At 38.2% G+C, this 144179-nt stretch overlaps 3 protein-coding genes and 1 long non-coding RNA gene across 11 annotated transcripts; all 4 read left to right on the top strand.

Moving 5' to 3' along the window:
- The first annotated feature begins 38824 nt into the window (after positions 1-38824).
- Positions 38825-59258, top strand: RIPK2 (receptor interacting serine/threonine kinase 2). Its single transcript, XM_062568558.1, has 11 exons — positions 38825-39030; positions 41864-42017; positions 43260-43415; positions 45761-45918; positions 48082-48131; positions 48463-48624; positions 51749-51834; positions 52002-52097; positions 52730-52835; positions 56961-57140; positions 58651-59258. The coding sequence occupies exons 1-11, from the start codon at positions 38825-38827 to the stop codon at positions 58974-58976; spliced, it is 1680 nt and encodes a 559-aa protein (XP_062424542.1). The 3' UTR covers positions 58977-59258.
- Positions 59259-61747: 2489 nt separating this feature from the next.
- LOC134137495 (Y+L amino acid transporter 2-like) lies at positions 61748-85979 on the top strand. Of its 4 annotated transcripts, XM_062570530.1 has the most exons (13): positions 61748-62258; positions 63496-63806; positions 65345-65560; positions 65689-65788; positions 72994-73511; positions 76309-76434; positions 79023-79167; positions 80144-80267; positions 80972-81075; positions 81363-81459; positions 82919-83068; positions 84199-84382; positions 85136-85979. In XM_062570530.1, exons 5-13 carry the CDS (start codon positions 73010-73012, stop codon positions 85225-85227), a joined length of 1524 nt encoding a protein of 507 aa, XP_062426514.1. In that variant the 5' UTR covers positions 61748-62258; positions 63496-63806; positions 65345-65560; positions 65689-65788; positions 72994-73009; the 3' UTR covers positions 85228-85979. The 4 variants fall into 4 exon arrangements, with proteins under 4 accessions (XP_062426514.1, XP_062426515.1, XP_062426516.1 ...); XM_062570531.1 differs by lacking the exon at positions 61748-62258 and having other exon boundaries at positions 63215-63806; XM_062570532.1 differs by lacking the exons at positions 61748-62258; positions 63496-63806 and adding an exon at positions 63908-65124 and having other exon boundaries at positions 65502-65560.
- An 8402-nt stretch (positions 85980-94381) lies between these two features.
- Positions 94382-105861, top strand: LOC134137494 (uncharacterized). 5 transcript variants are annotated; one of them, XR_009957709.1, is made up of 5 exons: positions 94382-94583; positions 95858-95919; positions 96650-96764; positions 98923-99139; positions 100901-105861. It is a non-coding gene; the product is annotated as an uncharacterized LOC134137494 (long non-coding RNA). The 5 variants fall into 5 exon arrangements; XR_009957707.1 differs by having other exon boundaries at positions 98923-99154; XR_009957708.1 differs by lacking the exon at positions 96650-96764 and having other exon boundaries at positions 98923-99154.
- An 18821-nt stretch (positions 105862-124682) lies between these two features.
- On the top strand, positions 124683-139169 carry OSGIN2 (oxidative stress induced growth inhibitor family member 2). Its single transcript, XM_062568367.1, has 6 exons — positions 124683-124755; positions 127610-127764; positions 132170-132306; positions 133778-133969; positions 134617-134708; positions 136776-139169. Exons 1-6 carry the CDS (start codon positions 124712-124714, stop codon positions 137821-137823), a joined length of 1668 nt encoding a protein of 555 aa, XP_062424351.1. The 5' UTR covers positions 124683-124711; the 3' UTR covers positions 137824-139169.
- Positions 139170-144179: the final 5010 nt, after the last annotated feature.

The raw sequence follows: 144179 nt of genomic DNA, 5'->3' as shown, positions 1-144179 counted from the left end.
GGAGATCCATCACACCAGGACTACTTTGCATACACACCCCCACTATGCATCAGGGTTGTGCTAGAGATGACTCATCCCTTTTCTGCCAGCAGCTGCTTCCTGAACTTTCTGATAAAAATGTAAGCTTAACAAGCTTTGGTCCCTTTTGTTGCCACTGTCTTCCCTGAGCACTGTGTTGCCTGTTCTTGGTTTGATAAATGTTTCCTCCACTTCCTCCTGCCCTCTTCTCAAGCTTGCACCAGATGTCTTTGTACTTTGTACGTGGAGGGCTCAGTACTTGCCAGCTGCCCCTGGCTCATGTTCAAACTCCCTGGCACTCTTCAGGAACCAGTTAGCATTCTGTGGCAGCACAACCCTGAGGTGTATCTTGGTAAATCCCTCTCACTCCTATGAAACAGCAAACCCAGGAATGATTCTAACCATAGCCAAAACAGCACACAGGGCAGCCAGGAGTGAGTTGGCCCTTAGTTATTTCAAACACTGTGTAACATGCACTAGTTGACTCTTTGAAAATGAATTGCAGATTGGGTCGTAGGGCAGCTGGCAAGTGACATCTCCATGGCATTAAACTGATTGTAACCCCTCAGGAAGGATGGACACCAGAGGCTTCAATGTCTTAAGGGGCCAAAGGAAGGGTATTTGTTTAGATGGACTGAAGAAATCTATCTAATAGGTTCCAGTGCTCTATAAGTGATGTAGAGGGGATACAGATGCTATGATAAAGAATTAGACTGAAGGGAGGAATAGTGGTGGTGAAGTGTACAAATTTCACCTCTGTGATCACTGTATAGCTACATATCTGTATATCTCTTGATTTCTCCATACAGAGAAGACAAACCACTAGAGTTACTTCAGACTGCAATAGAACTGTTGGGAAAAACAGCTGGAGAGGTGCTCATGCAGCTAAAAGCAAAATTGTGCAAGATACTTGCAAGTCTTCTCTCTGCACTTGGCAAAAGTACTGAACAAATCTTGCAGCCAATCTTTGTTAAAATATCACCATCTTTAATGCAAATAGATTTACCTAGTGGATGACCTCACAAGAAGTGCAAAAGTGGATTATTGACTCACAGAATAATCCTACTAAGCTTTAAAATACAGCAAGAACATTAAAAAGGAAAAAAATCACTTTAAAAAATCATTTAAAACAGTATATTCTCAAAAAAAAGATTTTGGACAGCAAATACTGCAAAACTTCCATTATCAGTGCCCTACTTATTGTTTATGCTGTATAATTACATGTAAGACGCTAGAACAGTAAATGAAAACTACTCAGTGAACCTATTAAAACAGCAATATTATCTGAAAAGCAAATTCTAATAATGCATAAATGTAAATCTCATAATAATCTCATCATAGGAGAAGAACTCCTATTATTTCAGCATATACAGTACAGACATGTGGTATAATTTAGCTTGAATCCCACAGCTCTATCAGGCCAGCCAATGCCCTGAGTGCCTTCATAAAGTATGAGGAGAACAGATGCAAAACAAGATAACTCAGACAGCTTGCTAAAGTTTCATCTGCCAATGGGACCCACTTTGTACAGCCAGAGCCACTTGCCAAGTCTACTTTCTCACACTCTATAGATGGCTTTACTCCAGTAGCAGCTCTTATCTTCTATCCAGCTGCTACTCATACACACACCCTTAACCTCAGAAATAGAATCCATACTATGGATTAATTACAGTGGCCCACAAAGAGTAATAGGACCTGCTAGGTGCTCCTCAGCAGGTCATTCAGGAGTTTAATAAGTCCATTTAGTCCTGGAGACAACAAAACTCCGCTCTGCCCTCTTGGCCATGGAAACAGCTCAGAGTAAAGTGAATCTCAAGCTCAGAAGACAACAGAACTCAGGCTTAGGATTTATTAATTTCTAAATTTTTAATAGAAACCTTGAGACACCATAGAGATACTGATTTTCTTTAAAGTAGATCTTGAAATCATTGGATATCACTGCACAGGGTATGATACTGCAATTCTCTTTCAAATGTTTTTCTCTACATGCCTCACTGCAGAGGCGTAATTCTTGAGTTACACCTCTAAAGCTAGACTACCTTGAATGAGCCATGCTGTAAGGACACATCCAACCTGCAGTCCTGTTGGATCTGCTATCCTTGGTCATGTGTGATGTCTTTGGTCCATATCTGGAGCTCATTCCACAGTTCTGTGTGTTACAGCCAGCCAACTTTTGCTATGAATTATTTCTTAGTCTGTAGCGGCAGGCCCTGTCTGAAGTTTTGAGGGATTATTTATTTCTGAAAAGGCACAAAGGACCTGCAATACTGAAATATTAACTTCGTCTGAACTGAAGAGTGACACTGTTAGAAGTACTTGAATTGAGTTTTCTTAAGTCCTCTCCTTTTCTCCAAGTCAGCTGTTGCACAAGCACTCACACACAGCGTTTGCTTATAAAAATAATTTATAAGATCTTTGTATAGGGTAACACTGATGTGGGGAATCAAACCTCAGACAGGATGGTCAGTCACTGACTGAACGGCAACATGAGTCTCCATTGCAAGGATCCTTGTAACACCTTCAAAAGGGGTTACATGATAGTTCCCAAACAATTGCACTGCTAAATTTTTATAATCTAGCTAGCCTGTTGTCCTATGTGACCGTTCCAACAGGTACATGATCCAATCTGATTGACTATCTTAAATATGTACAAAATACTATTCTATGTGATCATCTGCTGGAGAAACAGCATCTTCTGACTATTTCCAGGTATTTTATCTATATGTAGTTTAGTCAATTCTATCACAGGAAATGCCTGGGTAGCCTCTGAAAGGGTCAGATTCTCCACCCAGGATGTTGATCAACACATCTGAGCACACAGATTGGTCTAAGGATAGTAGGATCTATTATCCATCCAAAATTTCCAGCTGGAGAGCTCCTGCACTAGTCTAACACCTGTGAAGCTGGCTAGGAGTTCTGTCAACCACTTTATCTCAAGTCAGTCCGTTGTTTCAAACTGATTCCTTGTCCCATCTATGCTGATAACTAGCCAATGAGTTCCTGGACCACATAGCGAATTTACAATTTTGAATGATGCTTTTATGATGTGCACAGCCACAGCCCTGACCCAGCAACATTACAACTATAGCACATGCTTGAATTCTGTACACTTTTCCCACTGTGCCACATTCCTTAATCTGTTCTTCACAGCCAGTTCGACTTAAAAATCACATTACTCTTAACTAATGGGAAGAAAGGAGATCTACATGGTCCTGGACTTCAACAACTGCAAAAAGTGTTATAATTACAGTAACCTTAAGACAATTTCTAAAGGTTTGTTTTGAAGTCTGAGTTCACAGTCTCTACTTTTCCTTGAATTGCTCATTAATCTTTTTTGCACCACTGCTCAAATTCACTGTGATTTGTTGCTACCTATAGGACTAACCTCCTTCTTCTATCAAAGACTTTTCTTCTCTCTTCTGGAAATAGAAATTTTCTTCACAAATCCTTGCAAAAATCACAATGGTCTGTTTTTTTTTTTGGGGGGGGGGGAGGGGTTGTTTGTTTTTTTGCAGGGAGGATCAAGACAGAGACAAAATTACCTCTTGACTAAAGATCTTCTAAGCCACCAAGAAGGGTACTGAACTAAGTCAGTAATGCTTGTAATAGCAAAGGCAACAGTGTAAGAAACACTAAACATCTGTTATCAACTTAATATTGAAAGACTTTCATATTTGTCTAAAATTTCACTTTTAACTCATCATTGCTAATGAAATCTGATAATCTACATTTCAGTAAGGCACCTAGAAACAATCAAAGTAAAGGTTTCCTGAAAAACCCATTATTAAATATCTCCCCTGACTCACAGTCTGCATCAGCTCTGCCCATCTTTCCTTTTTTTGCTTCAAATATATTGTAAAGCTAATTCAGTTAATGATTTTAGAGGACTTTGAAAATAAAATATGCCATACAAGGATATTGGGATATGTCTTGCGAGTATCAAGAGGATATAAATGGCTTATTTTGTCTCACAACACAGATGGCATGAATTCCAGATTGTAGTGAAGCACAGAATGAGATAAGCCTTTTATTATATATATTTGGATTGCAAGAAGCAATCTCTCCTTTTTATTTTACCAGAAGGGGCAAGCAAGGTTTTATTTCTCTGAATCTTATTCAGTACTCCTATTCAGTGACCTGGAGCAGCAGCATGACAGTGTTTTTCCTCTTAGCAACAATGCCTCTGCTAATGCACCAAATGGTTTTCGTTAATAAGTCTGACTGTATTCTGAATTTCATACTGGCAGCCCTGTAAGCCCTGTAAGTTATAATTTTGCTGCTTCAGAGCCAGATCTTAGGGGCTATGAAGCTTGGGATAGATTCCTCTCAATGTCATCTATAGAGTAGTTTTTGTTACAGGGAGATTGAGAATTCTTTAAAAAGAACTGAATATTGGTTACATGAATATTTCTAACGTTCATAGGTTTTTTCTCAGCACCTCAGGCACTGCAGGTCAGTGATGCTGGGTCATTTTGGACTAATTTGGGGAGGTGCAAGGACGAATGAATTGTGGCTCAATATGACTGCAGAGAATAGTGGAAGCTGTGAGCAGATTTCCTCTCACGAGCTGCATGGAGCTCAGCTGCAGCTCGGCAGTCGGTCCCTGGATGCACTCAGACTGTGCAGAGACAAGAGCCAGCTCAGGCCATTCCCACAGCTCGGCTCAGGGGCACCAGCTCCGACCCCAAAGACCTCGCAGCCCCATCTGCATGGCATTGAGCTCAGGTTATTAGCCCAGCCTCCCCCCCAGCATCACTGAGCTGGGCCACGGAGCCGCGCAGGCAGGGGTGTCCTGCCGCTGCTTCCAGAGCCCATCCCGCTGGGCCACTTTCCTCTGCATTGCATTGCATTACACTTCTTGGCTAAGTGTAAGCAAGTCCTGCATTTCCAGTGTGGTCTAGCGTAAAGATTCGCAGCCAGCGATGCATACCCCACTGAGGGGAGACTGCTGAACTGCGCCCAGGGACTTGAGCCTACTGACTCTGGCTCTTCCCGCAGTGAAGAAAGCAGTGGCATGTTTCAAACTGAGAGCTAGTGCTGCTCCCACCAGGATGTTTGCACAGAATGTCTCCTTCCAAATAGCAAAATCCATACTCTAACTCCTGCCCTGAACCATCAAGGAGAATGGGGAGAGTTATCTGCTGTGGCACACAGTGCTGCACACGGCTGGGAGGATGTGCCCTCTTGGTCACGGAGGAAATCCAGGTAGCACTGTGCTCTGTGGTAGGGAACGTCCCAGAGTTTATGCAATAACAACATGATTCTGCATGTTTCTTACAGGATCCCATAACTATTTGGTAGAAAAGTGAGTCATCCACTTTTTGTACTGCCCAAAAATTGTTCATGTATTTTTTTCTGTTCCATTATTAATCTTCTGATTATTTCTGACACATATATAGAAAAAAATCAACATCCCACTAATTTGGAGTAAATTTTTTAAAGCCAAAACATAATAAATAATGTCTCAAAATGAAGAACTAATGGTATAAACATTTATAAATCATGATTATTCACAGACATTCCTAATTTATGACTTTAAAACGCTCAGAAAGTAATAGAAACTCTCACCTTCTTACTTTGACTTCCAAATGCATTTAAATAGTGTAATTGTGAAATGAACTCTTTAAATGCAATACATTAACCTCCATCAACAGCCTTTTGCTTACATAATAACATTGTAACCAAAGACTCCACATTTCCTGCTGCAACAAGTCATCACTTTTCAGAGATTGTGACTGAAGATTATACATGAACATGTAGATTGTCAGTTATTTTACAAAAAAAAAAGTACTTGGATTTCAATTTAGGTTTAAAAAAAACCTCCTTGCCCTGTTTATAGATCATAAGTAGGGCAATTTTATTTGCAATACAATTTCAATCTAGAACTGCAAAAAAATGCTCATAAATTTAGTCTGATGAATTTAGCGAAAATTTTGCTTCTACAGAGAGTTTGAAGTCAAAATTTCTGGATTTTTTTTTTGGAGCTTACTAAGTTACCTGTAATTTTTTGTTGTTTTTTTTATTATTACCAGGCTCAATTGTGGTGCAAATAAAGGAGCTTCTTACCAGATTTAGTCAAAAATGAAATAATTTTCTTACTGTGTGGTTTCCTCCACTTTGGGATCACAATAGAAACACAGATGTTTTTGAGTATGAATATGAATGCAGAAAAAGGTTAGAAATAGTTGGAGGAAAATATTTCAGCTTGAGAATATTTTTAGCACTAAATCATACATATAAGTGATATTTTAATGTCCATATTATTATAAATTGCAGAGTGAAGCCAACCAATCTGCAAAATTGCACATGTACCATAAGTGAACCAAATATTCATATTCCCTGTACTGTTCAGTCTCAGTCTAGAAAAGAAGCAGAACCATATTTAATGACTCCTGCAGCCAGAATTTCAATTTAAAAAACATCCTTGAGGTCTATTGTTTTTTGAAATATGAAACCCTGCTCAGGGAGCTTGAAATGGACAATAGCAGGATCCTTCCATTAAATCTCTGACAAGTAGCTGGCTGCCAGGATTCCTGCCTGGAACCAAATTCACAGGAGTCAGGGCTGGTGGTGAATGTTACACATCCACAGACTACTGCTAAAATAGACACGCAGAAAATAAGGCTTTTTAGAAGCAACCCCCAGGAGCATGTCAGAGTAGGCATTGGGGAATGGGGAAGATATGCTTCAGCCCCCCATACTTCCATGTTAGTTTTTTTTACATGTCAATGTCCATAACTGAAAATGGTCTAAGGATATTGTCAAGTGACAAAAGACTGGAGACATTGCCAACATATTGCTTTCCAGATCTGCAAGGGGAAATTATTATGGACTGCTCATGTGCTATATCACTATCACTAAATAATTTTGTAAGTACAGATTGGACTATTTCATTTCTTGGGGTGAATAGCAGTTTCTCCTCTTTCACAAAGTACTCACAATTTCCATTTAAAAGAGAAGCTGATACTCATCACACTAATACAAATAGCATAAACATATCGTCTTTCAGAGCCTGGACTTAACTGTACAGAGAAGGGGTCTTCATGTATATTCCCATGCTGCGGCAGTGAGGGTAAGAACACAGAAGCCAAAGCCCCTTCAGCTGCCCTTCTCCTACTAAATTCACACACAAGTTAATAGACGGGGCAGGTGATAATGTGAGACACCACAGAGCTGGTCATGAGAAGATAAATGAGTCCTGGATATCTGGATCCTTGATATGAGTTTGACAAAAAAAGAAAAGGTAAAATTAGTAGAGTTTGTAGGAACCATGTAAAGTAAAAACATCAGGATATTTATTCAAGCAAGGCAGGAGAAAAGAGTGAAAACTTTAACCAAGAATCTGTGCATGATAGTCAAGAAGGACAGTGATGCTGCTGTGCTGGGATGGAGCATATAGACTCTGATTGCAAGGAATTTACCTTATTTTCCTGTCTAGCGTTCCTCATTACTTTTCCCTGCTTCACATTTCTATTCTTCAAAAGATAGATGACACCAATTTATACTACCTTGAACTTATTTCTGCTATATCCATTCTACGAGTAGCTTATTTAATTTGAAATTCAAAAGTATTTCAGATTCCAGGACCTAAATGTCTGTATAGAGTGTATTCGAAATTAGGTATTTGCAGTTCAATTGGTGGTTTGTGATTTACAAAGCATACGGAGGTAGATAAGTGTTGGTAAAAATTCCTGTTCTAACCAGTCATCTTAACTGAAATTAAGATTGCAATTATAACATTCTTTAAGCGTGGCCATCTCTGTTTGATAAAGATAAACCTCGTTTCCTGAAACTCCCTGGTGAAGGATTGTGTTTTCAGAAGTGTAGTAGCTTGATTATATTTTGCAAAGAGGGATTTCTGGCTCTGTCACATAGCAACATAAATCACTCTTCATGTATGAATGCATCATTTAAACTCACACAGGCTTATGGCATACTGTGATAGCTCTTTCTGACTAGATTCTGCTGGTAGTTTGATAATGGTCTTCGACCTTGACATTAGTGTCTTTTGGCAATTGACCTATATGGTATATGTACAAGCAAATTATATTGTCCATAAATAAAAAATTACAATAAATGTAAATCATCCTTTGTTACTAACAGAAGAAAGTGGTGAAAGTGTTCTCAATTCTGATACACAGAGAACTTGAAGAACTAAAAGGTTGTTTACCTCTAAGTGGCAAAATGCTGATGGAAAACTGCTTTGGCAGCATGGAAGGAAATGAGGAAGTGAAAAAAGACAAAAGAGTTCATGTAAAACTTCCTGTACAAAAACCTTGCATCAACCTTCCTACACCTACAGAAATTGCAAATTAAATGTTTTAATCCCTCATTATCAATTGTAAGTAACTGAAATTTATAAAATGTTTCCCGAATTGAATGGTCATTTATGCTAAAAAAGAAACACAGCATGAGGCTAGAATTAAGGAATGGGACAAGTGCCATTTCAGGATGTCATTGGTATGGTCTCATTTGGAATATTGTATACAAAGCTGGTCATCTAAGATAAAATTAAACTAGAAGAGATGCAGAAACAATCTAGTAGGTTGATTAAGTAAATGGAAAAATTTACAATGAGACATTCTAGTGCTCGGGTTGTTTAGCTAACCCAAATAAGAAATGGAAGAGGATAGGAGGACTATTTAGAAGTATTCCTATGGATGAATATCACGGAGTGAAAGAATGGTTTAAGCTAAATAGAAGTATTGACACAAAATCAAATTATTATAAATTGGTCATGAATAAACTTACTCCGGAAATTTCTAGCATCTGAGGAGCAAATTCTTAGAGTGTCTGTATATAGCCTATAGGAAAAAGTGAACCTAAATTTGTTTCAGGATGAACCATTTGTGAAGAGAACTGTAAAACTGAGTAAGAAAATGTCCAGGGATAGGAAGTCAAGGGCTCACTTCTGTTTCCCTGCAGTGCCAGAGATGTCCTAAGATATTGCAGCCTTAAGATACTCCAGCTGCCAGTCCAGGAGGGTCCAAAAAGTTCTTCTGTAACATCTGGGTCATAGTTGCCATACCTGTGCAGATGTTTCAGCTAATTTACAGCAACTCAAATGGCGCACCTGGAAAGGTGACTGTGTTTAAGCAGCTATGGAACAACAGGTATGTGCTATGCTACACATCCTAGGAACCTCGACCTCCGTGAGCTTATATTGCATTTGTAATGTACCAACCCTTGTCTCAAGGCTTTCACTTGTCACACTGGAGGCCACAGAAGGTTGCCATCGAATGAATGCTCTAGTTTCTAGGGGAGGCAGGTTTTGCCTTTCTTTGAAGCTGAGAAGGTTCCCCACAGCTGCATGAACGTAGTTTATACTGTACATTTGAAGGTCAAAGTGCACTATATTGCTGCAGGTTGGTATGCTGCGGCATGTACTAAGGGTTAAAGCAGATACTGGTCAGGAGAGCATTTTTCTCCCAAGTCCAACGGAAAAGGTCATTAGAGCTTTTTTCTTCCCTTTTCGTGTAGTAAGGAAAATGGTCTGTCTCTCAAGGAGTTTTTTTTCTCAAATACTCTGCTAGTACAGAGATTGGAAATTTTCTCAATGTCATTCTCACACTTCTCATGGCACAGCTGTGCCAGTTACTTTTCACGAGTTTAACACGGGGTACTTTGAAGTGCTTTGCAGCCTAGGGTGCATGTGGAGTTTCTGCAGGCTTTTTAACTAGTCATTTTTTCTTGGTTGCCCACAATTCTGAGGACTTTGACCCAGATGATCCAGACATTTTGGAGACTATGACTCAGATTATCTGTTCCAGCTATATGTTCCTATTTTTCTGTCCATATCAGCATGATAATCCATAAGTAGCTAAATACTGAGCACTGGGAAAACTTGCATTATGCTGCCATGAGTTTTCTGCAAATTCTGCCAGTATGTGTTTTGTGACATGTGGTAGCTATCTCCTGGCCATCTTCAGGATATCTTTTTCCATGTGTCAGCATAAATAATTGTTGCTTTATTTTAGATGTTCTGTGCCTTTACTGTGGACTGGTTGTTCTCAGGAAACTTGTGTCTCAAATAGAAGTATCTTTTAATTTTAACTTTTTAAATAAAAGTCAAATACATACTGGAAAGATTTGGAAATTTACCAGGAAATTGTTGACACAGTTTCTAATTTGAAAGTATCCACCCAATTGTAAGTATAAAATGGCAGTACATGCAAAGAATGTAACCCACAGTATATTAGTTTGTAAGTACTTTGTTTTATGTGCTGTCTAAATGCTAACTATTCTACCAGAGACATCTACATGATTATGAGGCAAGTATAAATATACTTAGAAAATAACTTAGAAATAAAACATCTAGAAATAAAGTATTTCTGGGGTAAAAATTTCAAGATACTTACTGTCTTGGCAATTAAATGGGAAAATGTATACTTGATTCCCTTTTCCCAGAAGAATTAAAACTGAGAGGTCAAGATCAAAAGTCCCCTCAGAATAGGTGGTTTTATGGAAGCCGGATAACACTGCCTCCTGAGGTCACAGCTGCTTCAGGAGACTGAAACGTGAATCTGCATCATCACAGGAATGCAATTCTGAGTCAGAACATCCTTATGGGAAATGTCCTAGTTCAGGGGATCTCAGAGTTTGGTCATGGGTTTAGCAAGGGAAGTGAGCCAATATTTAAGCCACGACATTGAAGCACCATGGATATGAAGGAAGCAGTTCAGGATCCCGGTGCAGAGTTGCAGCTTTTCTTTCCTGTGTCTAAACTATTAGTCACAGCTCTCACCTAAAACCTGGTAGCTGACACCATGTGAACCAGGCCAAAATCAAACAGCTAAAATCACAGATCAGTAGGGATACATTAAAGGAAGCAGGAATTACACCAGCTATCACTTCTCAGGTTTTAGTTTATTGTCTTCTCATTGGGAACAGAAGCTGCTGCAGCTGAAACAGCTGTCAGTTGATATGAATGCTTCTCTCTACTCTGCTGTGTTTTTAAGCGACCACCTTCAAGAGTAGTTTCAAGCCCCCTTTGACCTTGCCCTGAAATGGGCTAGAGATGCTCACTGAGGTCCAGCAGAGGAGGGATCTCTACTGCCTCCTGTTGTTTAGTTTCCAGGGCTGAGCTGAGATGAAAGCCCCTGAATGAATCCATATGATTGAGCTTTGTGGTTGTTGACATGCCAAATCTGGGTTCAAATTTAGCATGCCAGCAGATATGCTGATGACTGAGTATGGGACTAGGGTTCAGTCATATAACTATTGCAGCTGTACCTGATAGAGAGGAAGAACCAAGAAACCTGAAGAAGACAGTTTTATTTGGTTAACCACTGGAGAGTGTCAAATTCTAGATAGGTAAATTACAGTGAGTATAGTGCACGGATTATTTTACCGCTGTTTTCTTACGTCAAACAAAGTTACTGTGAACAGTATCTTGAAAAGGTTGTTGAGTCACTGCCTGTTTCTGCTCACAGCTCCCAAGAGCAGAACAGTAGGTACAGAACATAACTCAGGCTTGCTGAAATAATCACAGTTTAGCACACAGGAATCTGAAATCCAAACGTTCTTTTAGCATTGCAAGAGCCACTCGATTCAATCCAAGATAAAAAACCTCCTCTAGGGTCACATTCAAATTGGGCAATGGTATGGGTGGAATGACAATATTTTTTCCTAATTTTCAGATGTCCTTTTAATTTTAGGTTAGAAAGGGAGTAGTAACATTTATGTTAATCAGTCTCAAATCCCATTTTTATGAATTTATTGCATATTCATAAGCTTTGATGCCTCTTCAAGGAAAGCAGTGAAACCTCCTTGCTTCATGTCAGATACTTCAGTTTTAAAATGACATAATTAAAGACCTTCTCTTTAGCATTATTTCCAGCTATAACAAGATCTTTCTTGGCTGCATAGCCTCTCCAGAAAACAAACAAACAAACAAACAAATAAACAAAAACTTCATATCTCCTGAGAAATTAAAAAGTCCAGAAAAGCTGTATCTAATTCCAGAGCCAACATAATTGGCTTTTTTCTGCATTCAGTCAACCAGAGCATTGCTATCCTTTGCTGATTGGCACTGTGCTTTGGTGAAAAGATGTCCAATAGCAAAGTTCCCATCCTTTCAGCAACAGAGAAGAAAAGGGAGGTTGGGGGTTTTTTGTTCCACAAACAGAGGCTAGAGACAGGAAGAAACTTGATTTCTGGAGGTATTCCTCATTTCTCATGCCTGGGAAGGTGGGAGCCAGACCATAGGTAGATTTGTGTCTCTGACTGACTCTTTTTCTGTTAGTTCATTCTGTTCTTTCCACAGCTTGATTTTTCTTTCCGCCCTTTCATTCCCCAAGGAGGTTGGATTGTGAAGCCCAAAGTAGTGCTTACCTGATTATTACCTTCCTGCTGCAGTGAGGACCACTCAAAAGAATAACTACTAACAACATAAGTAAAAGAAAGGATTGTTGGTTTTATTCTTCCTGCACCAACTAAAGGTAGTATAAAGACATGCACTGACCCCCTAGACTTTGGTGGAGATAGAGTTTCATAGCTTAAGCTTAGAAACTGGGGCAAAGAAAACAAAGTATAGCTCCAGATCCGACAACACAGTGCAAAACAAAAAGTGCATCAAATATAAAGCTGGAAAAAATCTTTAAAATGTAAAGAATTTGGGCCCTTGACTTAACTGCTTGAAGTTACATCTCTGTATAGGCACATTAGCTTTATGGCAATTTTTTTTTGTCCATTAATAAAAAAAAAAAACAAAAACAAGCATTATTTTTAACTAGCTTTAACAAGCTATTTTTTTTCCTCTTTTGAGAATGAGAATTTCTGATCCCATTAGGCTGAGCATCAGGCTGTTTACATGGGTATCATCAGCTCTCAAATCTTATTCCCTCAACTGCCACAGTAGTCCTTTACTTTCATTTTGACTTTTGTGTTAGTACTGTTCTCTATATCCCTGGCATTATTGCTTTGTCAGCCCTGAGGATAAAGGGCCGATTTCTGGAAGGCAGAATTATGGAAGACAACTGATGGTGAAACCCCAAAGTTAGTAGATGTTAGTTATTAAAATTGTTCTTAATTAATAAATCTCATAATGACAAAAGCAGTATTCAGCAGACGAGAGAAAGCAAGGGAAATCTCTACCCCAGTTTTCAGTGGTAGCATGTACTCACGCAACACATGGAACAGACATGACAGCAAATGTCTTCATCTAGTTTGCAGCAGCATCTGCTTAGTTCCTTCTGCAGAATTATAAGGAATTGATATTTGTTGCAAGATAAACAGCCACAGAGAAAAATAAGAGGTGATAAGGAATGTTTGCTTTCAGACGCCACAAAAAAAAGGGGGGGGGGGGGAAGATGGGTTGTTGAAGGCTGAATTTGAGCAGCCCTTGATACATGCCTCAGATCTCTACACATTCTGATTTCTTTTTCAAGCTCAAATTATCGAATTTAAGTCATTTAAGCTGTGTCTACCTTGTTAGACAGTGGTTTTCAAGAGGAGAGAATCTGTAAGGTAGAACCATTGGTGACAAAGTCCTGGTGTTCACACCTAGCTTAAAGGCTTTGGTGAAAACTAGATCTAGTCTGATCGTGCTCATTCAACATCCATTAACAGCTAGTGCCTTCCTGCAGCATTTCTTCTCATCCAGTTTCCTAAGGAAGGAATCCAGCCCGCATGATCGAGCCATTCCACAGCACAGACTAAAGCACAGTACTTGAGGACAGTGGGGCGATTCACAGGCATGCTCCTGATCCAAGCCAAGGTGGACACATCTACAGTATGCCCAGGTGCCACCTATCTTTGGGCACCTCTGTGCAGCTACATTCCCAACCTGCCTCAATTGCCAAGACACGACTATTGACTATTATAACCCAATGGCTCTTACATTTCTTCGGTCTTGGTTTTACTCAAGCTAATAAAACTGAATCATGTCTTTCTGCTAAAGGACTGGCTGAAAGTCTGCTGAAGTCTGAAAATCTTTCTGTTGACTTCAAGAAGTCATAGACCAGCCTCCAAGTAAACTGCTCACACGTTTGCATGATTTAGATTTTTAAGTGACTTTCATTGTTATTCAGTAGTGCTATTTTATCTTAGAATTGATGCAAGGCCTATTTTCTATTGGCAGAAGCAAACTTTCCTTCTGCTGAAAATGCAGAAGATGGTACAGTGCCAACTACAGTTTCTGTAGTTCCAGTGCTTTTCCAACAACCTCCTTTGCCTTGGCAGCTGCTGCTGTAAAATCTGACCTTAAGCACCGTATCAGTTATTACATCTACTGCTGTCTGCAGTAGCATCTTTTTTCATTTTTACAATAACTACTTCAGGCATATTTTGCATGGCTCTCTTTCTCTATTAACTGAATTTTGATAATACTAACTCCATAGACAATATTAATATTACTTGCACTTTACAAAGAAACAAATATTCACCCATGTGAGGCCCACAGTTACCTCATGTTTCATGTTGGTCTATCTAATGCTTTTCTTCCCTCTGTATCCATAGTATTGCTCTAATATATAGTAAGGCATATAACACAATAAAGTACTACCAGCAAAAGCCACATCACTGTGCATGGAACATATCTCTTTTCACTCAGCAATTTTCCTGCTGGGTATGGTTCATATCCTCTAACTGAAAAACAGGTCCCTGGAGGAAAATGCCTGCTGTTTGTGAAAATACACTGTCAGACAAAACTGATGTATTCATCAGTTTTAATGTTTAATATGATTCCATGATGACCCCCAGCCCACATACCAGGACCTTCTAATGCAGGTGATACTGAGAGACAGAGAGAATTACTTAAACAAATGCTGTTTTCGTTCAGTAAGACACTCCCTATATGTTCTATCATTGAGCTTTTTTATTGCAGAGCTGGTTGTTTGAAGTAAAACAGGTAGTCAATTTTCTGATGAAATAATTGTTTGTCAGAAACTGGTGATGTATCATAACAGAAAAGTACCACAGAAAAACACTCATGCTACTTTTAAAGGACAAGGTTTTCTGGTCAAACTCAGATGGAAGTCAGATGTTCACTGACCTTAAAAGAGTTTCAGGCAGCTACATGGGAACAGTAATCCAACCATGATGTTCTCACTTTACTTAGTTCAGCCCATGGATCTGAACCTCGGACTCCCACACACTCAGTAGGTTTTTTGCTCTGTGAACTATTAAGTCATCATCCCTTATGTTCCTTACAAATAGATATGTAGTTATCTATGCAAAGTGGAATATCTCTATATGACCAAGAGAAACCAAGAGATTTACTCAGTAATGTGGTTCAAGCATTTGCTTAAAATCTGTCATTCCAGGACTCAAATATTTCAATATTCTGTAGTAGCCTACAGAAAGGTAAACACATTAAGTGAAATGCAAGGAGAAAAAAAAAACTCAGATTCTTCAATGTGATCAGACAAAGCAGGGACTTTTACAGAGACCTAGGTTTCTGCCGTACCATGGGAAAGTCTCAGCTCTCAAGTTACTACATATCACAGGGTAAATAGGCCTGCCTTTTTTTACTGAAAACTATTGAAATGTCTTAATACTATTTAGTGTAGAATATTAAAAAAATCAAAACTGCATAAAAATTCATAGGGAAAAATGGGAAATTTTTTTTTTTACTGAGGTCTTGCTTAACTAAAGTTTTTCTGGAACACAGGGGCAGGGGAATCAGCAATGCTTTGTACTTATGTGATCCTCCAAGATCTCATATTCCCTTATAAAAGTCAATAAATTCATTCTCTTGGCATTTTTTGAGGTAAGGAGGTAATATTATCCTTACCTTAAAGATGAAAAAAATGCAGTACAGGCATAATAAGTTCTCAATATCAAATAAAAAGTCACTGGTAGAACTGCAAAGGGAACCTAAACATATAGGTCTCAGTCTTAACTATAACATTACTCTTTTCTATAAATTGCACTTCCACAGACTACCTCAATGAATCAAGCTTTATTGAGAAATTTCTAACCACTTCATTCTCAGAATAAGTTAAAAAACTTGGACCCCAACTTTGAATTCCTTCCTGAGGCCTCTCAAGGATTTGAACTGATATATAAAGAAATTTGGGAGTAGGCTTAGGAATAACAATAGTTTATCATTTGTATTTTGTTAGCAAAGCAATTTCATTCATAGTGAAAGCTGCTAGGAACTTTTTTTTTTTTTGACTGCAGTGACATCTACTGGTGCTCAGAAAATTTTCTAGATAAGAAAGAAAAATAAACATGAAAAATGACACTAGATAAGGGGACCATCAGCCTGAACAGTTTTAGTTCTAAATAGGAGAGTAGAAGAAAAGTAGGCATTATGGAACTTGCACACTTGTCCTCCCAGACCTACCCTGCTCATCTTTCTCATCATAAGAACAAAAGGTTCAAGTGAAGAGCACTCCAGTTCAACAGAATATATCAAAGGGGGCAAAAATTAGGTTATCTCATACATGGAGAGCAGGCTGTTGCTCAGTTTCTATTCCAGGGTGAATACAAAGAAAGGAAAAGACTTGTGCTGCAGGTAAAACTCAAGAAGGCAGAAGGGTCTTCCAGACTTATGGAAGTAGTGTTGCTGGCAGAGTTATCAGTAAACTAATGACTAGAGCTTTCAGACATTTCCCTCTCTGTGGCACTGAAATGAAACACAAATACAGTGAAACTAACATTATGGTAAGCTGAGAAACTGAAATCTGGCATAGATCACTCAGGAACATCCAAAATCTCATCTCCTGTCCTCTCTGCAAGGCATGACATACAGTCAATCATTGCCTCTTTGGAAGGCTGGATCCTGGATGCAACAGGGGTTAACCACATCCTCTTGCTTCATTAAATAGTCCCAGTTCTGTCCCCAGCCTCTGAATAGTGAGCAGGAGCAGGAGCTGCCACTAAAGGAGTCCAGTATTGCTACCTGGCTGCATATGAAAGACATAAACATTGGATTTGAAAAGAGGCTCAAGGGAACAGCTGAAAACCTGACACCATTAAACATTTCTCTATTTTCTAGCTGGTTGACTAGCTCTCCTTCTACTGTGAGGTCTGGAAGGGACAAATAATTTGCCCCAAGATCACTGCTAAACCCTGGGCTAAGAATGATAGGGTGCCTGGCCCTGGCCATTGTGTTTAGGGCATTGGATCAGGCTGCCTTGTAAAATAGCCTAACACACCAAACACAAGTCTGGATATTAGGAAAAACTCCTAGCCATGGTTTTCTAAAGAGTAGGATGAGAGTAAAGCCTTTTGCAGCAGAAGCACAAGAAAATGTTGTTAAACAAAAGCAAAGTATCAATGAAAAAACACCAGCACAATTTAATCATTCGAACAGGCGATCTTTAAAATAACCAGCAAGTTCTACTCTCATTCTCAGTCACTACCTTGGATTTGTTTTGTGGCTTTATGTGGGTCATTAACCTCTTAGTACTTCAGACTCTCCATTGTAAGATGATAATAGTTATTTGTACTTTCTGTAGAGCATCTGGGGATTTACTATAAGTAATAGTTAAGGATTTTGATAAGATCCTCTGACAAGCCTTTTTCATTTTAAAATCTCTCCTTTCATGACTGGTTATATTAAGTTTACCTGTAAAATTATCAGAAGAAGTATATAAGTTATATTGCACAAAGTATGCCTTTGAAACACAATATATAGTAACAGACTGAGAAGTTCTTTATGCATAAGGACTCTATTCATTTTCTTTCTCAACCAAATAGAAAATCTTGTTATATCTTTCAATTGTATGCACTCTAATTATTAATATGCACAATGGAGGAAGTATTTCAAAATATGCCCTTTTACCACTAATGCAGAATAATGACACACAAGTATTCCGAAAATCAGTACCGAGTATGTTCAGATTTCAAATGCTTGCCAGGTCCTTCTGAAAGGACTGAGAAAAGTATCAAGAAATATTGTCCAATGACAATAATTTAATGCTAGTCTAAGTCATAATGCTGCATTGTATTATACATTAAATTATTTTGTTCCCATGTGCCTTTCAGTTAAAATCAAGAAGATGTACGCTAATAAGAATACTGGTCCATCTCTCTGGACTTTGCAGCCATCCACATTATGCATGAATCTATCCTGAAGCCATTTGGAGAAGCACTGGGAGCAAATGAGTTATGAGTCATGGGAAGAAGACAAGACAGGTCACAAATATTGAAATTAAATGCAAGGGAAAATGACAAATACTGGAAATATGAGCTGCCTAACAAGTGACAGATAGTAAAACAAGGCAAATGCTGGAAATGGTAAATACAAGAAGACAAATACCAGGAAGAAAACACAATAAAATAAGAGAATGAAAGCAAATAGAGAACTAATGGTATCATTCATCCTAAGGATTTTTGAAAGGATAAGACAAGAATACTGAAAAAAAGCAAAACTCAGAGGAGTACACTAAGCTAAAGCACAGTACAAAATACCTTAAAAAGGAGATCAAAAGATTCACTTAGTGGCTAGATCTGAAGCATCAGAGCTGTCAATGATGGACTCTCTGGCTCCCTTCCTTGTGTTCTGCTCAACTTTGGGATACTTATCTATCCAACTTTTGGCATATAAATATATATATATATGTATATATATATATATGTAAAATGTATACATACATAGATGATGTTTTAGGATGATGGAATTTTTTTCAGATATTGGCCATTGTTTTAAACATGATCATCCAGACTGTGTTCTGATTTACTTCTTGAATAGTCTTAAGGACTTGAGAAACTACTTACTAAGCAAAGCAGACATTTGTCCAAGCTTGCTTACTGATATTAAAAGAAAGAAGAGAGCATGAAAATAAAGATGAAAGGACATAGTTTCAGCTGAAATATATGAGTGAAGCTAGATGCACTTCTGATTTATATTACTTAGGCAACTCACCTTGAGATTCTGTCACTGTGAGAGAATTTCTGAAGATAGCATTTCCTAACAGGACATGGTCTAGAGAGAAAATAGATTTGTAATTAAGAACATTATTCACTCAGTCTAACCTCAGTTAACCTAAGGCACCTAAGTTAGGTATCTGCTCTGAATCGTGCTTGACTGGACACTCTGCACCAACTTTACAAAGCACTTAGGAAAGATACAGCAATACTGAAAAGGCAGAGAAGTAGCTATTCTAACCATTTATGGAAAAGGTCACTAGAGTAAAACTAATAGAAAAAAGATAGAAATTAATTCTCCCAACTCTCATGACCAGCTTGCCTGATTTCAGTAGGATTAAACTGAGCATGAAACTTCCGTCCTTTAAATAAAAGTTGGCAGTACTGTAGAGCGCTGTTGATTTTAGAGGACACTAATGAAGCATTCTAAGACCAGGGATTTTCCATCTTAATACTGCCGTTATGCATTGCTATATAGCTTCATATATATTCATAAAACTAAAAATTTGTTTATGCATCCAATGGAACATGACTTTGAATTGGAAATTCAAATTTTTTTCACTTGCATTAAAGACCTTTTTACATTGTTGTTTTATATTTTCAAGGGGCCTAAAATGAAGACTATCTAAAAGTGACCATCCAAAATACTTTAATATAGATAAGAATCAACCCCTAAGCATAGTTTATCAGGAAATGTACCTCTTTACACTATTTTAGTAGGACTTTTAGTGTCTTGTTCATATGGTTTGTCAGTTGAAATATGGAATTTGCCAAGATACACCACTAGTTTTTCTGAAACTTATTTTCTTTCTGTTATTCTGATTTTGGGAAGTAGGGTCTTAATGTAAAAAGATAAAATGTTTCAAGTTAACAGTGACTTTCATTTTTTTTAAAAAAAATCCAACCTGGAGTCACACTTTAAGTGTAGGAAAATCATGACTGATTCCATATTACTGACAACTATGTCTTGCCTGGAGAACTAGATATGATGATATACAAAATTTTTGCTTCAGTAATATTTATGAGTCTACTTAAAACAGATTGGTTAGAACAAATTCAGAATATACTTTAACATTATTTAACAGGCCACTGCAGCATGAAAAGTAAAGGCAGAAAAACCTGAAAATATTTAATGAGTTACCAAATATTTCTATAACTTAATAAATAAAGGATTGCTTTTATAAAATAAACAATAGGGTGAAAATGATACAAAAAAAAACATTGGCAGGGCAAGAATACTAAAAGTGGCATCCGTTGAAAATATGGTTTTCTGTATATTGGAGAGGATAGAAGGCATTAAATCAAACTTCTTAAAAATAATAAAGAAATAGAAAGAATAGCTCATCTCTATATCACCAGCCATTACCATGTAGCCCTCTCAAAAGATTTACAAATCTAAACATTTGATATTTACAGTCCTTGGCACCAATTAACATCATATCTATAGGCTACAAGGAACAAAGTACCGACACCTCTACTGAATAGAGATGAACTGAAGTATGCACTTTAGTTCACAAAGGGTTCAGGCCAGGGCCATACACTCAAATACTACGCATTTACACATAATTTGAGGTGTTTCCCTGAATCACACACAAAGGGTTGGAAAACAATGCAGGAAACAACCTATACAGGGATGTGGAGCAGCCCTGAAGGTAAGCTTAAAGCCAAATTAGTTGCTTTACTATATTACCTTTCTGTTGGACCATGCTCAGGGCTGATTGTAGGCTATTCTTCTTGGTCTTACCTGAGAGAGGTGGAATTAGAGAAATACAAAAATGAAAATAATAGAAAAAAAGAAGCAAAAATAAATGGATAAAATAAATATTTTAATTAAAACTCACAAACAAGAGGAATAGGAAGGAATATGTACAGTATATAAAGGGATTATAACGTGATATTTAAAATGCATCCAAGACTAAAGATTAATTTAAAATACATAGACAATTACACAATAGACCATTAATATATAATGCAATGATCAAGAACCAGAATGATCAGTTCTAGACTTGTGGTTTACCAAAGCTGATTTAGTACATCATAAGGATAGAAGTGAATAAAATAGTAAAATTCTTCTCCAGAAGAGAGAGACATTACAATGACGATACTTAGATAACCACAAGTAAGAAGATTGCAATGATTGGTGGTTTAAATTTTCCTAATATTTATAAAGTTTTTTAAATACAATGAACTTCAATAATATAATTGCTTCCTAAATCAACAACTCTCTAAAAATTTCATTTATAGGTCATATCATCACAGTCGGGGACTATAATATAATGATCCTATCATATATGATAGGTCATGAGATTTTTGAAATCACATCTTATTGACTTTTACAAACTCTGCCTCTGTCAAATTACTATATTCAGAGAGGCTACCTTCACCAAGAATTTACCTGGTATGTAAAAGATTTCCTACAATTACTTAGAAACACACATAAGTCCAAATTGCAATGGTTTCAAACCTCGTCCAGATTGCCTTTAGCAACCAGATACTGTGAGATAAAATTTGTCAATAGTTAAAACTAAAACTGGGGATTTTTGTCCCCAGAAATAATAATGAAACATGGGCTTAATCAATAGAATGATTTCTAAGACTAAATATTTAAAATTCTGTATGGAGGATGTGTCATAGAAAATTAATGTTCAGCTAATTGATTTTTGAACACACCAAATGTTTTACTATGTGCTGAATTTGCACAGCCAGACTGATGTTCATGGGACTACATACTTACACTGTGTGGTATGGTTTGTTTACAAAAACATAAACAGATATGGCTTCAGTCACATTCATGTGGAATTTCTGTGACTTCCATATTGCACAAGCCTTTGAAAATATATCTAGAAAAGAATATGAGAATATTTAAAATGAGCTGGAAAATTATATCTGAGAAATTGCTGCAACCTAGTATGAATGTTTTCTGAATAATGATACTGATTTTCCATTTCATCAACACACTTTGAAGAGGATAAGGGAATATAATATAAAAAATGGATTATATACATGTGTTTTAAAACCAAAGCAAAGGATTCTGTGTTAATACAGACCAACAATACTTTGTGTACTGCTTCAAATATTGCCTCTCAGATGAACAGTATCAAAACTAAAACTTTGCAAGACCCTTTCTATTTCCTTGCAGATAAATCCACATACTGAATTAACACCAATAAAACCAAGGATGGCGTGTGAAGACAGCAGCATTTGTATTTTAGGATCCCACTCTTTAGTGCTGGAAATCATAAATTTCCAGCATAATAATACTACACTTCTCATCCAAAGATCTTGATGTGTTTTATAAACTTTAATTAAGCTTCACAGCATGCCTAACACTCAGGTAGAAATTGTATCATTTTCAGAGAAAGTGTGGCATGGCCTTCATCCCTTAGGGCTCTAATCCGATTAAATACTTCATTTTCTCTCTCTCTGTAACATTCTGTGGAAAAAAACATAATAGCAAAACAAAAGGCCCCATTGTGCCCAAATTCTATTTGTCAAATTCTCTTTGCTTTTATTTGTTACTTTCCAGTAATACCTTTCATAAACTGTTGCAGTTTTTAGCTTTACTATTGAATTCATATATGTATGTTTAAACTACATTTATAGCTGTCACCTCTCCTTTTTTAAATTAGGAGTTATAGTTTATGTTGCATTTTCTCCTAGAATCTAGTATGAAAAATATGCCTAGGAAAAGCAAACAGAGACTATACAGATTTGTAAATGAATTGCTACAAGAGTTGTACTGTTCAAAATAGCTAACCACTACAGAGCAGCCCAAGACGGAAGAGAATGAAATTGCAGTAAACTAAAAGACTGTAAACTGTAGATGGTTGTCCGTTGAGTAGGGCACTACAGTGGCCAGGAACCTAGCAGTGAAGGAATCACAGCTCCTCAATGCCTTCATGTCCCATCCTGCGTGTTATTATTGTCTTGACAGGTGGAAACAATGAAAATTTCAATTGGATTAACATATCTGATTGAGCTTTATAGGGTTGAAAAGACCTATTAAGATAAAGGATAACATGTCTGCAAACATGCTATCCAGTCATGTTAGTGCCAGGTTCCTTGTTAGGCCTCAGCATGGTCTGTCACCTCTTCAGCATCTAATTTCAGTCCACAACAGGCCAACCTGAGCTAGTATGGTTGAGAAACAACCTCTGTTTGCCCTTCATGTTGTTCATTTAGACTGAAATTTTGTCAGAGCTCAAACCCTCTTTTGCTATGTATTTGCATAAAAGTGCAAATGTGACCACATTGGCGGACATCAAAATACCACAATAAGAAAAAGAGTACAGTATTTATAAGTTACTCTTTCCTTCCTTCAGTATGTAATAGGGCTTCTGCTTCATTTAAACATAGCACAAAAATGTCTCTGTCTGTCAAAGACAGGCTGAGGAAGAAAGAGGAGTGTGTTCGTTAGCTTTGATAATTCCAGTTGCAATTTGAGTGCACCTGTAATACCTTTGACCAAAGAACAGTTTCAGCTGGAAATTGGGTTTGGGATACAAGCCATTTGAACTGAAGTTTGATGATATTATATCCATAAATAAAGAAAGTACTTTTTTTCAAAATAATTAAGAACAAACTGCTGGATTTTAATCAAAGTGCAAAGACTTTGAAAGGGACATTAAATCATTAAGACTCTCATAAGATGTCTATGGTTCAGAGTAACAATTAAAAAACTGGCTGAAATATAAAATATGCATCTCAGTCAACCAAACCTAAATCAGGACAATCTACTGTGTGATACTAAAACTAAAACTAAAACTAAATTACTGTGTAATACTAAAACTATTTAATATTTGAAACATTGAGAAGATATATATGACTTATTAAAACACTGTGATATGAATCTTTGTGCAAAACTAAAACTAACTGAATCCTATAAAGCCCAAGGAAAAGATATTTGACCTAAAGAGGTCAGAATATTTTATAAAAAGACTGAGAGAATATACTCTCAACTTAGTATTTTAGGTCAATATAGAAGACGTTAGTATTTAAAATTCATGTGGAAGGGAATGTTATCTGAGAAGCAACAAAAATCAAAACAGAATCAGAACTGATGGCATGAAACTCTATTTTAACACACCAGCTTTTCTCAGAAACGTAGCATGAACGATACTATAATCCCAGTCAGCCCAGGGCCCTGCCATGGGGCTCTCTTTGCGGGACCATGGGTCAGTACTATCAGTTTCCCTTGCAGGCCAGAAGGTACCTCTATCTGCTACCCTCCCTAGGGCACCCTCCCATCACTGCTGAGGGAACCCAGCAAATCTTCCTCTGTAGTCTATTTGATGCTAGGGTGTATGTTAAATTATCATTAAAAAGTTAGTTATAAGGATTTTTAGCCCCCTTCTAGGTATTGCTTTATCTTCTAAGAAAACGTACATATGCAGGTGTGTGCCTGTATATTTGTGTGTCTATATTGTTTTCCCCTTTTTGATTCTACAAGAAAATGTTATTGAAAAGTCATGTCAAAATGTTGATTAATATGCTCCTAAAATTTTAAGAGTAATAATTTTAAACTATAATGACTAAAGTTTATTTTTATAAAAGAGGTTATCTATAAAGACAGATATAGCCATCAATCACACTCAACTTTTCTACATAGCAGGAGTCATTTGGCCTCAGTTTTGTTATAATGCAGAAATATCTATGAAGTATATAAATTTCTAGCAAAGGAGAGAATCTATTTACAAAACCATATATATAAATCTTGCCACTTACAAAATTTACTTTATAAAGGAGTCTTAAGTGTTTTGAAACTCAGGATACTTTTAAGGCACATGTGATCTGAGAAAAATTCGTAATAATTTAATACTATTTTAATGTTGAAGTAAAAGCATGGCTTGCATTTGGTTTTGCTCCAAATGTGCGTGTGCGCCTGCAGCGGAGCGGCCGGGCTTGTTGAGGGGCTATCGACTGCTTGCTCTGCTGCGGGGTCAACGCACAGCCATGAGACTGCGGGCTTGCGGCGTGCCTGTGCTGCCGAGCGGGCCGTGGTGCGCGGGATCCCGAGGGGGAGCAAGGCTGCACCTGCAGCAGCGCAGGGCTGTGCCCCCACACGCTCGTCCTCTCCCTCGCTGCCGCGTGTAGCTGGGAATCCAAGCAGCTGCATTTGCTCTCTTGCAGCAATACCTTCCTCTGCATCCCACAAACAAAGGAAAATGTCTTTCCCAATCTTTGTTCTTAAATTTTATAACTTAAATGTTTTCTTTCTATATGTTTGTGCTATACGATATGGCTTCCCAAAAATATAATTTTATATATGTACATTCATCTTATTTTAAAATCCTTCTGCAGGTAAACAGAAAAATTAAGGAGACTGCTTATTAGTCAAAGAATTCGAACTGAAACTCTGTGTCTTCAGATTTCTAAGTACCCTATCTACCAGGCTAGCTTCTCTACAAATTCAACTGATCTTCCTGAGGCATTTTTTTTTTTTTTTTTTTTTTTTGCTTAAGAAATAATAAGAAATCACAGATTTTTTAATAATCTGCATAATTTTAAAATCGTTAAGAATATGCTGTCACAGTAATAATTGTTCATGTGATAGCAGCTCCTAAAAATACTCCTGAATTCATTACACTATTAGCATATACATGATTCCTAAAATAAGCATTTTATAAAGTAATACATTTAAGGGGCTATTGCCAGTGCATTAAAGTTTTCAGTGCTTTAAAATGACTAGAAAAAAAAGTCTCTGTTATGAATGGAGATATTTCCTCTGCAGTTAAGGGTAATCTAACTCGTCTACATGATCAAACTATTTTTGACTCATCTGATGAAAATCAACTACCTCATAAAATGATGTAATGTGGCAGTTCCTCGCACATTGTAGGGGTTTTTTATCAACAACAGGAAACAGTTTTTTTACATTGCCTTTATAATCAGATCAGACTTACCATTTGCAAATGGTAGACTCAGCATTTGATTCAGAATATCATTCAATCTTAAGTCAATTTTCAGGGAATTCTGCGGTTTTATTGACATGCAAGGCAAAGAAAAAATTTGAGATCTCATTTAAAAATTGGCCTCCAAAGAGGTATTCTAATGTTCACCTAGAGTAGCATTGCATAATTTAAATGTAATTTTTTATATGCATATACAGAATTTCAGAGCAAGAAATACAACTCCATAATAAATCATCATAAGTGCTTCGCTTGTAAAAAGTTGCTTGCCTGAGCATTGTGTCAGTAGCTGAGTTATGTTCTTCTGCCTAACAGATGTGGAATAGTGTGTAACACTAAGAGCAAAAAGAGATTGTCACGATGTAAGCTTACTCAGCACTTTTCTGGTGGTAATGTGCATCAAAAGTTGTCACAAAGTATTGTGAGAAGACAAATGCATATTAATAAGAACCATCAGATCTATGAGCCACCAGAGAAATTGCTTACGCAGACAGTGTGGATGCTTTCTTACGCAAAATGAAAGTCCCATCATCGTGCCAGTGAGCTGTTCAGGCTTGCAACGTTTTGCTTTTGACATCTGAGCCAGAATTTCACCCTTAAACTTGTGGCTTAACTCGCCTCTTAATTTAGTGCTGAAAGTATTTTGATTTTTCTGTTTGTTTCTGTTAGCATTACAAAACCAACCTTGTTAAGGAAGATCTGCCAAATTTTTTCCAACTCTGCATCATTAACATCAACAGTGCTTCCTAGGCATGGTTGGATCATGGTTACTTTCATTTCATTGAAGGTCTGTGGTATCTGTATGTAGGATAGAGTTAGAGAAGAGAAGCCTGGCCTGGCAAATTCAAGGAAGGTCTGGCTGTATGAGCCAGCAGGGCTGAGCTCTGTGTGACTCACTAGCCAGACAACCACGAGTGAAGGAGGAAAATGAGAAGCTCCTCTGGTGAAATCTAGTTGCCAGAAATCAGCTGCTCCAAAACTGGATTCATTCCCTCCACTACGCATGAGCCTTCAGAGGCTTCAGAAAGATTTGTTTTCTGAATTATTCTATAATAGCTATTTTATATAGCTATTCTCTAATATTTCAATAACAGAAAAGCTGTAAAAATTTAGCTTATCAGGACAAATTACAATCCACTCATTTCACATTTTCCAAGCAGGATCCTCAGCATTGGCCTGCTCTGTTCATGCTGGGCAAGCGACTTGGAGCAGAGAAGGTCCTACCAGCTCCTTACTTCCTTTGGGAAGACTGTTAAGACAAGTACCATGGCTATATAAGGTCTACAAGAGAGGGCAGTACAAAAGTAGCGCAAGCTGAGCTACAGTACAGAGCCTCTCATATGTGTTCAGCTGCAAGACTCGGCTTTGCCTGAGCTTGAAAAGGTCCTCATTTGACTTCTGAATTTAAAGCGTTCATCTTTCTGGGTATCTGGAGAGGCAGAGCGCAGATTTTTACCACATGCCTAGTTTGGAAGACTTCTTCAAGAGATGTGTTTCATGAAACCATCACAATACTTAACACCTTTTCCTTGGCAGCTGTTCCTGTTTTGCAGCCTCCTTGGCTTCGAAGCTGTTCTGCCGCTGATCAAGTAAAATGGAAATAAACGAAGAAGAAAATTCCCACTCTTCAGGGCATGTCTTCTTTGGCAAAGGCAGCACAAGCTTTCTCATACAAGCTTTGGCACTACAGAACAGCAAAGAGAGATCTATTCCCCTCCCCAACCCCCACAGTTAAATAAGGTTCCTGGGAGCTTGAGCTATACCAAGAAAAAATGAACCTGCTGACAAGCAACTAGTCTTCAAGATTTCAAACATTTTCTGAAGAGGCCATAAAGGAAATGACTGACTCAGAGAAATATATTTGTGCCTGAAATTTCTTTACCTTATGTAGCCCATGGTTCTTTGGGGCTTTACACAATCGTAGCTAATCAGCTCTGTCTTTCAGGCGCTTACTGCATAGATTTGCAGGGTTTCACTTACATAAGCATACTGAAAGAGATTTCTCTTCTCTTTCTTTCTTGTCCCACTAAGCCCTCTGTGCTGGCCTGAAGTTAAGGAAGGTAGACTATGACCCAAATAATATAAAAGTTGCATCCATAAGCACTTACTTAGGTTTTCTTTTCATAAATAAATACAAAGAGGAAACTACACCAGAAACAAAACACCTGGAAAATTATTTTAAAATGCTTCTCTCATATTTTAATCACAAGTACAATTATCAATAATTATTTCAGGCAAATAGTGTTCTAAGCTAATAATAACTTTAGTTGCTGTCCTAAAAAGTCAAGTTCTCCTTCATGACTCTAAAATGCCCGTGAAAACTTAAATTTGAAAGAAATAAACAACTATATGAAAAATAAAATACTGAAAGATCTCTTAAAACATCTCTGTGTTTATGTATTAAGGGGATAATCACTAAAGATATTTTGATATATAAAAACTTGACCCAGATTTGTAGTAGATCGCACTTTAAATTAGATAAGATATTTTAAAGGGATTCTATGAAAAGAAAAGAAATGCAGATCAAAAGCTTTGATTACATTTATGTTCTGCAAGTACTCGAGGAACATATAGAAGAAAATCTATCCTGAGATTGTTTTAAACAAAGGTGATAATTGATACAGCTGTTTGAAAAGATGTGTAATGTTGCTTATCTGCAATGTCACATTTGCTTTTTAATATTAAAAAGCAGCAAACAAGGCTTTTTCAGCTACGGATCTGAATGACAATAGCGACATCAAGCGGCAATCGTTGTTAATTGCTACTGTGCACTCGTATGAAACCCCTGCTGATGCTGATGCCACTGGTATAATGATAATGCCAATGTATAGACTCCAAATACAGCGCTAATTCAACTGGCATTCCGGGTACAGCAATTATAAAGGTGATATCACCATGAATATTAAACGCACAGTCTTTCACAGTCAAAGCAATTTAAACATATTCCTATGCATAATGTAGCAGAGCCCAAAATGTACTGACAGAAGTGCAAACAGAATATGACCGCCGAGCGCCTGCCTCAGAAGGGAGTACACCCCTTACAGCATCGGCGTCAAACTCCTGAATAACGTGGCTCCGGGAGCGCTTTCACCGCGCTGGGTCGTGCTGCTCGCTCCGGCCCCGCTCAGCCTCCTGGCTGACGGAGACCTGCACGTACCCTCCTTCCGCGGCTCAGCCGGCTCAGGGCACGCGCTCAGCGTTTCGCACGGCTGAGAAGATTTCACTGGGCGAAAGGAGGGCAAAGATGAGTGACCAAGGACGCACTGAATGCCCATGTGGTTATTTTGGGCGCTCATGTGAATCCCAGCACCTTTCTAATCTGCTCTTTGTCTCTTTCTTCAGTCCCCTCCCTTTGCCCATGACCACGGTGTGCCAGGACTTCCCCCAGCTTTTTCAGTTCTCTATTACTTTTTTAAACAGCTTGTTTCATTTCTGTACTTAAAGGTGCCACTGCCCCTAGTGCTCACTGTTAAGGCTCTGAACGTTAATGCTGCAGGCCTGGCTGTGAGGATGGTTATCTTCTGGCAGTGACGACCTGTCAGAAACCACTGGAGCTTATCAGAGGTTTGGGTGCACACGTGCAGTTCTCATCCAGAGTACTTCTCGGATAATAATACACTGCTCAAATAATACACAAGGTGCCCAGCACCTGCAGGCCACGGATTTGACAAAAGCTTCTTCTCTATACCTGGTGTATGGACAGGGTACATTAAAGAGGTTGAAGCAAAGGGAGATGTTTGAGGTAACTCATTTTCAGATTTAAAGGAGGGAATGGTATGTATGACATGCAACAACTGCTGCATGCAGTGTGAGACTTAGAGGAATTTGGAGAACAAGGCAGAAAGGGAATTTCTTATTATACAGTTTTAATAACAGCCCACGTGGAGAAGTAGCTGCTTTCACTCAAAGGCACAGTGTGCATAAGACGCCCTGTTCTATTGCTGTTGCTCTGATGTCCCCAAGTCCCCAAAGCGTTACACCGAAAAGAATCAATTTCCACAGCATTTCTGTAAGAGCAGTAACTGAGAGTGATACACTAATGGATATTTACAATGACACTCAAACTTTATGCCCACTTCATCTGGATGAGAAATACTGATGGGCTTTGGCACATACAGCAGCAGAAATATCTGAGGTACCAGATGTCCCTTTGCACCAAGGTGGCTCTCACAGGAACCTGCAGCAGTGCCTTCATTGGATTGCCCCTGGAACACACAGAGAAAACCAGTGCAGGAGACAGGGAGGATGGCTCTGAAGCTCCCCAAGAACATAGAAGCTCATCTTTTTACAGAGCAGGACCAATGTCATCTCGATTATTTAGGCTTTGTGTGACAGCAAAGCAAGGCTCCTGAACCTTCTGGTAGGCAAAAGCTCAGAAGCAAGCATCTACTCAATAGCAGAGTAAAAATAAAACCTAGACTAGTGCTTCCAAAATGTAGAATGATCACTTTTTTCATAAAAGTATGGGACAATGGCATATCTAAAGAGGTTGATCTGAATCTTCTTTAATTGCCAAGTATACACGGTGCATAAAAGCAGTGACTTGCAGAAGAGCATGACACTCATGCATAAGTATGGCAGCCATCAGCGAATTTCACACCCTTCTGTCCTCTTCTTTCTTCCTTGTTGAGTCTTTTTACCAGTTTTGACAGGTTTTTTTCGAGAAAATCATAGAATCATAGAATGGTAAGGTTGGAAGGGACCTCTGGATCATCTAGTCCAACCCTCAGCATAGCCCACAGGGGGACTGAACCTGTGACCTTGGCATTAGCAGCACCACACTCTAACCAACTGAGCTTAACCTGCCCCCAAAGGGAATTTCTTTCATATTCCTTTTATTATTACAAGTACAAATATTTTTAACCCCAGTTTCAGCCTAAAGGTAATAAAGATAATTCTGTTCCAAAGATAATAATAAATTTAATTAGTATTTTTTCTAAAAGAACTTTGAACTTAAACTCTTCCAGACTTTCAGAAGCAGATTAGATTCAAGTTTTTAATCTCTATTTGCCTCAAAAGTTCTCACTGAAGGAAAACTTAAACAAGATTAACTTCCTGTCTGTCATTAAAGAAAGATGTAATAGAAAAAAAAACCCTTCTTAATTGTTTAAACCACTGTAATTTCTGATTTTAAAAGATAACTATTTTTCAGGTAGTGAAAAGCTTTTAAAATCATACAATATTGACATCCCAGGATGTCAATACTAGTGAGTAAAACTCAGTTGCATTCTTGGCTAGTAGCTAGCCAAATTTTTATCAACCCTTTTATATTGGAGGTGAAAAGGATTTGCATCTTGCATATTTCTTCTGGTTGCCCTTCCTTCTTTTGACTATTTGTACAGCCCAAACACAACATTGTGTCAGACTCAAGGTCATGTTCTAAATTAAATTTTTATTTACATGATATTAAAACATGCTTTCAATAAGATTTTTGAAACCTTGTTTGTGAGAAACATGCTGATATCTGACCCCACATATTAGTGTTTTCATTTACTGAAAATATTTCCATGGAAACACATTTCCAGTTTACCAGCTCTGATAAAATGTGTCTTTCATTTTTCATTAGAACCACAAGGTGGCATGTGAAACACAGAACAAACACAATGCCGGAAAGCGTATAGAAGCAAACTAGGATGTAATTGTACTAAGATGACATTACCTGAAAATTCAAACAGTTTTATGCAGCAACCTAATTTTTTTTTTTTTTTTTTGGGGGGGGGGTGGCGGGGAGAAAAGGTCTTTCGCGGTGCAAGTTCATTAAATTGGACAAGGGATAAAATGCACAAGCCTGCTATTAGCAAGAGGGACCATTATTCAAGTAATTCCCATCACAAGATTGAAAGTTGTAAAGGCAAATGCAAACAAACAAAGAACATCGTAATGACTTCTGGAACATATATTATTCTTCCAGGAAGGTGCTAAAAAGCAAATTTAGATCTTCTAAAGGTTTCATTTTAATATAAATGTATATTTGAGCATTCTAAAAGAGACACTGAGATTTATTACCCATAAAGTTCAAAACAACCAGTGCAAAATTTCAGAAAATGTATTTCATGAGTTCCACACTGTGGCCGTAAGAACTGCACAGCCTGCAGCATGTGCATCTGTGGTGTGCTAAGCCTTCATTTTAATGACAGTTATTATCCTCCAGTAAAAGCTTTTGTTCATCATTAAACTATATTTTAAAATACAGTAATATGACATCTGGTAGCGTTGTGCTATATAGCATGGACAGTCTGAGCCTGTTCACACAGATTCTGAATTCAGTTGACACAGCAGGAGGCTTCTGGATGTCTAGAAGATATTAGCACCTTGAGAGTGTTAGAAGCTACTTGTTGGGGTGTCTTCCTCTTATAGGCTTTATCCCAGATGGTAACATCACTTTTCAGCCACTACTAATAAATAGAATAGCATGTGTTGATATGTCTTATTTTCTGAATTTACTCCAGGGAAAGACTTTTGTTCTTCACATCACTTCAGATGTGTTCCCAAAAGCAAGAAATGTCTTTTTGCCCCGTTCTAACCACCGTCCCAGTCTGTCTGTGCCATGTTCACTGTACGATGGTGAGTTCTGATCACGTCTTAGATCTTAGGTCCCTTCAGACATCTCATCTACTGGGTAAGCAAGCTGATGGAAGACTCCCTCATAACCACGTGCCCTGGCCAGGAGTCTTGGTAAGAGACATACTTATATCTGTGGTCATTCAGGCAATGTAGGACTGGTGTTTGGTGCCCAGTCATGTGGGCTGATACATGGCATTCTAACTTATTTTATATATATACACCTTTCACAAATATATTCACTTCATTTCTTTTGAAGATCTTTTTCTTGAATTTGCTGTTATGTTTGTGCTGAAAATAAACCTTACATTATTCACAGATGACACATGCTAATTACGTACACAAACACAGGAAGAAAGGGCCATGTGTGCATCTCTGGAAGCCAAGGAAATGATTAACAGGGTTGATTCATTTTGGTTTACTACAGATTTCTCAATATATAAGAAGCATTATTGCTAAAACCATAGACCAGAAGAATAGTCATCAGGAATTACTTACTTACAAATGAATGAGAATGAACACACTAAACTAAAATAACAATTACGGCCTGAGCTATCAGAGAATGGGGCTGAACATTGTAGTCCGCACACTTTGGGCTTTATTTCTCTCTTTTTAAAATAAAGAAAACTGTTGGCATCAATGTTAGTTTTATATAAGAAAAATAAGATTTCGTTAAATATATCTGTTGGAGATGGCTCAGAATCACAGAATTTGGTCCAGGTCTGCAGTCATTCAAAATCTGAAAAGTTTCAAATTTGAAGCTGGAAACTGGGCCTGATGCTGCCATTCAGTCTCGTGCAGTACTAAATACACTCAGCTCCTACGAGTCTTCATTCATCACTTCACTTACAGATAGGTTATATCTTAATTTAACTTCAAGACACAAACGTGTTGTCAATTACACATGACAATTTTTTTTTTTTTTTGCTATCATTGAAGTGCCAATACAAAACACAAAGAAAGCAAATGTAAACCTGCATCTGTTTGATTATCTAGACATCTCCTTGCAGCCTTGTAATAAAGTAACAAATGCTATTCTTTATGAGTATGTAATGACTGACAGCTTAACAACTATTTGGAGAGAATTGTAGCTATTCAAGCCATAGTGCAGAGCTCTGGCAAGTTATGTACTTCTGGGAACTGCAACTACGGACCTGGGAGACATTTTGACATCCTGTACAGTGCTTTGCATCAAATCTGCAACATTTGTGCAAGAGATGATAGCATTAAAAAAAGAAAAAGACAGGGCAGGAGGGAGAAAAAGAAATAAACTGTACTCTAATGCTCTGCTGAAAGAAAGGACATTTTTCAGCCTGCTACTGGTTTAAATTAGAGTTAAGTTATTAGTCTCCTTTCATGAGAAGCAACAAGAGCATTGGCATTTCAGAGACTGAAAATAGAAATAAAGGTTAAAACCTAGACGAAGGGGGGAGGGAGGAGCATTCGGGGAAATACTCAAGCCTGAAAAGTAAGCACAGCCGGATTTTGAACCTAGCAGACAATTGAGTACTTTACACTTCTTACAGTATACTGCCACTGTAGGCAAAACAGGATCTCAGTCAGAATCCAAACGTTTGAAATTTTGTTTCTGAAGATATCAGGACCGGGAATTGCTCATTGATGAGATCAAGTAGAATTAGTTACTAACAAATTCCCGAATTCCTGGTATGTTGATAGTACAACACATGTAGAGAAAATATTCTTTAAAACAACCTATTATAAAAAAGTATATTCTCTTTTCATGTAACAACATGGAAAATCCACAGAAAGCAAGGGCAAAGGTGTTGTGATTATCGAATAAAAATTCATTTTCTAAAACGTGGTGATATTGCTTCATTTAATTTAAATAAACACATAACATTCAGGGACTATCAAGTGTTAAGAGAAGAATGTCAGAATATTTAAAATTTAGGTAGCAGGGTCTGTCATGTTTGAATCTAACAGTAACAATATAGTAAAGTTGTCTGATAAATATAAAATGGGTAAATACATAAGAAGTCTATCTTCTGACTATCATCATGCTCTGATATTACCTCATATGCTCATGTAAATAGTTTTATCTAAATTATACAGATTAGTGTACTTAAGATAAGCATTTTCTTGTCCTCAGGTTAGTCATAGGCAATAAATTTTGATAATGAATATTAAATATGTTGATGGAAAATTACATTAGTGACCCTGAATAAGTGTCCAATTAGCTCTACAAGACATAATCACCTTTGCTATTTGATTTTAATTGCTTACCATTAGCTTTTTTACTCCCTTGATAAAAAGATGGCAGCTTGCTATCCATGCCCTCACCAGAATTTTGTGGGCAAGAGTACAATTCTATTTTTGCTGACCCTGCCATTTTAAAGCTTGTCATAAAAGCCATGCCACTTGCAAAATATCTGTAAATACCACAAAAAATTAAAGTAGTTTTAAAAACAGGGAAATGTGAAGACATAGCTAAAGTAAGGCTGTATCCATAATGCAGGACAGATGGTGAACACCACAGTCCCAATGCCACTGTTTGGTGAGAGCTATTGGCAGATCTCCTTTCTATATTGCATCTCTTTGTATGGAAACGAGAGCGTAAGAACAGGCAAGTGAAGAGGGAGACTACGATGCACATGTAGATCTCTTCCCAGCTTTTTTCCATTTAGGTCACAGCTAAGTAACACATCCAGACTTGTTGGTCCCATAGCCTAAGCATCTGACACAGCCCTCCAGGTTTGACAGTCCTGGCTATCAAGGTCAAAGAGGATCATTCAATGGTCTCCTCTGCTCTTCAGTGGAACTCCTGCTATCATATTAAGTGTTATCAAGCCACAGTCTATCCAACAGACGAATGAACATGTTGGCAACTGGGTACAAACCAGAAACATATTCTTTGTAAAGAATGGGAAACAAGGAGAAACTGTATTGAAAAGTATTTGAAAACATGATGCAGATTTATTTAGGGGGAAAAATTTGCTCTTGGGGTAGAAGTAAAGCAGTTTTAGAGATTACATCATAAAATTATGAGTTTTTAAAATCAGAGTATCTTGCCTCAGCAAAAGAATATGTTCACCTATCTGTGCTCTTGTGCAAAGGCAGTTAATCTGCCTTTAAAAACAACAAATTGAAATTTTATGTGACACCCATAAAAATGAAAGTATTAAAATTCTGTTGGAGAGACAAATTATTTCAGAAATACAAACTTACCAGTAAATCCATGCTTGTAGTTTGTACATTCATACTTATGTATAAATGGGGGGAAATGCATTTCAGGTCTGTATTGCAAATGGCAACAACTTGTTCCTCAGCTGCACACTCCTCAAAAAAAAAAAAAAATCTTTATTTTGTACCCTCTTCTCAACATCTGTGTGAATATATTTACAGCAGAAATCTAACAGGTCTTTCCAGCTTGTGCTGTCCATAGAGAAGAACATCAGGAAAGACACTTCACCTCAGTCTGGAAAACACAAGGAATTTTAATTATCATTTTCGTTGATCCTTTATACAGAGATACGAGGTGTGAAAAGCATTTTACAAGTCCACGTGTACTGCAAACACAGTAGCTGCACTCCTGGATTTCACACACTGTAAACTAAGCTCATCAACATTAACTGTTGCGCTTTTAAAACAGTTTTGCCAAATACTTCATAAATTCAAGAATGAGAGGCATTTTTGCATTTGTTATACTAACAATCAAGGCAAGAGTAACATCACAAAAAATGTGCTCTTGCTCATGACCTTCACTTATTTTATTATCTATGTGGATGTTCAGAAAACTCCCATGTGAAGGGAAGAATCAGAGCAAAGACTTCTTGACAAGAATGAAAAGCTCAGTGAGGGAGTCCTCACAGAGGATATCAGCAAGTGAAAAAATTGAAAGAAGAAAAAAAAAAGCAGCTGTTTCTCTGCTATATAGTCCAAATATCACTTGGAAACAGTATTTAACAAAAGCTTTAGTTTTATCAAAAGCCTGATTTACCTTGAGGATGCCCACAATGTCTACAATCATATGCGAAGGACCATGAACCTATAAAGAACCATGAACATATAAAGGAGCACTTTTTTTATTATTATGTCCATTAGAGAACAAGCAATGTGAAAAGTACAGCATGTTGTACCAGGTCATTTACCACTATTGGACAGATGGTGAATTACAGATTACCTCACCTGTTCATTCAGATGTGGCAGCCGCATTGTCAGAAACAGTGTAGACTTAATCAGACAAAAAAAGTATTTATTACATAAATAACATTAAAATGTGATTATCAGATTAGCAGTTGTTTTTATTGGTATTCTATGCATCTTCTCTATTGCCAACTGCACGTTTTCAAATCACAATTTAATGTGCCTGTGTCTTGTTAAAGGCCTTTGCAAAAACAAGCAAATCTGTCCTGATTTGGTCTGACAGGCAGCCCCAGGAACAGGAAGAAAAATAAATCTACTTGTACACTCCACTCCTTGTGCTCAGGTCCTGGGACCTAGATTCTGACTTTGATTTGTATTCTTTATTTATGTCAGGATTATTCAGGTATAAATAATCAAGTTAATTTGACCAGAAAGTCTGCTTGCTCACTGCTTTAAACTTTCTACAGATTTAATTCCTCGGTGAATTTCCAAAAAAAATGAAGTGGAAAATGCCAATGCTTTGAGATTTAAATATGCTGAAGCTTTTTCTAGAAGAGCACTGTATCCCAGTAACTGCACTGCACAACAACACACAAACTAGTACAGGCACAAGCAGGTTGGCTAGACACTATCTCCAGACACAGCATTTGTGTGTCTGACCCACAAATCTGATCTGATCACCCTTCTCTTCTTCTAACCATCACACATTTGGGAAGTCCGCCACTTCACTGATACGAGAGTTACACTTCCAGCGGGAATGAAATGTGAGGTGGCACCACTGTCGCATAGATACGGGGAGTTTAACAAGTGAGTGCTTCTCCACTTCTTCATTATACTGAAGCAGCAGGAACTAGTCAGAGTCTGCCATTCAGTTACTGACTATCCTTAAATCCACTACTGCTGTTTCTTGAGGTTACTTTACATGTAAGCAGAAGAGGATCCTGCTTACTTTTAAAGACACCAAAGGGGTTTTAAGTGAAATCAAGAAGTCTGAGAACATTAAAATTTAGATTTTTTTTATATCTGATAAATAACTGAATTAAGTCTTGTATTAATGGGAAAAAACAGTTCTGAAGCTTTTTTTCTCAAAAATAATTAAAATTGAGTGATTAAAAAGAAGAGCAACTACAGGTACGATGAGTGTAAAACAAGTCTTTCAGCTATGAACCAATTTACAGATGGAAACAGAGTCAGCTGGTGTTGCTACATGGCTTTTCTGTATGCCATTAGAGTGTGTACACAGACTTGACTTAACCTCAATTACGCAGTTACTCTAAAAATCAGAATACAATACTTTCATTGACATTATGTTTGACTTTTACAATCTTAACAATTTCAGCAGAATCCCAAAGGAATATTTTAAAGCTATAATCTGCACTGAAATTACTTTGTATTTTAGTAGCAATTTATGCCACGTAACTATGAAACCTTAAACCAGCTAGGATGCCATTTGTCTAGCACAGTATCTTTCAAAATACTACAAAAAGAAAAAAAAGAAAGAAAGAAAGAAAGAAAAGAAAGAAAGAAAGAAAAGAAAGGAAAGAAAGGGGGTTTCCAGATGCAGTAATAGTTTATTCTGATTTTCCCTTTCTAACCCCTCTTTGTCTTGGGAATTCCAAGCCAACAGTTTATGTTTTTTGGAACTTCTGATTCAGTGTGTAACCAAATCACGCAGCTCACTCCAGCGCTACGGTATTGATAGGAGCTTACACCAAGTGCAGAGTTCTTGTATTCCGCCACTTTTCTAGGGAGCGGCCTAGTGTTTGAGGGATGCAGAATAAAATGAAAGCTGAATATAGAATAAACCAGATTTCTTTTTATATGACTAATAGAATCTTGCCAGTTTTACAGCATGAGGCGTATATCCTCCAAAACTTAATAAAACTGGGGGAAAGCATATATTTACAACGATATAAACAGGCCAGGGCCTAGAGAGAGCTGGGGAAACTCTGTCCTGCCTGACAAGGCCCTGACACGCACCGCAGCGTCAGAGGCAGAAAATCCGGCTTCTCCCGCTCTCCCTCCGCGGCCGCGCCACTGCCGGGAAAGAGCGGGCGAACCGCTTCGGCTCGGCCTCGCACGGCGGCGGGCCGGGCCGGGTCGGGCCGGGTCGGGCCGGGCCGGGCCGGGCCGGGCCGGGCCGCGGCAGGGGGGACGGCGCTGCCCTCAAGCACCTCCGCAGGGCGCTAACGAGCGAGTGCGGGCCGAGGGGAAGGGGAGAGGGGGGAAATAAATAAATAAATAAATAAGTAAGTAAGTAAGGGGTATCGGGAAAGGAGGCGGGGAGAGGCCCCGCCGCGCCGCGGGGCCGGGCCCGGCCGGGGCGGGCGGCCAGGACCCGGGCGCGGAAGCGGGCGCGTCGGGCGGCGCCTCCCCGCGGGGCCGGCGAGTCGCGCCTGCCGCGGCGCAGTGCGAGGATGAGCGGCGGCGGCGGCGGCGGCGGCGGCGGCGGCGGGGGGCGGGCGGGCGCCATCAGCTGCGCCCTGCCCTCCATCCCCTCCAACAAGCTGCCGGACCTGCGCTTCCTCAGCCGCGGCGCCTACGGCACCGTCTCGGCCGCTCGCCACGCCGACTGGCGGGTCCCCGTGGCCCTCAAGTGCCTGCGGGGGCCGCTGCTAGAGAGGTAACGGCCAGAGGGGCGGCGGGGGCCGGGCCGGGGCCGGGGCCGGGGCCGCGGCGGGCAGGGGCCGGCGGCCGCGGCGGCGGCGGCGCTTTCCGGCCGCGCCCCGCGGCCGCCGCCGCGCCTGCGGGCAGCTCCCGGCGCGCGGAGCTGTGCGTGCCTGCACGAAACACACGCCGTGTGCGTGGGGCCAGCGGGGACGGAGCACGGGTGTCACGCGGAACGTGTCACCGTACCCGCTTCCGAACGCGGGGGCGCAGGGAAAGCCCCCGGCAGGCAGGGCGCAGCCGGTGATGTTCTGCCGCAGAGCCGGCAGCCCCCGTTCGCCTTAGACGGTTGAAGTCTTCTGGCTGTAAACCTGCCTCCTCTCCTTTTTCTTTCTTTTATTTTTTTTTCCTCCCCTTTTTAACGTCTCGGTGGCTCTCATCTTTGCTGCCTCGTTTCCTTTGATCTGGCGTTAGGTGCTCGGGCAGAGTAACTTCACTCAAACATAGATGTCCGTGTGTATATGCGTGTGTTTGTGTATGCGTACGCAAGAGGGACATGGGTGCGCACGTGCGTGTCTGTACGTGGATGGAAAAACTTTCCAACTTAGCGCAGAAGACTTCTATTCCTGAGACTCAATATGGTAGAATATAAGACAAGTTGTTTCAGGCTGTCTAACCTCTTGTTCCCCAGGTATGCGTACACAGGCTTTATTTCTGAAAACTTGCCAAAGTGAAATTAAATCTCAAACATGTTTTTAAGTGGGAAGTTTGTGTTCCCTGTTGTTGATAATTTTATTAATGTTTCTTTTGTCTTTCAGTTAAATTATCTGCTTAAATCTCCACTTTTATCTTGAATATGGTGCTTATCCCCTCAACTTGATTAGGAAAAAGCAGTAAATACTATTTCTAGCCTTGCTAGAATTTAGATCAGTGTGACATGAAACCCAGGAAATTTTGACGGAAGGGGAACTGAGGCAGCCAGAACAATTCAGCCATCTACCTTGTGCCGTGCAAAGCTCGGAAATGCCGTGAGAATAACCTGAAGCTGTAAGAAACGTTAAGCCTGAGTTTTTTGTGACAGGAAAATTGCCAGTTGTATTGTAGGCAGCATAGGGCACCGTTCTGTAAACGCTGTCAGGAAAAGGGAAGTTCGCACAGCAGGTCACTCCCCGAACAGGAAGCCGCCGCTGTGTATCCCAGAATTTGGTCTGTGCGACCTGCTGAACGGCAGGGCCTGTTTTGGGGCTGTGTGTACTAGGGTTGGTGTTACTCAATGCTCCTGTTATGGAGCAGAGAAAGGTGAACTGATTTACAGACGCAGGAATAAACCTTGATATGTTGCAACTCGGTTTCCCAGTGACAGCAGAAGCACATTTAGATCTGCCTCATAGGCTGGGAAAGTCCCTGCTTTCCCTTAGTCTTTTAGGAGGCTTTTCTTGAGGCCTGCCTTTTCTCTCTGATCATTTTCAAATTTCCTGTAATAGGAGCTGTTTTATCCCAATCAAAAGAGATGTTGCTTTTGTATTTCCTACCTATTGAAATCAAGGACCAGCAGCTTTACATACCTCTAAATTTTCAGCTTTTCTGTCATAAAAGCAGCATGCTTTAGTTCTCTAGGCTTCCTTTTTGTTCCCCATGTGCTCTGAAGGCCTTTTGGTTGTGAGGACTAGATCTGCACTGACGGGTCCAGACAGACTTGAAGTCTTTAGTCTGTGCTCTGAGCTGAATCGACACAAGCCAGCTCTCATCTGGGAGCTGTATGGCCACATTAATACAGCATTGCGCTGAGAAAATCTTGATAGGCATAGACTGTTAGCCTGTGTGCAGCCCTACGCGGCCATGTAGCTTCTGAATCAGACCGGCTGGCATCCAGATGGTCAGTCTTAGATGTGCTGTAGTAGTCCAGTATTTGAGTATCCCAGTCATGCATTTGTACTGTGCCAGTCTCCACTGATGTAAAATCTAAATCTTTTTTTCCCCCTAGAATTATCTTTCTTAGTCCAAGTATCTTCACTACAAGTAACCTGTATGTTCAGAACTTTTGAGACATAAAACATGCCAAAAATTGTCTTTGTTATTCTTAGAAATAAAATTGTACTCTTACTTAGTTTTAAATAAAATTTCAGCTGCTTATATTCATGTGTGACAAGGTATATTTATGTCTTTGTAAAGATGCAGTGGGCTCACGTTTATGAGGAAGCTTGGCCTTACCAGAGAGCGTTCACACCAACCACTAAATTCAGGTGTCAGGTCAGCTTCTCTGTGCTCCCTGTATAATCAGGCAGGGCCCAGTCTAAGAGAATAATTTATGTAATAACAAAGCATACTTCATCATTCCTTTTCCTTCAGAAGCTGAAATTGTATTCTTTTCTCACTTATGTTATTTTAGTGCACATCATTGTCCACTGAGTTAAAACAATTAGAAAACTGTGAGCTAAGTTTTAAAATCTCTGTTTTATAGTAGACAAATAGAGGGCCTCTGTGAAAACTCAGTATTTGAAGATGGGCAGTAAAATAGGATAAATATAGTTACCTGTTACTGTTATTATGGTTACACAGGATGGTGAAAGTTGTGTCCTCATTTACTGGAAACATGGGTGAAATGTGTTGTGGAAATAAGAGATATTTGTGCCATATATCTTGTGCTTGCATTTCCAAATTCTATTTTACCTTGCAGTATCTTGTTATAGAGACACTGTAGTAGAAGATAAATTGTGAAGGATGGTGATACTGCATGTAGCAATACAATTAGATAAAAGCAAATTTAATGAGGCTTACATTTTCTTTGTATTATTAGTACAGTATTAGTAGTATTAGTACAGTAACCCCCTTTTTTCTTTTTTTTTAAGTGACAGAGATCACCTTCTGAAAGAAGCGGAGATACTTCACAAAGCCAGGTTCAGTTACATCCTGCCAATTTTAGGAATTTGCAATGAACCTGAATTTCTGGGGATAGTAACAGAGTACATGACAAATGGATCATTAAATCAGCTTTTACACGGGGTAAGTGTACTTAAAGCTCTTAAATACAATTCCTGGTTGGTTCAAATAGACTGTGATTTCCATTCTTAAAGGAAGTAGTATAGTAAAATTTAATATTAATAATATTTCAAATTAAAGAACAGTCAGCCTGGGTTTTCATTGCTCAGAATTTCTTTTCCCCAAAAAGACAACTGAAGTCAATAGACTTTAATTTTATTACATGCTTTCCTTTAATACTCTGCTCCATAACTGGCTTAGTGATGAATTATTATATGTGGTCACTTAATATCTCGGTTGCTCTCTAGTTAGAAGCTGAAATACTTACATTCACTTCAGTCTGTGTTTCAGAAATATTGGCAGTGTAAATATCACAAAAAGAGGTATTTGTTTCATTAATATGACCTTTTTTAAAAACATAGACTCTTTTGACTCTATTTTTGCAAATTTAAGCAGATACGGATGTTTCTATTGTGTCTTACTTTCAGGAGTACGTCAGCTTGTGCTGAGCTCTCAGCTGCTTCCATTAGCTTGATCAAGCATCCAGTGTTCTAGTTTAAAGCTTCGGCAGTTGTCTCCATAGCACTGTACCTCTTCTGTACCTTTAGTCAATGCATACCTCATGCGTTAGAGTACTCAACTATGTACTTTTCACTAAGGCATTAATGTCAGTGTAACTGTTAATACTTCAGTAGAAAATTCTTGCAATTTTTTAGTGATGTAGTTATATTTCCAAAGATAGTGTTTTTGTGGTTAATTTTGCAATAGTTGGAAAAGGCACAGAAATGATCTCAATAAATCTGAGCTGAATTTTGCCTGTACACCAACATGTAGTATGACTTTGGACTGACATATCCATTTCTCTCCCCTACCCCTTTGCAATGTCAGTTGACGATATGATTTTTGCTTTCCTTTGGATAATCTGTGGATAACAAGTTTCATGTAGGAGTTCATCTATAAATCTTATTTCCATATGAGTAACATGGTAAATATGCTATTAACACATTATGTATAGCAATCATGAACTATTACATGAAAGAATGGGAATATAACATTGCATGATTGACATTTATGCATTTGTTTTAACAGCTAATCAGTCTCAATGCTCAGTTACACTTTTTTAAGGAGTTGGCATAATGTGTTTAAAAGATTAATGATTGTATAAGTCACTTTCTTCTTGTTGTAACAGTCTGTATTATCAGTATTGTCTGTCTGTTGATCAGAACAGAGAATTCTATTTTGGTTTTGTGGTTTTTATTTTACTAGAAGGATGCATATCCTGACATTCCCTGGTGCCTGAGATTCCGAATCCTTTATGAAATTGCTTTAGGAGTAAACTATTTGCACAACATGAATCCTCCATTGCTGCACCACGACTTGAAGACCCAGAATATTTTACTGGATGATGAGTTTCATGTTAAGGTAGAGTTATTTAATTCTTTCATTCTCCCACATCCAGAATGAGCCAAAATGTTTAGCTATTGCAGAGGAGGAGGAGTGGGGACATGGCCATGTGGAGGGGACATAATTACATTCAAGGTTTTTTGTTTTATCCTTATGGACAGAGCTTTCCAGTTTCTCTGAAAACTCTGTTCTGCTCAAGTGTGGATTTGATCAATCTAAAAAGACCAGGTCTCCAGAATTTGGGCTGTTTGTGCCGTAAAAGTGTCTGATACTCAATAGTAGTGATGCTTTTGCATGAAAACCTTCCAGGGGTACCTGTGCCTGGACCTTTCTGAGTAGAAAAGAGAAAGTGTTCCTGCCTGAAGTGCTCTGGCAAATTCTTTCTGGAGAATAGTGATACCAAATTCTAAAGTTAATGTCATTTGGTATTTACCATTTAATATGTGCATATACTGTTAGAGTGTAGTATAGAATATGTAAAACCTAACTGTGAAATTTGAACATTCTGATATGAAGCAGTGTAATTTAGAACAAACAAATACGCACGGAGAAACGATATTAGTTTAAAAGCTTAATCTTCCCTTCTAAAATCTCACTGCTCTGATGTGAAAAAGAGATTAAAAGTACTAGTGATAAAATGGTTAGGTTCTTCCGTAATTTCAGTTTTGTTTTTTTTAGTAAAAGAAACAATACTTGCTTAAGTTTGGTTTCTTTTTCAGATCCTCTCTTTCTACAGAGTAGAACGTACTCTTAAAGAGAGCATTTGAGAAATGAGAGAGGTTTTGCATTTAATTTGTACTTCAGTACTAATACTTCAGTTGATACCATGTAGTGTAATCTGTAAGTCCTGTGAGCAAGATCCAGTGCTGATTTCTTAATAATAACCACTTGAAGGCCTCCATTCCAAAGAGGTTTTTCTTGGCAGCAAGGCAGCTTACGCAGCTTCCTCTCCACTCACACCCTTGGCAGGTCACTCTTCCTCCCACTCGCTTGTGCTGATACTACCATCTCTGGAGCTTCCTGGTAAACCTGATTGGGGAACTGCTCCAAGTAATTATTCTTCATGTACACTTTTTTTTTTAAAAAAAAAATCCCTATTAGCACAGGTGCTGTTCTCTGCTTGACCATGTATAAACAGTTGCCTTGCTAAAACAAAAAAAGGGCATTGGCCAACTCTGTATCTTCATAATGGAGTCTCTGGAAGTCTGGCTTTTTAAGCTGGTTTTGGAGGTGAAGCAAGATCCTCTAATTTATAACAAGTGCCAGGAAATGTAACAAGGGTTATCATGTGGGCTATATATAAAAAGTTGCATGTGCATAAAATGTAACATTTATAGAGCAATTCTGAGTGTTACCAGATCTACTGAGTGCACCTGAACAGCTACAGGGAAGAAACTACAATGATGAAGCTGAGTTGCAAAGACTGAAAGTTTGTTTGTTTGTTACTATGGATTTTGTTTGTATGCTCTCCAGAAGGCTTATTTGTATCATCTTAATTGCCACAGTGCTCCCACAGGCAGCTTTGATTAGAATCATTTTGTTCTTATATGTACACTGGAGAAGTCCAGAGCTTGTAGCTGGCTACATTTTGCTTCCTGATATGCTGGATGCTTCACAGCTCAGACAGCTAGTTTACTCTTCCAGCTCCTTTCCCCCTACCTTTAGTCTAGTCTGTCATTCTGCTCCCTGATTTGTGGATGCCTGGAAATGCAAATTAAAGTCAATTAATTCTTTATGAAGATACACGGTAAGCCCTGTAGGAAAGGACAAGGAGATGTTTTGGGGAAGGCTGCAGAGTCCACAGTAAGCAAAATATTTGGTAACTTTTTACTGCCCAGAATTTCAGAATACCAATTTTGCTAATTCTAGTTAAATATTTAATAGTTTTTCAGATGAGATGGACTGCTCTAGTCTTAATCTGTTAGAGCAACTGTCCCAGGATGTCTGCAGGCTCAGATATGTCGAGTTATTTTGATTTATACCAAATTTGTGTTTTCCTCACAAGCAGTGGGGCTAGAAATAAACAGTGGCTTTCCATTTGCTTGTTTTAATGAAAGAAAGTGATTTTCTGGAGCAGTTCTTTAGACAAAACTGAAATCCACAGTAAATTCTCCAGCTATAGAGTATATAGAATCCTTCTTTAAAAGAATAGGAAAGGATAGTAGCATAAGTCATGAACTAAGAATGTTTTCTGAATTGCAGATAGTATTTTCTATTGCTAAGACAGTGAAATACTTTTTACATGTCAGGTTAAGGACTTTAACCTAACAGTTCTTTCAGGTGTATTTCCAGAATTTATAAAAACAATTAACAGATAAATCCAGTTATTCTTCTCCTCAGAATGACTGATTTGTCCTTTCCAGATTGCAGATTTTGGCTTGTCAAAATGGCGTGTGATATCTATGTCACAATCACGAAGCGAAAGCTCCTTGCCAGAAGGAGGGACTATTATCTACATGCCACCTGAAGACTACAATCCCAGTCAGAAAACCCGCGCAAGTGTAAAACATGATATTTACAGGTATCTCATGTTGCTTTCAAGTGGACTTTGCAATTTGAATTCAGCTTTGAGTTATTGGACTTAGTGTATAGTGCATTTTCAACAACTTTATTATTTTCAGTAATATCATAGCCATATAAGCAAAATGAATGAGAAGAAAAAAATTGAAGGCTAACTGGGATTTTTGGTCATTCATTGCTTTAGAAAACACTATGACAAGTAAAATGCTCCAGAAACTAGCCTATAATTATGGTTAATTTCATTTATAGAAAACTTTACCTATAGAGAAAAGGTAGGGAGGAAAAAAACCTGTTCACACTTTATGTCTATTCACATACCCTTGTAATTAATATATATCAATTAACATAATTTGCAGGATATACTTGAGGAAAGAAGAAAAACAAATTTTTGGAAAGGGGTTAGAATAAAAAACAGAGTAATGAGGGTAGGGAAAGTATACAGAGAGATACCTAGTAAAAGGATAATTTTATGAAAGTTTGGGTAAATTTACCTCAGCTCTGCTGAGCAGTATCTGGAAATAGTAGAGTCGTGACTTCCTGTATTAAAAAGATGATTGCTCTTAGGATATGAGAGATATGATCAGCTCATTTGAAGAGGTTTTGAGAGCTCAGATTATCTGAACAATCACGGATGGAATTGTTATGAGGAAGTGGAGGCTTAGCAGCTATGAACAGGCATATCACTGTGACAAAGCCCATCTCTCTGTTACACTCTACCTTAGATTCAGCTAACTTTGACAGGATTGTATTTTGGTGAGAGATGAGCCAGTCTCAGAGGGACTTACTTACTGATTGCTTGGGAGAGCATTAATTCTTTTAATTATTCCTTAAGGAGCACACAAAGCTCCTTAGCTTTCCTATTTTTTGGATAGGAATGTCAATATACCTGCTCTCCTTACCCTTTAAGGAGAAAATCTGGTCTAGGATGACATTGGAAAGGACTGACGATATATAATGGGGAGAGAAGGAACAGTGTGATATCTTAAGTCATCTCTTCTGGCCCTTGATTTTAGGGGCTAGTATATTAATGAATGAGTAGAGAAGAGAGAGACAAAAGGTTTGTTAGAAAAACATTGTATACAGAGGAATAAGAACTGAATGGGAGAAAATAAGAAAAGATAAGTAAAAGGAACTTAACAAACTGTTAAATCAGGAAGGAAAGAGAATATTTTAAAAGAGAGAGAAAAAGAGTTAAGGTAACAGTATAAGAAGATATGCTTGTTGAAGACCGGAAGAGAAATGATCAGAAAGGTCATATAGAAAAATCCATGCTTAGTAGCAGAAGGAGCTGCTGTGAAGAAGAATTAATAAGGGAGAACATGAATAATGTAAAGAGAAATCAGCAAGAAGTGATTTGCTGCAGTGTTGAAGAATAAAGAGAATAATGTTTAATTGTAGAGAGATTCCAAACTGAATGAAATGCTGGATGTTAATTGTTTATATAAACATCTTAGTCTATATAAACTAACTGAATAGTTAATTGTTTGCAGCAGATAAGTCTGAATATTATTGAGATATTAAAAAGCTGAGTAGTGTTAACTCTTGTAAAAATAACAGTTTACCCTGATAAATAAATCAGTATTCTCGAATTTTACAGGAGTCCATGGCAAACAGTCTTTCTAACAAAGATTGGTTTTATGACACAAATTACTGTGAATTGAATAAGTAATTAAGAAGGCTTAATTAAATGATTGATTTTAAGTACAAGTTATGTTCTTAATTTTTTCTATTCTTGCTAGTTGATACCTGTTGAATTACACAAAGCTTAGATGTAATTAAATGTAACTGTGCCCAGGGCAGCAGAGAGACACTTAGGCTCACTTTAGGTTGCCTACTGAGATCTAAACTGGAGGCTTTATATTTCACTCTGTTTGTAATTCACTGCATGTAGTAGAGCAGGGCTGGTGCAGATTTGGAAGAGGTGCTTATGCTCCACATAGCTTTTCTGTGCTTAAAAATATGAACTAGTCCCAGTTGAAGTCACTGGTAATATTCCTAGTAGTTTTCTTACACTGGAGGCATCATAGTTAGCTGTAGTCAGTCCAGTGTGTGCCATGCAGGATCATTTTAGTGAATGTTTCTAGTAAAATGTAAAGCTGAGCACAGTGCTTTATCAAGTGGCAATCTAAAATAATATATTTTATACTTTTTATACTTCAAACAGCTATGCAATTATTATGTGGGAAGTGATGGCAAGGAAACAGCCTTTTGAAGGTAAGAACATGTCTTAATTTACTTTCCTAGTCTTACATATAACCAAAGCTGATACCTTGGCACATGAGAATTTTATTTTAGAGGTTGTGTTTTAATCATCCTACTTGTAAGTCTTTTGAATGACAGACTGAGTTATTTCTCAATTCAACTCTCCTTCTCTATTTTTTTTAACATGCCTAGTTATTTGATAAATACGTTTTTTGGTAAAAAGAAATAACTGCTTTCTTTTGGTGAACTATAAATACTATGTCTGCAATCTATACTATTCCTCCTGTAGTAAATGTATATATTGCATATATTTCTAATGAATGGATGATATCTATTTTGACAGAAGTTATAAACCCCTTGCAGATAATGTATAGTGTATCACAAGGACAGCGACTAGACTTAAGTGAAAAAAGTTTACCAATGGACATTCCTCATCGAGCACTTGTCACAAAATTGGTAGCAAGTGGATGGGCACAAAATCCAGACGAAAGACCATCGTTCTTAAGTGAGTTTACCTGGCATAATGAAAAAAAGATTTTTAAGTTGCTAGATTTCTGTCTAATGCAGTATTTATAGAGCACTGTTGCAGTCACAAAAGGGAAATGGTAAACATCAAAAATTACATCAGGACAGCCATGTTGAATAAACATCATATGATAAGATGCTTGTCTGCTTCCATCGTGTCTATAAACAGACATTTATGAATGGAACTACATATGTACAATAAAACCAGCTTGTTAATTGGAGTCTTTTGTATTTGTGGTCTCTGTAATTTCCTTGTGGAAAAGTAACGCCCTTTGTTTAACTACTTGGGCTGTATTTTTTGTTTATTTTTAAAGGACAGAAGTAGTGAAAAAAGTGAAGTATACAGTGAACACTGAGATTTATGAGCAATCTGGTGAACACACCAGCAAATTATTGCACATCAGATGAGCTATAGTGACTTCACCTTGCATTGCATAATACTGATATAAATCTTTTTTGCTGATACTTCATCTAAAATGTTCTAAATTTCTATTTGATTGTTCCACCACCAGGAGTGAGCAGGAACTGTGGTTGAACCCCCACATTTAACTTTCTCCTGTGCTTTTCCCCTTTCATTTGAAAGTGTGAAAAACTTATTAATTTTGTGGTAACTTTTGGCTGATGTTTGGCTGTTGTGTAAAGATAATGCCATCCTAATTGGCAGAAAATAATTACAAATTTTCAAATGCAAAATTTGCTCTTTTTAGTGTTGATATAGTCCTGTATGTCAAAGTTGTGAATCTAGCAATGGTTCATGCAACTATCTAGCTGGGCTTGTTTAATTTAAATATACTTTAAGAACTCCCTCCCTTTTAGAAAACGTGATCCTAATTATGTAGGGAAAGCTGGATTACACTAGAAAAGCAAAAAGTAAAATATGAAAGTTACTAAAAGCATTCAACTTTAGAACAGTGAAAATAGCTCTAGATTAAACAGCCCTATATTTTAAGAGTTTTTCACTGCTTAGATGGAATATGAATTCCTTTTACCTGAAATACTTTTTTTTTTATGCTATAAATACAGGTTAACAATGTTGTATTTTTATATTTGGTGAGCAGAAGCTGCATTATTATTTTTAAAACCATTATAAGCTCACCTTTTTTAAGTTGGAAAGTGTTAGAAAATTGAGGTATCTCAGAAAGAAATTTTTTGCAGAGGAAAAAATTGGGACATATATAAACACACACTGCATCTTGGTGTTTGATTTAGTGGCTGGTACAGTCTAACATGAATCGCATGCCCTTTTTGAGGCATTTTTATTTTTATTTTGAATAACATATTGAAATGTTATTTGGAGTGAGTCTAGTTTATTTGATTTTAATTTGTGGATTCTTATTTTTCTCCAGCTAAGAAAATAATATCTGGTCACAATATTTTTTAAATTCAGAAAGAATAAACACGTCATAATATTTCCTTAGACGTTCTTGTTTTCCTGTATAAGTTAACCAAAAAAAAAAAAAGAAAAAAGCCAGAGAAGTATGAAAGGCTGTGGTCGCACTGAAGGAGTGATTGCTTGGAGTATGTAGTAGAGTGTGAGCTATCTTGGTTTCTGTTATTAGTACTATTTTTATAGTAAGATAATCTTTTAAGAAAACATGCATTGCTCGTCTTTTATTCTACTTCGATAAAAAGAAAGAGGAAGTAAAGCTAGGTTTTTAACTTCGTACAACAACAGTTGTAAACGGTTTCAGGGAACTAAAGCTCACTGAATGGGAAATTCTGCAATTACTATAGCACAGGAAAAAAAAAACTCAATTCTCTTTTTCTTAATTAAACTTGAAATAGAAAAGCTTAGATAATTCATCTGTTCCTTTTATAAACGAAGGGAGAAAGACTACTTTTTCTCTTGTTTTTGCATAGAGCTATATTTTTGATGACTCTAGTTTTGAAACATATTTACAACTTAATAATAATGCAATAAAATGCAATAAAATGCAATAAAAGTTAACAGTACTCATACTTCAGTATTGATAGTTGACTGCCAATCCTACAACTCCATTTTAGCTGATGCAAAAAAACAAGAATCCTCCAAGAATGTGTATTGAGGATGGCAGTGAAAAAAGTACTATGGAAAAACTATTGTAAAATTAGAGTAAAAAGTAAAACTACTTTATCAAAGGTACATTATGACAGATTGTCAGAACTGTGTGTTTTGCAGGATCGGTGATGCTCATAGAGAAGCAGTAGAAGTTATGATACGCTATTGTCCTTTTTGAGGTTTCCTTAGAGTTGAGCATAGTTTCAAAAAGGCATTTCTGTAATACAGTCATCTCAAAATTGAAATAATTGTTCTGTAAACCTTGAAGAGAGTAAGGGAGCATGGCATAAGTTGCCACTTGCTTAGTGAATTCTCATGTGCCTCCTTGTGTAAGTGGATGTGGTTAGGTTTAGCTCAGTTGGTTAGAGTGTGGTGCTTATAATGCCAAGGTCGTGGGTTCGATTCCTGTATGGATCACTCATTTGAGGGTTGGACTAGATGATCTCCAGAGGTCCCTTCCAACCTTACCAATTCTATGATTCTATGATGTCTTAATTTCTTTGATATACTGCTCTTGATGAGCATGAGGACGTTATCATTTGAATTCACTGGATGTGATAAATACCTTGACTATCATTGTCTTTTCAAGGCCTTGCCTCACAGCATCTATTCTGGATATTGCTGTGTGGATTCTTCATTTATTTATTTTTCTTTAGACCTCTTCTGGAGTGGAAAGACATCAAGCCACTCTGAGGGCTTGTGCTTTTTTGCCCCATTTAGCAAATTAGTCTTACTAGGTCTGCCTTGGAATATGGCAAACGCATCAATTTATCCATTCTAGGAATGCAAGACTTGCAATCTGACACAGTCCTGGATCTCTTTTGGTACAGAGTGCTGAGGTACCCAGGCTACTGATTAAAACAGGGTTTGTTCTATAAAAACTGTTGTATTTTAAACAGGTGAGAGCAAGAAACTTCTGTTTAGCAGCATAGGTACTTTGATGTGTATCAATAGAGAAAATAATTCTGTAAATATAAGAATATATATTTTGAAATGTAACAAAGCTTTAGCAATGTGAAAACTACCCACATTAAATGATTCAGCAAAGTATTCTTTCTTTATTTAGAATGTTTGATAGATCTTGAACCAGTCCTGAGAACATTTGATGAAATAGCTATGCTAGAAGCAGTCCTTCTTCTAAAGAGATCAAAGGTAAGTAGATTTTTGTTACAGTCATAGAAGATGAGTTGGTAACATTTCTTTTAGCAAGCAAAAGTTATTTCGTTTGTCATTTACCTAGTATTGTATCTAGCTTAAGTGTGTGCTTGTGCAGACCTGTCATCTTGTAGCCAAAAGCTAATACAACACATCTCTTTCAGTTGCTATATGAATCACAGTGTATTCACAAGAGTGGAAAGAAGACAAATGCAGATCAGACATCTCTAAATATACCTCTGAATCTTAATCCACAAGAGGTAAATATTTTATATGTTGCATATGGTTCTTCCATGATATGTCAGCATTATTAAAGATCTTGAGAGCTTTAAAAGAGGGAGGAGGAGGTTAATTTAGTGAGGGGGAATTGTTATGCAATTTACCTTCTTATACAGTCAGGGAAGGCGTAAAGTGCATTGACTGAGTCAGGCTGCAACATACGCACAACCATGTAGGTAGATAGATAGTAAAGGGTAGGTGAACAGAAATAAGAAGGCCATGTTCAGTGAATCCTCAAAGTGTGGGAAAGCATCTGTTCTAAGAGGAGTGTATAATGCAGTGTCTGCAAGAGATTGTCTTTGCTCCCTTCCATTTTCCTGAAGCTTGCTTATATAAAATCATATAGATTTCTTTTTAGATTTTGATTCTTAATGCTTTTTCTGTTCATTCTTAATAATAGTCAGTCTTGTACACAAAATGGCTCTCAACTTTGGAAAAACACAGGTATTAGGATTAGATGCATTTTTTTCCTGTCTTACTGTATTTTAGTGGTGCTGTCCATTGAGCAGTAAGACTCTAGGAAAAAGACCGTGATGGGAAGCTGTTTTGTAAATCATTGCAACGTCTTATTTATTTAATTTACATTTTCATTATATAACTCGATTCATTTCAGGAAGTGCATTCTGCCTCCATACAATATGAGGCACTTCCCCTTCAGAGCATCCCTCCAGATGTATCAACATTCAAGTCTGTTCCCAAGTACAATATCCTCTCATCAGGTAGAGACACTCATGACTTCATATAAATTAAGTTACCTTTGCGGCGTTATGATCTCATTGTGATATTTGTATTTGTAGATAGTAGGTAGTTGGATTTCTGTTTATGTCAGAAAAGAAATTCATTTCATTGCTGTAATCTTAAAACTCTGACTTAAAAATAGTGTGTTCTAGCTCTGACTTTCTGTCACTTGGCAAATCCCCACACACCACAGCTTCAGTTTTCCTATTCAGGGTAAGGAGTGCAGTAATACTGTTTACTTTCCCTTCAGATTCTTGGCAGCTTAGTTGTTCATGAAGTGCTCCGAAAAATTAAATGGCTAAACATTTTGTGGGGCTCTTACAGCTGAGTAAACTGAAAGTTTCTAATACAGCCTCTAGATCATTTCTCATTCAATAAATAAAAAGGCTTTAATAAATAGAGATTGGTTTGGAAAAGTGTGTGCTGATTTTTGCAGTTATCACCTTTTGCCTCAAAGGTTGAATGAAATTTGGCAAAATTTCTAAACAAAACTCAATTTTGAAGTGTTGCTGACATCAGAGGATCAAAATACATATACCCATAGCATCAAAATGCCATGAGATCCAGATGGAACAGCAATACAATGTGAAATTAAAATTGCATTTAACTCTTTCTTTATAAAAGAATGCAAAATTATATATATTTCAAATGAATGAAGCATCCTTTGGCATTGCAGGGAACCAATGGTGTAAAAGCACACAACACAATTGACTTTACTGTGGTAAGTTAAGGCATCACAAGTGTGCTAGGACACTGCAAAACTGGAGATACTCTGGCAGAAATAGGAAGAAAGCAGTTTCTCTTTCCAGCTGCTGTTACAACACATCTGCAATTCTCATGCAGGCACTCAGTGTACTAGAAAGATATAAATACAGTCTGAAATTCCAGGGAAAATACAAATTATACGAAACTCGAGGGATTTGATTTAGTAAATGTCAGCAAATAAGTGTACTGTGATTCCACTATAGTTCCTTTCAACCCAAGTATTTATCAATATACATATCACAGAAATCTTAATGAAAAATAACATTTAGTTACTAAGCTTAATAAGAATATCATAACAAATTTGAGAAAATGGAATATTATACTGAATATGAATATGGAGTATAAATATAATTAGATAAGATAATGATAAATGTTGGCCCCTCTTGGTGCTGATTCCTGTTTAAAAACTGCTATATTTGCCTGAGGGGATCATCGAGGAGATCATGGTGACTCCATAAAGGACTGCCAACTGATCAAACTATGTTGTATGTATGTATATAGACTGTACAGACTGTGAAAATAGTATCTATTAAACTGTTTGTCACAAGCTGTCCACCCTGATTATAAAACCATTATTTTGTCCATGTGCAAAATATCAGTGCTTAATGAAGAAGAGCAATTCAGGCCATGGCATTGATCTGTGTTCTATTTCTAACCACAAATAGAAACATTGAAATTTCCATCATGACTGTCTATGCCCTATCAACTTTGAAATAGTTGACAAGAAGATCTTGTTTTCATACCTATGCTGCCTAGAAAAAAATACATGAAATTCTGCGTATAGTTTTCATTTATTCATTCTTTCATTTAATTCTTTGTGGGAGGTCTCAGAAGGTAATGTTCCATAATTTGTTAATGTATATTGTTGGGAACCAGTTGTGCTGTCCTCATTATTCTAGAGAGTGTAAATAACAGAGATAGCTATAATCTGTCCTGAAAAATTTACTTTCTAAGAAAACAGGAAGTTCATGTTAATGGCAATGAATCCCATCAAGTATAAGATGCAAGTTGTAAAATTCTATCAACAGTAAAAATCAAAAGCTTGGAACTGTTGTCTGCTCTAGCTGTTTAAATGTTGCCTGATTTGTTTCAGATATTACAGCAGAAGAGATACCACCATATTGCTGTAGTTACTAGCAGATAGTTCACTCACACTGTTTCATCTGCAGACCTTTAACAACATTCTAACTATTTTAAAGTTTTTCCTCATGTGAATCTTTCAGTCCAAAAATGTTTTCAGCTTTGTAATTTATGTAAGTCCAAGTTTTGCAAGCTGCAGCCCAACATTGCAGCATTTTTATCATGGACATTTTAAGGAGTGGTATTTTGGAAATGTTAATTCTGAGTCAAAACCATAGTTCAGTGAGTTCATCTACTGATCTTGGATTTTGCTGAGCATTTTTGGGAACAAGCTAAACATTCTTTTCAGAAATTAGGCTTTATATTTCAGTTGAGGAATGTGTCCATATATATTCCAGAATCTTACTGTGTCTTGAAACAATGCTGATAGGTTGTTTCAGCATCTCCTCCTTTACAACTTGCTTCTGAGCTGGTAGGTTCTGCAGAGGAGACTATTTTTCTGTCTGCAGCTTCATAGTCACACTTAGGTGATATACAAATAGGTCTCTCAACATTACATTTAGCACTAGGTCTGGTAAGTACTTCTTGAGTCATCAAGTCCAGTCTTTTAGTATTGTAGGCTCTCGTGCCATAGAACCATATTTAGAAACTAGTCAAGTTCCAAGTAAAAAATCTTCTCATACTTTGCCAGTATCTGCTTAAGATAATTTTATGATGAAAAGCAAAGTTGTCTCTCTTCTTACTTTGCCAAAATTAGATGCAGTTGAAATACCTTGGAATTTTAGTTTTTCTCACTCACAAGCATTCTTTTTTACAGAATAATCTACCTGTTTTTTTTTTTTTCCCTCATCTCAATTTGGAATCATTAGCATCAGCTTGAAGGAGAAATCTTGGTATTGTATTTTGTTCCAGCTAATTTCCACTTCTATTCTTCCAGTCTTCTAGGTCAACTTACTCTTTCAGAATATCCTCTGCCAATTTCATTTGTATGTTTCTATTCTTTATGCTGTGGTCACTAGTCAAGGTCATTCTTCCCTACTGATAAAATCTCAGTTTTGTCTCTAATGTTAGTAGAGTTGTGTGTGTGTAGAGGTCTATAGCAGTCTATCCAGTAGTACCTTTTAAAATCTTTTCCTAAAGGGATTTTTTACTCAGAGCTAATCCTTCCTTTTTCTCATTCATGCAGTATACAACATCTGCTGCATCATATATAGATATAAAAGTCTGCCCCACTGACTTTCTTTCCTGAAATAAAATACTAGTAACTATGACTTCTAGTCCACATTTTTTTAGTAATCAGAGTGTAATTTCTTTCACTTTTACCTATTTCCATTCCTTGTACTCATGGCCACATTCTTCTACAGGTCAACATCCTCATCTAGGAATCTACCTTCAGGTTCCCCCCATATGATGGGTATATATAAATCCTGAGTTGTGCATGGAGCTACCTTTCTTCATTATGTCTTTAGAGGCTCACCTGAATTCCTATATCTGCATCTCTAGTTCTAGTTAATTTTCCTGAAACTCTTTATCAAGTGAAACCATAAAGCCTGTAATGAAAACTGCAAACAGAATTAGGCATATGCCATGTAATTTGTGGCTGATTGGCTATTTGTCATCCTTTCTCTGAGTCATCCCTGCTGCTGTTTCATATCAGCTGTCATCTTTTTATACTAGCTGATCCTGCAAATAGAAATGATTAAGCTTCCTACCTAATAAAATTCCCTTTTTTCCCTTTCTTTGTAAAAGTTCATATGGAGCGTTCTTGAAGTCATGTCCTGTCTTAACAGACTGCCAAAAGCTTCAGTTGGCCTCCCACTGAATATCACTGTTGGTCTTCATATTCTTTCCCTCTACTTGAGTCTTTTTTTAACCTTCTTTGTACTGTCAAAATCCCATGGAATTAATTAGTATGCTTTTACACTGACTCCTAGCTACCTCTCCAAACACTTTGAGAAATTGTCTTCCAGTCCCTACAGAATTTTGTGTTGAGCAGAGATTTTTAAAATTCACTTCCACCAGATGCATTTGTTCTCTCCATGTTCTTTTAAAAGAAGACAAAGCATAAAAAATCACAAACACTCAAACCCTGATAGAAGACAAGGGATATAAATATACTCAGAATCTAAGTGCAAGGAATAATGTGTTGTGTTTGAAGAGAATTTGGGTTGTGTATAATTTGTTTTATGGAATTGTTCTAAATAATCTTTGATGCTTGTATTTTACTTGAACACAGAAGTAAAACTCCTCTTTCTTTTAAGATGGAAATTCAGGAGGTCTACACTCCCTCAGCAATGAGAGCATGGATGAAAATCTCTCTGTTACCCAGAGTGCTAAACTTCTTGCGCATCCATACAGTTATTCTCCCTCATCTGACAAGAGCATTTCAAGTGCCTCAAATTCCGCTTCATGTATGCTGCGGTCATCACCAATTCCTTCAGGTATAGCAAACACTTATACAATTCCCTGGCCCACAATATGTGTCCTATGATTGAATTTATGCATGTATGAAATGGAAACTAGAACTGCTGTTCATCTGTAAAATGAAAAAAAAGCACACTTCCAATAAAGAATGACCATAATTATGTCCCTTATATTCTTAAGTGAGTAAAATTGATGTATAATTTGTCCTAAATGCATGTACCCGTAGTTCCTAAATTTTTCCTTTTCTTTCAAACAACTTTAATTATTGGTGCTTTGGTTTTTCCTTTCTCCCACTCCTTTTACATAATATTATTTCCTCTTTTTCCTACTGTTCTAGGAGTGCTCCAATCCAGCAGATTGGGAAAGTAAGGCTAGAGGCAGCAAGATGGGTTAAATTCTCACTTATCTCCACTCTATGGATTGTCACTTGCCTTTTAGTAAAAATGGGGCAAAGAGACACAGCAGCTTGTCCTCAGTATCTCATCTTTAATGGTCTTCAGTATTAGTTGAGAATCACTAAATAGCTTTTCTATGTATCAAATACCCATTAGAAACGTGTTTCGAAAAGGATGAAAACAAACATTAATGAATGTTAAATTATTCAGCGATTTATTATTTATTTTATAGGCTGCATGATAACATGCAATTTTGTAAAGATCTGCCACATCATCCCTTTTTTGAAATTTACAGCTCCTAATAAAGCTCTGTATTGAAATTTAACAGTACTTTTTGGAGCACTCTAAACTTACTCTGTTTCTTTCCAGCCTCAGCAATTCAACAATTCTATGATTCAATTTTAAATCCTTCATATTTCTAGGTGTCTGTGATGACCTAAATTTTCTCATTTAAACTTGCCCCAGATGGAATCTTGAACTTCATTTTATGAGAAGTGTCATAGGCTTTGTTCCTTTAAACAATTTCCCTTTTTCTATACAACTACAGCATGGGGAAAGGGGATGTAAGAGGCACACACGCAGTGTGTGGAACACTTGTCATCTTAGGGGTCCTCATGGATATTAGCACTGAGAGTAATTAAGATTGCTGTGGCAGTTGAGAATCTGGAAAATATCTTGGCTGAGACTTGAGAATGAGTATTCAAAAAGACATTCACTTTAAAGTACTTTTAGAAAGAGTAGACTAGAAAAACAAGTGAAAGAGTCAAGAGAGAGAACAGAGTTTTTGCAGCCATCTAGAGGAATATCTCCACACAATCTTGAACCAGATGTACATCCCTGCTGTGGTGGAGGGCTCATATTGCTAGCAATATGAGGGTCTTGCACTGTTTCACTGTACGAGTCCTCTGCTTGAAGAGGGTATGGAGGAAGCTGCGGAGACATTCTCAGTAAACTTCTCTTTTCAGTAGGATTTTTACTGAAGTTACCACCTTATCTCTTTTCACTACCAAGCTGGGTATTTCACACCAAAAAACAAGATTTAAACAGATCGTCTTTTTTGTTTTTACATCACTATTAATTAACAGATGGTTACAGTACTAATTATTTTTTTTTAATTCCTCCTCAAACTCAGATATTGTTTTGGAAACTATACAACAGAATGTAGCTCATCAATGGATCCAAAGTAAAAGAGAAGAAATTATTGATCAGATGACTGAAGCATGTTTGAATCAATCATTAGATGCTCTTCTATCAAGATTTTTACTGATGAAAGAAGACTATGAACTTATAACTACCAAACCTACAAGGACATCAAAAGTCCGACAACTGCTTGATACCTCAGATAGCCAAGGAGAGGAATTTGCCAGAATTATAATACAAAAGTTGAAAGATAACAAGCAGCTAGGACTTCTGCCTTATCCAGACATTGCATCTAATTCTCTAAAACTGCATCTTTAAATTTACTGTTTCTATATGAAGCCATGTAAATATTTCTTACAAGAAGAATTCTTATTTCTCTATGGTAGTTTTATATCTGTGCTGCTTTGTAATTATTATGCTTTTGAATGGTCTCAGAAGAGACATTGGGTTCACCTAGACTGCATTTGGTGAGTTACCAGTTAATCAATTGCAGGGCAGCCATAAAGCCAAACACTTGCCACGTACTGACTCAATTCATGTAAGTATTTTGTTTATATGTGACAAAGAAAAAAGCAGTAAATATTTCCTGTTTTATATTTTTTTCTGTTTATGCATAGCCTTTTCTTTTAGCTGACAACATTCAAAAAACCTTTCACTAAATCTTATTTCCTTACATCTTACATCTTCCATACAAACCAGTACCAATTGGTATTGTTCATTCTCCTCCATCTAGTCTTTCCCATAGAGAATTAGCCATGCTGAACATTCCTCCCAAGATATCTGAGAAGAACCACAGATGGGAAAAAGCTTATGTTGTATTTTACAGGATTTTTGATATATTTTATTTTTTCCCATTTTATTGCTATGGCAGGCGCTTCAGACTTCTGCACAAGAAGTGCAAGTGTGAGTCAAAGGAGGAACCTAGGGGGCAAGAGAAACATCATGCTGATCATCATTGTTGCGCTAAAATCTGATACATTAGAAAGGGTGGAGCCTTGCCTGATTGGGTTACATCTCCTTAAATTACTCTCGCATGTAGAGTGTGATGAGATCCACTTACAGCTTGTAATGTACAAGGGAACCCTCATTTACCTTTGTGGTCTGACACAAAAGTCTACCTCTTTTCTCATGTTGCTAGATCAAACCTCCTTTTTTTCTTTTAAGTATTTACATGAAGAGCCACAATTTGGGTCTGCTGTACCAGAGGTCAGAGGTCAGGTATGCACTGCCATGCCAGGTTAGTAGTAATCTGCATGGGCCTTTCCCGTATGGCAGGCACCGTGGAGGTAGCAGAGGTAATGTTTTCTATTGAGAGGAAAATGCAATGTCCTGACCTACCTTAACCTTCTCTGGACAATGGTCACTAACATCTCTTTCCATCTAAAGGATAATACTAAATATTTAGGCACAAATGGGGCCACCTGAGAGTAAAAGGTAGGCGCTTAGCTCATTTCAGAAAGCTTTAATGACTTGGGTGGCTTTAAAACCAGTTAAAAAATTACTTTTTTTTTTTAACTAGAACACAGCACATGCAAATGACTTGCATTTTAAAAGCCGCAATACATTCTGTTAGCACTAGCTAAAATTTGGGAAAATTCCAAGTTCTAGTACAAGAAAGCTTGTATCTGCTTATGCTGTCTTATGAAAAGGAGCAGATAAATGAGAAGTCCGAAATGATGGCTATTTGGAAGCCAATGGAGTTGTGAGATCTGTCCCACTTCAATATAATTTAAGGTTCAGTGTGCAGTAATGGTTACCAGCAGCTTACCTTAGATTTTTTTCAGTATCTGACATAACTTATTTTGTGAACTGAATTACAATGATGTGATATATAATTTTGGATAGAAGGGCTTTTTTGTAGATTTTTTTAAAGTAAGTTCTTGCAGTAAACGGGGAATTTTTTATTTTACCCTGCTTCTGTGTTTTCATCTCTCTTTTAACTCTGAAGATTGTAAAATTCTAACTAGAACATAGTTAGCTGAGAACAGAGCAATAGTATAAAGAATGGGTGTGGGTTTTGTAGAACAGACTGGAGGTTGACCAGCAGGGACAGGCTCTGAGGAATGGTGTCAGCCATGCTGATAGGAGTTTGATTCCAGACCTGTGCATTTCATTACAAGTCGCATTCCAAACCATGGTTTGTTTCTTATTAATAGCTCGAGTGCCTAAAGACAGATTTGTTGTATGAGGGTAGTCTACCAGGTAAAAGTCTAAGGTCTAAGTATAGCTTTAAACACAATGAACAATGCCACTATTTAGAAAACTGATAGTTCAAGACATTAAAAGGTACTTGCAAATGCTGAGATTTTGTGAATGTTAAATGTTACTAAATAATTAAGGATGTGGGAACAAGAATGAGGGGAAAGCAATGAATATTGTTACATCAAGTGTCAGCTACATTCCAGTATTCTTTGCATTTTCTATTCTCTAATTATTTTCCTTTCTTTTTCAAGCTATATTATTCTTGAATTCAGTCTTGGTTCCTGAGATGGTGATTTAGTTTCCTTGACTTTCTTAAACTACATTGATGGATCTTATTAAATATATATGCTAGTAGGAGAGTTTCATGGCTAGATTAGTAAGAAAAGCCTCTTGAAATTTCCCTTTTGCCAACATAGAATATTGTAGAAAATTTAAAAATTGCAGACCACTTTGATTGGTGGTCTGCAACATATTTCTGCCTTCCACACTTCTCAGATGAAGGAAAGAAACTTTGACAGGGCTTAGAAGTGAAAAGTTTTTGTAGTACTTTGTAATTTTTTATTTTAAATTATACTTAAGAAGGTAAAGGTGGTCCTGCAATGTTTAGAGGAGAGGAAAAAAAGAAAAAAAAAGAAAAAAGAAAAGACATCTGATGTCTCACATGCTTACATGGCTGAAGGGTCTGTACCTCCTTCCAGATCCTCCTGAAAAACAGAGTGGATGCCTCCTGCAGTTGATTTACCATTGTTCCTACTTAGCTTTGCACATCTTCAGCACAGCACAGGCACCGTACACACTGTGCACAGTGCACATTTGTGTCAGCAGGCTTTATTTAAAAAAAAAAGGAGCAATTATCATTGCATGCAGGTTAGCAGTCTCTGTTCAGAATTTGTGCTATTGAGTCTTTATGATGATGCTGCTGCACCTTTTCCCTTACTTGTCTTTGACACATGCTGTGCCTGCCAGTGTGCCTGCTGCTGCATTTCTGGCACAGCCACTGCTCTCCAAGGTGTCATGCAATAAGGGAAAACCCAGCGGAATTGATGTGAAAGATCCCAAAGCTACTCCAGGTTACTCCAAAGCAATTATGTTAGTTGCCACCCTCCAGTCTCGTCATACAGAAAGGAAACATTGGACATAAAAGATGAGGACCAACTGGTAGGACCACATAGTGCTCTTGAAATGAAGAGTAATGAGTGCAGAGCTTCTACATGCGTGAAGCTGCTAGCTTTCAAAGCTGTCTGCAGGGAGATGGAGCCTGAAGACAAGTGGAGCACATAGTCTTCCAGAGCACCCTGCGAATGGAGGAAAGAATGCTACTGCTTTCTGGAATCTCCCCACTTCTACCTCTGGTCTGTCATCAGAGAACTGGTTTGGAGTCAGCCACATCACCTACCTGTGAGTAGTCTCTGTTGGCAATTTTCTGCAGGTCTTTGCCTGATAGGCATTCTCCAGCTCCTGAGTGTTACCAGCATGAAGCTTCAGAGGCCATGGCTTTCACTAGTTGCACAAACTAGCACTGGAGCCTACACAGCCAGATCTAGGAATGATGCTGCCATGGCTGTTGCAATCACTGGGCAGCCCTTCTCAATGCACCATCACCTAGAGGTGGCACAACTGCCAGGATAGTTCTGTCCTTACTGCTGAATGAATGGACACCTGTAAGGCTGTGAGCATTGTGATCTAGCCTGAGGGTAGTTAGTAGAAGATTTCTGTGTCTTATCTCTCATTCTTTTGGACCCTGAACCTGGCTGCCATGAGGAAGTAGCATGCATAAACTGACCTTCTGCAATAGGCTGGGCATGTACAAATTTCATCAAGAGTGAAAAGAAGAGGAAGAGAGCTAGACCCAGGACTTGAAAGATAGAGAAGTGAGGATAAGGAGAAATCTCTGAATTTACCAAGGAGAAAGGGAGATGGAGGCTGTGTGTTTGAACCACGCGGGACTGGGGAGGATGGTTTGTGGAGGTGGTTATTAGATATACGAGTTAATAAGTAAAAGCCTGCTTTCGATGATTCTGTTCCTTAATTCCAGTAGCGTGAAATAGGAACACAGTTTCTGTGCAGCTGGGGCACTTGGTATCAACCTCTGACTGTGGCAGCAGGTCTAGGGCAAGGACAATCATGCAGTTCGTACACAGCTTGATAGTCGGCAGCTCTGCATCTGTCACATTTGCTACAGTCATGCTCTGTGGCTGTGAATGGTGGTACCCTGGTACACGAGGACACTGTTTGATAGTGCTAGGGAAGATTGAAAAGGTGAGGAATGTCTTCCTCTTCTTTCAATACACAACTCTGTTTCTGCACTCCTCGCTTCTTCATTAGAAGTTCCTAACAGATTTTTCAGCTATTTCTCTCCTAGGAAGAAAGCTGCTGATTTTTCAGAGCACTGTCCTTGCTGACAGTAAGAGCTCTTTCATTTGTCATAACTCATTGAGAGCTTTTTGTGACCCATGGAACAAACAAAAATATATGACTTGTTACCACTGGATTTCATACAGCATTTTAGCACTTAGTCACTTAATATTGCAAGTTCTGTAAGCATCTGCACTCAGCTTTAATTTTGATTATACTGAATATCTTGTGTTGTCAGGTTATTACTCACCCCCTTTACCATACTTGTGTTCCTCTACAGCACCTGGAAACCATCTGATATTGGTGATAGGCTACTTCTCTTCAGAAGGGATGCAGTATAAAATATTCTACTCTAGTGCTAACCTGAACTGGTGTGTTCATATAGTGAAAAGCAAGCCTAGCCACAGCTCGTTCCTCCATGTGGTGTTGCCACATTAGCCTATTGACCAACTACTGAGTTCTTCACTGTTGGCAGTGCCTTGCTGATTCTGTTATGCTCTCACGACTTGAGTTAGTGCGTTCGCTACAGGTTTCTTGAAATGGTCTGTGCCCCATAGTCTGTCCTGCATCAACTTACGGGAAAGTAAGGCAGTAAGTAAATGACAGTAAGTAATCTGATTTTACCTAGCAATAGTGGACCTTTTTTATTTGTTATTCAGATCCTTGCAGCTAGTGGCAAAGAGCATTAAGCAACATCTTTTCAGTTGAGATTAACTGTAAGTTCATCTATTGTAGATGCGGACTGTGGGAGTCTGCTCTCTGAAGTATAGAGACTCTTGCAGGAGGTGGAGGAATTGTGATGGAGCTGCACTGTTTGTTGCACTGGAGCCATAGTATGAATGGAGAGGGTTTTAGAAATAATCTGAGTAATCTTGTTTCCACTGCAGAGTATGAAAAGCCTTCCTGAGCAGTAATGGAAATGCAGGCAAGAAAACAGAAAATGTCACAAACATATTCAGGCAACTGTACTTCAATTTGTTCCAAAAGCAAATGTGCATATGTGTAGCTATAACACATTAAGAATTGCTGTGAGCAATAAATTGACACAGAATAATTCTGATTGCAGAAGAACTAGTCAACTTCCACAAGATTATAAAAATGAATAAGAAGAATATAAAGGCAGTCATGTTCACTTATTTACATTTATCCATTCTGCTTACTTAGAAAGCAAGATAGGGCTAATCATCCTTTATGAAGGAACTAGATTTTGTGCTTACAGAAGAAATGTGAAGTATTTTTCATACATGCTGCATGTCTTATGATTGCTTAATGCTCGTTTGTGTGCTGTTACTGTAAAGTTGTGGGAAATGTCAAATACTACATAATCAGCAGAATCAGACCAATAATAATATGGGAGGTGTTAATGAAGAAAATGTTTGTTTCATGTTCCAACATGCATCCTCTACAGAATTAAAACAGAGGACTAAAGCTGGTTCAGGATGTGCATGTACAGACAACATAAAGGTGCCCTCTAACTCGAAGAAGAGGGAAATGGCTGAAAACAGGATTGCTCTGCACAGGGCATAAAACACAATGAAGAAAAAAAAAAACAGCCTTTGCCCAAAATCTGAAACATGACAAATTCAACACAGTTCAAATTTAAGAATGAAAGTAATTATGCATGCTTGAAAATACGATTGCAGGCCTGCTTTGTAGGCTATAGTCTATTAACATTGCCCTGACAGAAGAAAGAAAAAATCTTACAAGAGCAGAGTCTAAATGTGGGACACAGCCTCTCTGCTCTCTAGCAGCCAATAACATGCTTGCAAAACAGTTCTGTTGGTAAAATGTTTCTCATTATAACGTAGGTAACCACAGACTTGCATGCAGCTGAAGTTGTGCAATCTTTTCAGACAGACTTGAGAGAGCTTTCAGGGATAAAAAACTGCTCTTCCTAGATGAACAGCCTGTGAGTTACTTTATTTAAAATACTTATATCTGATTCTAATAGTGTTTTTTAAAAGTACAGCACTTTCATATAAACATTAAGTATAGACCCGTCTCCATCTGCCACAGAAAGCATGTTTTACAAGATGTTACTTTAAAAGGAAAAAAAATAGGAGGAGCACTGATCTGATAGAAACTTTTGGGTTGTTTTTATTTTTCTTTTGGGTCACTGTGGATTACAGTCTGGAACATGCAACATGATGTGACTTACTTCTTTCCTCTTGGATGACTGAGGCTGAAAGAGGAGGATGTCTGCATTTGAATTAAATTATTTCATTTTCCTATATTGATTAGTGGCTGATTCTGATCTAAATCTTGTTATCTTGTGCCTCAACTCAGTCCAGTGATTGAAGACTCTTGATCTGCTGGATCAGCTCCTTCCAGATGCCCTTTGACATGTGAGTACAGATTTTTGCCTTCCTGTTGGCCTCATAGTTCATGGAAAACAAAAATTCCAGGTTAGTGCTCTTGCATTCATTAACTGCCCCTAAGACTTTACTTTCTGGATGTTTGCCTTTTTGTCTAGATATTCTGCTGTGTATCATACTGGCCCTTTTTTCCCCAAAGTGCTTCATAGAGAGGACACTATATAGTGTATTGCAGAAGACAAAAGCTGAATACTTTGGGTAAGACCTTTCTTTACTTTTTTTAAAATCTTATTTTTTAGAAAAGTTTGTTTAATAGATCTTTATGCTAAATCAGCCTGTTTTGTATGTCATATCTCATGTCAGAAATTATTAGAAAAGCCACATATACAGCGTTTTCTAATTAAGAACTGAACTGATAAATATTTAATAATGAGCAGATTAAATTAAAAAGAAAATATAGGAAAAAAGTAAACAGATAAACATTAAGATGCTTGAGATAAAGTAATAGCTATATTTTTCATTTAGCTGTCATTCTTTGCTAGTTTCCACAGGAAATAACTCATAGAACTGCTCCACTGCCAGTTTGGCCCAGTCACGGTCTGAGAATAAATGTGTTCTGTGTATAGAGGAATAGTAAAAAGTCTCACTGTGTCTTTTAAATTCACAACGAGGAATTAGACTACATTCATTTCGCATTATGTCTAGGAAAAATGTTCTTGATTTCAGTGACATAACGTGAATGCAGGAATATGTATTTTTTAAGTCCTCCTTTTGTCTTATTTCTATCACAGTTTTCTAAGGAATAGCAGCTGATACTTAAGCTGCCTGCTTCTGCGTGCAAATGACCTCAGTTGAGGTTGTTTGGAGAAACCACATTCCAGAAGAGTTGGGATATTCTTTCTTGAAAGCTCTCGTTGATTTTAGTATTACTGCTACTGTAATAAAAATAGCTAAAGGCAAGGCTAAACTGAGAGTGAGAGAAGAGGCTATTCATGTTAGTGTAACTTACACTGTTGTCCTGGTGAAACAGATGTGTACTTATTTAGAGCCGCAGTGAGAGAGTCACTATTCAATTACAGTAGCCTTTCTGCTAAAGGAAGCAGACATATCGACTCCCCACTGGTAAGCGTCTACTTTCTCTTTTCTTAATGCCTTTCTTAGGTTTGGAACAGAGTAGCTCCTCTTTAAAATATCTTCCATGACTTGCTTTGGGGTGGGAATGGAGCACTTGGGGGTGGAGCAAGTGCTTCATACGAGAAAACAAGCCTCTGACGACAGTAATGCTGTTGGAATATGTGAAGTGTTGTTTTAGTAAATATATACTTACAAAACTTAAAAAAAAAACCCACCACTTGTGAAAGCTGATTGTTTCCTAGTGAGTGGGATACGTTCTTTTTAGTGGAGATCAAACTTCTGTTTGTTTGTTCTTTGTTTTTCTGCCAAGTGTCTTACTTTGTGCTGTTCCTTCATAATGCATAATCTTGTTGTTTGCTTGATCTCTTCTTGCACTGGAAAGTGCCTGATGGTGTAATCTGCCATAAATACTCCCTTTGGGATCTGTTGAAGCTCATGTTGAGCAACAGTGTTTTGAAGTTTGATCTATGCATGTTTTTGGTCATGTTGAAATCTGGTTTATCTGATTGTATGCCTCGGTAGCTCTTAATATAAATAAGTATTTTTTCATTATTGTTATTGTTTATTTTGGGACAGTGTCTACAGCATACAGGGAAAATAAAAGCTTGTGCCTACTTTGAAAAGATACTGAGATTGCTCACAGCTTTTAAAATAGCTTTCAACATATAAATGTTTCTACTGCAAACATAATTGAAATAGGCTAGATTTCATTATTAAGTGTTACGTTTTACGTCACACACTTTCCAACTGAAAATAGAAGACTGTTTTTGTATCAGTTTTATTGCCTGGTTTGTGTTTGGTGGGTTCATTGATGGTGTAGCAGAATTTAATGATTGAGAAATTATGTGATAACAATCACCTAATTAAAAGACTGTGAAGTTATTTGAAATAACATTAAATGCAGGAGTAAATTTGATGTCCAGCATATTCTGACATCTTTTATAGGGTGCAATTTTCTGAGTGCCCTTAGTTTCCAAGTGAATCCCTTAAAAGGAACTATATTTGATCTCTGAGAGAGATTCTCTGATTTATTGTTATTTATTGAATTAAAAGATGGGAATTTCAAAGCAGCCTAATGAAAAGAGGCAGCTCAGTCCTTTGGGAAGTCTGTGTGAAAGCAGCTCTTAGGATATCACACTTCCTTAATTCCTGACCAAGCATTACTTAATCATTTGGCAAAGGTTACTTACCTCCTCAAGAAGGAGGCAATCACTCATTAGTCTGTAGATTCCTGAAGGCTGAGAAGTGTTTGAGAAAATCCTGCCCTGCCAAACCAGTCCTACAGTGATATATGAAAGAACTGGCTTTGGTTCCAATTTTGATTTTCACAGTTGATTTTCAACTGGTAGGAAACTGTCATTTCTTCCTTTATTTTTGCATATGACCTGTAGTAATGGCTTGACTAAAAAATCATATTGAGGAGTATCTGTATAGGGAGTTACAAGTTTCTTAAACTTCTCAAGCATCTGCCTACAAGTTCCTTTCTGTTGCTTTTTGTATATATGGCTGTGAAGTAAACAGGAGATTGCGAATAACTTAGGGACTTTATGCCTATCAGCTTATTCAATGCAATCTGCTTTTCCTCTGAAAGGAAAATTTTCTTCCTTTTATTGAGGGAGTACCTAAGAAAGAATGGGACCTGTATGTCAACAAGATACTGAAGTTCTATTGTGGAGATCGATAGCCAAGACAAGACATAGGCAAGGGTTTACAGTTGTTCCATTTACTCTTCTAAAGCCTCTGAGGCACATCAATGTGTTCAAGCATGTCTGAACCTCTACTTTCCAGAGAACAGCAGCTCTTTTCACTTGTAATAGTCCCTGGGGACCCATGCAGTTGAACATTTCAGGAAGCTTTTATGTCTTGCTCTTCAAACTTCGAACACAAGTGCTAGTAAAATACCTGTGTGTATATTTTTGATGCCATAAATTTCTATTATTGCAATAGGGTTAGTCTTTAAACACTTAACCATTCTGCTAAAGCAGAATACCAGAATATGAAGAACCTCCTTTTTTAAATTACCATATGAGTTAATTCTTTTATGCTCAGGAAGCCATTCTGACTTCCTATCTGGTAGAGGATTCACTGTAAAGATTTGTTACCTATTATAATTCAGGATTTTCCAACTGGAAGTGGCCACCCCTCTGTGCCAACTTTTATCAGTGGTGATGGGTAGTCCCAGCAAATAAGCCTTCCTAGACCTTATACTCATGCTAGCATGGATTATATGCACCCTTGAAAGAAGATCTCAGGAGACACCCAAGTGACAGTGAATGAAGTCATGTTTGACCAGCTATGCTTCTTAGCTTGGGCTTTTCTACACACTAGTTCAAGGCAAAAGCAGTAAAGATTTTGTCAAGAGGGGGAGATGGTAGAACGAGAACTAAGTGACACTGAAATGACAGTGGTGACAGTAGGACAGGACAGAAGACAAGACCATGAGACTGACTGAGTAGGAAAAAAATGGCAAAAGCTTTAAACGGGAGGAGAGCGTTAGACTAGGACAGAGGAAGGATCTTCTCAAATAGTTTTCTTCATTTAATAGCAGTTAATTCTTTACAATATCATAAAGGGTTTTTCCCCTACTGCTGTTATGCAGGAAGATCTGCATGAACTTCTTAATACCATGAAGACTTTGCTGAGAGTTAACACAAGTCTTGACTCAGGAAAACTTTTTTTATTTAAGGAAGAGATAGTCCTAAATAAAGAGAATAACAACTTCAGGATTGCAACCTCACTGAATGAAGTCAGTGCACTGTAAAAGTCAGTGGAAATGTTGCATGGGAACATTGCTATTGATTTCAAGAAAGACAGAAACTGCCTAAAGGCTTTTATCCTCAAAGCACAACTTTCATACAGATTTTCAGTTGATATGAATTGGATAACTCAACTACAGTCAGTGAAGTCAGTGAGCACTTCTTATTTATGGAAACTGAATCTCTTATCCTCTGAATCTCAGATAACAGATTGTACCTATTCTTGGCTGTAATTCAGTGTCTGGTTAAAAGTTTTGCTGAAGTGGCATCTCTCAAAGTGCAGAAGGTTAAACTATTTCTTACTCTAACTTCTTTTTCCTTTCAAAATTATTTTATCCACAATCACTTATTCATACAGAAATGTGTTCCTACACAACTCTAGTTACACAGTTTTTAGAGATCTGAAGGAATCTTTGGCTAGCATAAGTGAAAAGTAAAATTGCTTTATTGAAAAAATAGTTTTAACATTTACCTACACATTCTCATAAAAGCTGCAGATTGTAAAAGTTCTGTGACATGCAGATAGTATTGCCAGTGTAAATGCTCAAATTTCTTTTAGCTATGGGGTCAGCCACAGTAAACATGAAAGATACATTAGAAATTGTAAGATACATGACTGGTATATTAGAAGCCTGAAATTCCTTCCCCAGCCCAAGGTGAGATTCTGATTCTGGGAGGGACAAAGTGAAAAGTTAGAGGATTCACTTGTGTGTGAAGAGGAGGTCACCTAAAAGATGGGTCATTCAGCAGTCAAACATCTATAGCAAAATTAATATTTAACCTTACTTCAGTGTTCCCATACTGCTTCTGCAGTTAGAGGAAGTGCTTTGGGGATGAGAAAAGATTTATTTTTTTAAAGAGAGTTTCACACCTTTTAATCTTTAAGCCTCATCATGCCTCATTAGTTATTTGATCAACTGGAAAACTGAGTCCCACCAAAAACTGGAAAAGAAAGCATATAAATTAATCAGGGCTGCTAAAACAGATAGACTTTACGAAGAAAAAGCAACCTTTCTGGAAGTTTTGGGTTTGTTTTTGGTTTTAAATTGGCTGTTGACCCACATGACGACGTAAATTTGTGATCAGATGTTTTTGACCAGTATCACATGGAACAGTGCTTGTTCTACTCACAAAACTTTGCTTTAGCTCATAGGATTTTTGAGGAAGTCTTCTTTAGAAACATTTGGGTTGGAGATGGGGAAAGAGAAGGAGGAATTTGTTTCTCCTGAGACAGGCACCAAAAAAAATGTCATTGTTCTAAGAAAGCATTGTTATGAGCAAGCCTGACCTTGTGGTAGGAATGAATGAAGTCAGAGGACAGTTGCTACAGCCCAAGCTGTTACATCTCCCCAGCCCATCTTTCACTGCTTCAGCTCCAGATGGATATGATGCATACACGTAGCTTGCTGCATGTCAAGCGCATCTATATCCAGCTCCTGACTTACAGCTCTTAATCTAGGGCAGAATACCTAGGAAGGTAGGAATACTGTGATATTGTTTTCATTAAGAACAGAAATACCTCACTACGTACAGGGCAAAACCTGGTGGTGAGGGGCTTGTTACACATGAGCTTAATGATATGACTGACCCTTCCAAAAGAAAAAAAAAATCTGCAGACACTTTTCCCGCATAGTAGAAGCTAATAAAAATTGGTCAAGTTTTTCAGAGGTAGAAGTCTGTGTGAACACACCTGGCAGCAGAGAGACCCAGGAAGAGTTCTTCGGTACTGTGCTTTGAGGAGTTCCCAGATGCAGGAGTTTACTGCAAATGACTATTAGTGACCAAAACAATTGCCAGTTGAAAATAGCCCAACAATTTCCAAGTGTATCTTCTCATTCCTTTGTGAGTAGGTCCCCAAAAGGTCTTCTGTACCAGCTGTTTTGCCATACGAATCTGCTTCCTTTGGATCACATTGGCTGCCAATATAGACCTAGTCAAAGGCATCAGGTTAGGGTTGAGACTGGCTCTGGAGTCTCCCAGGGAAGCTGCAGTATTTGCTAGATCCTGACAACACTAGCATCAAAGCTGAAGTTTTGAGGAGAGGCTTAGGGGGTGAAGTGTGTTAACAGTGAGGTGTTACAAACCTATGAACTTATCAGAAAGTAGAGTTTTCCATGCGTGGGTGAAACCAAGGGGAGCTAACACAGGAGCTAACACAGGACAGTGGACAGTGGCTGGGATACAAGGACTTGCAAGCTGTCTCAGGCTCCCCAGCCATGAAATTAAATGTGAAAGATTGGGAAGTAATGTGGAAGCCTCAGTAAGATAATACATTTTTCAGATATTCACATGTCATCTGAGCTAATCTTACTCTCTTCATAAAACAGGAATCCGTAGTAAGGTAGGAACACACCGCAGCTTTAAGAACATGCTGAGCGCAAACATAAGGGACTATAAATTGAGCCAGGCAGCTTTAGGAAATCTTTGTAATAAAAATTACCATAATCAATCTTGAAGAAATAAATCCTTGACAATAGGATCTCTGTATCAGCTTCTAAATAAGGATGTGACCCCTGGGATTTAATGAGTAGATGCACTGTGTATTGTCTTAGAAATCAAGCAGATGCAGAGCTGACTGATCTCGATATAATAAGTGCTAATAAATGTGAGGAAGAGATTGTCAGTAGGACTTATGAAGAGATATGATTAAAATATCATCTTACTTACCAAAGTATAACAGCCTAGAGTTGTAACAATTGAGGGGGAGAAGACAGTGTCAAAGATTCAAGTGGGAGGTAAAGTATTCTTTTCAGTGGATGTCAAAATAAGCATAACATTTTCAAAGGTCAGTAATAGTCTCAGAGCCAGACCTCAGATATCGCTAACATAGGCTCATGATGCCTGTATGAGTTTATTAAAATACTAATGTATGTGACAGCGGTTATGTAGTTTTCCAGCCCCTGGCATACTTGAATCTTGTCCTGTGTGTCCTGCAGCTGGAAGCCTTTAGAGACTTGTGTTTCCTTGGACTCCCTCATACAAAACTGTTCCAGGAACAGGGTGTCCAAAACGCAATCTCTGCATGTTAGTGGTTTTTACCCAGAAGTCAAGTGAGGTTCATAACTAAACAAGTTGCATTATTCACTACAGCAGGATTCCTATCTCTAGGAGTAGCTGAAGCTCCCAGGCTGTGGATTTTTCTTCATCCTCACACTAACCTCCTGAAGCTAGAGCTTTTGAGTATCTTTCTGTGTCTTTTTTCTTGTGTTCCTCAGTAGATAATTTTGGATGGATGTGATTTGATTGAATAGTAGAACAAAGTTCTTTCTGGGATGGGAGCAAGATTTAGCGAGGTATACTGTGTGGGATACTCCAGCTGAATTAGAATGTCTCCAGAGGTACAGTATCTTTCTTCCCTAACATAACTGACAATGTTTTAACATATTTACCTGTAAGAAAAGCTACAGAACAGTAAAAGGTAAATGAATTCACTAGCAGGTGGTTCCTGGATTACCAGGCAAAAGCAGGAAGGTACTTGCTCTTTATACTGTTAGTGTCTTGTATGCTAAATTTCTTACTCATGTTTCTGATGCCACATACATTACAAAAGATATTCTTTCCTGTTGTTTTCAGGTAATGATAATTGAAGATGACAGCCCCCTGGCGAATATGCTGCAATAAAAAATCCGTATCTAAGAATGGAAAAACTGAAATGGACAATATGACAGACTCAGAAGAGAAAATGCAGATGAAAAAAGAAATTACCTTACTAAATGGAGTTTCTTTAATTGTAGGGAACATGATTGGCTCTGGAATATTTGTGTCCCCTAGAGGTGTTTTAATGTATAGTGCTTCCTATGGACTGTCTCTAGTCATCTGGGTTCTTGGTGGGATCTTTTCACTGTTTGGAGCTTTATGTTATGCTGAATTGGGAACATCCATTATTAAATCTGGAGCCAGTTATGCCTACATCTTGGAAGCATTTGGTGCCTTTGTGGCCTTCATCAGACTGTGGTCGTCTTTGCTGATTATCGAACCAACAACTCAGGCAGTGATAGCAATCACATTTGCTAACTATATTGTTCAACCAATATTTCCACATTGTGAGCCACCCTATGACGCAGTTAGGTTGATTGCAGCTGCTTGTATTTGTGAGTAAATTTATGATTGCTAGAAATTAATGATTGTATTTGGAGGTTTCCAGAGAGATTTTTCTGAGACCTTATTCCTTAACCTTCTGTGAAAATAATCAGTGCCTCTGTAGACCATGTCCTTAGGAACTTTTATGCTTTTATTCAGATGGATTTTATTTGGTGCTAAAATATTAGAGGAGGGAAGAAAATTCCAACAATTTGGCTGAGGGAAACTGTTTGCTGATTAAAAATATATAGTCTCTTTGGATTACAGGCCTAATACACAGCCTGTGTTTAGCTCTTGCCCTTTCTACTCCATTCCTTGCAAGTTATATAAAATTTAATAGAAGTATTAAGATTCATATGGAGTTAAAAATACTCTGCCTAAAAAAAGTTTTGTCTCTAGAGAAATTGTGTAGCAGTCAGACATTCCACAGGGCTGACGATGTCATGACTGGTCTTAGGTGGACATGGGGTAAGCACTACAAATCTATCCTCTACTAAATGGACTGTACTTGCACTCTTTTCTTTATTGATGCGGATTTTTCAAGACTAGATATGCATCCCTTTGGGCTGTGCCTGATATTTTAAAAATGACTCAAAGAAGTTTTGTTGTAACTCAACAAAAACTTCTAAAAGGATGAATAAATTTAACTTAGTATAGCATATTGTAAACTAACAATTCTGAAAAGCTGTTTTCTTCGTAGCCCTGATACTCCCCACCGTGATACAGAGGAAGTTCAGTTCTGAAAAAGAGCCCGTGATATAACTTGAGACCATCACAACCATTCAGCAACCTAAGAGGCAAATCTATTCCAAGAGATTATTTCAATTTAAATTCTCCATTTGCACAAGAAAGCAATTATTTATTAAGCTAAATTTCTTTCCCCCGTGTCTTAGTACCATCTCATGAAATCCTAACACTGAAGAGAAATGGTCTTCAAATTCTTCTTTAGCCTTCATTTTCTTAGTTGATTTTGCTGTGGTCATCTTGTGGATCAGCAGCTCTGTGCTCTAGTACCTCTGTTTTCTGTATGCTTATGCCTTATGTGTGGCTGGCAGCTGCTACCTGCTTTCACATGCTGCAGATTCTTTGCATCACCCCAACCAGGCTTATAATTAACATTTTGTGTAACAGCCCAGATTGCTGGTAAAATTATAATTTATTATATTAACTGTGATGTGCAGTTTAGCAGTATCAGATAGCAAACGCATTAGTAGTGTCAACTGTTTTAGCAAGGGCTCACAAGCAGCAGACTTAATTGGCAATTCACCAACATAGTAGAAAGAACTATTAAAACAATTTGGGGCAAATGTTTAGTAGAGTTTACTGGGAATTCCATGCCGAGATCTAATTGCCTTGAATTTAATGACAATGCAGCACAATCATGTCGCATGCAGGAAACTTACCCTTTGCAGTATTTCAGATAGCACTTTTACAGCATCTCAGATGACTGCCAATGAGATGATTGCCAAGATGACTTCAGTCAACACTTTCTTTATTTCATCATTTTTAAGAAATAGTCATTTATTTCAGTGTTACTGTTCTATACTACTATACTTCTAAGGATGAGGTATATTGTTAATTCTTCTAAATAGTTATTTTTAAATTACAGAGTGTAAAATCTTACTTCAACATGTATGCCACATTTACTAGATCAAGATTTACAGCAATCCTTTTTTTAGAAACAGTTTCAAACTGTATCCTAGCCTGACACTAAGCAAGAACAGTTCAATATATGATCTGAAATTTTACACCAGAAACTGTTGTCGTTGCATTGCATTGGCATATTAATGGGAAATAGTGGGTGCAAATCAAATCCAAATTCTGCAGATAGTTAGGTGCATCATTAACTTGACAGCTGACAGTACACCCACTAAAATATGCAAAGTTGGCACATGGTAATGAAAGCAAGAAGTTCTCTGAGCATCTGCAGTTGGATTCTAATTTCATTAACATAAAGAAAGGCTTATTGATGGTTTTCATTTTAAGCACTTATAAAATCCTTTTTATTTCTATTTGAAACTGAAGTCTAGATCTATAAACAGAGCAAAGAAACAGAAGAAATATCTACTAGAGAAGTAATAGCGCATTCAGACATGTGCTTCAGAGCACTCTAATTGCCCACACCACATCTGCCCTAATGTCTACTACAGCCATCAGGAGTTGAACTTGGTACCACATGCATAAGTGTACCTTTCCTGAAGTAAAAATTAAAGTGAAAAAAATGAATGCCAAGAATAGGAAGAATGAGCTGATCAAATCCAACCTCTGCAACCAAACTGCTTAGTTACTTCTGCTATGTTCTGTCATACACAGAACAAACAACGTGCTGACCTGGCTCAATCCAGCATTCTGCAAACAGCATCCAAGCTTTTTGGTGTAGAAACTATCCTTACTCTGTACAGAGAGTAGAGCTTGAATTTGCACTTTTTAGGGAAATCTTTGGTGCAGAGATAAAAAAAAAATCACCTTTTGCATGTGAGCAACTCTGCTGACTTTATTAAGATTTAAAGATTATTTAAAAGAAGTGAGAGTTAGCTCTAAAATTCAAAATCTGAAGTGTTTTCTTCCCACTTGTTGCCAGGAAAACAGTACATTCAATCAAATAAGTTCTTTTTAGGAAAAAAGACCGTCATGTAGATTTAAATCAGGAATTTTTATTAATCTCAAAAAAACTAGATGGTCCTGAAATGTTCAAATTAGGTTCTGTTTTATTTCTTGAAAAAGAAATATCTGGATATCTGTTTGAACAGTGCTTTATGTCGTGTAAACATATAGCTCTCCTTTGATGCATGTTCTTTTTCTTAACAGGTTCCTTAACATTTGTTAATTGTGTTAATGTGAAGTGGGGAACTCGAGTACAAGATATCTTCACATACGCAAAACTTATGGCTCTTATCTTGGTGATATCTGTTGGCCTTTATAAAATCAGTCAAGGTAAGAATATATTTTATTTGCTTAAATTCCTAAAAAATGTTGAACCCTATATGGGGTTCAACTTCTACGCAGGAAAATCACACTCCATAAGACTTGCATATGAAATATTATTTACTCAGAAAAAAATGTCTACCTGAGAAAGATGAGAAGAGTTTTAGGGTACACTAGGTACTGAGGGTTTAATTATTCTTCTGTGCTTAGTATGGGGAGCCAACACACACACACACACACACACACACACACACACACACACACACACACACACACACAGTTCTTCATTGCTCAAGCTAAATGACAAGCAGTAGCCAAATTAACATCAGTTTAGCATTAACTAGTTTAAACATGACTCATCCTTATCATATGAATAGGCTAGTGTTGCTGCTCTTTCTGTGGAAGGACAGCGGAGCGTGTGCAGTGACAGCAGTAGTGCTCTGCAAGGGGAGAGAAGTCTGGGAAGGAGAAAGTTGTTCTGTCCTTCAACTATGCGAAGAAGCCAATGGTCTTTGCTGAGAGAACATGTTTATTCCTCAAACAAGGGAGAACTCTGCCTACTGGTGGGTAATACTGCTCTCCCTTGAATCACGGTGAATATTGCAGGGCATCACAGGATAGATGAGCCATTTTGTGTCAGCAATAATAACGCTGAGGAGACCACACTGAAAAGCTAGAGAAGTGTTTATTCCAGTGTTACCTATGATTTTTGCATACAAGAGTAGATTTGATTTTATTAATTTGAGCCTCTGGGACATAATAAGCTAATGAAGTCTTCCAGCTCCAGCTCTGTTGCTTAGTTACTAAGGTTTCTCTTTCATTTTGCTTTCCTGTGAAATCCCTAAATAGCCATTGTATTTTTATTTAAATAAAATAAAGAAGATCTTCCCTATTCAGTACAGGAATTATCTTTTTCTCCTGCTGAAACTAGCTCATAAGACCTAATAAAAGTGATGGCCTTTCCATATTTGCTGGCCTTCTCCTTCCTTGGCTACAGCTTTAGTGCATCAGCTATTGTATTGTAAAAGTCACACTAGACTTTAAGAGAGCATTTTCATTTAGCCATTACTAGTGTATGTCAGTTGTAACTGATTTTTTCAAGTCTAAAGAAAACGGAACAACTGAACCCAGCCCTAAGGGAAAGAATGTGAAGTTGCAGGAGAAAAGCATTGCTTAAGGTTACATGAATAAGTAGTTCCCCTGGTGAATTAAGCTGCTGCAGTTTTAAAATGATGTGAATCCACGATGGCACACCCACAGTAGCTTTGCCCTCTCCCTACAGTTACGAATTTATCTGTATTTTCTGCCTTTGAAATCTATGACCTGTTCATTTGTGTGCAGCTGCCATGACACAGTTTGGGACAGGGAGCATTTCTTTTGCTCGTGCATCCCTATAACCCGGTTCCTTTATGTTTTCGCATGTGGTCAGGAGGATAAAGGTGGAGAGAAAATTGTATTGTTATGAATGCAAAACGACAAGAGCTTTTAACAGTAGCTAAGCTCTCATCTTCTTGGAAAAAAAAAAAAAGACTTGGGAGGAGGAATGAGCTAGATTTCTGGAGGAAGTTGTGACTGGGTCAATGCACTCCTAAGCTTGGCAGCTGTTTTAATGAAATAATGGTTTTGACATTTTTTAGTCCCGACATGTTCCTTCCAGTATGTTCAGATACGAACACTGTTTTAAAACCTTGTGAAGGTATCTGATTTTGAACATGGATTTTTCCTTTTTTTTCTGTTTACAATTTTCTTCAGCCATGTCTGCAAAGCATGTGTAAATCTCAGCTTTACCTTCCTCAGTTCTGACAGTCTGCTGAGAGAGCGGCTTTGTTACGAACGTGGAAGACTGGTAGTGGCAGATTCTAGGTTAGTGTTCTTCAGAGATTGGATTGCTTCTGTGGTGTCTATAAATTCCTCAGTTTGACCACAAGGTGAAGTTACTTGGTTTTATAACAAAGACCTTTCTTTCTTCATAATAGAGGTTTAGGCGTGTTTATGTCAGCCTTAATGCTTAAACCCACTTCCATTTTTGTTAGATTGGTCACTTTTCTTCTGCAGAATTCTGCAGAATTTAGTAAGGCCTTCTTCCTGTTTTCAGCACTGCAGTGAAGATTCATACAGTTTCATTAACATTTCTTACATTTTGCAGCGTTCTTTAGGTTATCATCTCAAACTATGCTAAAAGAGAAGTTTGAAAGCTTTTCATGTCTCTCTTGTCAGTTTTGGGAGACATCTTTGTTGTATATAGCATGCTGTTGAGAACAGTGTCTCTGGGAGTTCTCCCTTCTCTGAGTGCTAATTCCTCTGGTGAACATTAAAACACAAATATGAAAGGTAAAAATCTGAAATGGTTCAGGGATAGAACTTGGGTGCCCCAGCTCTCTCTTCCTGACAGTCAGGGCACAGGAAGACCTCAGCACAGCACTGTCCTTCGGTAGGCTAGATGTAGATGCCAGCAGACAAGGAACCTGCAAGTGTTGCAATATAACTTGGATACAGTAGGTCTTATTTCTTTTTGCATAGCTGAAACTTTTGATGCTGTGGGCTTCTACATTATAGTCTGAAATAAAACAGGCAGTTGGTACTTGCCATTTATACAGGAAGAACAGAAAATCTTAGAGCTCCATTTGAGGGTTCAGCAACAAATCCAGGAATGATCGCGCTGGCTCTGTATTCCGCCCTCTTTTCCTACGCGGGATGGGACACTCTGAATTACGTCACTGAAGAAATGCAGAATCCTGAGAGGTAAATGCATGTTTTGTTTTCAAATCTGTGAAAACTGTTCTGGAAAGACAGCTGATGGTGGGGCAAGCTCCTCTGTGTTTGCTTCTGATTGGAAATTAGCCAAACTATTTTCTTTACAAAAAAAACTCTTTTCAAAAGAACTTTTAAATATGAGAACCATTCTGATTATTTTCCTCTCTGTCTCTCACCAGTTGTATCATGCTAATAAGTCACTTCTCTACATACATGAATTTTACACCTTATACTTTAGACCAGAATTCTCAAAAACAGAGCAAGCCCTTTCTGAAAGCAGGGGAAGTGCGGGTCCATGTAGCCCTCTAAAACTCCACACCTATTTTCAATCAGACAGAACAGTTGTATTTTCCAGAACTTGTTTTGCCACCAATGGAATAAGATTGCATCAGATTTTTGACTCTTATCATGTGATCTTCAGCCTTACTTTTTGTGGGCAAGTTGTTTCATTTTGCTAAGCATGAAAAGTTAACTGAGAAATAAAAAAAAAGCCTAAAGGAGCATTGGAAATACCATCTTCTGACTGTTGGGATGTACAGTTCCTGAGGAGTGTTATGCCTCATCTGTTCAGAATAGTATAGTACACTTTATCTTGGGACATGCATACATTCTGAGTCAGAAGAAAGCTGTGTTCAAGAAAACACTTAAGTCTGCATTTAAATTTCATTGCATAAGTGTTCTCTTTCATTTGATTCCTATAAAAGACAATATATAAAATTTACATGTACAAATGTAGTTTTTCTCTAAAACTTGCGACAGTCCACAAGCAGCCAACTAAGCTGCTTGGAGAATTGCTGCACACACAGCTAGATCTTATTTTGCAACTCTATGATTACAAAATGATGAAACAGGAAGTGATGGAGGCATCCATTTATGAATGTTTGAATTTGGGAACAGTCTGCCATTTAGGTATTTTTTTTTTGTTTAAAGAACATGAAATAATTTTGCCACTTTCCTTTTGTAGGAATCTACCTATTTCTATTGCAATTTCAATGCCTGTTGTGACTGTTGTTTACTTGCTGACTAATGTAGCATACTATGTAGTGTTGGACATGTCAGATCTCCTCACAAGTGATGCAGTGGCTGTGGTAAGTTGTATAAACAATTAAATCAAAAGGTACTGTGGGTAACACTGTGGAAGAACCTCAGATAGCATATTTCTTGGAAAACCAATTGAAATATTTCCATGCTGAAGGTTTTTCCTTTGCTTTAAACTTTGTTTTTGTGTAACAGTACCAGTATATTACAAAGTACATGTAAAGCACATATCCAGTAAATCTGTTATTGTTAAATCCTCTTACATACTATGTAAATCCTTTTCCTAACAGTACATCTGTGTAGAGGATGCTTTCATTAGGGTCAAACAGATAAAGAGCTACAGAAAGAAAGTCTGGATGCTTTAAGAAACACTTTTGGCTGTTATTCTTATGAACAATGTGCAATGTTTTAATGTGATAGACTGACAATAATATTTTCAAAACAAAGATATGCACTGAAATGTTCTTTAAAACTTCACCAATATTTTATACAATAATGCATGCCCTGCTGCAGTCAAGGTTTGTCAAAACACATAAAAGCCAATACATGAATTCTTAATTCAGTTGTCATTTTTACTTTGATACTGATCAGCTTTTCCAAATTCTAATTTCATTATCAGTGAAATTATCAGCGTCATAAGAAAGCATGGGCTATAACACTATATTTGAATTGGTGTGTTTTCATGGGAGTTTTTCAGGATTGTCCATATATTTAACAGTCTCACTATATTTTTATTTTCATTTTTCTGTTGCAGACATTTGGCAATGAAACCCTTAGTTACGCTAAGTGGATTATTCCTATAGCAGTGGCCATGTCTTGCTATAGTGGGTTAAACTCGTCAATAATTGCAGCTTCTAGGTATGAAATGTAAGATTTACTTAAAGTAACTGAAAAAGAATCATTTAATATTAATCTGCATTAGTATACTGTGATAGTGACACCTTTATTTCATTTATGTTCATTTAAGATGGAAGAATTGTTATGATCTGGCATATCAATGATCAGCACCAGCTGATAAACTAAAGGCACTTGAAAACAGAGGAACATTTACAATCTAGCAATAACACAATTAATGTTGTCTGTGTTGGAAGTTAACAAGCTATTGCTAGGGTAACCGGCTGGTTGGTTCTTTTTGTTTGTGCTAGGCTTTTTTATGTTGGAGCCAGAGAAGGACACCTTCCTGACAGTCTGAGCTTGATTCATATAAAGTGTTTCACCCCAGTTCCTGCTCTTCTCTTTAATGTAAGTGACAGTCGGGCCTCGTGCTCAGCCTGGTTAGCCTGCGATTCAAATCCTGAGAGCACTGCGCCTCCCTCGCCTTTTCCCTAGACTTCTCCCTGGCTGCCCTTGCATTAGAGAAATCTTCTCCAAATGACTAGAATTTCCAAAACTAGTTGAGGTTTGGGGGGAAGGGAGGTATTTTATTCTGAGGGGGTTCAGTGCACAGAGACTGGCCTGACTCATATTTATACCTAATTTATTCAAGAAAATTCAAGATTAGCCAGAATTAAGAATGATAAAATAAATTGAAAAATAGAGAATGGCTAAATATGTAACTATACAGATAGGAGTTGTTTTTAAGTCTTTCTATGAGTTTTCAAGGTGTCCACTGGAGAAGCATATGACAAGAAGATCTCTCAGACTATCTTCTAGGCAGATTTTCTAGAACTCTGTAGTCAGAACATGAGTCTTAAAGCATTTCAAATTGGACTCCCATACCCATATTTAATTTGTCCTGCTGTCACTGCAGAAATGAACCTTCAGCTACAAGAGCAAGAAGCCATGAGGTATAAAATTAATGCAAGTGATTTTAATAAATAAACCCTAAATGGATTAAAATACGGGGAAGGTTATGCACAAATAGAGAATAAGTCATTCAAAAGCATTACACTGTTGTTTATTTGGACATAATTTTTATTTGGTGTCTCCTCTTGCCCTGTGTTACATAAGTTGTACGAGCAAATGCTCATAATGGTCCCATTTAAAATATAATAATTTACTTATCGTTATTATTTCATTAGGAGTAGTCTTCTTAAAGTAATTATATTTGCATCTGTAAGATGAGCTATACTCCTTAACACACTATAATTTCCATTTATCATAGTAGATTATTTTCTGCTCATCAAAAGACTGTATTCTTCTATTTGTCCTATTTAATAAAGCAGCCATTAAATTCCATGTATTTTAGGTCTTGTTTCACCCTTTCCATGCAGAAGTGTAGCATACCACAGAAGTTACTCTGAAGGTCTCAAAGTTTGACTGTATTGTGAGAACTTCCAGAAGTGAAATAAAATTAAAAAGTTAATTTTTCAAACTGAAGTCAGTCAGAAAGGCAAAGTAAGCTGTTGTCTACAGAATGCTTCTCGGTAGGCTTCTCTGTAGGGAGCAGAGGCTGGGACCACCTCATCTGGCGTTCTCTAGGACGTTGCCTGCTGGCAGAAGAAAAACTTCACAAACCCTAGCTGTGTTCAGCCAAGCATGGAGCTGTCACTACTACATTCGAGGAAGAGATAAGTGTGTTTTGTGCCAGTGTATTTGGGTATTTCTTAGAGATTTTAAGTATTTGCTTCTTGCAAGGAGCTGGTCTCCCAGGCCTAGTCAAATATCTTTGAAACATACCCTTAACATAACTTCATTACCTCTTTATTTTGTAAGACATGTATTTATTTTCCTATTAAAAATTTCCCAATATTTTCTCTAGGGTTTAATGACTTTGCTTTATCTCCTTGTGGAAGATGTTTTTCTTCTCATTAATTACTACTGCTTCAGCTACTGGTTTTTTGTGGGTCTGTCTATTGCAGGACTAATGTACTTGAGATACACTCAGCCTCATAGACCACGGCCTATTAAAGTAAGTAAAACAGCATAGCAGGTAAGCCATAATACCCAGCTAATGCTCATGTTTATGTGACCAGTAATATTGTAACAAGGGATCCATTACTAGTTATGTTATAAGCTATTTATTTCAACCATAGAAATTCTTTTAGCATACAAGATAAGAAATGAAGGAGCAAAATGTATTTGAGTTTTCACAAGAACATCATTCTGGTACTTCTACTGTAAGGTTGAAATGTATTGGTATTTGCAGAGGTTTTTTTCCTTTTGCTGAACTTTAAAACTCCCTTTATTTCAAAAGAAGTAAGGAATAAATAAGTGTTTGGGGTTCTTAGCTACAGATAAAGTCTTTACTTTGGAGTAGTTTTACTACTGACTCTACTTAAATAAGGATTACAATCAGATAATAGGTAATGATTGTTTAATTCCTATCACCATTTGCCAATTTAGCCAGCATCACAACTTTGCCTGCACTTTTTCTTTTTTTTTCAAACATAGCAGTTGATTTTCATCAACTTACTTTTTTTTTATCCTTTAGAGGAAAAAGAAGTGATTATACCAGTAAATTCTCAGCAGTTTCAGCTAGTATTCAAATGCCAACTTCTGGACTCTTGATTGCATTTTATTCCAGTGAAAAATAAATCTATAAAAGGGTTATTTCAACTTTCCTCATTTGTTATTTGTGTCTTTTTAATGTTTTTTTTTATTACGTGCCCAGGCTAAATGGTTTTAAATCAGTCTGTTAGTTCTGTAATATCTAGATGTTACTTGAAAGTCTAATAGAACTAGTTCCCAGTCAGACTTGCAATTAGAATTTTGTAATTGAAGTTGGAGAGAAGAAACACCCATTACTATTCAGTTTTAAAGTTCTTCTTTCGAAGATTGGTGTCTTACTATTGTGGAAAGGAAGTGAGCTTTTGCAGGCCTGAAAACAACAAAATTGTCAGATATTCAAGCATAAGAGGGTCTCAATTCTACTAATTGCAGCCATTCATAAGGTTGAGTACATAATAGTCATATAGTCAATAGTTATTTTTATTTCTGACTTGTCTAATTTTAATCCGTAGAATCTGTCATTTTTCCAATAGAATATTTTACTACTACTTTTAATAAATACTGGATTTTTTTGTTTGTTTGTTTCCACAGCTTAGCCTCTTCTTCCCTATAGTATACTGTCTATGTTCCCTTTTCCTGGTCATAGTTCCTCTCTACAGTGACACTGTCAATTCCCTTATTGGGGTTGGTATTGCCCTCTCAGGCATTCCTGCTTATTACTTGGGAGTCTATCTGCCAGTTGAAAAAAGACCTAAATGTCTACAGTGGCTCTCTGGTAAGCAATATAGTCTTGTCTTTGTGTGCCAAAATCTTGATGTTTGGTCAGAGGAGGGAAAGAATAATTTTTCTTAAAATCTTTTTTCCTTATGATGTTTTGCTATACTGTATACGGAATGTCTGAGACCATATACTTCATCACATTTTCTTGAGAACAAAACCATGCACTATACAAAATATTCCAATACATGGGTGTAATTAGTGTGCTGTGTCATCTACTATTTGTGATGTTGAGCCATTTTAGTATGTTGGCTTAATAAAAGCCCTATAGGATTCTAACAGACTATATGGATGCAATTTTTTGATTCCTTGGAAGACAGAGATCTCGTGACACCGGTTTCACTTTCTCCCTGTGTAATGGAATAGCTGAGTCAGAGAAATTTGTGTATCTTCCTGCATTATGAAATAACGAATTATTGGTATGAAGGGTAGTTTCCACCCCTCAAATTCAGGCAAGTTTTGAAGAGCAAAACTGTACTATTCAGTTTGAACTCAGCTATCAATCTATATGTTGATATCTTTATCTACTAAATTAAATCTAAATTAGAACTAATTAAAGAGTAAGAGACTTTATAATTTTTAGTCTCTTTTTGCCTTTATCTGTCTATCTATGATGTGTGTTTAATCCAATTCATTAAGGTATTTTAAAATTTTCTTAATATCTACACAGTGCTTAAAATCCATGAATATCTATATGTCTAAGCTATCTTACAACTTTGTCTCAACTGCACATTTTTGCTCTGTGTTACAGCTACAACAACGAAATACATACAGATGCTCTTCTACTGTGCTCTGACGGACCTGGACATAGATAGGGAATTTACAGAAGCTAAGAGTAGATAGAGCTGTCTTGACAATTCCTACCTGGAGCAATTTCTGTAATCTGAAGTTCTCCCCATACGTTTGGTTACACTAAAGCACTAACCCATTGTACTGTGCATCAGTTTGATGTCTGTTAATTTGTGCTTGTTTTATAAACCCCTTCACTGCCAAAGGCACTTGCCAGTCCCTGCTTACAGGAATTTTTAAAAATTTTCTGTTTGTTAATAGCAGTTAAATGGCTTATTGAATAACACTTTGAAAATCATAAAGCACTCTGTGAACAAACATTTATTAATATGTAACTGCTAAGTATTAAGTTAAATCCAAAAGTTTAATAAAAATTAAGTCTGGTCAGAATACTAAGAAATCAGTTGACAAATGTAACAAAAGATGGACAAGATATTTACAAGATTCAAAACTTGAGAGAGGGAAAGAAAGGCAGAGGGAAAATGGCTGAGCTGGAATAGCATAATAATTATTAACTTTTCTGGAAACAGATACAAGTTTCATCATCCTATTTAAATGCCTGGAGCCAGGAAATAGGAAGGGCTATAAAAGCCAAATAGAGTTTGGTACTTTCTTCTGACTCAAAGTTACATTCCTAACTTCCTGGAAGCAAGGGCCTTAGCATCTTCACCTCTTCTCATTGATTCTTTCTTTTGGTAATGTGCTTTACTCTTCTGTTTGTCATTTCTACCTTATTCTACTCACAATTATCCCCGTGTCTCTGTACTTGATCCACTTTGTAATAAAAAATGCAATACAAAGAAAAAGGAGAGCTTTTTTTTTGTTATTTTTGATTATTTTTGACCATGATGGTGATGTCAGTCATTCAACAGATATTAGAATTAAGTCTTCAATATCAGAAGAGTTACAAAATGACCATTTTGACCTATCCAACTGCCTGATTTTTCTTCCCTAAGAGATTGTTACTCTACCATACAATAATTATCTTCTAGAGAGGAGCAGTGGATCACTGCTCACTATGACAGGCTTCTGTGAGCACCTTTCCATTGCCGTATTCTTTCCTTGCATTCAACAAGAGACTGCACTCATCAGTGACTTTCATGAAATGAAAGGGCAATTAAGAACTAAGTCCGTCTTTCAAATGTTAAATTTTTCAGTATGGTACATTCCAGTGTGAAACTACTCACTCTACTTCTCAGTCTCCTGAAATGGAAGAGACAGACACTGTCAAAAAAAAAAAAAAAAAAAAAGGAAGAAGAAGAAGAAGAATGCAACATAGACTTAAAGTATCTTGCTCCACTTCTAATATGCTCTTCTGATAGCTACCCTTTGCTATCCTGTTGGCAAGTTGTAGTTTCTTTCTGTAACTATACTGAAATATAGCATATATGATTTGTAGTTTTAATTTCATCATTCCTGTTCTGCTAACCCTAGTTAGGGTAAATTTAATCCAAGTTCCTCCAGCTTCTTATCTTTTATTGAAGTATGCCCAAAGAACAAAGAATGGAAGGGGGAAGAAGGTGGTCACTGACACTGAAACATTTCTTCTTTCCCTTCCCACATTGCAAGATTGTTTGCAGGGTTGTAGTTTTGTGCATCTCCAGCCCAGTGTTTGCTTACAGGGCTTCCAGATAAACTTATATTTGCATTTCAATGCCATCTACTATGGCTGTTTCCCTTACGGGTGGGTTTTCTTTTGATGCAGAATATGACAGTAAAAAGGCACTAAATTAAGGTAAGCATGAAGATACTAGAGCTGCATGTATTGTTTTTTGGAAGCCTCGACTTTCAACCACTAAAATCACATAGGTATCACAAGAGCAAAATGTTAGGAGAAAAGAAGCCTTAGCATACAGCTTAGTTCGCCCAGCTCAGAATGCCCCCGCATAATCTTCGTGCAACAAGTGCCTCTGTTACAGCCTGGCACCACTGAGGTTCTGCCCATCTTTTACAAGTCACTGGTTAATTGTGGAGTCAAGGTACTCTCTCTTCACCCTGATGGAGTCAGGGACAAGCCCTACAAGCCAGTACCAAACTAAACATGACAGTCTGTCTCCACAGGATTCAAAGTCATGTTTCGTGTTGAGCTATGTGTCAGCAACGCTGCTTACACTAGACAGCACTGTGACAGCCTCTGATGTTTCCTTTATAGGCCCATAGTTGCTAAGTGATTTGACACAACTGAAACAATACCTGAGGGGGTAACAGATGGCAGGAACTAAAGGCGATGTAATAAAGATGATGTACCAAGACTGTTTCCATAGAGAATTCTGAGCTGAGAAGTGGCTTTCTTTGTCTATTTTTTACCAAGAGTCTAAGTCTGTTAAATTCCTGGGTATGAGGCACAAACTTTCATTTTCTTTCCTTCGGGACAGGAGACGGAAAGAAATTAGTTGTCAGATGCAAAGCTAAAAAATGTGGATGAAGATACTGCAGTTGTGTATCGACATATCAGTCCTGGTCATGTTAATATATGTTTCATTGATTTTTCACTCCCTACAAATAATACATGTAAATTATTGTTAAGTATCTAAAGCAAGTCATAGGTACTGAAGTATCTAAATAAGTAAACATTTGATCCTCAGAAAATGCTACAGTTGTGTGCTTTTAAAGTATAAACAGAGTATTGCAAGTCGAATCTGTCCTATATGTATCTCATCATTTGGTTTAAATACTGTCAAGAGAGCAGTAAGAGACTACTCTTGTTTATGTTTTCTATAACATAACAAAAGAAGCACTTATGGGAGGAAAAATTGCTGCTTGCTTTAGGTGGGACTCTTTTGCAGTAGAGTCATGAGCAATTATTTAGCTAAATTCTTTCTTGTACTAAGAAAATCTTTTTATATTATTTGCCGATTCCTGACTATACAGCCAGACACTTAAATACTTTTTCAGAGAAGGTCTTTGTATCTAAGACAGTAACTTGTCATTACACAGTAAATTATTAGAAGAAGGCTGTTTGACATCTAGTCAAACACCTAGTGTGTCAGCTGGCATCTTCACGGTAGAAGGGGAGAATGGGTAACATAAGGGGAGGAACAATGCGGGAAAGATTATGAGTGGTACAGTTTGGTTGTTCCAAGAAACATCTCTTAAAACAGTTTTCAACTTCTGTTATAGAAGGCTGACAGTTGAAGGTGAAGTCCTATACTGTAACACTAAAAGGTTTGTAGAATAAAGTTTCGTCTCTGGCAGATGTGGCTTGATGAGGGCCTCGGAGGTGCAGAGTGCACTGCAACGCGCAACGGGGGTGGCAGGAGCAGCCAAGGAGAACAGCCCATGCGAGAAGTTGGTGTAGAGCCTTTCAGGAGGCAAAAGCTGGTGTATTACTAGGGAGTAGTATTAGCTCTTCTTTAGGAATCAAAAAGATACAAGATTCCTGCTCTTTATAAGTAATCACAGTTCTTTTTGAATAGCAATGGGAGAAGAGGTATCGGTACCAGATTCCACTTCTGTGTAAACAAAGAAAAACATAGGTTGATGTTGATGTGTAAAGACTATCTGTCAGTCACAGAGAACCTGAGCGAATTGTCCGATCTTGGCGTGAGCCTGGGGAGCTGAAAGGAGCTGTGTGCTCTGTGGCTACAGAGCTGAAGAAATTCCTTTGCACTTTAGGTGGAAGAAGGATATCAAAATGTGAAAGGGCCAAGCACACACATGACCTGACACTTGCCCAGGTTACAGCACTGTTACAGGAGAAAGTGGGTTTGGTAGATGTGCAACTAAATGCTGAAGGTAAAGATTCTTCCTGAATACATCTTGAAATGTATTTTCATTGTATAACAGAAACTTTAGAAGTATTATTCCACAATCTCTATATTTGTCATACTAGATCTGCTTCGTTCCTGTTCTGTAGCTGATAAGTTGTCAGGTTTTGTAAATCTTGCCATTTCTTCTGCAGGATTGATTTTTTAAGCTTTAATAATGGCCTCAAAGCATCTATGTGAAGCCCTTTAATCTTGCAAGGATCACAAAGGCTCTAAAATTAAAGAAGACAGGTCAATGTGAGAATAAATGAGGTAAATCAAAATGCAAAACTAAACAAGATGCTGGACAATCGGGGAGACCAACTTCTGGAATTGCTTTATGTGCCAGTTAGGAGCTTTAAACTGATCAGAACCACAAGGATTTGAAAGTGCTTATTTAGAAACACACATTTAATCTAATGGATGTCACTGAAGCACGTAAAAAGCAAGTAGGCTATTAAAATGTCTCTTACCTACAAAAATTAGAATGTCTATTTATTACCTACCTACAAATGAGAGTACTAGACTCCAGGGAGTTTACACAGCTGTGGCTTTGAAACAGACAATCGATCCTGTCCTAACAGACAAAATAAAAGAGAATTAGTTGGTGCACGCTCCAACCCAGCAAAATATACAGCAGATGCCACAACCCAGCAAAACATACAGCAGAAGCTAGTAGGTGTCTAAAGAGCTGGTCACCTATAATATGCCTTGTGTCAACTGGCTGAACTAATACACTTAAGAGTGCAAACATAACAAAGATTATTTCAGCAATATGTGTTGAAAAACACCCATTTCACAAAGCCCAAAACAACTGTGAGCCATACCTGCTGAGAGGGAGGTGCAGAGAAGAGATCTTAATCTGGAAAAAAGTATTGGTGGGGAGGCTTTTTAAGAAGACTACTCACATATAGAAACTAGAATCAAGGAGGAAATACATACTGTTTTGAAACTGTAATATATCCTTCCTTCTTAGAAAGGAGGTGCAGTTGTTTAGAAATAGAAGACAGGACACTTGACTGTCATGGACATCATTGGTCTAACAATGTTTGTTAGACACTCTTCTAAACTTTTGAACAAGGTGCCTGATCGTTTAGATACAATTGCACAAAAGAATTTTAGAGCCTGGATGTAATGACACAGTTGTAAGTATGCCTTTGCATTACAGTATCCTTGCTATGATGATATTACTTTATTTCTGATTAACCATTGCACTTGCCATACTGCGCCATCATATAAGGAAAGCTGAAAATTAAATTAACCTTTCTCATGGCATCTTAGCTTTTACATCCTGTCTAGTTCAGTGAGCACGCAGTCATATAAGCAAAACGTAGTATTTCCACTGGAGTTACATTTTACTCCACAAGAGGGAGAACTCCTTTGCATCTTGATTTCAGAAAAGAAACAACATTAAGACCTTCTGCTCAGTGCCAGTAGAATCAGATGCAACATGTATATTCTCATCCACAATAATATTCCTGAGAAGTACAAGCTTAACTCCAATGAAGGATGTCAGCTACCTATTCTGAATAACGCCCTGTAACAGCTTGCAGCAAATTTAAATGAAAGTGAGTCTAAAGTTCAAATATTGCTCTTCCCTTATAGGACTGCCTTTGTGTCTGTACCAGAAGACAGCAGGGTTTTTTTTCCAATTAGCTATTCTTTATGTACAGTAGTATATATGCATAACTAATTCAAAGGGATGATAAGCATCTGTTTGAGAACCTCCAAGTACAAATAACAAACACTAACGATTTCATGGAAATATTTTTTTAAAAAGCTCTATTTGAATATCTGAGCAGCTCTCAAGCCTCAGACTTCCCTTTTTTACTTCTTCAGCTTTTTCTCAGACAAAGCCTGTCAAATCTCCCAAGGCTTTCTGCCATTTGGAAGTGAAAAGCTATTTATAAAGACACTCTCTTTGGAAAACACAGCACTTGGGTCAAATCAGTTGCATGTCACCCTGTTGCCAACATGATGTCAGTACATGAGCAGCTCTGGCCTTTGTTCTATATATATATTTGTTATTTTTCCATAACACTCAGTTGAATAAACTTCTGCTTCAACTGCCTTCTAGTGTAATCCACAATCCCCTAGCTCTACTCGCCTAGTTGAATACCGAGCCATCCTTGCCTTTCTTCTCAGCTGCCAAGTCAATTTATTACCACCTGCTGCTGCTAATTCTATCAGAACATTAAGGTACCTTGAATTAACTCCTGCCAGTAATAGCTGCAAGTGAAAAATATGTACAGAGTGGGCAAGATTTCTGTCAGCCGTTGCCAGCAAAAGGTAGCAAGTAGAGAAGGTTATGGACGTTTCATCTTCTTCAATTTTGTTTATTTTTCTCTCAAGCTGAGTATCTACGTTAGTTATGTTGTTTGCTACAAATCTAGGCAGCAAAGGGATGCATATTGTTCTGTTGCTCTCACTCCGTAAGTCTCAGCTATTCATCTCAAATAGATGCTTTGGTAGAGTAGACTTGACACTGTTCCCATCTTCCATTCATGCCCTCGATTCTCAGCTGTGCAAAGTTTGCGAGCCCAGCTGGATTGCTCACCAGGTTTGGGGAGCAGCAGTGGGCCACTTACAATGTTGTTTTTGATAGTGTTGTTCCCCCTCCTCACTTGCCCATGAACTTTGCCTCTTCCTCCTTCAGTGGGACATGCATTTAGGTAGATGTATTTGGACTTGCTGTATCTGAAGAGGAAGTTACTGATGCTGGAACAATTCCAGCTGACCCAAAATATAGCTCCTCACCTTCTGCATGACCTTGGCAGCCCTGGCTTCAAATATTATATTGGCTCCTATTTAGTTGCAGATTCTAGTGAGTAGAATTTATTCCTAATATTCGCTATAACTAGATATACTAAATACTGAACTGACGCTTATGAGTCACTAAGATGTTTCTGCTTGCTGAGACGCTGTAGATATTACCTGACTTAATCAGTGTTTTCATACCAGAGCAGTGATCTAGCTTTTTAAAGAGTTTTGAGGCCTTTTGGAGAGACACATTTATTCAGTAATCTGTAACTATAATTAGTAAAAAAGACAGGTTCAAACTTTCATTCCTGTAAAATAACCTCACAGTTTAAGGAGAGAATGAATGGGGGCACAAATCAGGAGTTTATTCTCACTCCAGATAAGAATCTGGATGTGCAACTTTTGGAGGCCATCAGACAATTGCCAGAAGCTGACCACCCTTAAATGTTGCTGCCAACCTCCTCCTTCTGGGGATCAGGAGTGTTAGAGCCAATTGAGCTTTCAAATTAACATTACCTGAGGACTTCTCCACTCCTTCTTATTTTTTTTTAATCAAAGCAGGTATTTTTCCTGCATCTTTCTATTGTCTTACTTTCCGACATACAGTAATAAGAGATGAATAAATTGTCCAATACTAGGTATGTATTTTACTCTTGGAAAGCTTGAGCTTTTATTGCAGCCTGAGTGAATCTGTCACTGACCGGTCACTCTCCAGAGAAGTGCACTCCCCATCGGGAGCGAAAATGCTGGTGTTCTCTGAAACATGATGCCTGTCAGGAGAGGGAACTGTTTGTCCCGTTGTGTCTTGATCATTGTAACGGGTCACCTTCTGAATCCCTCCTGGCTTTTTTATTTTTCTAATCCCCAAATATCCCTTCCTTTCTGATTAAGATAGAGCAGGTTTCTCCAGCAAGTCCATTACCACCAGGCTAGTGGTTGATCAGAGTGAATTTCCTGAGAATTGTTGCCTATTAACCTTTATATCATGAGCGATGTTACAAAGAAAGCAAATGAGTGTAGCTGGATCCTGAAGAGAGGAGTTCATAAACTGTATGAGCACTGCTACACACTGAGGCTTTGAATGACTGCTGATGGCTCCTCAAGCATAGCCCATGTTAAGCTCTCCAAGATATTCTAGAAACTATTCCATGTTCCTTCACTTGCAATACACTTGAATGTCCTTGGATGTCCTGACTGCTCCACACCAGGAGCCAGATGCCTGAGCACCAGGATATTGTTGTGATGATCAGCCCAGAGAAAGGTTATAACATCTCAGCTCAGAAATGTCTGCCACAGAAAGCTACACATTTTACAGGTCAAAGGAGCCAACATAAATAATTTCTATTTTTGTGACCAGATTATAAATGTAGATCAAAGTTTAGATATGATCTTCACTGAAAACAGTATCATGCTTAACAGAGACAGAAAGAAATATAATACCTCTCTTTTCACAGAGCAATGAGACATGAAGCAGGAGAAGAAGAGAAACAACATCAATAGGGTGCTGGGATCCACCAGATAGTTTTATGACAGTTTGCTTGGAGACTCCTCAGTGTGCATAAAAACCAAACCCAGTAAATTAAGCTTTCTGATGAGCACTATTACTAGGTTTCTTAGATACACAGTCCATTACAGAGAAATCATCCCTGGCTTTCAGGTATTTTATTGTTTTCCTTTCTCTTCAACCTCCTGTCTGTCTCTTTATGTTGTTTATATTATACATACATTGCAAATAGCATGGAGAAAGGATGGAGGTACAGCCCCAGGTATTGGCTTTAATTATATTCTCCATAGTTATATGTACCTTGCCTTTCTTGCCAAAGCCCTTTCCTGAGCTTACCCTGTTGCATCCTTAACACCCGTGTTTGGGCTGAGCCTGTGTCTTTGTCCAGCTCATGCACCCCTAGACTACCGCAGGTGGTTCTGGTGGCTGCAGTCTGAAAGTGTGCTCAGGCAGCCCTGAGCTGTGCGATGACAAGCAACTTATCACAATCTTTCTAAGTTCCCTCAAATGGTGGTGCCACAAGCTCCTTCCTTCGCAGGAGCATTGTCCAAACAAGTACATTAAAACCCGCAAGATGCTTAGATACTTCAGTAATAAGACTTTGATGTGTACTTTCTTAGAAGTGTTACAGTGTGTGACACAGACAGACTTTGAAACTTTCATGTCATATTAAGGATATAAGTTTGCATTAAATTTTCATCTTCTCAATTGCTTTATAATAAGATTGTTAACTCAAACTTACTTCCAAAGTTTATTAGAATATCGGGCCTTTTCCACCTTACTGTTTCTAGAAGGAACATGAGGTTTGGGATACTTAAAAAGGTAGCTGTTAGTTGGTATCTAAGGATGTGAATTATTTCTCAATGCAGAAATGGTAACAAACTAACATAGATGGACCACAACACTTAAAAAGAGTAGTCCTTCAGTTCTGAGAGTGTGTGCACTGGTATTTCAGTTTAGCTCTTGTATTTTATCTGACTGATTTCCCTTTACCCACTAGTCAAAAAACAAAACAAAACAAAACAAACTTCGCCTATATCTAAATTTATTTTCCTCTGCCAGTGAAACCTGACTATTTACCTGTTAAAATAATGAGTTCTCAAATTCAGATTAGAGGCAGTCTTCCTGGCGCAGCAGTTGCACGCATAAGGAAGCGAAGCCTTTGTCACTGCAAGTGGGCATCCGAGTGAGAGGGCCCCCGCCGCAGCGCGGTGCCGCACGCTGATAACGAGCCAGGCCATCGCTGCGTTATTTGAATAACATCTCCCCCCGGGGAGGAGGAGGCCGGCAGCTCTTCAGCCCCTCGTGTGATGGGAGCAAGGCGAGCGAGGTACCGCAGCTGCACAGGAAACCCACGTCTGCCTGCCACGGGCTCGGAGTGGGGGGACCAAGCTGCCTGGGTAAGAGCAGGCCGCCACGGGCAGCGGACGGGGCGATAGCTTGAGCCGTGCCCCCACCACCCGGGCTCACGCAGCGCCGGTTTCCAGTTACCCCCGCGGCTCCAGCACGGTGCTTGAGCAGAGGGAACGGCGGTGCACAAGGGCGTGGGCGCGATGTGCGAAGTCCGGCCGGTACACGCGTCCCTCTCCCCGCGGTGCAGAGCAACGCCGCGCTCCAGCCCCGCCGGGGCGCAAGGGCGGGCGGCGAGCGCCTTCCGCGGGAGCTGGGCGGACCGGCGCCCCGCCGCCCGCCGCCCCCGGCTCCGCCGCCCCCGGCTCCGCCGCCCCGGCGCGGCGCTGCCCGGGCGGAGCGGGGCTGCCGCTGCCGCTGCCGCTGCCGCCGCCGCTGCGGCTGGGGCTGGCCGGGAGCCCCAGCAGCGCGCAGGGCTGCGCGGGGCCGGCACGAGCGAGAGCAGCACTTTGCTGCTGCTCTCGTCAAAAATTACGTCAGGAATAAAATTACGAGATTTTAATAATAACATTAATTTTAACAAATGCACTAATTACATGAATTTTGAAAGTCAGGAACGAGGGCAAACAGGATGTTAGACCACAGTTTGAAATAAAACCTGTAGTTTTCAGCATGTAAGAAATGGGGCAAAAAAAAAAAAAAAAAAAATCATTGCTGCTTCTCTCCCTACCTCCTTCCCCTCAAAATGTCTGTAATGACATGTCCTAATTAAGCTTGATTTTTTTTTTATTATGTTCCCAGATTTTCTGTGGCGTGATCACTTAACCTGTAAATTATAATTGCAGGTTTGGTGCCTGTGCAGACTGATCATTATAATTGGTACCTGCTAACTCCCTTTTAGTTATTGTCACTTTCACTATCAAGGAAGCTAAGGCAGCTCTGTTTTAGGAATAAATGGGATCCACAATCCTGAAAGGCAACCTGAAGAATGATGTTTCTCTTCCACATGAATATTGCTTTCATATAATGTCTTTAGATTTAAAAAAGAAAGCCTATTGATTGATATCTGGGTCTAATAAGAATTAGACCACATTTTGAAATAAAACTAGTAACTTTCAGCTACTGAAATAGCTGAAGTAGGGCAAAATCATAAGGCAAAATGAGAGAAGTCAGTCCAATGTTTGTGGAGCCAAAATGAGTTATTCTAGCTGAAAATTATCTATTATCTTTAGAGAGAGATATTTTTAAGAGTTGCCACTGCATTAATAAATCTAGTCTTCTTCACCAAAACAATTAGTGATTAATGTTACAACTTTCCTTGTAGGAACTTAACTACCTTGCAGCTTTCCACATGATGAAGAGTGCTATACGAGACTTGATGATTTGGTAAGAACATCCCTCAGTGCAGATATAATTCAAACCAATTGATCTGAGCTTAGTTTGAGAATGAAGAGATGAATAAGGAAGTGAAAGGAGGCTCCAGAACAGACAAAACAGGCTCAAAATGTTTGTAGATTCTGTTCAGGAAGCTGCATAAATTCTGGATATGTACACAAGCTTCTTGACCCTGCAAGGCTGCTTTACATATGCCATTTAAATGTACCACTTCTTCTGCAGAAAAATCATGTTACTACAGAAAGCTTTGGACATGGCAGATAATTTAGCAATCTTCCCAGAACCTGGTTAAAGTTTGTTTGGTGAGGATTTAAGATTTTTTCTTTCAGTCACTCTGAACTCAAGCAAGAGGGTAGAAGAAATGATACTGAGTTAGAAAAATATTTGGAGATGGGGTATTTTTTAACTAGCAGTACACCACATCCTCATCTGCTATAAATGGAACAAGACAACAGGTTAATATAAACTGGCACTGTTCTATTGCCACTTGGTGGTCCATATAACCAAGATATTAGGAAGTAATTTGCAATGCTATTTTTTTAAGTCTGCCCACTTGTAGTGTTGCTTGTGTATTTAACATTTTATTCCTAATAATGTCTAGAAAATAACTCAGAGGTTTTAAAAGTTTACTGACTTAGTACCTGTACCTATATTTACTGAGTCAATGAAGTCTGAGTCAGTAGATATTTTGCTCTGATTAATTCCAATCTTTCTTTATCAGACCTAATCTGACAATGCTGCTCTGCCTTCTCAGTCCTGGGAGATGCCAGAGGGGTAACAGCAAGTTGTAGGATCATAATCTTCATGTTTTCCTACATGATTTAGATAAATGCTGGGTAAGAATTTAAGCTAGAACCATTATTCACAGATGAATCCTCTTAGTCCATAATAAACCTGCCTCAGTTGGACAGAGAAATGTACAGTTAATAAGGAATGAGGAATACTTAAAGCCTTTATAAGCAAAATCTGCTTTCAAATGTGTAAACAACTGGTATGAGTTTATCATTAATAGAAAGTAACTGCATTAATTTATAGCTTCTTCTGCCTTTGAGAACCAAAGCATCACTGATGGTTTTTATAATGGGTGTAAATTGTGCCATGGCATCACTGAAAACAGGTGAAGGAGATGTTCACGGCATTCAAGGAGTCTATTTGCATGGCAGGGGCAAACCTTTCCCTGACAGAGAACTTGTTCTCCAAACCCTCCAATATCAGCAATTCTGCCCATCTCCCTAGCTAAGGAGGTGAGGTAAAGAAAAACAGTTTGCAGTCTTGTCAGGTTTCACTCGCTAAAACTAGTCTAAACTCCCTTCTTGCACTGCGATGAGGTGATCAGGAAGAAGTGATGAAGGAGCTGGTGGTGGTAGCTGTGCCAGCCTAATTCCCCCAGACTGATCCACTTCTCCCTGTGCTTTTCTGTGCATATTTGGTTTAGTTCGTAAGGGATCTCTTAGGAAGTGCAGACTTGCCAAAGGAACTGAGTCTACATTAGGGCTGGTTCTGAGTTTACAGCTCAAACCCAGATATCATTTCCCGCAGCAGCACTCTCTTCCTCCCCGCCTGCGCAGGCTCAGTTCATAAGGGTTTTTCCCACATACTGCTATTAAGGCTCTTAATCCTAATGGTGAAGCAACTCTCGCTGCTGGCAGTAGCTAATTCATTACGAGGGGTTTGCCTGGCCCTCTCCACTGTAGATCTGTCCTATGAACACTTGATATAGGGCATTCCCAGGCTAGTGCAACCTTTTCAGAGGAATCATAACGTGGAAGTTCTGCAACCAGTGCAGAAGAATCCAGCAAAGTGATATACTGGTTTATCCCTTCCCTGTTTCCTCCTCTCTCCAGCTGTTCCTCTCCCTTCTTACACGGCTTCTAGGAAAACTTAGTTTGGTTTTCCTTCTATTCCCTCCCTCCTTTGCTCATTCTTCCTTGCCGCTGTCCTGATGACTGCCAGCAATCATGCTGTTCTCTCTGCTAGCGTCTTACAGCCTTCCTCCTCCCTCTCATCCATCTCATTTGTAAGCTCTCCAGGATACGGACAACTCCTGTGCAGCGTTTGCGTAATGTATCGCACTTGTGCTCGCTAGCAGTTGTTGCAAGACTCTTGGTTGTGACACAGAGTCAAGCAAAGCTATTTGTAAATATAGAAAGCCCCTATTTTATTATACATTCATAAACTTTCAGCTAGAAAGCAGCCATGATCGTTACAATAACCATGACTTCACACCAGGGAACCAGCAAATCGCTCCAGCTGAGTACACCGTTTCCACCGGTGATTATGCTATTTAAAGAGAATAAAGAAACTCTGTTGTGTCACAGAATACGTTAGATAAATACAGAGCTGTAAGAGCATTGCCACTGCCAAACCTTTCACAACAGATAATGAGCTAAAATAATAGAAAACAGAGGCTCTGGTGTGAGGTCTGCTGAAAAGTTTATTTCAGTTGTTGCGGTAAGTGGTAGCCGGGTTCTGGGAACAGAAAAGCTTGTGTGATTCTGGGGAGAAGCACTGGCAAAGCGCTGAAAGTTCCCTCTGCCGCACAGCAGGGTTGCTCTGCTGGGGCAGGATGAGAGGCAAATGCTGGCAGAGCGGAGAGGGCTGGCTAGAGAAACCTCGGCCGCTAACGAAGAGCGAAGCACGGGAGACCTTGGGCTGGCAACCTCGCAGGAGCCAGCCGTGGGCTGCCCTGCCTGCCCTGGGTGGCTGCCCTAGCGCGGGCGAGAGTGCTCGGAAGTGACCTATCCCCTCAAAGGGGCAACATTATTTAACAGGAATTAAGAAGACATTAATGAAGTAAATTTGTGCTAATAAACGCTTAAAAAAAAAAAAGAGAGAGAGAAAGGCCTGGTATCTGTATGTCTAGAACACAGTTTCCTTCAGAAAGAAGTAGGCTGCTAGGTCACGGAGTTTGGTTTACTGATTGTATTGACTCTGGCTTACTCAACTAATTAAAATCCTCATTAGTGATCTTAACTGGAAATTTGCTATTTTCAGGTCAGGCTTCTGTCTGTGTTCATTTGTCTGATCCTGGGGTTCAAGCGCAGGGACTCAGCAGCAGAAAATAGCTATTTGAGCTCTCTCACTGGCTTCTGGTGTGTCCTTGACAAATGACTTCAGCCATGTGACTTTCTTTTCCACGCTGGAATGGAAGATAAGAACTTCATATTTGTCAGAAATGCAGAAGATAATTTATTAGTATTTAAAAAATAAGGTGACAGAGAAAAAGGTATTTGTTTTATTTATTCAAACCCTGACATTCTTCTGCTTGAGCAATTTGAGAGCATAAATGGGGTAAGAATCCGGAAGACTTTATGTTGCAACAGATTTAAAGCTGTACACACACAAGTCATAAAAGCTCTTTTAAAAACCTATAAATTCAGGTATCTAGCAAAATTGTTGCATACAGGCAACATAAACTTGCTTGATTAAGAAAGTAGACTGGAGGACTTGCACTTTTGAGGTGTATAGCACTGTACATGAATACTGTTATAAGCCAAGTATTATCCTAGCTATCCCTAAAGTGCACTGATCAGATTAATTTTCCCTTGGAGAAACATGCCTTTGAAGGTCTTAACACATTTTTTTTTTCTTTAGGTAATCAGTTCACACTGTATTTCTGTAGTGCCTGACTTTTTAGGACTTCTGAGTTTAGCAAGATTTTTCTTAGCTAAACATACTAAGTATGAGTATTAAGATTCTTATTTTGGAAAGTAAGAATTCAATCAGGCTGAATCAGCTGGCTTTCAAAATTTCTCTCTGAGACTCCCCTGTTTACAAGTGAGAGCTGGGAAAGGAATAGAATAATCTTTTAATGGCAGTTCTTGTAACAAAAAGGCTCCTTCTGGGCTTAAAGCTAGCCCCTACCTCCTTTCTTTTTCCAACCAGTTGTTTTCAAAGCAGTTTTTATTAGTGCCTTAAGCTCAGATCGTTTTTACTGTTGGACTTGTAAATCCAAGTATACTTTTGCTATATCTATTTTTAAGCACTCATTACAGATCTAGGGACTATAAAAAAACAGAGTTTACTTTAGCAAATAAAACAAATTACATGCTTATTGAAACAGCTGATCTCCATTAAATCAGCTTATGCCATCTTCCTCTTCCTCATCGCTTTTTGAACAAAGTTTAAACTGGGTCTAAAACTAATTGATGATTTTGTTTCTAAAGTGAAAACCTTATCCTCTGGTCACCAAGGATGTTTGGCAGCTTCTCTGCCTCCCCAGTCCATATTTGAATATATGTAGTCCAGAGCTGCAGACTGGAAAAACAATATAGTGAAGAAGGTGCCACATTTTAAAAAAATGTCTATATGGTATATAAATATTTATATACTTATTTATAGTATATATTTATATATTGCATGTCATCTCTTTAAACACTGCTGACTAATTCTTCATTTTCCAATTAATACCAATTTCCCATTTTGATAAAGGGAAAATGATAGTGTAAAATACACTTTTATAGTAAATAGCTTGTTAGCCATTGCTTTACCAGCACAGAATTGTATAGTACTCAGCTAATAGTTTTTTTTTTTGTTGTTTTGTTTTTTTTAAAACAAAAGCTCTTTTACAGAGTACAAATTCAAGTACTTTTTAAGTTTATTTGGGACATCTGAAATCAAAATGTTTTTTAATCTCAGGGAAGATACAATAATTCAGACCTACTCAGAATCATGCCTTTTCAAGCCTAAAGAGAAGCACCAACTGGGGTGGGGGCGGGGAGAGCCCTAAATGAGTAGAATATGGACTTTGTCACTAAGCTAAGTGATGCATTATAATTTTCATTTGCCCCCTATATGATTCATTCGCAAAAGAATGAAAGGAAAGGTTTCTTTAGTTAGATGCTTGCATTTGTTTATGTAATAATTCAACATTTCTAAGTGACAAAAATAACTGTAAAAAGCTGTATGGTAGCATTTAAAATGCCTATATTCTGTTTTCTCTTCCCTATTGAATGCTTTCTGTATACCACAGATGATAACCATCAATCCAACTGCATCAGTCAGAGCTGTCAAAGAGTCTGCGTCTCCGACGGATACAACCATGCTTTATCCATCTACCTGAGAGCGAGCTTGCACGCGCAGCTCGCAGGGGAAGCGGCTGCTGCGGGCTCGGCCGAGCCCACGGGCGGACGGAGCGGGCGCCCTCCCGGGCACGGCCCCGCCAGCGGCGCCGGCAGCCCGGGACCCGTCTGGGGGAAGCCCGGGCTCTCGCCCCGCTTCGGGTAGCGATACGCTCAGGGGCTGCTCGTCTCCAGAGACTCTTCTTTTCTTCCAAAGAGCACTCGGAATTCATCTCGTGCTATGTGCTGCATTAAGTGCACCTCAATGTCTTTACAGAGGGCTTTCTGTAACATATATTCCGTCTGGAAAGGACGGAATAACTCTGGGCTGGCCAGACGGAAAGTTTTTATTCTTAAATGAGCTTTTTTTTTTTTTTTTTTTTTTACTAAATGCTGAAAAACAAGAACACTTGCACACGCCAGTATCAGTATTAAATTCCTCAGATTTTTTCATGTTCCTCCTGTTATTGTGAGAGGGGAAAAAAGGAAAGACATTTTGGAGAACAGATTGTCCCAGTCTCAGATAAGAAAGTTTCACAGTCTGAATTGATTTGGAGATACTCTGGCGAGAAGCAAAGCATGATACAGTTTCAGGGCCAGGAAGTACTTAACATTAGGAACTGCTACAACTCCCCAAGCTATGTTTTTTTTTTTATTTGTTTTTTTTTTTTTTTCCCCCATGGAGAAGTTCTTTCCCCATCTTCCCAAACCCATGGCCTGCCCCACCTTCACCCCTCCGTAGCACTTCAATTTTTTAACCAGTCAATCCTCAGAGAAAGTGCTGCCCAAACATACGCACAAAATGGAAATTTCTAGGATCCCTAGTCAGAGGCTGCCAAGTTCCTTCCATCAGGTGTCACAGGGCAAGGGCAGTTTCATTGCCATTTGCGAAATAACCGCTAGCTCTTTTCTCTCGTGCTCCACTATGGAATATTGCAGCTTTATGAAAGTTCCCTTATAAAGCACTGTCATCTGCAAACACTGCAGAATTACAAGCCGAGCATCCCAAATCCAGTAGACTGAATTAAAATGGTAAGATTTGCACTCTTTTCTATTAGTTTTATTTTCTTGAACCAATAAGTCATATTTGGACATTTTTGTCTTCAAGGATTTTTATTATATCTGAGATTCTGTATCTACCTTAGCTACATCTTTAAAAATGCCTCTTTTAAAAATAGCACTGTGACTCTGTGATAAAATTTTAATTTTTGGCAACAGTGCATACAGTATTTATATTTGCTTGTGGTATTTATATTTCTAGGCTTAACCATTTAATAGCAACAGTAATGCTGAAATACTAAACACTGGTGATCTTGTTTTAAAGATGGACAGAATGAAGAGATAAAAAAGTTAATTTTTTCAGAGCTGCACCAGGAGTTTCCATCCTGGGCAGACCTGTGAAGGCCTGGGCTTCCCTTTTCCAGTCAGACCAGTATGCTGCATCAGGAGGAATGAGTCAGATGTGGGAAGCAGCACTGATTTGTGTGTAATCAGTGCACAAGATACAAAGTGCCAAAAGGTACCAGAATATACAAAACTAGTATGCAAAGCATGGAAAATACAAGAGCTGCAAAGACGGACTGGACAAGCTCCCAGCATTGATGATTCTGTGACTGTCTATGTACGTCCAGTATTGCACATAGCATAACCACTCTTAGCATGTGAGTTGTTCACAATAGCTCCTAAAAAGTCATATGCTGGCATAATTTATCTTCTATTCTTGTCAGTAGAGCCTATTTTTCAGAAAGCAAGGGCATACTCTTTTTGTCTGTAGGCACCAATAATATATTTTATCAGACTGACTCCTACAATTAGGAAAACCAGATGAACTGTCAGGCACACAGTTTTGAAAGAGTGCAGCAGCAGCAGAATATCCTCAAACTCTCATACTTTCTTCTCACTCCAGAGAAGGAGACTCCACAACCTCCCTGGGCAACCTGTGCCAGTGCTCTGTCATTCTCACAGTGAAGAAATTCCCCCTCACGGTCAGGCAGAACTTCCTGTGCTTCAGTTTCTGCCCATTGCCTCTTGTCCTGTCACACGAGGCAACTGAAAAGAGTTTGTCCCCATCCCCTTGACACCCTCCCTTCAGATACTTGTACACATTGATCAGATCCCCCCCCTCAGTCTTCTCTTCCCCAGGCTGAAGAGGCCCAGCTCTCGCAGCCGTTCCTCATAGGGCAGGTGCTCCAGCCCTCTGATCATCTTTGTAGCCCTACGCTGGGCTCTCTCCAGTAGCTCCATGTCTCTCTTGGACTGGGGAGCGCAGACCTGGACACAGTACTTGAGGCCTCCACAGGGCTGAGTAGAGTGGCAGGAAAACCTCCCTTGACCTGCTGGCAACACTCTTCCCAATGTACCCCAGGAGACCATTGGCCTTCTTGGCCACAAGGGCACATTGCTGGCTCGTGGTCAATTTATCTTCCACCAGCACTCCCAGGTCCTTCTCTGCAGAGCTGCTCTCCAGAAGGTCAGCCCACAGCTTGTACTGGTGCATGGGGTTATTTTTCCCTAGGTGCAGGACCCTGCACTTACCCTTGTGGAACCTCATGAGGTTCCTCTCTGCCCAACTCTCCAGCCTGTCCAGGTCTCTCTGAATGGCAGCACAGCCCTCAGCTGTGTCAGCCATTCCTCCCACCTTGGTATCATCAGCAAACTTGCTGAGGTGGCACTCTGTCCCCTCATCCAGGTCACTGATGAAAAAGTTGAACAGGATGGGACCCAGTACTGAGCCCTGGGGGACACCACTAGCCACAGGCCTCCAACTAGACTCAGAGCCACTGATGACAACACTCTGAGCTCTGCCTTTCAGCCACTGTCCTCTCATCTAACCCACACTTCCTGAGCTTATCTAGGAGGATGTTCTGGGAGACAGTGTCAAAAGCCTTGCTGAAGTCAAGGGACACAACGTCCACTGCTCTCCCCTCATCTACACAGCCAGTCATTCCATCATAAAAGGCTCTCAGATTTTTTAAGCAGGATTTCCCCTTGGTGAATCTATGCTGGCTACTCCTGATCACCTTCTTTTCTTCCATATGTCTGGAGATGACATCCAGAATGAGCTGTTCCATCACCTTTCTAAGGATGGAGGTGAAGCTGACCACCCTGCAGTTGCCTGGTTCCTCCTTCTTGCCCTTCTTGAAGATTGGAGTGACACTGGCTTTCTTCCAGTCCTCAGGCACCTCTCCAATTCTCCAGGACCTTTCAAAGATGATGGAGAGTGACTTGGCAACAACATCCGCCAGCTGCCTCAGTACCCGTGGGTGCATCCCATCCAGGCCCATGGATTTGTGGATATCAGTCTTGCCCAGAAGGTCTCTAATCCTATCCCCCTCAACCAAAGGAAAGTCTTCCCTTCTCCAGAGTTTCTCTCTTGTCTCCACGTTCTGGGATTCCTGGGGTTGCCCTTAGCAGTGAAGACTGAAGCAAAGAAGGCATTCAGTAATTCTGCCTTCTCTGTATCCCTTGTCACCAGGGCCCCTGCCCCATTCAGTAGCAGGCCCACATTTTCCCTAGTGCTCCTCTTGCTGCTGATGTATTTGAAGAAGCTCTTCCTGTTGTCCTTGACATCCCTTGCAAGACTCACTAGGATAACAATCTATTAGAAGACAACGCTATGTCGAAATAATGCTCTCCGGAGCCATTCTTCTCACTACTCAGGCCCTGCAACCACTAAACTCATTATCAGAAGCAAGATGTCTGTGGCTAAAAGTAAACTAAATGCATTTAGACCCTGCCTGAGTAGAAAAAGGAACCAACATCTTTCAACTACCAGTATGATAAATATAACTTAAAATAGAACCACTAGCATCCCCAGATCCTCATACTTACAGGAATGCAACACATTTCATTGCGTGCACCCGGTGCTCTCAGGGTAGCATGCAGGGTGCACCAGAAAGAGCCACCACGTACTGCCTGTGAAGGGTAGAAGCACCCAGTTACCAGCGAAGGAACATTTCTCTGCAAATAACCATCCTCGATCTGATGTCTTAGTCCTGAGCCTCAAGGAATCCAGCAGTACCTCTTCCCAAAGAAAAATTTGGGTGCAACCACTGATCTGATGGAGACCAAAACCCATCAGCTCAGAGAAAGTGGTTTTTTTCAGTCCTTCCTTCCCTGATATTTCTGTTCCTCAGGCTTCCCTTTCTCTTTCTGCTTCCTCCTCTAGTATTTCTGTCCTTCCAAAATATCAGCTACTTTTTTTTGAGATGGTCATAGACATAGCTAGTTTAACAACTACAAGACAATCTTCTCAACTTACACACAGTTTTGAAGTCTGCTGCTTCTATTTCAGGCCTGAAGAAGGACTTGCATGCCCAAAAACTTGTCTAGTTTTTCCAGTGACAACGTTTAGTCTAGTAAAAGATATTAACTCTGTGAACAAACTTTGTCTGGACTATGTCTTTAGGCTGTCATAACTACAGCACCATCATCATTATTCTTCATGTCACATAGTCAATCAGTAGATACTTCATTTTTTTTTCTTTCCATAAGTGATATGCAAAGTTAGAATAAACCAAGTAGTGGGGGCTTTTTCAGATAGATGACTCAGACAGAAAATGAGAGTCTTCCAAACAGTACTTTGACTTTTAGAGCCTGAATTCAGACAGAAATTGTGGAGGTGTGGGGAGACGGGGTGTGGGACAGGGGGAGTAGTGGCTATAAAAGATGTACACAACAACTGGATTTAAAATAACTAAATTCAGAACCAGAGTAAGGTAAGAACAGAGAAATACGTTCAACCAATGACATCTGAATGTCAAAAATTTTCTTGAATTAAGCTGGAATTAATTGCAAAAAGCTCATTATAACGTTGAATTAAATTGAATATTATGCTTAACCAAACACAGAGAATAAAAGGTTGAATACTTCAGCCTCCATGCCTTTTTTTTTTTTTTTTTTTTTTTTTTTTTTTTTTTTTTTTTTACTTCTGCTTTTGAAGGCTAACATCCGGCAGGAATGTCTTTTTGAGGAGAAACAGAAGAGAGAGAGAAAACTCAGCTGTAATAAGAGAAGGAAATCATCTGCCAAAAAACATGGGGAAAAATACAAGTATAAAGTGAAAAAGAACATAAACAAAATGAGCCAAATGGAGCAGCCTGTCAGGAGTGGTTGAATAAATATATACAGTGGGGGAAGGGAATAGGAAGAAAATAAAAGAAGATATGTAAATATTTTGACTAGAAGTAAAAAAAAAAAAAAAAAAAAAAAAAAAAAAGTGCATCTGAGGAACTTGACATAGATCAAAAGAACTCAGAGAAGGAGATGGAGGGAAATGTCATGTGGTCTGATCAGCAACAGAGGAAGATGGTTTCTGTGGCAGCGTAACCTCCATCTAAGTTCAAACCACAAAACAAAAAGGGGGAAAAAAGAGCTTTACTAATTATGGATCAAGAACACAAATTTAGGAAAGTTGAGTATTAGCCACCAGTTTCACATAATTTATGCTATAAGATGTTAAGATTTCATCTCATTTACATTAGGATGCTTCAACGGATGTTATAAACTTCCGTTGCTTTTGGACTTGATAACTGCTTCACATATTCCAATTAGTTTGTTTTATTAAATACCTGATCTGCTAAAGTTAAAGCAAACACTGTCACACCAAACTTTTCATTGACTACTATATTGCTTTTAATGAGTAATGGAGACCTGTTCCCCAAGAACTTACTTCCCTAAAAAAGCTGCCACTTTAGAGAGATATAGGATGTGATATTCACATACATTTTCAAACATTCAGCTTGGATACATCAGAGCTTTCTTCACACATTCATTCTTCAGCTTACTTTAAAAGAGATTCCACTTGAATTCCAGCATAAGTGCATATCTGAGTCAAGCATCATCTTCTACATTAGGTGCAGTTGTATTGAATAGCGAAGAGAGAAGCAGAGCTGTCACTGTTATAAAAAGAGGATTAGCCTAATGGATCAAGTACACCTGCTTCAATGCTAAACTCCATAAAGCACGGAACTTAAAACAAAGACTTTTGAAATGTGCATTACATATCGTATTTGAAAGACTATTTCATTTCGTCCTGTATTTAAGACATCAACTCTAAGCTCCCAATACAGCGTGAGCTGTAGGGAGAGGGCATGTCTTGTGAGAAAGCTCACAGGTTCTGTACATTAGTTCTTCTTTGCAAAATAATTCCCACCAACCCTGCTGTAAGTTTTTTTTTTTTTTTTTTTTTTTTTTTCCCTTCTGTGTCAGGTATAGTAACCCTTGTCTTCAATCTTGCTTGTTTTCATATATTACTTTGAACAAAAAGAAGTTTTTTCCATCTCATTTATATTTCGAAGTTTTTACATACTCAACTACACCCATGCTTGCTAGGTAGTTAGCATCTTACTTACTTTTTTCCACGTCTTGTAAAAAACCACAACATATAGAGTATGCATAGAGTACTTCAACTTTGATATCACAACTCTAATTCCACCACCTACAAGCACTGGCAATGCCTGTCTCACTGCAAAGCTGTATACTGAGAGTCCCCCCAAAACTAACCTTTGGGGACTCGAGATTTTTGAGTATTTTTGTTAGTATAGAACCATGAACTTTAGCCACAGTCTTGCCTCAGAATTGCCTATTTCCCTGGCTACTAAGCCCAGTTTTTATTTCCCCGGGACATGGATAATCATCAAGGGAGAACCTGTTGAAACCCCGATGCATGTACTGTCATTCTTTCACCGCTTATTAGGACCTCGCACATACCCCCCAGAGCCATGCCAGGCAGTTAATATAAACCACGCAGCATTTTCTCAAGAGGATCAACAATAGCTAAAGATACTGCACTTTACAGGAACACTTCTCCTTTCTTAAAATAACACTGCCATGTCTTGCTTCATGGCCTATTTCTCTACTGATACAGCTTACATAAATTGCAGATTTTAGCCATTTGCAAATTGCTTCAACAAGACTGTTTTGGAATGATGTGTTATACAAATATGCATACCCACACTTTCCACTCCCAACACCACCCTGTGCTCCAACAAATCACGTACAGCTTGTAGGCTACATGAGATGTCCTCAGACACATCTAAGCAAATCAAGGGCTCAGAGTAGAAGAGTCATTTAGGTGCCTCTGAAAACTCCATCCTAGATCTCTTTCTTTTTAATATTGAATAACTTTTGTATTGTAAATTCCACAGTCTTCCAAAGTAACTCAAGAAATCTCATGTCTTTGAAGATCCTATGCTTCTCTGGAAAGTTAAAGCATGAAGTAATTCTATGTTGTCATTACAAAGCATCAGACAAGCTTTGCTAAAGACAGACTCCTTCTGTTTTAAACCTCTGTGGACTTGGTTTCACTTCAGGAGTCCCTCGGCAGCCTGTATCGGTGTCTCTAGGTCGCCTGTATTGGATAAAAATACGAGAGGATTCAGAAGGATCTCTGCTGACCTGAGGAATACACTATCAAATCAATTCATGATGCTATTTCACCGTCTTTAAGAACACAGAATGGTCAGAGTCATTTTCTGGATTTTTTTTTTTAAGGAATTACGGTTAGCCAATTCACAGCCCAGTCTGCAGGCATCAGCTGTGACCTCCGGCAAATACAAAAGGTTTTTGTATTGTAAAAATTTCTGTTGGATTTGCTGCTCGTTTTCCATTCTCCATTCATGTAACCATATTAACGAGTTATTTGAGAAACAGCTTTCCTTCTCAAGAATGAAATGCAAACTGAGTTCATTTGTAGTCTGAACTATGTTCACTTAGCAACCAAACTTATAAAACAATGAATTAAAATTCCAAGCTCTTGTGTCCAAAGTGGCATCTGGAATAAAGAGATCATATCAATTTATTATAGTAATGAAAAGTTTAACTGCAAGTATGTGACATCTATGTAAAATGACTTATTTTGATAAATTTTGTATTAAAATTCTGACAATACTAAACAGATTTCATTATAGATACTCTTTGAAAAAGAGTAAGAAGCTAATAAAATATCAGTATTTTTACCATTTAATATTTCAGCATCAAGTTCTGATATCTGCAAGTTGAACAGTCTAGTAATTTAATATTTGTAGAAAATTTAAATTTTTATAGCTTGGTCCATATAATAGCTAGTTATACTACGCACCTTCTTCATCATCATTTGTATCTTTAAACTGTGACACACAACCTAACCGGTTCAGGTAAGGAAACGGGACAGGATTTACCTCTCCCAATACATAGCAATTCACTTACTATCTAAAATCTGTTTACACACTAGCTCTTTCTTGATTGAGATTAGGCTCTGGATGGACACAGACAGTTCTTCGCATTGTGTTCCTATCTGGCTGTAAGTAACTTTTCCCTTAAAGTAGTGCTGTCCCTCTGCTAATGAAGTCCTCTGAGGGGCCTAGTGTATTTCTCAGACACAGCATTTTGCCTGCTTTCAGAGAGCTGACCTAAATCTGGCCACTATGGACTACCGGCAGAGCAAACAGACACTGATTTCTCTCTGGAAGCCTCATTTTATTTACCAACTCTGACAGAAGATGCCTTAGGTCACGCGCAGGTAGATTCCAGGCAGATTCTGGCACAGCGCTGGAACTGAGAATCAGGAAAGCAACCCTGTAGTAACTTTGAAAATGACGTTTTTTTGCAAGCATTATAAAAACAAAAGAATCAGAGGCTGAAAAGGCTGAGAATCCTTACAAAAATGTTGCTGCATAAACCAGCAAATCTGATATGGATAGAGTTTTTACAGAACCCCTCAGTCTTACGCAAATAACTTACATTGTTTGGGCAGAATCGATTACTTGATCTGTCTAGGAAAGGTGACTTTCCCCCCTTAAGCATGCACTCTGTATCAGCTGATTGAATTAGTTTCTTTATGAAGCTATAATTTACCCCTCAGTATCTACACTTCATTTGCATGTTCTTGTATTTCTTTTTCCATTGCTCTCTGCTCCAGTCTAATAGCTGTTCTGAGTGAATAGTGTTTCTAGAAAAAAAATCCAATGTTTTTACCAGAAGGAGGTCTGGAGTAACAGCTTCAAGAAAAAATGTGTTTGCTAAACACCAGTTACTACCAACTACAGTCTGAGTAATTTAAGCTGGACTCAGCTGGTTTGTATGAAACAATAAATTGGCTTACTGCTAGGAAAGACTTCTAACAATTCACTAGTCCCCAGCTGGCCAGTTTAACAGATGAAGTAGGACCAATGGTTTGTTTCGTGGGAAGGGAAGAGTACAAACCTCTGAAAGGAAAACAGAGATTTGACATATAGAGTAGTAAATGGAGCAAAGTTTGTTACTACTTATTTGTAAAGGATCGTGAACAGTACGTAAGATTGTGATAACATACTGAAAACAAAGGTATGCTGGCTGACACCAGGTAATTGTAGGACTTACATGTGCAGTAAAAGGCATAGCAAATGCAAACAAGAATGTATGTTCTACACTGGGACCTTTACTGCAAGCAACAGACTTGGGAATGTGCTGAGTAACTTTGAACTGAAAAGAGTCCCTTCTGCTTCAAAATAATCGATTAATTTTGTAATTAATTTTTGTAATGGGTGCATTTTTTTCTAAAGAAACGTGAGTGTTCAAAAGAAACGGAGATATTAAAATGTTATATTGAGAACACTTGTTTCAATATCAATTTGTACAATGTGTACTTCCTTTTTTTTATTTTTTTTTTCCTAAAGGACAAACCCTTCTTTACTTACCAGCTGAGTAAGTGGTCCTGGTGGTCCAGTCAGCTGAAAAGCCCTGTGATCATGAGACTGTGAGGGGGTTTTTTTCAGTTATTTGAGTCATATTTATCACAACTCAGCTAATTAGCTATTTTGAAGGGATCAACCCACTAGCAAATTAAAAGAAGTATCTCTATACAAAGAGCACTTGTTCTTTTCAGCTCTGCTCTTGATGGTAATAAATAAAAGCATCTATTGTTTAAAAGCAGGGTAACATCTCAGCTGTAGTGGCAGAGATTCATTTTGGAATGACACAGTCACAGTCCCTGTGTTCTCAGTGTTTTGTGCAGTATTTTTGGTTTTCTGCATATTAAGACTGAAATTTAAAGGTCAGAGGCTAAATGATGCCCAGATGCTTTCCAGACACTTAATGTGACAGGATAGTTGAGCAGTTCAGGAATGCGTCCCAAACACAAAGGCTTTTAAGGAAATACTGTCTGTACATGTATTATTATTATTATTGGTATATAACATTTTTTTTTAAGAAATCAAATGCCCAATAAGAACATCTTTGAAAATATTACCATAATCCCCTCAAAAGGATACACTGTTACTCTAACACAAAAAGTGATTCTAGTATTGGCTCAATGCCTCATTGCCCCGAGCATTGTGGTTTCTTATGGATGCTATGAAACATCTCAGTTTGCCGTGGAGTAGGACACCAGCAGTACGGAGTATGTGATACTGGCCTCAGCAAAGCATTTTTTCGCTTCTGGATACAGCTATAGAATGATTTTTCCTAGGAGAGTAGATGAATCTAGCCTGGGCATCTGCAGTATTTTTCAGTCTGATGGAATGGAAAACTTTTAATCAGAAGGCAACACAAGTTGTAACAGGAACCTTATTGGTTTTCTTCCATCAAAAACAGAGAAAATAAACCAAACCCAAAGACCCTAACCTAATCCCCCAAACACGCAGCAGTGAATGTGCACAACTCGGAGAAAAAAGAGCTGCATATTCCAAAAGGCGATTATTACCAGATGTTCAAAAATTATTCGGAAGGTAACCATACAAACTATTTACTGGCATAAAGCATCCTCGTACCACAGCTGAAAGCTTATTTCAATAACTTCAGAATTACTAGTCTGAATGCCTCTGAAGTGCTAAGAGCATCATTCATGGACTCCCATGGGGTTGGTATGAGGCACTGTGGAAATAAGAGCAGGCCAGATCCTAAGGTCCTTATTCTATGAGTGAACCCAAGAAATTAAAAAGCAATTCATGCAGATTGTACAAGTGAGTATCAGAAAAGACAATAGCTTAGCAACTTCTGAGAAGAACGTCATGGAAATACATTGCTCTTTCTGTACTGAAACCTACAACAATCTCTTATTCAAAAAGCTCTATCACTGCCTGCCAATATCTATGGGAAGAGCTTTCTAATATTGTCTCATGTTCAGCCTGAAAACTCATTGCTGCAGTTAGTGACACAGCAGAATAGGCAAAATTTTGGCTGGTGGATCTGAAAAGATTATTTTTAAACTTTCAAGGAACAATCTAAGAATAAATTAGAAGAATCTGGTAGATTTTGATTGCTGCAATGATGTTCATAGTTACATTTTGCTAAGATAAATAGATAATTTGCTAACTTGATAAAGTTTTGCTGTTTTCAGCTGAAGTATGCTACATGAGTTATGATGAATAATAACAAATAAAGGAAACGTATTAGCACTAATGAAAGAGAGAAACAGAAATCCCATAGGAAATATAAAAATTTAATAGAAGTAACCTGAACACGGATGTTCATATACTGCGGAGTTAAGGGTAAAAGAATTAGAGAAAGAGACTGAACAGATAATATACATTTTAAAGGCAGAGGGGAGGAGGAGGAGGATATATCAGATATCTAAAACAGTCTATCTTCAAGTATTTAAACCAAAGTCATCAACAGCTGAGGCTGTATGGAAACTATAGCAACTACAAAAACTAAACTATGTCTGTATGGAAAATATTGCTTAAGAGCAGCAATAAATTAGACCAGATGAAATAAAAAATAAAATTACAAGCAGCTATAATCTATCAATCAAATGTAACGAAAAAACTGCTCTTCCTACTAAGAATTAGCAAAATGAATAGTCTTGTCACCAGTGATTTAAACTCAGCAAAAGATCCCCAAAATGAGATTCTAAACAGATAAAATATTGATTTTCTTCTTCTCTAGTCTAGCATTTATTTTACCCCAGTTTTTAAATGTAAAATTTACAAGCATGAGCAGTGCAGGAACCCAAAATGACTTCAGGTGTAAACAAGCAGCCCCGGGCTCTTTTGCTGCAAGCCCTTGGATCGCTTACCGCTGCTTTTGCTCCACGGAACAGCTGTGCCAGGCAATGCTTGTCAAGGAAGGAGAGTGCTTTTTACTAAACCAGCCGATACAGTTGGGTAAGGCACCTGGCCTGGCTGCCTCCCCGGCACCTGGAGCTCCTTCCTGACTCCTCTCCCAGACTGGCACTACCAGCTGGAGAGAGGACGTGTCTTGTACCTGCCTTGCTTCACCAGGCCAGTGCGAAAGAGGGAAGCCTAAATTATGCCTCGGTGTCCCTGGAGTTTCAGAAAATTGGTAACTCTCATCAGTTTCTCCTGAATGCATGAAAGCAAAACTGAAATGTATGTAACACGCAGTGTTCCAAGTAGGAGCCGGCAAACATTCGTCAGGAGGCGGCGTACCTCTGGCCCTGCAGGAGCGGCAGGGGCACCTCTCCAGAGCCCCGTGAGCTTCGTGGCTGCCGTCCCGAGCAGCTCCGTCTCCCTTCACTGAAGTGCTAAATGCTCTCCACCGCCTCCTGCAGTGGGCAGAGCGCAGCTGGCTGGCAGAGGAACACTTACGCCCTTCTTGTCACCGGACTTCATGTTTTCAGCAAGTTTGAATAACGCTATTAGCAGTGACAAGTTTTTGCCTGTTGTTTCAGGAGTAAAACATGGGGTTTCTTTAACCAAGTGCAGAGACCTATATGTATGACCAAGCTGGAAGCAAAGTCACATAAGAACATACAAAACTAAGGGCCACATCTGCTTGTGGGCCAATTGTTCACATTAGCCCAATGCATTTTGATGTAGTCCCACTGAGGAGCTAGATGATTGTATTTTCATCGTATACTTACCCAAAAATATTCTTTGTAGACCAGATGCAAACCACTACATTTGGTCACTAGCAAACTGTATCTGACTATTGAGATCAATAACAGTAGCTGATTTTATCTGGTACTGAGAGCTGCCTATTCATTTGAAGTATCATTGTAAATATGTCTTCTATTCACTAGGATTACAATCAAGACTAAGGTCCAACAGTACTAGATGTTGCACAAGCAAAGAAGTAAACACAGATCCTCCTTCAAAGTCTGCAAAATTCAGTACTGAAGCAACAGTGAAGAAGGACGGAGTGATGGCGATAATCTTGTATACACTGGAAAAATACAGAACATTCGTCATAAGCATTTTTAAAGTGTTGTTATTAATTAAATATCCATTACATTTGAATTCCCTACTCTTTCTAACAATCTAATTGCTATTGTTTTTCTCTGGACATCAGCTGCTAAAGTGAAGGGAGTCTTAATGCTGGAGGGAGGAAATGCTTCACAGTACAGTGTGCTAATTTTCTTATGTAGTTTCATCATCACTCTGTTTCTCAAGCAGATGTAATGCAAAAATCATACAGGCTGTTCAGAAGGGGGGAGGTTCCTATGTCTCTTCTATTTCTCCTGAAGTTTTTTGTACTTTCACAGTTGAAGACTAGAAAAACTACATCACTGAAATCACGGGTTGCAGTCACAAAACATGAGTAGGACGTGGCCAAATGTTTAATTTTGCTCTACAGTCTGCTGAAAAAAAAATCAAAATTTGCAGTGGAGAAACAACACGGTAAGTAAGATAGACTGGAATGCACTTCGTGAAACAAATGTCCTTATGCAATAGGGACCCTAAGGTTTTTAAAGGGGAGGCTTTTCCATGCTTTCTCCCTGGAGTCTATCACAAGCATTGCAGGTGTTCTGGTTTCGCATTCTGTCTTGTTTCAAACCAACATGTGAGAGCTTAGTGAATATTTCCCACTGAATTTCTTTTCTCTTATGGATTCACTAGTTTAGCTGCATTCATCACTCCGCAGGTTTGATATTAAATTATTTTGGCAAAATGCAAATTATTTCAGTTGGATGATATCCATATTGGATCAGGTAGTTTAACAGTCTGGTTTTAACAGGCCATACGATGCTTCTTCAAAATGTAAACGCTTTAAAGCAAAAAAAGGGGCCCCTGGCATTTCACAGTGAAAGGTCTGAATTTATTCTCAAAATTTATCCTTGAAGTCATACAACATCACATTTTGTCTCTCGTGTGAGGTCAAGAGGAACAGTTGCACTGGAATCCATTAAATGCAGCACATCATCCTACACAAACTGCAATTCTATTTACAACAACGAGCAAGGAATAATCACACATTCAGACAAATAATCCTCTACCCCATCTATGAGCAAATCAAACGCGCACAGACAAAAAAAAGATAAACTGTACCTCAGTGGACTGTGGAGTAATCCATTTATTATTAGACAGGAAAACATATAGCCAGAATTTATTTATTTATGTGCTTTTAGCTACATATTTTCTTAAACTGATCCTTAAAAATGCCCATCTAATGCACTAAATATTTTCTTTATGAAAAAAAAAACAATCAACCTACAAGTACAGGTATTATTGGCAAATACTTTCAGAGATTTTGCCACTTAATTCAAATCCCATTCTTCCCTCAAATGAATGTAAAACAAAAAGCAAGCTGTGCTTTTGCATTTAAAAGGTTAATTAAGCTGTGGTTATAAAAAAACAAAATAGCATACAATAAAAGAGTTATAAAAGAAAGAGGAAGGCTATGTTTAGGCAGACCTAGAAGGGGCCAGATAATATATTTGGTACATAACAAAAACTCCTATGGTCTTTTCTGAAGCTTTCTGCAATAGCTGTTCCTTGGCTGGTTTGCTGTTCAGGATGTTTTCTGTCATTTTTCAGAACACCTGTGTGTTGTTAAACCACAACCGTGGGTACATAAATGACCTGAATTCCCTTTTAGTTCCTGCTACCATAACCTGCAACCTCCGCTTTCCACTATCTTATTCCACTATTTACTTGTCATGATTCTTGTTTCATTATTTAAATTTCATGATCCTTGCAGTCTTTCGTCTTTTACAGATAGGAAGCAGTTGATATTTTTGACCATTAAAATGATAATATGCATGTTCATACATAACTGTAAAATTTGGGCAAAGTTATACGACTGTTGCTAAGCAGGTATAGCTATAACCAGTCTGTCAGTGGGTACTGTGGTATTCTTAGAATTTAGAAATCTAGTATTTAAAGGGATAAAATCTATAGTGCAGCTTTTATTTTTTGTTTCCTTTAATGTCTAACTGAGGAAAAGGCAGGAGGTTTGAAATAAATATGTAATGTAAGCCACCAGCAACAGAATAAAAAACCTCCTTTTGTCACTTTCAACTATCACTGGTCAGCTTTAAGAAATTAGAGTGCTAGATTAAAAAAAAAAGAAAAAAGAAAAGAGATTGAGATCATCAGAATCAAAGAAAGTATGTTCTCAACTACACTAAAAGTGAGATTTCATGCTATTTAAGTGGTTACAAGGATTAGTAAAATGCCAGATTGGCAGTATTTCCCCACATATTTTGATCAGATAGTTTTTTTCCATTTTTATTTACTGAATTTGGTTTACAGCACAGGTAATCTAATCTAATCTAATCAGAGTCCAGGCTCCAGGATTGTTTTTACCACACAAGCTCACAGAGTGGCGTGGCTCTTGTCCGAATGTAATCTGAAATAAAATGCTACAAAGAACTTGGCAAACAATAGGAAAAACAGCAGAGAAGACAAAGTGTTTTTCTAATAAGACTCATTGAGTAATTACATTATCCAGTTCACTGACTGAAAGCTTTTCTTTTCCTTTTTAATTTAATACCCTTTAAGGGCTCTTCCTGAATGCTAGATCTTTAGCTACCAAACACCATTGCTTTGATGCTTCTCTTCCACTCCCTCCTTCACTTCCCATTTGGATAACACAAAAAAGTATCATTCAAAGAAATACGTGAAACAGTCAAAGCATTAGGACGATTATGAGAGCTGTATTTCGAATGGTTTAAAGGAGGGAGGAATCTAGTAGTCATTAAAGTAGGCTGCAACCCATGTCTCATTATACTGAAACCTATTGTAACTGAAGACTTTCAGCTGTATCAAATCCTGGATTTTTGTACTTATTTTGAAAAACATTGACATCTTTATTTATTACTCTGTATATCCTTTGTGCCACCCTTGACAGGTGGCTTCTCACACACTCTGTCTTCCTTGCCCTTTAGAACATCAGTGCTGGTACATAAAGCAGCCCCACGTGTTTGTCACTGTTCCTGACTTTTAGAGGAGTCAGGTTCAGGAATAATACAACCATGGCTAGGTCTGTTTTATAAAAGAAGAATTGTGAAACATTTTGTATGTGATAAATTCAGTTACAATATTGATGTCCTTATGTGTATGCTTTTCCCACTTCTTTCTATCCTAAGCCTCAATCCTCTAAACACAGCGTTAGTGACCCTAAGAAGGCAGCATGAAGCTCAGGAACAAGTAGTATATTTCGTATTAATGTAAAAACACTGTTTGTATCACAGCATTATATTTAAAGGAAACTTAAGCAATAGAGTATAGCAAGCCCCAAATATTTAAGAAATTATGAACTGGACCTACAAAATACATGGAGTTGTAACTTGTATTTAAGGAGTTACTTTTGACTAAACTTTTGTGCATCAGGAGTATTACTGAGTCACATTTTCCAGATTTTTCAGGAAAGAGGATTAAACACAGCCTACTTTTTAAATGAAAGCCGATATAATCTTGTGTCTCCAGGAGCTGGACGTTGCAAAGACAACAAGCACAAAGACTTGGCAGTACTGCCGGGCAGGGGTTCTACTCTTTAAAAAAGTTTTTTATAAATAAAAAGATGTGTCTTAAAGTCTTTATACAGATAAAGCTGGTAATATGAAGGGTTTTTTTTAATTAAAAGTTGCAGAATTGCTACCCATAAAATGAATGTATTTCTGGATAGTTATATATGATATAAAGTAGCATTAGTAGCTGTTAAAACTAATATTATTACTAAGCTTAGATGGGATTAGTTACAGAATAAGACTTTTTAAAATAAACAAGATAAGAATATTAGTGGTATGTGGACAATATATGGTTATCTTTACTTTACTAGAATTTTGCCACATGTGGTAAGTATGATTTCCTTTTGTTCAAATCAGATGCTGAGCTCCATCCATCCCTGTGCCTACACAGAGCTCTCTTGAGGTCTGCAGTGCTTCACTGCTGACATAAAGATGTTATAACAGAATAGCACTTCAGTTGGTTCAGTTAGGCCAGTTTACAATACAGAGGATCAAGCTGATTAAATATTTTGTTTTCTGATGGAGTATCTAGTTTTCAGACAATGCCCATTCAGTATCATGTTGCTTTTAGAAGAATGTAGAACACACTGTGCAAAAATACAGAGATGAAGACTATCAAATGAGAAGCACATGTTCTGTGTAAGATCTATTTGAAGAACTCTGCTGCAAATTTTGGGGGAGAATCACACAATAAATTGAGGCCTTTTCAGTGTGCTTCACTGATCTAGAAGCTTAACAATTCTGGTATTTATAAACATTTTACAAATCATTTGACAGCAAATGGCAAGTCACTGGTCCAAGTCTTAAATAACAGTCACAAACACTTTGTAACATTTTGTATTTCAGATCAGATACAGAATGTTTTTGAATAATTCATGTCTCTATGCAGAATGTTTCGTCATTATTTTTTTCTTATTGTTATACAAAAATAACCTAGAATTGGAAGGACAGATGTTCATCTGTGTATGTAAGCACTGACATGAGCCTAATTATTTCTTACAAATAGAAGGCAAGCAGTATCTTCTGCTTATTACCAAAGGTGGTGAAAGTTACAACCACAACTACATCCAGAAAGCTGGCTGGCTGCCTGGACAGCAATACCATGCTTGCATTAGTAGAATAATCTATATATTGAACATTTTCTATAATATTTCTATGATATTTCTTCTTTTGTAGCCAGTTAGGCCTAGTTTGATGGTAGAATTATTAAAAATATAAATTAAATATAGCTAGGCATAATAACTTACATAAATATAGAAGACAAAACAAAGGTGATGCTTGTAAGAGCAGAGAGATTTGTGTGAACCAGTAACTTATTTTATCTTAGATTTAGAATATGCAGTTGCCCTGATCAAATAAATAAAGTAGATATGCAATATTATAAACCGACAATGTTTTCTGTAGAGCAGTTTAATATAACTTTCACATGCCTTCCATGTATATTTTTCATAAATGTTAAATGCTCGTTATTTTTACACATGCAGATAGTGTTGAAGGATCCTTCAAAGGTCACTAGAGAAAGGTAGCTCCAAAAGAAACAGAACTTCCAGACTAATTGTGTTTCTAAAATAGCATTTGCACGTTTTATCTACATTATACATATTATAATCAAAAGGAGGTAACAATTTTGCTCAGAAACAGAAAATTCTCTCTATAAAACTTCATATTCACAATGGACTGTAGCTAGCTAAATGTATGCATCTATTAAAGATACAGCAGAACACAATCTTCACTTTCTTGGGTACTTATTCTTACTTGTATTACCTATACTGTGGATAATTTTATATGCTTATAAATTTATACATTGAGCAGTTCACAAATCCAAAATGAAATGCAAACTGTCCAAAAGATTCCCTAGTTCTACTGCCAAAACAGTTGCCTCAGGCATCTGTTTAATTAATTTCATTTCACAGAACAGGTAGGTCTAGTATGTGATATACGTCTTTGCCCAAGTCTTCCTACACAATCGTACTCATTCTTGCAAACAAGCCTTTGGGAATTTTGAATATGTGCCTTTTGCCTTATTCAGGGGTATGTCATCAAGTTTGTTTTATGCCCTGATATGTGTTTACTTCCACACATTTCTTTGAACTGCTGAATTACAGAATTCCCAGAGCAACTAAGCTACTTGCTACTTTACATACTCTTTTCTGGCACACAGCCCCCTTCCAGTCTCACTTAATGGTAACTAGATCCCAACGAGCTGTTCTCTCTCCCTAAAATACTATCTTCCCAGCATACCTGAGGTGTATTTCTTCCCACTGCTGGGGGGGGGGTTGGGGAGGGAAGTAGAACCCTTCGAAAATTCAGAGATGATAAAGATCTTTCTGAGGTCATTAATGCAGTCTCTGGTAGTGAGTCTGAAGTGGTCATGCTCCTCTTCAGAGCACTCTGGGACCAGCCACCAGCTCCTCACAAGCCTTGGGACCGCAAGAACCAGGCTGCAGCTGCCTTTCACTGTTGCACAAGTGGAGACTGACAAAGTTGTACCATCCGTAATTAGAAAACCTGGAGTTATCTTCACCTTTAACTGCTTTCTCTGTGTTTTTGTTCATTCTGCTTTTTAGGTATCTGTAATCTGAACATTCTTCTATTTTAACAGGTTTTTACAGGTATCCGTACTAGATTTTCATTCCAGTATTCATATCTTTAAATGCCTTAGAAAACTGGTGTCCCTAACCTCCCTATACTGTCAAGCACCATAGAGAAGGCCAGAATCACTCCTTCTGGTCCTCCTAAATTTTGGTAGCACAAATCCTCCCCCATTACCTTGCAACCAGTAATTTATTCAGAATTTTCTTCTCTTGCCTTGCAAAAGACAATTATTGACTTGTTTCATTAATATACAGAGTGAAAAACTAACTGCTCCCACGGAGGGTTGGTGGTTAATCTCTTCTGTGTTCACCCTTTTCCAGAGACCATTTTTGCCTCTACACTTAGTCACGTCACAATCTTTCAGTCTTTCTCAATCTGATCTTATTCATCTGCAAAAGCAGTCCAGTGTAGTGTTGAGAAGTATCAGCTCCTTCCATGTAATAATGTTGTAATATCTATACAGTTTACCACTGCTGGGGATTTTTGACCTCGCTTCATCAGAATTCTTCTCATATCTTACAATCCCAAAATGCTATATAGACCCCTTTCGAGATACTCGGATCAATTTCTTTGAAGTGGAAAAAGTCACTAAAGACCCTCCTGTCCATCCTTCTATATTGTTAAATTCATTCTTTGGTACAGAAATTGCTGCATCTTTACTCTCTCTGCCAAGTACTCTTTTATTACCACTTTGAAACTTCTGATTTAAAAGACTGCTTTTCAATAGGTAATGAGAAGATCCCAGGAACTTCTGAACATAACAGATCTGCTCCTTTAAGCCTGTTCTCAAAAAACTTTTAAAAGACTTTTATTCAACAGATAATGATAAGATCTCAGGAACTTTTCAACATGACAGACCTGCTCCTCTAAGTTCTGTTCTCTAGGTGTCTTGTTTTTGTTCCTCTTGGCTAGTCCATCTTGACCTTTCTGCAGAATCTGTTACACCTGCAGCAAAAATTCAGGATTAAAATTCCCTGGTTTTATCATCCTTTCTCCTTGGTCTGGTGGAAAGTTGTTTTACAACTAGATTCCCTAGTTGCCATCTTGCTTAATAGTAAGAGTGAATGACCTCAAGCCTTCCTGATCTCCTTTAGCCTTTCTTCAGCACTTGGTGCTTTGCGCTGAGTCCCACAGGCTTTGGCAGACTGTTTTCTCATCTCAGAAGTTTCAGTACACTGTAGCTTACTAGCTTTGCAGTTCTTGCCTCTTAGATTTATTGAATATTTTAGGAAGAACAATCTTTTAAATTCAATTGAACAAATGCAAGATTTTATTACTTAAAATAGTATAATGAGTGCTAGTGAAACAGAGAAGCTTAAATTTAGCTAATTGACTAGCATGATTTAAAATGTAAAGCTTTGGACTATACTTAGCATCCAGTAACTGCCTGATCTGTTAATAGAAATGAACAGAACAACAAATATATATCCCTTTAAAATGTTAGTGTTTGTGTAAGGGAGGAAATGGTTGCTGTGGCTAGGTGTGTGGGTAGGCACACGGCTCTCGCTTGTTACTTCCTTAGCATAAAACTCTTTTTACTACAACAAAATAGCTCTGAAGGCAGCATGTTTTATCCTGATACAGTCATGGATTTGAAACAACCCCCCCCAAAACTAAGACATTCAAGAAAGCCAGACTAAAATGCAGAATTTCCAGAGGACAATAAGAAGTTATTTTTGGGAGAAGTATATAATCAATTATATCATCATTATATAATATCATGTATTAATTATATCATCTACTCAGAATATTATTTCCAGAGATACTTTATGAGTTTTCATTAAGTTGATGAAATATTCCCCTTGTATCACAAACTTTAGTTTTATTACACCTTATTTTATTTTAAGTATAAAAGTGCACTGGTGAAAGACCTGTCCTTTTCACAGGTGTGGACACAAGTGTGGTTGTTTTTCTCTTCTATTCAAGGTTATGTCCACAAAGAGAAGGGCACAAAGTAGTAATAATAACAGTATAGCTAAGGCTCATTGTTATATTCTAGATGATCAAATTTGCTAATGAGGTAAAAATAAAGAGAAGGTTGTGCCCAAAGGCTGTGTGGCTGTGTTATGACATAAAGCTATGTCCTTAATGCATTAACTTTGAAGTCAATGTCATCTGACTGCCATCAAAATAGGTAGAGAAACCTGGAAAACTTCTACTTGGCCACAGCTAGTTTTGTGGAAGTATAAGGTCCTTCAGAAATGCAGTTTTGTATCTGGGAAGAGGCTGAACCCTGTCTATAAGCAAAATATTCCAAGAAATAACTTCAGATTGCCTTTCAGTTTCTGTTGTATTTGTCTGTAATTTGTTGCAATTGAGAATACAATTTTAATAAAACTGTATGAATATTTAAATAGGACAAGTTATCTTGTCAGTGTACATATTATTCAAGTACTTCTCTGAAAACTTTCAATTTTCTTAGGACAGTCTCCCCTACAATCTTCTGAAGCGATAAAAGAGTAAGTTGAAAGCATCTTTAGATTGTTAGTTTTGCTCTAATAACCTGTTATATCCAACATTGCTTATTTGAAGAACAAAACCTTAAACTAGATGTTAAGGCCTTGTACTTTCTAAATGAAATTTTTGTATCCGGATCCTATAGTTTCTCAGCATGACATCTAACTTCTGTGTTCTTTTTGCTTTAGGTTTCTATACACGTGTACCTACTAAACACAATGCCATCCTTTTGTAATGGAAACTGGACTGATGCCATTAAGCAGTAACTATTTGCTCAGTACAGTCATGACAGACCATTGAATGAACAACCGGGAGGTGAACTGAACTGTCAGCTACAACCAGTCATTGTAGGCACATTAATTCTACAGCCTTGCGAGGTCTTGCTATTTCGTGTTTATAGAAGAGGTTCACACAGAAGACACTTCAGATTGTCTAATTTATCTCTTAGCAAAAAGTTGTAATTGTTTAGTAAAGGAAGAGTTGACAGGTTTTAGCATTCTCCCTTATTCTCCATAGACTTCGAGAGAGACAAAGACACTGTAAGACGTGGGTGTCTCAAACAACAGATGGACCATTACTAGGAGAGGCTGAGAGAGCTGGGGTTGTTCAGCCTTGACAAGCTTGGAGGGATCTTGTCTATGCATATAAATATCTGAAGGGAGGGAGTAAAGAAGACTGAGTCAGACACTTAGTGGTATCTAGTGACAGGACAAGAGTCAATGGACATAAATTAAAACAGTAATTTTAGAATTAAGAAAGAAAAAAACCATTTTTACTGTGAAAGTGGTTGAACACTGGAACAGGCTGTCCAGAGGGGCTGTGGCATCTCCATCCTTGATCTCCAAAACCTGGCTGGACACAGCCTTGCGCGACGGCCCCAGCTGCTGCAGCTGACCCTGCCTTGAGTGGGGCTGGCCTAGACCATCTCCAGAGGAGCCCTTCAACCTCAACCCTTCTGCAACCAAGAAGACACTATGAAACGCTTTCTCTGAAATATACACACCTGCAAAATATTTATAATCAAAACATCATTTAAAGTACCTAACAAAATATATGTAGTTCCTAAGTAAGTAGGTATTAATCAAATGGTACCTAGAAACCTTTTTATCTAACTTGCTTTCTGTCCAATGGATTTCCAGTTATGTGGATTTTACCTACGAAACATGATCACGCCCCAGTAAGAAATACACTCGTGTAGGAAAGGTTGGGCGATTACTCTGCTGTAATTCACTTCAGTAACAGTGAAGTGCTTCCCTCCCTCAGCACTCTGCCTGTCTCTGGTCTTCATTCAAAAATTCTTTATGAAACCTATCTTTTCTGGCACCTCCCCCCGTTTCCAATATGGAGCCAGGGCAGGACCTCACACACAGCTATGCTGTAAATAATAAAAGGCCCAGGAGGGTCAGAAATTAGATCTGAGCAGAGTACAGGATCCTGCTTTTCAAAAAAAGAGAAGAATTACGAAAGTTCACGAGCGGTGTCTCTTCCCTTCAGCACTGGCCGCAGCGGCTCCAGCGCCGAGGCCCGGCCCCGGCCCCGGCCGAGGCGGCGGCGGCTCCGGGGGGCTCCGGCCGGGCCCGCGGCCGGCGGGGCGGGCGGCGGCGGCCCGCAGGTGCGGCCCGGCCCGCGCGGCGGCGGCGGCAGGGCGGCGCGGCCCGCGAGGGGCGGGGGCGGCGCCGGGCGGGCCCCGCCGCGGCCCGAGGAGGGAGCGTGGCGCTGCGCGGCGCCGGCGGGCCGCGGCGGCTCGGTCCGCCAGGCCGCGGGGCGGCCCCGCCGTGCCTGCGCGCCGCGAGGAGGCGCCGCCGCCGCCGCCCTCCCGCGGGGCGCGGGCTCGGCGCGGCGGCCGCCGCAGCGCGGCTGGGCGGAGGCAGCGGCGGCCGCGCCGCCAGTGCAGGCGGCGGCTCCTCCTCCCGCGCGTGACCCGCTGCCGCATGTGAGCGGGGAGGAGGGACGGGGCCGCGCGGGCCGCAGCGTGGCGGCGGCGGCGGGAGGCGCGGGCGGCGCGGCGCGACGCCCCCCCGCAGCCGCTTCGCAGCGCCGCGCCGGCGCCGCCAGCCCGCCGATGCCCGTGTGGTGCTGCCGCTGCTCCCCGGCCGCCCGGCTCAGGTGAGGCGGCGGCTCCGCGGGCGGCGCGGCGCGGCCTCGGCGGCGCGGGGCTGCGGGCGGCCGTTGGCGGCGGCCGGGCCCCGGGCGGCCCCGCCGCGCCCCTGCGCGGCCGCGCCGGCGGAGGAGCGCGCGTCGGGGCCGCGCGGGCGGCAGGTGAGGGGGCGGCGGCGGCCGGGCCCCTCGGCGGCGCCGGAGCGCGGCGGGCGGCTGCCAGCCGCGGCGGGCGCCGCTCGCCCGCGGCCCGGGCTCGCTGGCTCGCTGGCCCGCGGCCCGCGGCAGCGGCACTTGCCGCGCGTTGCGCTTGGGCGGCCGGGATGCTGCAGCGGCGGCGCTGCCCGGCTGCGGAGCGGGACAGCGGTTTGCGCTGGGCTTTCCTTTTCTTTTTTGTAACCTGATGATGATAAATTTGCACTTCGGAGAGCGCAAACTTCAGACCGAATTTAAATGAACAGCGTTCCCTTCATATAAAGAGTTTTCTGTTAACTACCTAGTAGAGAGGCAGTTTATTTATTTATTTATTTGAAAATATGCGAAAAATTCTTCCAGGATGTTTCAGAATTACTTAGTGAAAAGAAGCTTTTATGTTTTATCTAAATAAGCAAACTGAGTGGTATGATGAAAGAATTATTCTTTGCCCTCCAAGCGGTCATTTACATATGTGCTATACTTTTTTTTCCTCTTACCGTTTTTTTTTTCACGCCAGCTAAAAATAATTGATAGAAAGCATCTAAACACACACAAAAAAAAGGTGATCAGGTTTAAAACGTAGTTATTTGACGGAACCAGCATAAGCTAAACTAAGGACTGACTCATCTTTGTGTGCCATATATATTTTACCAGGTCTTTACTGATACAGAGCTGACTACTAAGTGTGGAGTGCTTGTGGGGAGATTTTTTTGTTTGTTTTGATATAAAAAGTTGTGGTACTTACTGACTTTCCATTCCGTATTTGTTCTAAGGTTAGAAATATGGTGGCAGTAGCGGCCCCCAATTTAAGATCTTCCTGGGTTTTGGTGTGAGGTTCTTACAAAATAAGTGTGCTACAGACACTCGCGTGTCATCTGCTTCATATGCGCAGTCGCTGGGGAGTTGCATGTTGTAGGTAGACGCTGCTCTGCAAAATTCAGATTCTTTGCTCTGCCAGTTCAGCAGCTGGTCGTGCACTATTAAAGCTGAAGAGCAGCGGTGTTTTTACTGCTCAAGATTCTTTTGTAGCCTCTACATATACCACATAAAAGAAGTTTTCTTTTTTTCTTTCTAACCATCTAGCAGAGAACAGTGTATTAAAACTACACTAAAGCATGTGCACTCTCTTTGAACTTGTCTTTAGCAAGACATAGAATAATATTACCAAAGTTAACTTTGAGCAGAGGCCGGAAGATAATACAGCCTGCCTGTACAAACCAGCAGAAAGAGGTGGAAAAAGAGCAGTATGCTAATTAGATATCCTACCTCTGCTCTCTGCTCACTTTCATCAAACTCTTGCTCTTCATATTTTATACATTCCCATTATCATAAAGAGCTAATGTGCAGCTATAATTCAGTCAGTCGGCAAGGCTGATTTGAAAGGCAGTTTGAAAACTTTATTTCTGTGTTTTTTCTACTGCAATAAAAATGAAGTATGTGCTTTCTGAAACAAATAAAACCTAAGAAGAACTTCTGAGCTTTTTAAACAAAGGAATAACAATCCCAGTAGGATTGTGTTACAGCGTGTACCAGTGTCGTTGTGTCTACTACAGCTGTGTCTCTAATTTTACTTTCAGCTTACTTATTGAGGAAAAGTTTTTTGTTTGGTTTTTGAGGTTTGTAGTAGAACTATGAGTATTGTGGGAGTTTAGGCAGTTGCCATGGTTCTTGAAGGCCATGGGAACTGGCTGCATCTCATGCTTTTAGGTTCCACATGGAAAACAATTTTTGAAGTATTAGAATAGCTTTAAGGTAATCAGATTCTTAGGAAATAAATAAGTATACTCCATTGGGGCATTTTTATTTAAAAAGTTATTATTAAGTCTTTATTTCAAAGACTTACTAAAAACAAGTGCCAATGACATTCTTTTTTTTTTTTTTTTTTTTTTTTTTTAATTTGACATTGCCTTTTTAACTGTATGGATAAATTGTGCTTCTTTAATGACCTGGAAAGGCTTCAGAGAAGGCTAACAGATCTATGTAGTCTACTGGTTGTGAAAATGGTCTATTGAGCAGTAGCTGACCTGACTGATGGATGACTGTTCCTTTTGTAAACACTTAACAGTGATAAAATAGGTTATGTCTAGCTTTTGTAGGGACTTTTCTCCATCTTCCCACCACTGCCTGCTTAGGCTACCTTTCTTCTACCTGAACAGAAGTTTTGTAAAGTCTCTACACTACTCAGCAGGTAGAAAGGTATGTAGATAGCTGCTGTTGTATCTTAGCTGCTCAGTCACCTTTGGCTGGTTTTAATATTGTTAATTGGCCAGGCAGTGTATCCCTCCTGCTTTGATAAGGACAGTGAGAAACAAATTCCACTCTGTGGTGTTGAACGAAATAGTATTTGTTGTTGGTTATACTTTGTTGGCTTTATATACTCTGAAATGAAAGGGACCTGCATCTCCAAGGAGCCATCTGTCCATTTGTTATCCTTCTGTAGACTTTCTTGAGGAAACAGGGTTTTTTTGATTATTTTTTTTTTTAACTACTGTTAGAAAAGCTGTGCTGAAGAGTAAATTTGGATGAGGAATATCTGTTTTACTCTTTTTTGCAAATTTTGTAGCTTTTAAAGTAAAGCATCAAAAGTACCTTTGTTTTTGAAGGGGCTGTTACAATCATAATTCAACTGTTTCATTTTGGTTTTATCCCCTCTTTCCTTCTTCTTTAGAAGCTACAGTAGCCCTGAAACTGAAGGACAACTTTTGAATTCCTTTGTCCAGTATTTTGGTGACAGTCTTGGGAGCAAGATTAAAAGAATGCCTTTAATAGAAGAAACTGTTCTGCCTGGGGACCCTCTTCTCACTCTACCTGTAGTAATAATAGGTGATTTTTTTTCTTATTTTTATTATTATTATTATTTTGGTCATTGGGTCATAAAAGTCATTGCCTTTACAAACCTACTGTATAAAGTAATTTATAATTAAATAACTATCTGCATAGTGAATAATTTTATTAGATTGATACAGTACTTATAGTTAACTAGTACCATTAAATTATGTTAAAAGACTTGCTGGTGAAGTGTATTTGAATTAAAGTCGTGGTTTGATGAAGTTGAACTGCATTTGGCAGCAAATAATGAGTCTTAACAGAACTGTTTTGGTTGTAGCATTGATCGTACAGGATTTGATTCACATGATTCTGTTATGTTTACATTGGGTTGCACGGAAGTTGTTGATGCTCCACTGGTAGAAATTTGTGTGGGCAATGGAGACAGTTGAAAGTATACAGTAAAATGTGTGTTGTATACTGCTTAGATGCTAAAATTACTCATTAATTCCTTTTCTTTCTGTTGCATCTAGCAACAGATCTGCTAGCATCTGAATATTGTTCATCTGTACCAAAGTGAATCCATGTCAAATCAGCCAGTTCAAATTAATAAATTGTAGTCTTGATTAAATAGTTAAAGGCTTGTTATTGTAAAATCTTTCCAAATGACAGGATAGCAGAAGAAACAGGCTTCTTAGGTGGATAGCATTTGCTGGGAGCTCCAGGGTGATTTGTATTCGGCCAAGATTTCCCAGCAACAGCAGGTTCCAACTCCTTATTGCCATGACTTGATGAAAGCACAAAGAAAAGGCCTTGAGTAAAGGAGGCTTTCAGTAGCCTGGTCCAAAGCTATTGGTGCTACAGCAAACCAACGGCAGGCAAGCAGAGAGAGATTTAAGAGAATGATGTTTTCATGTATTATGTTCGCAGTAAACCTATGCTACTTTGAAATAGTGGTATTTGTGCAGTGGCTGTTCTCAAAGCTGTATTCAGTGATACCCTAAAATAGCGCTCATGTAATACATTAATGTGGATGTGACAGACATGAATCATTCGGTGAATTCTCCATCATAGTTGAACAGCAACAATTTCCTGGCATTTTGTCAGTCTCGGTATAGGTTTGCCATATGGTAATGACTCATCCTTAATTTTGTATTTAATTTTGTAAACATGCATTATGCAAATACCTGTGCTCAATACGTACTTTGTCTAGAACTGTTTTCTGTGTGCTTACACCAACCACAACTGTCTTGACTGTCTCCAGTGGAAAACAAATACATTACCTAAATTGTCTGAATGTTTTTTTTTCTCACATATAATAGAAAAAAAATCTGAAATTGATTTTCTCCATTGACAGCCTATTATCTCTTAATTCATGGCTGTCTGAAGAAGCCATAGAAAGGACCTAAAATGATATAATATTATAGAAGAACATAAAAGTAGGTTCTTTGCCCACCTTACCCTCCCTGTACTATTGTTTTGATCTCCTGCAAGCATTTCTTTTATATCTGAAGTGTCTCAGGGATCTGCAGTATTTTGCTGTATTTTGTTATGTTAAAATGTACTTCTTTTAGTATCCCAGTGCTACTTTCTCATGGTGCCATTTTAATAGTTAGAGAAAGATGGCACATATGTGTAAGGAGTTGACTTCATGGTTGAACATTAATTTATATTGTCCTTCATTTAGCTTCACCATTCCATTTTTACCTGTATGATGTCTAATTTATGATTTGATTCTTACTTAGATAGATTGCTCTGCCTAGAATACTGTGTAACTTAGTGATAAGGAGTAAGTTCTGTGCTGTGCTGCTGTATCTGTTTCCTCTCAAGAAACTGTGAAGAAACAAATTGAATTTGGATGAGTTGGAAATGGAAAATTTCATGCAGGAGTTCTAAATCTAGAGGATGTTCTGTACTAAACATTTTCATCTCCTGCACTAGTTTTGATCGTTACTGGGTAAACACAATATGGTCTTAAATTTTCATCCAGATAACAAGTCTTTGGTTATTTGCTTTAAATTTAGGCACATAATGCAAAGGTAATTCTGCTGTAGGTTACTGTTGATCAGAAGCTTCTTCCACTACTTGGACAAAATGTTAACTACTTTTGAAATAGGTTATTGGGTTTGGAAATACATTGATTACAGATCTAAAATGTATATAATAGTAGTATCTAATCTCTCTCTCATGATGAGAAACATTATAGGAAGTACTGCATGTGAATAAAGAGCAAAAAGAGCAAACTCTCCAGGTTTAAAATTCTCATTTAATTTCCCTGCCTCCTCCCCAGGGATTCTGTGAGAGAATAATAGTAAAATTTACTGCAAACTTTGCAGCAGAACTTTTATCTTACATGTTATTGAGAGCATTTCTATGAGGGAATTTCTCTTCCCTCGACTGGGTCTGCTGGAAGAACAGGGACTTGGTAGTCCTAGGGGAATGGCTAGGGAACTCAGTAATTCACCTTAAAACAACCCTGGCCCTTGCTAGCCTTTGTGTTGGCAGCTTTTGTTTTCCAGATGGTTCTTTTGGGGCTTATCCAGTGAGAATGATCCATAGCACAGGATTCTTGTAAGCTGGTATTTGTTTTTTCCCCTCCTTTGCAGACTTCCTCACAAATTCCATTATACCACAATATGAAAAAAAAAATTACACGTTTGTAAAACAAATCGTCTTTTTAAATTATGCACAAGATATAATTCTGCCCAAAGTAGTTAAATGTTTAACTCAATCATGGGAATTGAACCGTCGATATGATCAGAGTGCAGTCTCGTGTAATTGTTTGGGTTCTAGGCCTTTGGAAAAACGTGCTGATTGAAGACTTCTCCCGACTTGCCGGTCTCAGTTCATCTGCAGTAAGCACACGTGACTTTCCTGAGCACGTGCCTGTGGCCAGCCTCTGCATGCACCATTGTGTGATATATATACTGGTACTTGGGACCAGAGTTGAGCCTAATTCAGTGGAGGAGGAGGAAGAGGTCAATGTGCGAGAGATTGAGAATGAACAGGAGAATAAGAAATAGCGACTGGGCAAACTGTTGGGGAATGCAGGAACTGGGAAATCAAAAAAGCAAGAGGAGGACACAGGCGTTGGACAAGCAGGATTGGAAACTAGTGATGGAAACAGTGTGTGGGAAAATTATGGGGGACAGTGTAGGGGTCAACGCTGACATCAAAAGGAGAGTTGAAAGGGCAGGAAGTGAAAAACTAACATCCTAACCATGAGGGCTATATAAAAACCAGGAAGAAACTAGTGATTTCATTTTTAGCTCAGAATTTGAATAACATGTAAATACCATGAGCGCGTGCCACTTTAGAGGGGAAACAAAGACTAAATACTGAATAGTGTCTCATTAAGAGAACACTGTGCTTTTCATTCAGTTAATGGGGTTGGGGAGCTATAGAAACAACAGTACATAGTCACGTGTTTGTGTTATGTATCACATACTTTTATTGACTTAGCTTTCCCTAACCTATGCTATTTAACTTTGTGATATGAACATTACTTGAATACCTTGAGAATTTTCATTTATAAATATGATCCCCTACTTTGTTTAGTAATAGTCAAAGGAATAGAAGTATTTACCTAATATTTGTGTTACCGTATGGTAATATTTTGTCCTATCTTTTGGGCACATTTGAAAAATAGTGTATTAAAATTGCAATAATTCATATAAATAAATTATAAAATGATATAAAACAAGGATATAGAAAGATGTTTGATATTGTTGCTGTTATGCTTAATGATGAAATGGTCTTAAATGAGTTTCTTGTACTTTAGCACTTATCTACTGTATGTATTTGTCCTTGCTCATCTTTTACGTGTCTATTGTGCTGAGTCTATAGCTTCTCATTCTGACTTGCACTGTCTTCAGCTTTGTTTCTGTTCATCTGTTTATTTCTTCTTCTTATCTTGTAGTCAGACCTAAATAACACATACTCCTGGTTGTCTTTTATTCCGTGTTTTACAGTACCCAGTGTAAGTGAGAATACAAAGTTGTAAGATGGTAAAACTATTCAGGTATCAGTGATTGACAGGTAGACCAAGTTTTATCCACTGAGTCCTTTTCATACAACAATAGTGAATTTGGCATACTCAACTATGAAACAAAGTCATATGTATGACTGTTTATGACATTTATGACTGTCTACATCATGGAACAAAATTCATATAAAAAATTCAATGTGTTGCATTTCATTGGTAGTGTAATCAAAAAAAAATACGTATTTTTTAATACTATGTTTGTACCTATACTTTTCAGCTAATTTCTTGTTACCTGAAAAAGTCTCTGGTGAGTTTGTTTGGAGGAACTTCTAGTGGTAGACTATTTTACTGCAAAGACAAGCTTCTTTAAATAAGGACGGTACCACACTGTACTGCTAATATATAATTTTGTTGTTGCTTATTTGGTGACATAAACTTTAGCTTGCTTACATTTTTATTGACTTCTTTCTTTTATAGGAAATGGACCATCAGGAATTTGTCTTTCTTACCTGCTCTCTGGATACAGGCCATATTTGTCTCCGGAAGCTATACATCCGAATCCCGTTCTGCATACTAAATTAGAAGAAGCTCGACATCTTTCTATTGTTGATCAGGTAAGCTTTTGTTGCCATCTTGTTCAGATCTTTTGCTTCTACAAAATAGATTATAAAACAGCAGGCTTTCTTTTATGATCCTGTTTAAGATGCTCTTGCAATTTACATAAAAGTAGCGCCACACACAGAAAAGGGGTTTAACTTTCTTAACCCACAAAGAATTAAGACAACAATAAAAATCAGCAACTGTGGCCTCAGGCAGCTAGCTTTATCTCTTGACTTCATTTTTCCTACCTATAAAATAAAGGGCAGTATAAACTTTCCTCAATAGCTGTTAATAAATTTATATATTTCAGAGAAAAGCAATGCATTTTAAGAACTGTTTATCCCCCAAATTATATGTATTGCATCATGGAGAACTAATGCATTTATCCAGTCATATTTCTAATGTATTAACAAGTTACTCAAGTTATTTTGTTCTTCTGTTAATTTAAATGGAATCAATTCACTGTCACTGGACAAAGGCTGTTTTTTACAGTCTGCCCTTTGTCATGTCCTCATTACTTGCCAGAACTGTCTATAGCAGCACTTGGTCTTTCAGTGAGCAGCTGATAAAAAGATTTTGATTTTCACATAGTGGCATGTTTGAGCACTATAATTAAGGATTGAGGAACACATGCTACTAATGTACTTGAAGTATGCATACTTCAAGTTTAAAATATTCCTAAATGATACAAGTCTTCTAGGACTCAATTTTTAGGAACATTAGAGATGAACCTGTTTTTCTTTTCTGAACAGTATATACATCCTTCACTATTTGTGTTGTGGTCACAATGACTCTTGTGCTGTTTGTCATCCTTGCTTACATCTGATTTTTCTGTCCTGTTTGAATAGTTAAATTTCCTGCACTGTTTTTTTCCCCTGCATTATTTTCCCCCCACTTCTCCATTTGTTTGCCATGTTGCTATTTTCTGCTTGCCCCACTCTACTCTTGACTGATCATTGACAATGTTACTTCTAACTCTGTTGTCTGTGTGAACTATAATTTGTTTGGACCAGAAGCATACGTCTGTATTTGTAGTGAAAAAGTAAGAGTTGTTTGTTTGTTTGTTTGTTTTAATACCATACTGTTTGCATAGGATGTTGACCATAAGTCACAAAGCTTGTTTATTGGCAGGAGAGTAAATTGACTTTTTTTTTTTTTTTTTTTTTTGGGGGGGGGGGGGGGGGGAGTTGCCTACAGACACTTCATGTTCTTCCTGGCTTTTTCCTAATTTGGGAAGCTAAACTATCTTTTGGCCTCAAGACGTCTATATTCCCTTCAAGTATTTGTTATTACATTGTAGAAATACTGAATCATGAGTTATTTCAAAAAAAGGTTTTGTGTGTATCTCTACATTAAATATTTATCTGTACTTAAACTTCAGATTAAACTAATTCTCTGCTTCTTGTTGAAGTTCAACTTCTGTATATCAGAATGATATCATCTGTAGTAAAAGTTGTAGAACATGAACCTTCTTTCATGCTTTAGGATCTAGAGTATTTGTCTGAAGGCCTGGAAGGACGCTCTTCAAATCCAGTCGCAGTGCTTTTTGATACGTTGCTTCACCCTGATGCTGACTTTGGATATGCTTACCCACCGATTTTGCACTGGAAGCTAGAACAACATCATTATATTCCCCATATTGTGCTTGGTAAAGGACCACCTGGTGGTGCTTGGCATGTGAGTAAATTCTTCATGTCACTTACAAGATAACATTATCATTTTGTAGTTTTAGGGGTTTATTGCTATCTAAGGTTGGTTGTTTAGATACTAATGGCTGTTGCAGTTCCAGCTGTTCAGTTTACCAAAGCACAAATATGTTAGAGATGCAGAAAAGGAAGGTAAAAAAATTGCCCTTTAAACTGGGATTTGTGAATATAACTGCTGTCTTGCATGTTTTTTTTTTCTCTGTTAGTTTAAATTTAATGAGTTATAATGAAGTGTATTTTCTGTGAGTCTTTCTCCTATCCCTCCATTATTTTCCAGGCATTGTTAAACTGTCTTGAATCATAGTGTTCATATCTCATTGTTTTCACTCTTTTCTTACATCTGTTTGGAGTTTTCAATAACTTGCTTTTATTTTCCTTTTCTCTTGTTCTCTCTTCACATTCCACTTTGCTCCAATAAATTCATTAGATCGTGTAGTTATTAAAATAGTATCTAACTATAATATGAAAAATTATTTCCTCAGCACTTTGTATAATGTTCACATATTGTTATATTCTAGTATTGCTCTAAATGATTACAGTGTGAACAGTTTCTCCGTGTTTTACATAAATATATCCGTTTGAAATATATCTAGTTACACATCTTGTTTTTTATCATAGTCTATGGAAGGCTCTATGTTAACAATCAGTTTTGGAGACTGGATGGAATTGCCTGGACTCGCATTTAAAGAGTGGGCAGCCAACAAGCGCAGGTAAAAAGATCACTTAGTGTATTTGAAAAATAGGTAGTTGCTATGAGAATCGAGACACCATTATTCTAAGAACTGGAAAACAGCCTCGCTGTTTACAGGAATGCCTCTTGCTTTGTTTATTAAATTGCCTGATGGCACTGAAAATGTTTCTTCACTGTGTATTTGGGGGGAAGAAAATGGACAGTGGTTGGCCAGAATAATATATTTTGAATGCATCAAAGGCAATACCGTGCTTACAAGCAGCCATTGAAGTTGCACAGAGAACTGCGTTGAGCAGGACAAAGAAGTGCTGCTACTATAAACAGTTTTGATCAGACTTGAGGAATTTAAAATTTGCAAAACTATTGTAAGTTCCTCTTTTAACTTGGGCATTTACTTAAGTTGTTATGCGTGCTAGCTTTATATATATATATATATATATATATATATATATGTGTATGTATGTATGTATATATATAAAATTCAGGGAGTCAGTATATTTCAGCATTTGCTTCAAAGACAAATGCTGCAGCATCTAACATGATTTTGTGTATGGATTTTAATTTTAAGGCAATAATTCAGTGTTTCTCTATGTTATTTTCTAGTAGTAAGTTCCCTGAACAAATTTTAGAGAAGAAAAATTGTACAAACTCAGAGACTATAAAATTAGAAATTATAAAATTACTATCTTGTATGAGCTCACTCAAACTTCAGGCATGCAATTAGTATACAAAGACCTGTGTGATAACACAAATTCAGGCACTCTAGGTAAGCTTCTAAATTCAGAATATTCCTAACTTTGTTCTAGCAAAATTAAAGGAAATTGTTTTTCTGCTATCCATGGTAAGAATTAAAGGAATAGATTTAAATTTGGGGGCATGTGTTTAAGAGCAGACTGTTGTTTGTTTTAGGACAACGCTTGCAGTAAAGAAACTGTACCTTTGTTCTTTAATCGCTTTCGTAGATAACCACAGTAATCTTGCCTCCTTATTAACTTAAATCCTATAAGCTTCTTATTATCTGAAGCTAATTTGTTTATATTTCAGATTTCAACAATACTAAAACCAAAAATGCTAACTTGTTTTACTACAATTAAACAAGCATATTTAAAAGTACTGGTTGTACTTGAAAACTTGTAGTCATGTAAAATATAGTTTCATATGTTTTCTTGTAAGAGGTCATGATCATCCTCCTCAACAAATATCTCCCAGGGTTTTCAGAGTAAGAACCTGAACATTTACAATTGCTATTCTGTGATTTTTTTTTTTTTATCTATGAGTAGCCTGACCTCTTGTAACTATATTTTTAAACATAATTCAGTGTCAACCCTGATGTTCAGTACTAATGTTTCTTTTTGTCTTCCTCCTAACTTTTTCAGCTTTTTTTTTTCTTAATAGATAATAAGGCAGCAAACATGGTGAGAAAAACATAGATGTAATATCAGGATCCCAGTGAAAGAATATGTTTTTTTTAAATTAGATACTCGGACATCAAAATCCTATTTATATATTCCCTTTAAGATTCTATATAATATTTGCTTTTTAATTCCTGTAGGACTTAAAGTTCTATGATATGGAACTACGTAATTTGATACCTACTGAATTTAGCTGTACTCAAGGGATGTCTTGAGTAAAGTATTCTTTATTGTACTTGGCAAGTAATGTAGCAAACTTAGAGTTTCTAAGTTGACGCTTAAGAGTTACTATGCTATTTAATTATTTTTTCCTAAGTAAAGGTATCCTCACTGAGTACAGTTTTTGCTAGTATTGTGTTGTTGACTGTAGAGAGGTTAAACTGGCTTTGTAAAACCCTTCCATAAAGATAGAACTGTTATTCTGCTATGGTACTGTAGAATATTTTTATGCTTTTTTTGCTTGTTACTTTAGCATTTTAAAGTTTTTCTGTCTTAGTACTGTAAATCTTGTTTTGTACATCAGGAATCAGGAGTGCAAATAAAACAACTTGAATGAGTTTGAAGATACTGGGCAGAATCATCCCATGAAATTTGGTCATGTAGTTTGTCAAGTATAATGTTGAAGCTAGCAGGATAGTCTAAATATTAACCAGAACCTTTCATTTTTGTTTTAGAAATATAAAGACTGACAGAGTAATGCCAGAGGAAATAGCATGTTATTATAAACACTACGTTAAAGTCATGGGCCTCCAAAAGAATTTCAGAGACAATGTTTACATAACATCAGTATCCAGACTTTATCGAGGAACGGATGATGAAGATGAAAGTCAACTAAATGAAAATATTTCAACACAACATTTACAGATGGAAACGGAAGATGGACAGAAATCACTGATTAAGAGAAACTGGGAAGTCAGAGGTTATCAGAGAGCAACAGATGGTTCTCATGTGCCATTCTGCCTCTTTGCTGAGAATGTGGCTCTTGCAACTGGAACCTTTGATTCTCCTGGCCGACTACAGGTTGAGGGAGAAGACTTTCCTTTTGTGCTTCATTCCATGGCTGACTTTGGAGCTGCTATAAGCAAAGGCAAATTACGTGGGAAAGCAGACCCTGTATTAATTGTGGGTGCTGGACTTACAGCAGCTGATGCAGTACTGTGTGCATACAACAACAACATCCCAGTAATCCACGTGTTTCGTAGAAGAGTTACTGATACAAGTCTAATTTTCAAACAGTTACCTAAAACTCTTTATCCTGAATATCACAAAGTCTATCATATGATGTGTACTCATACTGTAGATTCTAATCTACATTCTGCTTACACTAGTTTCCCAGAACACAATGTACTTTCCTTCAAGCCTGAAATGAAATGTGTTCTTCAGAGTGCCTCTGGACTGAAGAAAATCTTGAACTTTTCTATAGCCTTAGTTCTGATAGGTTCTCACCCAAATCTTTTCTTTCTGAAGGACCAAGGATATGGCATAGGGCATCACTCAAATCAACCAATTACATGCAAGGGGAATCCCATTGAGATTGATCCGTATACTTACGAGTGCACTAAAGAAGCTAACCTCTTTGCTCTAGGTCCTCTGGTTGGAGACAATTTTGTACGATTTTTAAAAGGAGGTGCATTGGGCATTACACGATGTTTGGCAATAAGACAAAAGAAGAAACGTGAACTGATTGAAAGCAGGGATGGAGGAGGTGATGGGGTACCGTAAGGGAGACATTAGAAACTGTCATGTATGGAATTACAGATGAGTCTAACAAACCTCACAACAAAAGTCATTAGCAGCCACATTTTTGTTGTATACAAGTAAGCTGCACTTGTATTGCTTGGTAAAGGATACTGTTACTACAATGCTTCATCTTTTCAAAATACAACAATTGGTCTGCTATTACAACTGATCTCTACTCAACTGGAATAGCTTCCAGATAAACAGAAAATGAGACTAACTTACATTGACTTGCCTGTCATCTCTTGCTCAGCTAAAAGAGCAGAATTTCTCTGGGAAAAACAATGCCTGCCAGAGTGGCTTTACATTTGAGTGTCAAATTCCACAAAATCTTATCTTGAGATTCATCTAACTTCTAAAAGCAGAAAGCTCTCTTAGTATAAAATGATTCTTGGTCCCAATGCACGTTTGGATCCTTCTATTTGAAACAAGTATTTCATTTATTTGCCATAGTAATACAGTAATACTTTGAGCACTTAGTAAAATGGTCTTTACTATAAGGAAAATTTCTGTAAGCAAAGGCATATTGCTCAACAGTTATAAATTATCCCACTTGAGAATTGGAATAAAAGAATCAGCATTCCCCTTTAATGCATGACTTGACAATCCATTAATGTTTTTTTTCAATGGTATGCTTAGAGCTGGGTAAGTGCAGAGAGACTATAACCTGGGATGTGTTCCCCTACAGTGATATGTACATTCTGAGAATACTGATTAATACAAACAATAAAGTGCTGATGTAAGTGCTCTTATTACAGTGTCAATATACTGAACACCTAGTATTCTACTGAAAAAAATATTGGAAAGACAAGTTCAAAAAAAATGGTTTTAAGTTATAAGGAGTTTTCTCAGCCCTACTTTAGGAAGACTGAAAGAGATCACTTGACTGATGAATGATAGATATTCTCATCTTCCATTTGACCAAGCATTTGTTATTTCTCCTTTTTTCTAGAGCAGCATATAACATTAAAACTTATTTAGGATTGAATCTCACAACCAGCTTAAAAAAAACAACATAGTTTCTATAGAATCTGTTATGGCTTGTGATAAGACAAAAACTTAACTTGCACCTACCTCTGAATCTGCAATTACTACTGCATAAGGTAAGATCTGGAATTCATTGCTGGATTTTAACATAGTTTATTTATCTAAATACACTCTAGGATTATTCACTGTGGTGAGGTAACCAACACTTAGTTAGAGAATGGTTAGATTATCTTTTAGAACTCTCTGTGGATAAGTGCTTGGTTTTCATTGATTCATTACCAAACGTTTTAATTCAAATCCAGTGTGATAGAATAGCAGTTATCCGATTAAATTCTTTGTTTGCTTGTTTGGCTTTTTTTGTGTTAAAGAATGTCATGTTTGATTAAGGTATTGTATTTGCATGATTAAAATCTCCGTATTAGAACTTGAGCAGATTATAAAAAGGAAATTAGGTTTACGCTTAGACTTTGTGAAACTGCTAATGCATGCTGGAGTCCCAGCTGTCTAACTTTCCTAATTTGTAGAGATACCTTTGTGCTATAAATGTCTTTTCCCTGTGCCTACTACAGGCATCATGCATATCAGTAAGTTACTCAGACTTTGGACATAGAAATTAGAAGTGAAAAGCTAAAGTGTTAAAATGACATCATTTTCAGTGGAAGTCCAGAGCTTTAATTTCTTTGTCAAGTATGAAATGATAAATTTCAGTTTAGAGCTAATTTTATTAGAAGTAATTTAATTGCATAAAGATAAACATAAATAAAGCAATTTTTGTGTTAATTTCTGCATTGCCTACATGGTTTGAATTCAGCCATGCATTGTCAATAATAGTTGTTAATTTTTTATAACTAGTGATATTTGAAGTGGTCTTAATTATGCTGAACTCGAGACTTATACCATCTCAACTTAATTATGAAGAAAATAATTTGCCTTTTTTTTAGCAGAAACTGTGTGTTTATAAGTCTAACTTAAACCTGTGAAAATTAATAATTATAATTGAGAATTGGTGTCACATATGATCATAAAACTTAATTGCAATTACTACATTAGCAATATGTTTGCACTGAGATTAAACTGCTTTATTTTTGTATCAGTATAAATGTCTGAACACAACATGCCATTGCAATGTTACAGCATTTTCATGTGTCACATCAATCTTTTAAAAAGCCAGCAAAACAAAGGAAGAAATTTTCTTAAACACTTATTAAAAAAAAAAAAAAAAAGCAAAACTCAAAACAACCGAAGTGCAGCATCCTCAGCTGCTGCACTTACATCCTGTGTATTAATTGTGATGACAGTTTTGTAGCAGAGATTTTTTTTTGTCCTGTTTTTATAATGCTTCTTTTACTGCAGCATTACTGCACCTTGAGGTTTTGAGGTTTAGCTGGTTTTTTTTTTTTTTTTTTTTTTTTTTTTTTTTTCCCCCACCCTCCCTCCCTTTTACCATTTTTGTAGGTGTGTTTGTGAGGTAAAATTCTGATCTGAGATCAGTTAGTTGAACAAAGGAGTTTTCCCAGTGTTTGTTAAGCTGCCAATATAAAAATATTTTTTAAATGGAGCTGTACTGAAAAATTGTCTTTTTTTCGTCTAGAAATTGCTAGCTCTAAAGCTGCAGCTGGATTTTTTGACCTGTGGCTTTCTCAGCTTCTTTACCTTCTGAGCATTTTTTTCTTTTTCTTTCATCTGAGGTATTTTGAGAGCAAAAAAAATTTTTATAAATTAATATGTTAATTCAGTTTCTTTAGGATAGCTTTACCTAAAACATTACTTACAGTTACTGCATTTATTGTGAATTAGATGTTGGCACTGAATTGCTTGTTTTGGCAATAGTTTATTTATCAGGTTTCAAAAAATACCATTTTGAATTTCCTTTAGGTTATATTTGTTCTCTGAAGGGAAACTGCATCTTTCAGCCCATCTTTCATTGAGAAAGATCTTGCTATAAATCAGTTAAGTATTTTACATTCAAAAACAATGCTTGCTACTTAAGCTGTATTACTGATACGCAGGCAGGAAGAATACAATTTTAAAGGAATTTTATTGCTAAGATTATTTTAATTAGTCTTCAGCTGTGTTGAATTTCAGCTAAGCTTTGCTGTAGACAGATCTCTAACAATCTGTGTGTGACTGCTTAACAATAGGTGCTTTTTAAAGAAGGCACCTGACTGTGCAGTAATAAACAGTACGGAGCTTATTTTGGTTTCCATAAGTGATTGACTTCTCCTTAAAACATTTTGAACAAAACAGTGGCTAAGATTTTACCCTGTTGAGTAAATGCAGAAAGCCTTTCTGCAGGTAATGCATCACAGGCTAAATCTACAAAGAAATCTGTGACAGTATCAAGTCGAGAACAATAACTTGTTTGGTTATTTCCCTTAGGAGATGCATTGCCCTGAACTGGAAACCTGGGCTTGCTAGAGAATATACAGGAAGAGTTAGCACCAAAACAGTGCCTATACTTTGAGTAAGGGATGCTGAAGTGCACTCTGCAGTCCTAGGTCCCTAGTCTTCAACATCTACGGAGTTGATGGAGCATAACGTATTTTTCTTCTGGCTGGCTAAGTTGTTTTGTTTTCTTTTTAATTTAACGATGAATTTTAAGAGTGATAGCTGCATAATTAAAAACACTACCTGACATTAGAGAAACACTGGGAACTGAAATGACAGAGGAAAGCAGGCTTTGGTGGTATTGGGGATACAAAGGTGAAGTTAAAATACTGAATTATAACAGATTTTTTTCTGCATAAGACATCACTGTCTTTTCAGAGATATTCAAGGAGTTTGTCTAGCTAATTTCTGAAGACTGGCCTACCAGGAAGTAGGCCAAGGAGGAATTTGGTGTAAGGCAAAAATTAAGGATTATGGCAAGAAAAAAAGTATTTTGGTATAATTTCATAAATGCAGTAAGGCTAAACACTCTCTTACAAAGCCTTTGTGCATGCAGACACTGCAACATTTCTGCTCTGTGGCTTTTCAGTTTATTAACCTTTACGTTAAGCATGTTCACATGCTAGATGATTTTTCTAGCAGTGATAATTTTGTACTTATACAGGCCGAACTAAGTCAACTCTTATAAACCAATGATCATTAGTAATCAGCAAAACAAGGAAAAAAATATACTTCATATTCATAGCTCTCCTGTACTTTTGAAACAGCTAGTTCTATAGTTCATATAATCTGCATTTTTTTCCCTGCATCTCTATGGAGATCTTTTTCTGAGATCATTGATGATGGATAGGTAGCAACCTACACTGCTTTCAATAAGCTAAAATACAGCTTCATGTTCCTAGACTCCCTCTACAGATTTACATGCCAGCATAAAGAAAATTTGCAAACCCCTGATTTTTTAATCTATTCCCCAAATATTCTGTAATCTTGGTATCTTTAGATTCTTTTTTTAACTAGGTATATAAAAGAAAATAATTGTCCATAAATCTAAAGCTAGAGACAAGGATATTGAATAGAATTGGCATAGTTCTGGAGGATACATTAAAGAGAGGGAGATAGTCGTGGATCCAAACTCAGAAAAAATAAACTAACTTCTGTGTGAGCACTGAGGTATTCCTGTTCAAGCTGATCCTGCTATCTTATACCTATCTGGAAAATTTGGAAAGTCAGTACTGGTTTTGCCCATCTTTCTGCAGATCTAATATTCTGTTTGTGGAATTCCAGTTTTAAATGAGGTAAAGGTTTATACATATGGATGCAAGCTATTCCAAGATGCACTGCTTGGAGTTTGAGATACTGTGTAAACACAACTTTCATGTTTCATGCCTCAGTATTTCTGCTTCTGCTGAAGTTTGTGGGTCATGTACCCATTTCTAGATGAGAGTGATGTAAACATATCTTTTAGAGAACATCTACTATCAGCTGAACTGTATCTTCCTTCTGAGCTACAAGCAACTTGTGAGCAAAACCTCAGCTTTGATTAGATGATAAACCTGACCAAGGCTTGCATGCTAAGCTTGTTTTATTTTCTTGGGTGAAAACTGATGCCTGAGATGAAAGACAACAGGAATAAAATTAAAGCAGGTTCACTTAGAAGTCAATTATTACACTTTGGAGAAACACTCTAAGGCAGAGGGAATGGGAGGGGAAATCCTGCGTAGTGACAAAGAGGAATTCAGAGAGCTATAGTAAAGGAAAAATGAAAACCTTGTAAAGTAAGTGTTTCAAATGGATCTGGTACTGCAGCTAATGCTTGAGATGGATTCCAATAGCCAGAGTGGAAGCAGAATGATACATGTGGGTTACTAAAGCAGGTGCCAAAGTTGTTAGTTGGGGTGAATATGAAAATGCTACACAAATCAGACTTGGCACACTGGAATGTGGTGATGGTGGTCATAAAAATTGTAAGAGAGAAGTGAGGAGTGGCAGGGAAAATAGAATTCAGGTTTTGCCATCTTTGCCTTAGATTCTAAGGAGATCAACTAGAATGCAGTCAGGATTAGTAAATTTGTGACTCCAACACACAGATGTGGCCAAAGGTGACAGTGGTAGATTCATGAAATAGAATAGACCAAGAGAAGGGCTGGTCATGTGGGGGAGGGAAAATACTAAGAAAAAAGATGTGGTAATCCTGAAGACTGGAAATCATCTGAAAAAAAAAATGGATGGAAAAAATGGATGGAGCTGGAGCATGGAGTTTGGGAGTTAAGCCTGTGGTAAACATTTCAGCTAGTTTGTCAGTCATGAACTGATGTCAGATGGTAAACATGGAATAGAGCCTCACGCGCAATTGAGAATGGAGGTTAGTAAAATGGGTTTAGAACAGCGGAGGAAGTCCATGAAAAAGAGGAAGACGAGACTGATGAGAAGTGTTTTTTCAACGTATGACAGCGCAATGAGACAGGAGAGGCCAGCCCTACCATCAACAATTCATGATGAGAGAAGATGGGGAGTAAGGATAGAATGATCAGTGGACAGAAGCAGAAAAACTTCAGCAATGAAAAGGGAAATATCTTGTTAGCCTTTCCCAAAAAAGGCGGTGGCTTCCTGAAGTGATGTGGGGAAGAGAGGAAGTCAGCTGAAACTGTTGCAAGTTAAACTGAAAGTACCTTGTTCCTGCACAGATGCTGCACCTGTCTTCTATTTAAGTGGTGCATGAAGTAATTCAAATTCTGCCGCTTTTGTCTGTGTTCAGCTAAGCTGCTGAATACAAGACTGTACTTTAAAAGCCTTGCTAATAAAAAGTATACTTAGTTTATGTATTGTGTGCCTCTCCTTCCTGTGAGCAAAGACAACACATGATTTAAAAAGGCCATTCACACCCCGCGAACCCTCAATCTTTGTTTTGCAGACAAATGCAAGAAATGAGATATGAAGATAAGTTTCTGCTCAGATGTATTTTTAGG

This window comes from Rhea pennata, chromosome 2 (assembly GCF_028389875.1).
Source record: "Rhea pennata isolate bPtePen1 chromosome 2, bPtePen1.pri, whole genome shotgun sequence".
In the NCBI taxonomy this organism is placed as follows: Eukaryota; Metazoa; Chordata; class Aves; order Rheiformes; family Rheidae; genus Rhea; species Rhea pennata.
The sequence above is the reverse complement of the archived record's forward strand: the minus strand, read 5'-3'. Positions and strand labels throughout refer to the sequence as shown.

What these genes read in the sequence shown, in the direction of transcription:
- LOC134137495 (XM_062570530.1), top strand. Translation starts at nt 73,010, where the DNA reads ATGACAGCCCCCTGGCGAATATGCTGCAATAAAAAATCCGTATCTAAG. An exon ending in CCTTTATAAAATCAGTCAAG is followed by an intron (nt 76,435 to 79,022) that starts GTAAGAATATAT and finishes CCATTTATACAG; the next exon opens with GAAGAACAGAAAATCTTAGA. An exon ending in GAAATGCAGAATCCTGAGAG is followed by an intron (nt 79,168 to 80,143) that starts GTAAATGCATGT and finishes TTCCTTTTGTAG; the next exon opens with GAATCTACCTATTTCTATTG.
- RIPK2 (XM_062568558.1), top strand. Translation starts at nt 38,825, where the DNA reads ATGAGCGGCGGCGGCGGCGGCGGCGGCGGCGGCGGCGGGGGGCGGGCG. An exon ending in TTCTTCTAAAGAGATCAAAG is followed by an intron (nt 51,835 to 52,001) that starts GTAAGTAGATTT and finishes CATCTCTTTCAG; the next exon opens with TTGCTATATGAATCACAGTG. An exon ending in GTACAATATCCTCTCATCAG is followed by an intron (nt 52,836 to 56,960) that starts GTAGAGACACTC and finishes CTTTCTTTTAAG; the next exon opens with ATGGAAATTCAGGAGGTCTA.
- OSGIN2 (XM_062568367.1), top strand. Translation starts at nt 124,712, where the DNA reads ATGCCCGTGTGGTGCTGCCGCTGCTCCCCGGCCGCCCGGCTCAG. An exon ending in TCCCCGGCCGCCCGGCTCAG is followed by an intron (nt 124,756 to 127,609) that starts GTGAGGCGGCGG and finishes CTTCTTCTTTAG; the next exon opens with AAGCTACAGTAGCCCTGAAA. An exon ending in TCTACCTGTAGTAATAATAG is followed by an intron (nt 127,765 to 132,169) that starts GTGATTTTTTTT and finishes TTTCTTTTATAG; the next exon opens with GAAATGGACCATCAGGAATT.